The sequence below is a fragment of the Notothenia rossii genome (genome assembly GCF_949606895.1).
Source record: "Notothenia rossii genome assembly, chromosome: 5".
NCBI classification, from domain to species: Eukaryota; Metazoa; Chordata; class Actinopteri; order Perciformes; family Nototheniidae; genus Notothenia; species Notothenia rossii.
Genome location: NC_136903.1, coordinates 16,037,401 through 16,159,750, shown reverse-complemented (window position 1 = coordinate 16,159,750; position 122,350 = coordinate 16,037,401). Strand labels below are relative to the sequence as shown.

The 122,350-nt window shown below is 39.5% G+C and overlaps 13 protein-coding genes across 19 annotated transcripts; 7 read left to right on the top strand and 6 right to left on the bottom strand.

The window, feature by feature from the left end:
• Positions 1-7,969: 7,969 nt before the first annotated feature.
• Positions 7,970-10,407, bottom strand: klf13 (Kruppel like factor 13). Its single transcript, XM_079684417.1, has 2 exons — positions 9,554-10,407; positions 7,970-8,880 (listed from the first exon to the last, which is right to left on the bottom strand). The coding sequence occupies exons 1-2, from the start codon at positions 10,029-10,031 to the stop codon at positions 8,876-8,878; spliced, it is 483 nt and encodes a 160-aa protein (XP_079540543.1). The 5' UTR covers positions 10,032-10,407; the 3' UTR covers positions 7,970-8,875.
• Positions 10,408-35,373: 24,966 nt separating this feature from the next.
• LOC307041689 (transient receptor potential cation channel subfamily M member 1-like) lies at positions 35,374-37,885 on the top strand. Of its 2 annotated transcripts, XM_079685159.1 has the most exons (6): positions 35,374-35,507; positions 35,596-35,809; positions 36,110-36,234; positions 36,315-36,486; positions 37,379-37,553; positions 37,649-37,885. In XM_079685159.1, the coding sequence occupies exons 1-6, from the start codon at positions 35,505-35,507 to the stop codon at positions 37,791-37,793; spliced, it is 834 nt and encodes a 277-aa protein (XP_079541285.1). In that variant the 5' UTR covers positions 35,374-35,504; the 3' UTR covers positions 37,794-37,885. The 2 variants fall into 2 exon arrangements, with proteins under 2 accessions (XP_079541285.1, XP_079541286.1); XM_079685160.1 differs by having other exon boundaries at positions 37,379-37,885.
• Positions 37,886-40,047: 2,162 nt separating this feature from the next.
• Positions 40,048-46,660, top strand: LOC307041294 (transient receptor potential cation channel subfamily M member 1-like; the record flags this gene model as incomplete). Its single annotated transcript, XM_079684607.1, has 17 exons — positions 40,048-40,209; positions 40,315-40,449; positions 40,564-40,614; positions 40,730-40,870; positions 40,967-40,996; positions 41,094-41,386; positions 41,699-41,927; positions 42,079-42,207; positions 42,312-42,440; positions 42,536-42,664; positions 42,763-43,014; positions 43,125-43,299; positions 43,818-43,838; positions 43,931-44,075; positions 44,166-44,371; positions 44,519-44,651; positions 44,748-46,660. 17 exons carry the CDS (start codon positions 40,048-40,050, stop codon positions 46,549-46,551), a joined length of 4,164 nt encoding a protein of 1,387 aa, XP_079540733.1. The 3' UTR covers positions 46,552-46,660.
• A 151-nt stretch (positions 46,661-46,811) lies between these two features.
• Positions 46,812-50,785, bottom strand: LOC307041691 (ras-related protein Rab-8B). The gene is made up of 8 exons (XM_079685161.1): positions 49,950-50,785; positions 49,278-49,338; positions 49,139-49,199; positions 48,961-49,038; positions 48,722-48,811; positions 48,562-48,627; positions 48,419-48,469; positions 46,812-47,901 (listed from the first exon to the last, which is right to left on the bottom strand). Exons 1-8 carry the CDS (start codon positions 50,071-50,073, stop codon positions 47,809-47,811), a joined length of 624 nt encoding a protein of 207 aa, XP_079541287.1. The 5' UTR covers positions 50,074-50,785; the 3' UTR covers positions 46,812-47,808.
• Positions 50,786-51,750: 965 nt separating this feature from the next.
• On the top strand, positions 51,751-53,409 carry rps27l (ribosomal protein S27 like). The gene is made up of 4 exons (XM_079684687.1): positions 51,751-51,907; positions 52,544-52,652; positions 52,921-53,031; positions 53,165-53,409. The coding sequence occupies exons 1-4, from the start codon at positions 51,902-51,904 to the stop codon at positions 53,191-53,193; spliced, it is 255 nt and encodes an 84-aa protein (XP_079540813.1). The 5' UTR covers positions 51,751-51,901; the 3' UTR covers positions 53,194-53,409.
• Positions 53,410-57,169, bottom strand: dnaja (DnaJ heat shock protein family (Hsp40) member A). Its single transcript, XM_079684686.1, has 8 exons — positions 57,012-57,169; positions 56,549-56,689; positions 55,701-55,875; positions 55,003-55,107; positions 54,694-54,921; positions 54,352-54,582; positions 54,155-54,255; positions 53,410-54,045 (listed from the first exon to the last, which is right to left on the bottom strand). Exons 2-8 carry the CDS (start codon positions 56,678-56,680, stop codon positions 53,827-53,829), a joined length of 1,191 nt encoding a protein of 396 aa, XP_079540812.1. The 5' UTR covers positions 56,681-56,689; positions 57,012-57,169; the 3' UTR covers positions 53,410-53,826.
• Positions 57,170-58,523: 1,354 nt separating this feature from the next.
• Positions 58,524-63,722, top strand: acsbg1 (acyl-CoA synthetase bubblegum family member 1). Of its 2 annotated transcripts, none has more exons than XM_079684138.1 (14): positions 58,524-58,821; positions 59,379-59,434; positions 59,541-59,809; positions 59,924-60,012; positions 60,175-60,295; positions 60,371-60,451; positions 60,529-60,678; positions 60,760-60,831; positions 61,425-61,606; positions 61,708-61,941; positions 62,028-62,245; positions 62,417-62,556; positions 62,761-63,007; positions 63,134-63,722. In XM_079684138.1, exons 1-14 carry the CDS (start codon positions 58,775-58,777, stop codon positions 63,208-63,210), a joined length of 1,983 nt encoding a protein of 660 aa, XP_079540264.1. In that variant the 5' UTR covers positions 58,524-58,774; the 3' UTR covers positions 63,211-63,722. The 2 variants fall into 2 exon arrangements, with proteins under 2 accessions (XP_079540264.1, XP_079540263.1); XM_079684137.1 differs by having other exon boundaries at positions 58,525-58,821; positions 60,760-60,936.
• A 93-nt stretch (positions 63,723-63,815) lies between these two features.
• idh3a (isocitrate dehydrogenase (NAD(+)) 3 catalytic subunit alpha) lies at positions 63,816-67,855 on the bottom strand. 2 transcript variants are annotated; one of them, XM_079684139.1, is made up of 12 exons: positions 67,763-67,855; positions 67,356-67,421; positions 66,606-66,668; positions 66,419-66,502; positions 66,097-66,211; positions 65,708-65,895; positions 65,396-65,529; positions 65,197-65,299; positions 65,014-65,078; positions 64,842-64,926; positions 64,488-64,640; positions 63,816-64,405 (listed from the first exon to the last, which is right to left on the bottom strand). In XM_079684139.1, exons 1-12 carry the CDS (start codon positions 67,787-67,789, stop codon positions 64,322-64,324), a joined length of 1,167 nt encoding a protein of 388 aa, XP_079540265.1. In that variant the 5' UTR covers positions 67,790-67,855; the 3' UTR covers positions 63,816-64,321. The 2 variants fall into 2 exon arrangements, with proteins under 2 accessions (XP_079540265.1, XP_079540266.1); XM_079684140.1 differs by lacking the exon at positions 67,356-67,421 and having other exon boundaries at positions 67,763-67,846.
• Positions 67,856-68,379: 524 nt separating this feature from the next.
• Positions 68,380-72,057, bottom strand: lrrc61 (leucine rich repeat containing 61; the record flags this gene model as incomplete). Of its 2 annotated transcripts, XM_079681688.1 has the most annotated exons (9): positions 68,380-68,997; positions 69,407-69,532; positions 69,719-69,787; positions 69,887-69,952; positions 70,039-70,124; positions 70,332-70,392; positions 70,516-70,662; positions 70,742-70,837; positions 71,804-72,057. In XM_079681688.1, 9 exons carry the CDS (start codon positions 71,832-71,834, stop codon positions 68,891-68,893), a joined length of 789 nt encoding a protein of 262 aa, XP_079537814.1. In that variant the 3' UTR covers positions 68,380-68,890. The 2 variants fall into 2 exon arrangements, with proteins under 2 accessions (XP_079537814.1, XP_079537813.1); XM_079681687.1 differs by lacking the exon at positions 71,804-72,057 and having other exon boundaries at positions 70,742-71,003.
• cib2 (calcium and integrin binding family member 2) lies at positions 71,528-80,051 on the top strand. 2 transcript variants are annotated; one of them, XM_079681690.1, is made up of 7 exons: positions 71,528-71,630; positions 73,170-73,412; positions 74,754-74,788; positions 77,138-77,249; positions 78,426-78,573; positions 78,657-78,852; positions 79,236-80,051. In XM_079681690.1, exons 2-7 carry the CDS (start codon positions 73,362-73,364, stop codon positions 79,255-79,257), a joined length of 564 nt encoding a protein of 187 aa, XP_079537816.1. In that variant the 5' UTR covers positions 71,528-71,630; positions 73,170-73,361; the 3' UTR covers positions 79,258-80,051. The 2 variants fall into 2 exon arrangements, with proteins under 2 accessions (XP_079537816.1, XP_079537815.1); XM_079681689.1 differs by having other exon boundaries at positions 71,547-71,634.
• A 120-nt stretch (positions 80,052-80,171) lies between these two features.
• On the bottom strand, positions 80,172-87,753 carry LOC307039547 (uncharacterized protein). The gene is made up of 9 exons (XM_079681684.1): positions 87,633-87,753; positions 85,377-85,491; positions 85,155-85,297; positions 84,580-84,740; positions 83,942-84,031; positions 83,593-83,758; positions 83,389-83,520; positions 82,610-83,287; positions 80,172-82,335 (listed from the first exon to the last, which is right to left on the bottom strand). Exons 2-9 carry the CDS (start codon positions 85,411-85,413, stop codon positions 82,288-82,290), a joined length of 1,455 nt encoding a protein of 484 aa, XP_079537810.1. The 5' UTR covers positions 85,414-85,491; positions 87,633-87,753; the 3' UTR covers positions 80,172-82,287.
• tbc1d2b (TBC1 domain family, member 2B) lies at positions 85,429-101,400 on the top strand. Its single transcript, XM_079681683.1, has 13 exons — positions 85,429-88,090; positions 89,183-89,330; positions 91,369-91,546; positions 92,438-92,592; positions 92,774-93,027; positions 94,690-95,112; positions 95,325-95,435; positions 95,637-95,833; positions 96,425-96,919; positions 97,003-97,120; positions 97,371-97,556; positions 98,660-98,781; positions 98,948-101,400. Exons 1-13 carry the CDS (start codon positions 87,749-87,751, stop codon positions 99,141-99,143), a joined length of 2,925 nt encoding a protein of 974 aa, XP_079537809.1. The 5' UTR covers positions 85,429-87,748; the 3' UTR covers positions 99,144-101,400.
• Positions 101,401-101,562: 162 nt separating this feature from the next.
• On the top strand, positions 101,563-117,243 carry dapk2b (death-associated protein kinase 2b). 2 transcript variants are annotated; one of them, XM_079681686.1, is made up of 12 exons: positions 101,570-101,726; positions 102,322-102,479; positions 109,150-109,371; positions 110,160-110,298; positions 111,334-111,463; positions 111,567-111,615; positions 111,704-111,730; positions 111,827-111,979; positions 112,358-112,403; positions 115,144-115,233; positions 115,329-115,409; positions 116,353-117,243. In XM_079681686.1, exons 2-12 carry the CDS (start codon positions 102,403-102,405, stop codon positions 116,428-116,430), a joined length of 1,092 nt encoding a protein of 363 aa, XP_079537812.1. In that variant the 5' UTR covers positions 101,570-101,726; positions 102,322-102,402; the 3' UTR covers positions 116,431-117,243. The 2 variants fall into 2 exon arrangements, with proteins under 2 accessions (XP_079537811.1, XP_079537812.1); XM_079681685.1 differs by lacking the exons at positions 115,144-115,233; positions 115,329-115,409; positions 116,353-117,243 and adding an exon at positions 113,480-114,993 and having other exon boundaries at positions 101,563-101,726.
• Positions 117,244-122,350: the final 5,107 nt, after the last annotated feature.

The window sequence follows — 122,350 nt, the reverse complement described above, 5'->3', positions numbered from 1 at the left end:
CACTCTTATAGCGAAGGGCGGCCCTCCATACTCTTTGAATGGTATGGTTATTTCATGAAAATAATAACGTTTAATCAACATGTGCACGTCTATACCAAGGATTTGAGGTATGAAAAGGAATAGACCTAGATGCATGAATGTTTTTAGGTGGCATGACAAATGAGTACATAATCACAGGCCTGCCAAAATCTTTCTTTGTTCTGCGGTTTCCCTCAGGGCCACAATGAAAACAGTGCTGTTCAGCATCAAACACTCATATGCTACCTGATGCCAGTGAGTCTCAAAAACAAGAACTTGGTGCACTAGTCTCTGTCCCTCCCCCCTATACTGCATGGTTACAAAACATGCAGACAGACAGAGCAAGTCTAGACAGCCCAGTCTGTGTTTCTGCCTCTGACGCCTCACCTCAGCTCCAGACAAACTAAGTCGGCCCTGCCCACTACAGTTCCTGCGTGCTTAGTGTATGTAAAATCTGTAACTGACATATAGACATTTGCATAAACACACCACACATATCCTTGTCTCCTTTTTCCCAGAACATCTATGTGGTTCACACTCTGCTGCAAGAGTAAACACAAATAAACCATCTGCCCTGCGTGACTTATAATAAAAAAGAAAAGAAGAGCTTTGGTTGTTTTACACTACGCACACATCCTGAAATGAACCCTGGATAAAAGGAGGTGGTTTATCTTTTCACTCATCTTGTTGAAGGGACTCATGATAGTCTGATTTCATGCCTTATTAGCAAGGGAAGCAGAATGAGCTGTCACCTGGCATTGCAAAATGAGTTATTGACAAAAAAGTAGAGCTTAGCTGCTTAAGGCTCAATAACCAGTGTAACAGATCCAACTACATTAATATTTAACAGGACACCAGAGAGGCAGGCTGAGATATCCAGTCTTACTGCCCTGATACAGTAATGCATTCATAGTGGAAGCATCAGGTATCCAACAGCAACTCACCGAGACGCATCAAATTATTTAGAGCTCAGTGACTTCTTAGAAAATGATAATTAACACACAAGCTGCCCATTTTCACCTCCTAAACTGCTTTTGGCATTTAGGTCAACAATATGAATATGCATCAAAAATCCTACTGCTTTAATGTCAGCCTTCAAAGGTTCACTTACATAACAGAAAAAAACATGCAATGCCCCAATTAATTGTGATTCTTTCATAACATGAGGATGGGGATTTCAATGAGAGGAGTGTAAACCAATTTACTGGTAACAATGAGGAGGTTTAGGGAACAGACGGCTTAATTATGAATGAAAAGTATAGGGGTTATTAGCCTCTGAGCTTGGAGGATGGCACTGTGAGATATTTCAGGAGACTGCAGCTATAACTCAGCATCTCTGCTGCGAGCTACTCTCCTTGCCCTGCTCCTATTCCCATCTAGTTACAGTGTTGTCACAGCAGGGCATTGTGGCAATCGGGATGCTAGGCCCACCAGTTGGTTATCCCATCTTTTGGCAGCGTCCACATCCAGGGTGTGGTTTGAGTTTCTCAGAATGTGTCAGTTGTAGAGGGCGAAGGGGGGTAACGGGGGAAGCTTTTTCCGAACACAGTGACCCAGTTACGCGCAAAGTGAGTTACATCATGCACGCAAACTGTATTCCTACTGAGTACGAGTGTCCCCCCCCTCCAAGGCGATGCGATTATGTCACAGGTACTCTTGTTATACAACTGTTCTCTCTGAGGCCACTGGGTCAGTAAATAAACAGCTCATCTCTGCTTCTTTTCCACCATACGTCTCTCATTCATATCTAGGAATCTTTGGCTCCTCGTTTTCTGCAGAATTGGTTAACAGAAAATGGAATCAGGGTTTGTGTCCCTGGTGTAAGGGATGCTGTGTGCAAGGGCAAGATCAAATCTCTTTTTGACGTGAGCAGCGGCACAGAAACTCAACTCGGTCACCTGCTCCAACAACAGCTACCAGCATTTTAAACGAGAGTAGATAACATTCCTGGTGTCTCCTCAGGCATGAGTCAAACTCATACAGTGTACAGTTGAAACATTAGTGTAAGCCTGCCATATCAGAGCAAGAGCAAATAGCTCTGCAGAGTGAGAATAGGAAAAAACACCGTTCATGTGGATACATCAGAGATCACCTTGAGGTTGAGATCGCTCTGCCTGCACAGTGAGAACAGGAAATGTCTTTTACTGGGTTCATAACGAAAACAAGGGTCACACTAAGCCTTCAAGGACTTTTACAAGCAAACAGCTCGAGTAGGGAAAGTATAACTAAGTCAGACTGTGGATCACAGCTCATTAGAGTTGGAGCAGCTACCTCACTACAGCGCTGGCTTAGTGGCACAGTCAGCTTGGCAGCATGAAATAAGAGGGATACCACAAACTCCAGTGGCAGGGCTCAGCACAATCCTGTAATTTGTTTGCATATTTACAACAGACTATGACCTGTAACCAACCAGGAGCCAGCAGACAACCATCCATGGGATTTTGGGTAATACTAAAATGACTGCTGAGTGCCTCATTCGGCTAAACCACTGGAGTAGAGAGGGTTAACCCAACCGTACGCAGCCTATCCCTCTACACCACACATCACGTGCCAAGATGATCTGAACACTAACATTTGTGTGCAGAACAAAGAATATACATTAAAAGCTTCTGCAGCTCCTTTTTTCATTGTTCACACACAGCAGTATATGCAGGCTCTGATACTTGCAAAAATAACAACAAAGGCTTACAAAGTTATGTGGTCTGTCCCAAGAAGAAAAACAACAGCACTGCTTGATCTGAAACATATCTGAGATCAGAACTGTTTACGTGGCTGCTCTTCTATGACAAATTAACTAGGTGGGAGAACAAAACAACTCAGTGAAAACTTGTTTTCTGAGAAACTCCATTCAGCGTTTGTTGCAAACAAGAATAAGTTGTCTCTGCCGCAGCAATAAAGAGCCGTGGGTGGGTCAGTTGCTGGTGATGAGGACCGTCTTGTTGGAAAGAAAGCTCAGAAAACAGGGAGAATTTGATCTATTATCATTTTTTGTGTTTTTGAGAGGGACCTTGCTTGCCGTTGAATAGGATGCATCCCCTTGTGGGCCTATAGCTGTCAGGTTGTGAACAATAGAAGCAGGCTCGCTCTCAGCAGGAGGGGCACTCCTGAAATGCATTTCAATCAGACAGGCTGTGCAAACTAACCGTAACTCACTCCCCTTGGTTATTGACATTCACCCCAGAGACGTGCAGTGGGGTCGAGTGTGACCCTCTGATTCCTGCACACACTTAGCCATACATTACTTCATTCTCTTAACTCTTGAAGGGAAGGGTGGCTGGCCAGCATTGACCAGCTCATCACATTTGCCTCAATTAGTTAGAGTGGGCACTTTCTTTCAGCCTTGAGTGCATGCTAAAACAACCTGCAACCTTGATGTGTTGCAGGCAGTCTCCTTATCTTACGCTGGTTAACATAGGACAAGCAAACAGCAGCGGCAATACATGGGTGTTCGCAGGTGGGAGCAGGGACTCCTCACAGCCAGCTCATTCCACTGAAGGAGTCTGACACCATATCTCAAATGTGATAGATATCCTCACTAGCCAGCACTAAACAAAGAGCCAGAGCCCTGCTAGATTGTGAGAGGCCTCACCACAAGAGCAGATAAAGGCTGGAGATAGTGCCAGCTGTCCCATTTTATACCTGATACTCTGACGGGGAGTGGGAGAGAAATATTTTCATGTCTCACAGAAGAGATGATTATACCCTCGTTCCCCGGAGACTCCACAAAATACTCCTCATTACGTGCTGAGGGCCACACCCCTGTGTGTCGTGGTCTGCCACAGTCTGATTTATCACGTAGAGAAAGGAGACACACCTTACAAACCATGGGGAACATAAGAAGCCCAGCCAGAGACATAACACATTGACATTAGCTTAACTCTCTCATCAAGCTGAGCTGAACAACACACAGAGGAAACAGTCAGAGATGAACCCTCAGAAGGGACCCTGTGAGCGCAGAGCTAACAGGGGTGTGCTCTGCTGCAGAGGTCACATCCCTTCTAACGTTAATCAGATTAGCTAGAGATGCAGCTGAATAAATGACCTACATCGATGGAGGGCATTGAAAGTGAATATCCCGGTATCTCACCCCACCCCCACCCCCACCCTGCCACACTGTATATTCTCCATCTTTGTACAGCAGATCCCTGCCTTGCATGCGAGATGCGGTTGGTGGTTTCTGAGCAGGAGAATTGCAAAAGATCAGTGTTCCACAGGTCTGTATCCCTCTCTTCCTGCCGCTGGTAAATCAACACCACACCACAAGCCGTGACCGGGGCTCGGCCTCGCAACACAAGGCGCTTCAGCACCTATTTTGCTTTGCAGGTTGGAGAATGGTGGGAGGGGCTGATGGGGGATAGACAGAGCAGCTTTTATAGAACTACTCCAGAGCTGACTAAAGAATACATGAGCCCTGTGGGCCACTGAAAGCAACACAGCCAGGGAACCGCCTGACAGGGGCCTTTCAGTGTTAGAAGTATCTACAATGCATGCTTGGTTGCTTAATCACAGTTAAATCAGATTTACATTCCAGCATTCACGAGGAACTATCCCACTGTGAGCCCTTACATGTCCATATAGGATAGCATGTGGGCAGCATGTGCACCAGCACATGCCTCAGAGAAGTCTTTCATGGAGCAGGAACCGGCACCAGAGGATTATAACAGGCAAGATGGTGGCTCCACTTAGGTTTTATTTACATCCTGTGGATTAAGTTGATTTAATTAATACCTTGTTTCCAAGGAATACATACTGTACTGGTACAAATATCCTTCACAAGTCAACCAGATTTCACTCAAAATGAAAAAATCTCACCATCAAGCAGAAGAAGTGCATCAGTCAATTTATAACAAGTCTACAACTGTCCTTTTTATAAGGGTATGTATAATTGTGCTTCCATCTAAATGATAACGTCTGCATGCTCATATGCTTCCAATGACAATGTTAAAATATGGTGTTAAGCAGTAACCACTTAAGACACTTACTAAATAGCTTAGTATAAGATGCTAATTATCAAACAAAGCACAAAATAAAGGTCAGGTTGATGAGAAATGCATCAGTTTTGCAGTGCAGGTCTTAAACCAAAGCACTGGACAAATTCTAGTTTTGACTCATTTATAGCACTAGATGATAAATAAGGGGATCACCAAAGTAACTACATTGATCCAGAGGGGAATGTATCAAAGTTCTGTAATGTATTTCCATGGCCATCAATTAGTTGTTGGGACATTTCAGTCAAAACCACCAATGTCAACTTCATAGTGAAATAGAAAATAGGAAAATCAGGGGAAACCAAAGTCATAAACACTTATAATATAGGAACATGAATGTCTGTATAATATTGTCAGGGGATCACTTAAGTCAGAGATATTAATCCTTTGTGTATTATGAATGTACACATTTCAATATCTAAAGTTGAGATATTTCAGTCCGGCCCACAGCATGGGTTACCCGAGTCATGGGGACTGGTGGAAACTGTGAGCATCTCCCAAACAAGGAGTCAGCTTTACAACTGGGTGGGATGTTGGAAATCCTGCGGTGTGGCAGGTAGACACACTGACCTCTTGTGTCCCAGTAGAGTTTTTACCCATCGCTGTGCCAAGGTCAGGCTCAAGCAAGAGCAGGAAAACCCCAATCTCCACCCTGCTACCTCATCACTGCCACCAGCCACACAGGAACACTGTGCAGCAGTGTAGCCAAATATAAAACCACTGGCAAAGATTCAGTGTATATAATCATAAACTCCTGCTTATTTTTTCCATGTGGAATTTCGGATAATTTCACGTTTAAAAAAGTGTCATTGACCACAGTTATTTGGCTTAAAATAGAAAGCACGCATGAATAACTGGGTCTACATGGCAGTGGAAATGTTCTGCCAGGTGGTACCACTTGTTTTTTAGGACAGACGGAAGAGGGATTTACGGCCATCTCGCAATATATGAGCGACCCCCAGCAGAACAGAAAAGAGGTCCAGACAAAACGTCAAACCAACTGTAAAATATGTCATTAGGGTCTTTGTCTTTGTGAAGTATCGACCCCGATCGTCCCGGTAATTCAAATAGTTTTTCGAATAGGTCCCGGACACTGACAAGATGGCCTTTTGTGAGGCCCAGCTGTGGGGGGCATATAGGGCCAGGGCTGTTCTTTCTGAAGAAGACATGGCTTGTAATGAGCTTGTCAGAGGCCACCCTTCTTTAGAGATGGCAGTCTGCATTACACAACCACAGCAGAGTAATGAGGCTTCACAGAGAACACCATGTACTTCTTCTTCATTACAAGACCCCTCTTGGAAAAGTGGGTCTTCATCGTTAGGGTCAGTTATGCTTCTTAAGACAATGAGACGACAAAACATGTATAAAAAGAAACCAGCTGGTGCTGAGGAAAGTCCTAAGAAAGCATTTTAATTTATGCAACCTTTATCGTTTCATTTAAAACTGAGTAATTATGTTATACATGACTGCATTTTCCATACTGCAGAACAAGTATATGTGTTGGAGAAAAGCCCCACCTCACACAAAAGGAGATCAGACAAAAGCGGTCTGGTAACCTTAGACCCCTTAACTGTGTAGGATTCCTCGCCATCAAACTCAACGCAGCATAATGATGCTTTAAATGCAGCGTGTTCCCTAATGTCTGCTGCATCCTGGTGACCCTCCTAAACTGAAAGACATCTGGCTTTGAGAACAAATCTTAAAGGAAACCATCTTTACTTGTGCACCGTAAATCAATGACATTGTATTATCTTTAAATAGATAGTTCCCAGTTACTTGGGATAATCAACAGGCCTTTAATATAATGAAAAATGTACACATAAGGGGTCTGTGATTTGTCTCAAGTACATTGTTTTCCTTAAAAACCCATTGCTTTTGAATTTGAATTTTTCAAATGTACATTGCTTTATTACGTCAAGAACTGCAAACAGGAAATATATCATCAGGAGACCCAAATGAAGATGAAACTATCTTCTTGGCTAAGGTAGTTTTTAATTTAGGAGAACTTGCACTTGAACATTTTTGAGTAGTTTGCTAAAATGTATATGCAATCCGCTGGTACTGAATCTGAATTTAACAAAACATAGTTTCTTAAAAGCTATGGCCACCAAACATCATGACAAACATCATAACCTAAAATAAAGCAACATTCTTGCATGGCTTAAAATAAGATCGAAGACATTACTAGTAGGTGAAGTTCATTTAGGCTACTAACAGAATAGATTTTCCTACGAAATACAATGTAGGCTAGCTCAGATTTCAGTTCCTCTTACACTCAAATAATTAATCTCACACACTTATTGCAAACGCTGAGATTACAGAGGTCAAGTGAGGCTGGCTTACGCCTGTTTCTTTGTTTAGAGTCTGCAGCAGTGTTTCCCCCTTCACTTAGATAGCGATGTTTGTCTGGGACTGACTGGGCTGGAATCTATTCTCTCCTGACTCTGCTAGTAGGGGCTGAAGGGAAGCACACTGCGAGAGTCTGGCTCTATGAAAGCACTGCAAGGTTGGCCGAGGCAGCCTGGTTGAACTCAGATGACCCACATTATGGGACTATCCAATCGAATAAGCAGAAAGAGCCATTATTACCAGAATTCATGTGACACTGACCAATCAAGAAGCCTGACGCGGGAGCATATCCAAACAGAGAGGCGGGCGAAAGGAAACGCTTAATAGGCAAAGAGACAAGGGCAGGGCTTATGGGGAGCAAAAAAACCTGCACAAAAAACACATGGTCAGGGCTGGGTGGGGGGGGGGGGGGGGGGGGGGGGCGAGCACAGGGAGCACTGCTGCAAGTTTGGCTGAGACCAGGCAGCTGAAGTGAGATGACTCACGTTCTGTGAATATCCAATCAAATAAGCAGAAATTGTGCTCATTATCAGAAATGATAGTGTAAAAACCAATCAGAACCAAACACAGGACTGCATCCCAAAAAAAAGAAAATGCTCAAAATAAAAAGAGGCAATAGAAGGGCTGATAGACTGTAACTGCACACGAAGACAAAGGCATTGCATTTCCTCAAGGAAGCCAATAAGGTTGATCCTGGAGCATTATTGGCGTACTTTATTTACATACATAAGTCAAATCAGTGTGTTACCCCTGATTTTCCCAAATACTGATAGACACAACTGCACCAAGATGAAGCAGATGAACAAACGGTTGTGTAATTCTTAATAATAATTAATCTAACAGGATTTGAATACAACAAAACCAGCAGGAATATCCAACGTATTCAATGAAATTTACCATATAACAGGCCTATGGTGTGTACTTTCAGTTATAGTTTAATCACATATGGCACCCATATGAAAATCTAGTGATAAAAGGACACAAACCAATCAGAAAGCCAGACAGGGGAGTGTATCCTGATACAAAGGCAGGCGGAGAGAAAGAATAGACAATGAGACAAGAATGTTCCCCTGTAAGCATGGGTCACACATTTTAATACTGAGACAAATGAGGGGTGAATCGTGCAGAAAAAGGGGGGTGGGTTGCTCAATGTGTATTTTCTTGCATAGATTTATTTGAAATTAGAATGTTCCATTACTCAAATATGGGTCAAGCTCACACCAGGCTTTTCTTAAGTGTTTCTGGGCTGTCAGGATGATGTGTGTGTGTATGTATGTGTGTGAAGCATGGAGGATAGCGATGGGGAGAGGGAGTGAGAGCTGCAGTCTACAGAGGGGAGGAGAGGCTCCTCAGTCGAGGCTCAGCTAGCTGAGTCTGTTGCTGGCCAGATCAGCTGGCAGTCTGTCTAGCGGGGGTGTGGCACATCACAACAAAGGGGCTTTGGGCAGACAGGCGACCGCACGGCACATATCAACCCCCTCAATTTGAGTCGATCTACATCTTTCACCCCTCTCAGTAGCCTATCCTGAGGAATGCAAAGCACATATGGAGGTATGGTCCATCAAGAGAGTCAGGCGTAGCCTAGGCCTACTGCTGATCTGGAGCGCGTTTGATAGCCCTTCTCTCGATTGATCTGGAAAACTTTTTGCATGCTTATTCTGTGATGTGCGCATTGCATGGTTTTATTTTACCTGTCGCCAACGTTTACTTGAATGCGCGCAGAAGGGAAGTGGAAACCCGATCTGTGTGATTTTGTTCTGCATAGTGCACTGCAGTTTCGCTTTGTGCCCGCTGTCCAATGCAGGGGGAAAGAGAGGAAAGCAGTGACAAAGCTCCGAGGCTTGAGTGGGAGTGGCACTATTTTTTGACTCCCTCCCTCCCTCACCCGAAATTAAAAGGACATTTCGCAAAGTTCACACAACTTAAAGGAACAATGCTAAATATGTAACTATGCACCAATTCTGACTTTAAATACTGCGTGTGTCAAACATTCCAATTTTGGTGGACTCGTGATTTTTTTGTACATATGACTCGAGGAAACCTAGCAGTCAATCAACTCAAATACAGCTTTCATTGTAATAGAAACCACCCTTCTTATCAGTATTCTCAGTTTGAATAATCCATTCTCATAAAAGGCATGGGAACTACAGTCATAGTCATATTCATAGCATCAAACATTTGCATCCAATGAAACTGACCTGTATGTGTCCTTAGGTGGGCTTTGAGGTGGGATGATTTGCCATAAACTTTTTCACAACCTGAATAGTGGCATTTGTGCTTTTTCTGAGGTGATTCTTGCTCAGTTCGACCTCGCGATCTTTTGCCTCTTTGTTTGAGCGAAGGATCGGAGATGGTGGTAGGTGTGGCAGAGATTCCATCATCTATGAGGTTCGGCATGCTCTCATCTTTTATTTTTGCCTGGTCGGCAACATTGTTGGGAGTCTGCTGGTTAAAATCCGCCAGAATCCGCGCCACCACAAAAAGAGAGGAGTTGTCTTTCACCAAAGGTTCTTTCATTTCCTCTCCGTTCCTGGAGGAGGACGGGGTTTCTGGTTTAATCTCCCTATTCCCTTTTGGAGCGTGAACAATTGCACGACTGGACATTGAAACAAGGCACTCTGCTGCAAAGTGATCCATTTTGTCTTTGAAACAGCCCCCTCTGCTTCTTAATGACATTCAAAAAATAAAAAAATGATTCCGTGAGAAAAACAACTTGTTCCGTGGTTCCCTTTGTGTGGTGGTGGTGGAGAGGAGGAGGAGGTGGAGGAGGAGGAGGTCGTTCTCATCAGAGAGAACTGACTTTATGATCTTACCCGGCTTTCCAATATCATCAACATCCTGCGAGAGAAACGCCTCGGACAAAATGCAGGCAAGCCCACTCGGAGCAAAAGAGAGATAACCCCAGAATATTTGTTTAGTGCAACAACAGCGGTGACAGGACCTGTACAAAGTTGGAAGTGTTAACTCCCATCGCGGCTTCACACACTCTCCAGCATAGCGAGTGTCTCCTGAGCGCCAGTCCTTCCTGCTGCTTGTATCCATGCTGGGGGCGTGTCGGCCGGCAGCGCTCGGCAGCTCCGTCAGAGGAGAAGCTCATTCATTGGGTGCAGCGTGTCCCCAAATGCACCGAACAACACGAGTTACTTGGAAGTTTCACCACAGGTTGCCTCCATGCATTCAGATGATGTATCTCTCAAGCGACATAGTTATGCACTGCAGAGACCTTTAGGAAGAGCACATGCATTATTCTAGGACTGGAGTATTCTGCAGCATCATCTCCACGCCTGCATTCATGTACAGATGTTTTGCCTTATTTGACCCCCAAAAGATATATATGTGCATACTGTTGGTTATGGATGCAACTAATTATTCATTTGTCATTATTCTGCAAGTCAGGCAATTCATTGTGACACACTTTATTTTTATTTCTGAAGATTTTTTTTTTTTAATGTATAGGCTACTGTATTTTGTCCAAAAGTTCACGGTATTTATTTTTCAATTATTTAAAACACAGAAGGGCAAACAAATCCTTTGTCATTTTAGCTTGCAAATCTTAAGAAATAATTGCAATTAGGAATCTATATTCAGAATTGCTGCAGATTAATTGTCTGCTACTTGATTAGTCATCATTTTTTTAGGTCAAGCAAAAGCAAGTTTGGCTTTTTTTAAAGTATTAGTTGATGCAAGAAGATATAAACTGTGTTGAAATATTACATTAGAACATTTCCTCTTTATACCCTGAATGTGCAACACTTTTGACTTTAACCAACCTGTTGAGGGGAATCGCAATAAAACCATACTGATTAAACCTTTAACATGTAATCCAATCACACATGACGTTACAAGAAGTTACAAAATATATTTTCAAAAGCAACTGAGCTTGGGTCTGCAAAATGGACTGCAGTTCATCATCAACAAGATGTCCCTGATACTGATATTGTTGTGTCAGCTTCTTGGAGCGATCAACACACTCTGGGGCCTCAGGCCAACCAACCAATTGATGCCCCAGCAAAGCGCGTGAATGTTTCTTACTGCCAAATCTGCTAAAATTCCACATATGGGCAAAACAAATCTTCTACACAGCCTTTGTACAGTTTTGTTTTGAAGAGCTCAATTATTTTGAATACATAAATGCATATATGACGACAGATTTACAATAGCTATTTTAACAACTCGAAAAAAACATTCATTAATAGATTTGTTGTGATTAGGACCTATTTCGAGAGAGATATTCTGCTCATTGTAACATCAACAGCTTGTGCATTTCCTTTTAAAAGATGGCAGCTTCCTTTCAGCAAAGTAGCAATTTACCTCAAACAATCCTCTGAGCAACTCGGTGGTCCCTGCCAATTGAAAGCCAGCCAGCCACCACAGGCAATGTCTTCTTCAATTTATCCTCCAGCGAGGGACAAGTGACACCATTGTGGGGAGGAAAGAGTCAAAACTGTGTTATATGGAGGTTTTGTTATTTTTAGGCAATCCTTCTGTTCATGATGCTAGTTTCACAGCTGGTCAGTATAAACATTATCAGACGTTCAAAATAAATCAATAAAAGTTGTATTATTTTTTAAGTTAAGAGTTTTCTAAACACAGAAGCCAGTCGATGTGGAAAATAGAATATAGTTACAAAGTCCGGGCAGAATACAAACCAGCTGATGCTATTGATTATTAGCAAAGGACACGGATGAATGTCCTTGTTACCCCCCTGCACCTACATTAACCCCAATGTTCTAGGAAAAAAGGATGCAATTGCTTAAGAAAATGTAGTACATAATGTTTTCAGTGAGCATTGTAGTCAATTACGGATTTTCATCTCTTATTTATTCAGCTTCAAGCTTAGCCCAATTAACAAAAAATAGGCAAGTTTAATTAAGTGTACTAATAAACTCGCACTCTGCCGATACAGGATCAGACCTGCTTTCCTGCCGCAGCTGATGCTCTCCTGTGAGAATGAATGCACACTTTCAGCACTGTGCACAAAAGCCCACACTAGAAAGTTCCCAGTGTTCAGCGTGAGCAAGGCGATGTGGCATTCAGAAGGCCATCTGGCTGTATTATTTTACATATTCTTTCACCACAAAACGTGGTGTTCTTGTGTTTCATGCGCTGCTTTGGCGATCTCTTAGAACGAGAGCACGACAAGAGGGCACGGTTCCTCTTTCACAGGGTTATTTCCCAGAGCTGTGTGGAAACTGCAAGTCTTTATCAACTCACACTAGGCATCAAGCACAAGAAGGCCAAAAGAGAGAAGAGTGAGGAAATCAGCTGCAGCTTATACAAGCTAAACCTCTCCAAAGGTAATAAGCAGCTGTAGAAGTGATCATTTAAAACAAATATGAGAAATGTCACTCAGAGGGAAATGGTGAAACGTCTCTCCTTTTTGCTGCAGCAGCAATGTGATGATTCAAGAGACCTTTTGTATGTTCCCACATCCCAGCACCAACCCCCAGTGCACATTGTCCAAACAACACCCTGTCTGGCACTCACATAACATTCTCAGGCAGGAACAGTGGTGTGATTGGTCTCTGAACTTCTGTTTGTAATGGGAGAGATCCTATTTAAGCACAGGACAGCCTGACCACTATAACAATCTGGTTGGGGTGTCGTGTCAAGGTCAGACTCTTAAGCCAGGGAGAGAAAACAATAATGATCTATATAAGCACGAAACACCACAAGTGGATATAAATTGTTGGCAGAGTCCTCTCTTCTCTGCAGCAGGTGGTGATGTTCAGACGTTGACCTTAGGCCGACCTGAGTTTCTCCCCACACTTGGCTAAAACACAGAGATGTCTTAACTTTAGGCAGAGTATTTTATTTTTTTATGTTAAACAAGGGAAACATAAACTCCCAGGACTTAATGTCCTTTCACAGGTCAAAAACAAAACAAAATCAATTTTTGGAATTTGTAAAGTCAAGAAACAAAAACATTAATTTAGAGTACATTTTAAGAAGACTAATAGCAATGCTAGCAGCTCTGTGAAGCCTTGCTTGGATACTACCTTTTGTTTTGAAACGACAAAAGTTTGTATATTTTTCCGAAAGTCTGTTACCCCAAAAACCAGAGGCCATTGCTTAAAAAATACACCCTGCTACTGGTGAGGGAATTACCTGCCATACTCTGCCTCTGGTTTGCCAGCATCTGTTGCTTTTGTTGGTTGGATTGTTTAGCTTTAGGACTGAGGAGTGAGAGTGAATATCAGAGTGTTATTCTCATCTAATTTTAGGAGAGAAAGCTAATAAGTGTAGGCCTGTGATCCAAAATGTGGAAATATTTGTTCAAGTTGCTATGAAAACCAAATGTAAGCTATTGTTTTAACAAGACTCGAGGTACAGAAATGCTAGCAGATCTGTGAGGCTTTATTTGTGTAAAATTGTGCTTTAAGCTAAATGTTAACATTGTCAAATAGAAAATGCTTATATCCTAAAGATTAAAGTTATCATGTTCATAATCTGAAGTGGCCAAAGTTTAGGCCCAAACAAATGGAAACATTTATTTTGACCTGTTACCTGTTAAAAATGTAATGTTAACCATTAGCATGGCAAAGACAATTGAACTATCCACTTTATTCATAAACCCAGATCATTTATTGACTAAGAATCTCCTTTTGGGAATGATTGAATCTAGTGCTGACATTGCAAGGTCATTCTGAACTTCCCTGAATCGAAAATGAACAAACGTTTGTCAAACAGAAGAAGTAATAAACCAATTTAGGTTATGTAACTGTTACATAACTGATACTGGAAATATCATGTGTCTTATCTGTTGTTCAATTATGAGAAAACAATACAGATCTAACTTGTGGTTTCATGTTAATCAGAGACACGTACCTGATTCAAATACATGTAAGTTATCTGAGTGGTAATAATGATAATAATAATAATAATAATAGATTTAATTTGTTAGCGCTTTTACAGGTGCTCAAAGACGCTTGACCTGTAAGTATCAGGTAAGACTTGATACTTATGAATAGTATGCTGTCTCTCTTCTTTGTTGTTGATCCACAGCTTTCTCATCCCCCAGTGACACATCAACAGTTGGGGCCTATGACTAATCATGTCAAAATAGGCTGCAATTTCACCTGTATAGAAAAACAGGATTAGTCAGACTGAAGACGTTTTACAGGTGTTAAAGAGTAGCAGTAGCAGTTTTAGTAGCCTAAACCTAACACCCATTCTTTTTAACAATGTGGCTCACATATGCTGGTGTTTCTAAAGGCTGCATGAAAAACTGTTCCTCTTTTCTTTGCTTTGGATGAAGAAGGAAAAGAACAGGTACAGCGTGTATGAATGCAGTAATCACATAAGGTCAATGAGTCAGTCAGGCGTAGCTGAGCTGAGTAAACAAGTCCAAACTACCTGTTGATGTAGGAAAAGTGTGACCTGGCTACACTTGTTACAGTTTCATTGGTCCTTATCTTTAAGACTCAGTACAAAAGTAAAAGCCACATAATTACCTTGCACATGTACAGATAAGATCACATGTCCCTGCTCCTGTTGCATGCTATTCTCAACAAAACATCCATCTTTATTTAGTCAGGATTTATAGTGCAAAAAGGACAGGGTGTTCTCTTTGAGGAAACATGATACCTCCTCTCACAGTAAAGACACACCATATGATGCAGTGAACTGTCCCGTTTTAGTCTCATACAATCAAAAAAGCGTTTGATAATTAATTGTTCTAGATCTGATTTTGCTAAGTTTACCAGGGGTAAGCTAAATGAAACCTCATTTTTAATACAAGTAATCAACATTATGGTAAAAAAAAAACGAAATGCATTTTTTTACTGTGCGTTAGATAGGGACCTCAATACAATGTTTCTGTCTGTTGGGCAAATATAAAGATACAGCCAGCAGCCATTAGCTTAGCTTAGCTTAGTCTGTAAAAAAGGGTAATATGCTATCCTGTCTCACTACAAAGGTAACACACTAGAACTCACTAATTCACATCTTTATATATTATATTTGTTTAATCTGTACAAAAACATGATACGAATCATCCGGTTACATCGCACGTCAATATATTTGTTGTCAACGCATGCCATGAATACTTCTATAACAAACGTGATTAAGCGTCCTATTTGTGAAATGGTGTCATCCTTTTTCAACAACAACGAGCAAGTTTAGACTGGAAGGAAGAAGAAGAGGAAACATGGTAAACTCTTTGATGCTCTGTGAGGCACCTTGCATCGAGGGGGTGGAGGCTTAAAGGAGGGGGTCACTGCATCAGTTCACAGAAGGGTGGGAGGTGTTGTTTAAGCTGGAGTTCAATTTGGTTGTCATCCTCCCTCTGCTTGTGCCTCGAGGCTGTCCATGTTCAGCCACACAACAGAGGCAGCCTTTTTCACCAGTATGTTAATCCTGCCTGCCTCCCCCGCCTCTGTGCTGCTTCACCAACACACCACCACAGAACAGAGTGCTCCCCAACACTCATTGATGGAACATGTTGAATTGCTGCATAATTTGAAAGCATTAGAGCCTTCTCAAGCCACTATACTCTGTCCTATGACGTGGACGTGACAACCGTGATGCATGTAGAGTGGAGGACAGAATCACAAGCTAAAATCAACGTCATTCACTTGACCCATAGGCTGACGCTGAGCCTGGGCTATGTACTGCCATCATTGTTCCTCTACATCACAGCATGGTGGCTTTGTCCACTCCACACAATACAGCTCAAAAGAGCAAAGTAAAGCGGACACAGTTTTGTTTTTGCACTCATTTGCTGGTCAGTAGTGGACCTATTCAGAATGCATTGATCGGTGCATGTGCCTCGCAGGCATTGGTGAAGGGACCTGAGTCTGAAACACACCATTCAGCTGGGTGGTAAGTCCGGAGGCGCTACATTAACTAGTCACACTGATGCTATAGAGATGAGGGTCTCTTATTCTAAGGCCATTCAACAGAGGCACTTATAAAGATCGTCATCCACGAGTAATAACCTGGAAGCATGCTCAATATTACAGCAAGAAAAATAGATTGTATATATATTTAGATATGGTTATTTCTACATCAACATAATGCAAACTTACTGCAACTGATGATTATTTTCCTGATTACTCATTAAGAAAGTACTGGGAAATGTTTATCATAATATCCCTGAACCCAGAATAACTTCTTAACATGGTTTGTTTCATCTTACAAAACCCAGAAATTCAATGTGTATCAATATACAACTCAGAAAACCAGCAAATCGTCAAATTGGAGAAGCTCAAACCTATTTTTTGCTTTAAAAGCAACTGGATTACATGATTATATTAGCAGATAATTTGTGTATGGATCGCCTCATCAATCAAATGATTTGTTGAGGATCAATAAACCTTTCATTGGCATTGAGGATACACATCTACTATACAGACAGTCTGACCTCCTTTGCTATACAAAACTGCTGGGTCTTCTGGGGGGAACTCTTCCCTAGGAGTCTGTCTTTACTTTATGTATAGACTACTAATTAGAGACCACTGGGTTGCATAAATAAACATCTTGTGTCTGATTTGTCCTTTCAGGGTTGAGCGTAGTTTTTTTTAAGGCATATGACATGTCTCCATCTTTCCATTAGTATAGTAGTACTTTAGTATATTTTGATTGCATTAATAGTCTTCATCAAGTACATGGCCACTGTCTGTTTAAATCTAAAGTGGGACAGAGTGAGTTCAACAGGAAAATAGCCAGGCTCAGCGCCATATAGATAGAATCAGTATATACGGCGCTGGCCAGGGTGAATTTCAAAACACAAGATTTCCAAAGAGAGCTAGTGTTACATCACATGCCTGTTTACACCGCCTGGACTACAGTGCGCTCCACCAGTCACCGGGTTCACATGTGGGCGAGGCTCCTCACAGACTTAAGGGTGCATGTTGCATGAACCAGACTGTCCGCGAGCCCGGTGCGAGGGTGGTGGGCTCTATGCATTGAAAAACGAAAAATGGCAGTGTCCCCCTTTAAACTTCTCGGCGTAATTTACGTCGTATCGTTACGCTCGCCGTAACGGCACCGTATACATGGGATGTGCGCGGTTTATCCTCGAATGACCCCAATGCTGAAGCGAGAACATCCCGTTCCTGAGATATTAATAGCTCCTCTTGCGTCACCAAACTGTGGCGGACCGCTTTGCTTGACACGCGATGGAGCCACATAGTGCCAGCAACACATTTTCCTATACAGCAAACATAGTTATAAAACAGGTAGCCTAGTCATCATTCTCTACAAGCAGCTGTCTGCGGGTGTAACAGCCGATGTGATTACCTAAGTTTTACACACGTTGTTATTAAGGTGGTGAGACTCGATGACATTAACTCAGGGATTTTGGGGAGTTTTGTGTCATACTGAAGAGCGATTTATTTCCATAGTCAGAATATGGGTCAGTCTGTCAGAAAACCAAAACTGGATACTTTGTTTATAAAAGTCTGCAGTGCAATTTAACAGCCCAGCAATCCAGCATGGTTCTGTGCCAGATAAGAAGCATTGTTGATGATGAGCTGAAAGCATGGCCCACAATGCACAATAAGCCATATGTTAACTTAGTCCCTTCCCCCAATGCTGGAGCCCAGTGAGGCTGGATCTACAGAGCCTGGCCTGCATAGCTCTAGAGGGAGAGGTGGGAGGAGAGTTTTCTCTTGCTATGTTCTCTGGGAGTCTCCTGTCTGGAGGATCTATGGGCTGGCTGATTTTGAGGACTGACATGGCAATTGTAGGTTAACGAAAAGCACACTGAAGGAAAATTGTACTTGTGTTATGCCCATACCGTACATCTTTATATGATGTATGCAAAAAGCTGACTTGTGTCGGTTGAACCCAGTCATATGGCTGGTGCTCTTGTTAAACTTTAAATTTTCTTTAATCTTTTCCATGCTGTGACTGCAAAGATCCTTCACACCTGCACCCAAAAAGCAAGAGAGTGGAGGCGTTCACCCCTGGATGATGCACATTTTTAAATGCCAAACAAAACATCATGTGGAATTATTAAAATCACAAAAAATAAGTCCTTGCATTGCAAAAGTGCTGTTTAAAAAAAAAGTTGAATCAAACAACCACAACTCAACTTCTTGGTTGTTTGACTGTAGACAAAGTCCTCATCAGACATAATGTGTTTCCTCAAATGCCATTAAATGCAGATGTTCAAACTTGGCATGTTTTTGTTTCCCATTATGACTTAGAAATTGAGCATGACAGTTAATTCCCAACCTCTGAAACTAAAACAAATTCAATTGGTTGATAAAGACCATGTGATAAGCGTTTATGGCCAGAACTTCATTTTACCTCCTACTCTTAGCTTTAAAACAGGGAGCTGTTCATTTTGAGTGAGTATCATAAATCTATGTTATGATCCTTTTATTAAGTTTTAAGTGCTTCATAATCCTCAAGGTATACTTCGCTGCAGGGAGTTTCTGTATTACGTCAGCTTGGTTTGAGCCAAACCCTATACTTCCTGAGACTGTGAGGAAACCGTTGTATCTAAAGCTGGGGTTGGCAAAAACAACTCAACTGAATTTGAAAATACCGCCCATCTCTGCAGCTCTTTCCTCTCAGTCCTAAGCACCTCTCACTAAACGAGCATGGCTATCGTGTATAACCCTAACTCTAACCAGGAGTACTACTCATTAATATTGAACATCCCAATTGAGATTGTGACCGCAATGCTGGTATATTGCAGCAATTCTAAGAGAACAACCTTTGGCTAGGGTTAGCAGGCTAAACTATTTGCAACACATGATTGCTAATCAGTCCCTAAAATGCTTTACAATATTGTCACATGCAACATTTGTCACATTTTATTGCATTTATTGCCATTCTGGAATCGCAGGTTTTGCAGCAGGTTTTTCATTTGCTGAAACAAGCCTTCATCGGCTAAAGGGACGTAATCTGCAACAACTAATAGAAACTCCTGTGATCAGACCCGAGTTCAGAAAGCTAGTTTTCCCTCAGGACACAGGCTCAAAGCTTTTTATGGAATTTTTGCCCAATAAATCAGAAGGAAAGTGGCCTACCCCTATGTAAAGGACAACTATTTTGATATAGCGCAGACAATGAAACCTCAGCTCAGGTAAAACTTTGATGAAACACCAGTACATGCAGAATGGCACTCAAAACCAGAAATAACTGTGGGATCCTGATGAAATTACTTGTGTTTGAATGATGCTTCGGTGCACAACACGTGACTGAATAATGGCTGAGTTGGGCGAGGTTGAAGGGGTTAATAAATACTAAAGAGGACAAGACTTCATGTGATTCAACAGTCATTGTTTTCATTCAATTAACCGCATTTCACATGCTTGAATTTCATTTCAGGTCCATCAGATTACCTATTACTGAAACATAGCTAAGGAGGTTTTCTTGACAGTCTATCTGTGGAATGAAGAAGCTTCAGTAAATGTGATCAGAGTGGATAACCCTGACTACATTGTTTGAGTGTTTAGCCTCAGTCAGCTCATCTCTTTAAAGATTTGTCTGCTGTTGCAGCCCCAAACGATTACCTTGCTCCCGTTTGCTTAGTCTCCCAGTACCATCTGTGTTTCAGATCACCCAAGGCAGTTCTAATTACAGTCATAGGCAAGGGCCCATAGATAATGACAATGCTGCTATGATCAGCAGGATTAGACAGGTGCTTGTCGACCAGCTTTGACTTGGGCTTTATGGCCTCTTACACACCCCCAGACAATCAATGACGATACGAGAAGGAGACTCTTTGTCTCCTGCTCAGATAATAAAGCAATTCTATTTTCCATGTCATATTTGTAGAGCTTTGTCTTGTGACAGACGATAACACATGTTAATTAGTGTTTGATTATTCTTGGTTAGAATTGTTTGGAACTGTCCTTTGATGTATTGCAATTAAAATTGTTTATTTGTCATTGTAACCATTCTCTCTGTGAATGAGTCACAGTTTTAACTGTTGAAGTGTGTTTGATCACAGGGCATCTATGGGACTTTTGTTACCAGATTTGGCTTATTATTTAAATAGATAACACATTTTGGTTGCACATTTTTGTTCTTTTGCTTTTATAATTACATGCGCATCTGGCTAATGTCTCGGATACAGGAGGTTATAATTTGCTTTTGAAATATTTAGGAAGATGGTTTCTAATGATTTTGATGACCCCTGAGATGTGTTCAGCACAGACTTCAAGGTAAAGTTCTTCTTTTCACCTGATCATCAAATTATCTTGAAAGTTAAAGGTCCATTTCATCATGGCCATTTCTACTGATCATAATTCCATTGTTGAGGTCTACTAGAATATATTTATATTGTGCAATTTTCCAAACTCACATTGGTTTCTCATACAGCATCTCTGTATAGTATGTGTATTCACTCTCTGTCCTAAACCAATAGTATGAAGCTGCAGCGTCGGAGACTGCAGTTTCAGGACCGCAGTCCACATAGCAAATTGGATGCCCGCAAAAGCTACAACCAGCGAGTATTGAGTCTCATACACAGCGAGTCACTTTATAAATTGTAATGCTTGTTATTAACGATCTAAAAATGCATGAAAATATGTTTTTCTTACAGAAATTAAATTATTATTATTAACAACAATTTGTTGTTATTATGTTTGTTTTTTAATAACAAATATATTTTGTATGTCAGATGTAAAAAGATAGTCTTTTATATTTTTCTTATCAAATTTGACATACAACGTAAATATATATAGCCTATATATATTGTAGTATGATATAATCTATTTATAATTGTAAATGTATATTGTAGACATTTAGATGTATATTTTGTTTAAAGAAAACACAAATGTTAATTTAGTTTTTGGGAGAAGGGGTGGGGTTAAATAAGTGTAAACTCCTTCCCTAGGGTCCCAGGAGTGCGGTCCTGAAACTACAGTCTCCGACGCTGCAGCTTCATGCTACTCTCCTAAACGGCTTGTTGGAGCTACAGGGTGTACTTTAAGGGTTTGTGACTCTGCAGACCGTTTACATGCATAAAAACCTTCATAACACACAAGGGGATGGTTAATAACCGGAAAAGCATGACATGGGACCTTTAAGTCAAGATATCCATGAATCTTCTGTCGATATTTAAACTCCAAGGAGGATGAAACCTGATTAAGTTGAAACCTCAGCACCATCGACATCCCCTTCATAAGAAATATTTTGTTTCGTTGAATAGCAATTGAGCCATTGCTATTATCTGTGATCCTAATCCCTTTTCCGTCACAATTAAAGGTCAAATTATTAACTTGTATTGTACGGAAGGTATAGAAAACTAATGTGTTGGTAATTGTTGTTGAAATCAGAGTTTCTAATGTTTACAGTGACATTGGCTCTTGTGCATCTGTCATAACAAGAATGTATTATCTAATCCAGTCATTAGTAAGGCCCCAGCAAGAAAAAAAAAACCTTGTTTCATCTTTATGGTGTGGGCTGTAATGAATATAACATCTGACTAGCAGAGCTTAGACTTCTAATGATATCTGTTATGAGTGTTCAATTAAAGCCAACAATTCATTTGTGGGCATGTGATTGATGGACCAAGAGCCTTTGGTCGGGACACATCAAAACAGCTTTATTAATAACAGGAAATTAATGTTTTTTAAAATAATTTCTTCAGATGATCCAGACCATAAAGAATAATTGTACTCTACACTTTTACGCTGAATTAGAATAATAACCCACATCCATTATTTCCAGTGAAGTATTTTGATTCTGAAGTTAGTTGAGGTCATTGCTCTCAGATCAAACTATGCCTTATGTATGTCAGTCATGGCTCAGAGGAAAATATTGACATTCTGCTCTTAATGCTCAGTAATCCCGCTCACAGCAGCTCTTCGGCCAAAGTGATAATCAAACAAGCAAAGTAATCGCTATTGATTCGAAATGCTTACATCCCATTCTGAAATTATTTACAACTGTGTTCATAGTCTGACACAAAAACAACTGCATCATGTGGCTTTGGTTCCTGGTGTAAAAATGTTGATCAGCAGTTCTGTGGTCTTTTTTTCTTTCTAGCTGTCTGTTCCTGTCTCACATCTCCAGACTGTTACTGCAACTCAGATCCTCCTTAGATCAAAATTCATGACAGTCACTTAAAAGGTCAGGGAAAGTGCGGCGGAAATAAGGCCTTTGAGTGTAAATCCCACATCTGGTTGTTCGGATGTTGGACGATGAGCTGGTTGTGGGAGTTTATGCAGCTGAAAGCGGATTCAACACCCCCTCCTCCAGTGAGAAAGATCTGCTCCACTGCTCACTGGGAAAGGCTTATGTGCTTCCCCCCCGCAGAACAGACACTGCAATAACAAACATGGGGGTTTATGCAACTGCTCTGATCAAAGGAAGGAGCCAATGTTCACTTCAGTCAGACATATTGTAAAATGGATTCAGTGGTTGAAGTAGCTTCCTGCAGGTCAAGAGAGCTGCTGTTTAACAGCCCCACTGCAGCATATGGATTCCCTGTTAACCTTTGTGTGGGCCCCAGGTCAAACTTTGAAAAGACTTACGCCAGCATGTGCTAAGTGAGGATCAGAATAGAGATATGTACACTGGCTGGCCATTTAGCTGCACCATGCTTGAGATTTATCGAATGCATTTTTCCCAGGAGGACGGGTTTCCAGGAACAGTTTTCCTCCAGTGGTGTGCAATGAGCCTCACCGAGAGCAAAGCAGACAGCTGGGAGCACACAAGGCTTCCCTGTTGCTCACCACAAGTGAAGCCGTTAGCCACAAAGAGACCTATAGTCTGCCCCGCCCACTTCTCTTGAATCCAGTTTGTGCTGACAGCAGAGCAGAAAGACATCTCCTATAAACATAAATGCAACATCTCGTGTTATAGCCCTCAGTTGTAACCTTCAGGAAGACCCATTGCTCAACACTGCTGCCTATTTACCCTTCACCACGTTCTGGCCCCTTTTAAGCCCCAGACATTGTAAACATCCTTTTTCTATCATTGGTGGACTTGTCTAATGAGACTCGTGACCCACAGGGGGCTTCCTACTTTACCTTTGAAAAAACCTCTATATAATTTAAACAAATATCAATTACATTACCTGCTCATTAAAACAGGTTTGAAGAACAAAATTGTTATTTTGACAAGAAGGCCGCATGAGGTTTTTACCTCCTAAGAAGAATAAAGAGCCCAGCAAGAGTTTCCAGCTCTTGGAAATTCCCACAATCAGATTTTTTGTTTACACCTTCAGGATCAAAGTTAGTTTATTTCTCAGCATGTCTGATCCATCTAAAAGAAAAGAAAGGTGGGCTCTCATTGTCATATACATTTAGAAATATTACTAAAATATCACATTTTTATTTCACACAAAATGCAGCTTGGCATCTAATCAGAAGTAATCATGGCAGTAAAAGGACATATGAGTAAAAATAAAAAAATGTACAGAATAAATAATTAAAGAAATGGGAGAGGAATGATAAAAATTGGATGTGAAGTTTATAAAATAACCAACACCAATATATAAAATGTGCAGTCTGCTTACTTTTACACATACACTTAGTCATAAACCAATAAAAAGTAGAGTCTTCAAAAAGACATATGTATGTGTCTCTTATTATATTTTCAACAACTACAGCTAAATAATGACTTAATACCAGTACCTCATAATTCAAAGTTAGACTGTTTTTGATTGATTCGTGACTCAGCTCCACACCTCCTTAATATATCCTTTTGTTGGTCTAAGACATACAAATCAAGTTATTACACTGTCATGACTAATAAGTGGTTATTATGTGGGGAACACGAGGTGGTAAATGCAGAGAGAGGTAACGTGTGCTAACATGACCCCCACATAACAAACCACTAACGACCGCTTCCTGCCCGTAGGTTCAGGCAGTGTTTGGTCTGTGGAGAGAAATGAAATGTCAGCACTCACACAACATCTTTATTGTCTTCCTGTAAATAATGTAACATAGGGTTTTCTTTATCTGTTTGTCAAACTGTGTGCATGTTTTTATCAGCTGATTGTGTTTGCTCTCTCTGCAGCACTGAGGGACTGAACACACCTGAAGGTCTCAAGTGAGGGTGTTGTCTGTTTCCTTAGCAACCAGGAGAAACACTGTCTGCTCACTGAGCCAAAAACACACAACTTGTATTGTTTAATTACTGTAGGTCACAGCAGATTGGCTGGATAAAACACAGAACATATACGCAAACAAAAACAGACTTAAATGCCTTTGTTTGGTGTTTTTCCCCCACAGCTATCTGCTCTACTCGTGTTGCGTGCACTTAAATGTTTGGGTTTCCTTTCCAGGGGTGGAGCTTGTAAGCTCTTCACGGTTCACATGAACAAAGAAGTGCTTCCGAAACACAGATGAAATGCACGTAGTGAAACATGTCCTGTTTCTCTAAGGGTGTCTCCTTCCAGAGCATCACATGTGAAAGTCGTTTCACGCTAACCTGCTTTCCAGCTGTTAGCCTTATCCCATCTGGCTTAAGCATACATTAGTCACACAGGACGTGTACAAATTATCGAGTATAACAACTGGTAAATTGAACTTGGAACAGCAACAAGTGTCTGAAGTAAGATGTTAAGTAAAGGACACACGCTTTTCTGTTTGTGTTGAGTATGCAGATTTCTTCTCATGGATCTGGCTGTGCATATGGATGTGACACACAGATGACCTCAGGCAACCTGATAGTATTAAGGAACAAAGTGTTCCTTATAACAACTCTGTGACCCTCATGGTCAGAGATAATGAATAATATCCATGGGTAATACAAGAGGTCAGACCGCCCTCTTGTGGTTTACATTGGGAATGATCTTCTATGAAGACACCGGTGCCCGAAGATGTGCTTCAAATAGTCGGGTGTTTGAGGAGCATTGTGTACCAGAAGCTGATATACTGCTCCTGGTGATCATAGAAGAGCATTTAAATTACTTAAAGCAGTCAAATTCATTTTCACTAATAGATTTGGAAACACATGCTGATTATTTTAATGAACTGTTTAAAAAATGACTTTATAAGGCTTCCTTTTCTAACATACATTTGTGCAAATAAGAGCACTGAATGCAAGGTGATTACCTTCTCTGCCAAGAATACCCTGTTCTATGAGGTCAGGTTGGATTTTCTTAAAATGTTACCTTCTGCCTGTGAACAACATCCTATTGCAATCTCCTGTCCTGTATAACACATTGCAAATGTACGTGTCAATAATGTCAGCAGTATAAAACACTACAAGCCTGCATGACTCCCCTAATCAGAATAAGATATGATCTTACTTTATTGCCTTTTGGGGACAGCTTTATTGATCTCAGTATAACTGCATCACAGGACATCTTTACAATCATTCACATAATGAAATACATCATGACCATGTAGTGATACATTTCATGCCACGTGTTTGGTCTCTTTACATTTTTCAAATCACTTTTCATCAATGCTTCTGCTCTATTCAGTGCTCAACCTTCTCTCTGAGACAAATAATCTCCTCCACTGACACATGCAAAGCTCCCAACAGATGATGAAGCTTATTTGTGTCTGCTTACTTGGAGAAATTACGCATTATCCATTCTCATAGGTAGACAACACAAAGACACATGGCTGTAGAGGAGTAAGAAGAACAATTATCCATTCATTGAAAAGTCTCTCTGCCAAGTTTGAGACCAAACCAGGTAGGTTTGAACCTCATACATACACTGACAACAGCACAGCAGATGATTTCATACTGTGGATTAGTTAAATATGTATTTCTCTCTGGACTTTGACAGGCTTTGGCTGCAGTGTGCCACAATGTGTTTCTGTGAGCTTCCCTTTTAGTACAGGAGGATTTGTTTATCCTCATAAAGCCTGCTGTCCTCACACTGCCGGTTCATTGAACACTCATGCTGTGCTTCCAAACTGTGTGTAAATTGACAAAGTTATGTATTCAATAAAAATTCTATTGGATATGTAAACATTTATAAGTATATTAAATATGGTTACATTTTAATTGTTCACCATGTGTAAATACTGTAGCTGAATTAAGAGATGGAATCAATGGATTTACTATTGTGCTGCTACGTTAGATGTGTATGCGTTTCAAATAATCAGATATATAAACTATCCTTCTGCTGTTTAGTTTACATTTCAATATTTCCATGAGAAATGTTGGTGGGCCTACTGCTGTAATTTAGACAAGGTCGCTTGACAATCAAATTTAAACCTTCCCTTTGTTTCGCACTGAGAACAATTCCACTTAGTCTCCAGTAGAGGGTGTTGCTGGATATCGAATGTATCTGTCTTTGAATCTATTAATCCGTAGCTCAGATACTACAGACAAAGCCAAATCTGCATAATAATGTATACACCTTGCTCTATAATCTGTCCAACATCGTGTAACAGATCAGGTAGCAGATATATCCTATTCTTAGCTTTAGAAGTCGAGGCACTTAAACATACCATTTCCTCTACAGCTAAATAATATAATGTTAAATTCACATCACATAGCAGGTTTTAGGTCTGAAAAAGATTCAATTACCAATCGAGCAATACAATTCATTAGTAGTAATGTTTTTATATTCCAAGCTCTGTAAATGAAAAGCCAGCTCTACATTTTCCCCTCAGTGTAGGTCAAAGGCAATGTAGCATTAAGCCTAAGTTGTTTTATCAATTGTATTTGTATAATGAAGAGATAAAGGGCAGCTCTACATTCTGTCAAAACGACTTTACAGTATGTGGAACTAAGTGTAAAATATTGTCATCAATCTGCTATATTCTGATGGTAGCAGACTATCACAGCCATTTGACCTTAAAGCATGTTGCACTGATTGTACAGATCTTTCTGAAAGATTTTAATATCATGGTGTGCGATTTTAAATAATAGGTGATATTATTCCTGGTGTGCTTCTCCCAGAGTAATGCTTTCTAGCACATTAAAATGACTGTGTTCATTCTGGCCTGTGCCTCTACATCCCGCTCAGTGCATACCTTCCTGTGTGCATCCTGATGGGACATGTCTCCCTTTCAGACACACTGAGCCTCATCTGGTGGGACAACCTTTGGCTCTCCGCCGGCTAACTTTAGCCTCACAGCTTGCATGGTCTCTCTAAGCCTGTTTTTGGGTTGTGGTGTGCCAAAGTAGATTTACCTTCAATAACCATTTATTAAATCTCTATCCATTAGACTCTGAGGCTTCATAAGAGCTGACTGCATTAAGCCTGATTATGGGATGCGGGGCAGAGGAAAAGGGTCTATGTGTCAAGTGTGTCATCGAGTGATTTATATCCCTGGCTGGGATCTCTGTCTTGTCAGTCGAGAGTGAGCTGCAGAGAGGAAAGAGATGCGATGAAACCTTAAAAGATGTGAATTTCTGATCATTTTTTTCTAAGTGTGAATCCAGAGGTTGCTGCCATGCCTTGGTTCTCTAGTGGTTCATGTCCTGGAGGGTTTCTGTCTGGTGCTGATGTGGACGTTGCAGCTGAACCCTGACCTGTCGCCAATCTCAAGGGATCGCTTTTTGAAGTTAGATTCTTGAAGTCTTCAACATGGACTCCAGGGCCACCTTTAAACGGGGCTCCCTCAAACGCACCACATCTGGCTCACAGAAGGTAAGATGAAGCACAATCAACAGGTGATTCTGCGTTACCTTAACACATCAGGGCTGTGTTTTAGTTTAAAAAAAATAGTGCTGTTATAATATTATTTTACTCTTGAACTGTGTTTGTGGCAGTTTAGTTCAAGTTATTTATAAATAGAAGCTAACTGCACTCTATCTCATCTTATTTTTGTTATCTTTTGTTAATTTTTGTATTCAGGAACCTTAAAACCATTTCTGAGAATGTCTTGTGTTGCACAGCATGTGACATCCAGCCAGTATTACAAGCTGGTCACATTAAATCCTAACCAATCATTTTAGAGCGTCTCTGTCCTGCCTGATGACATGCTCCAGTCAGGACGGCTAGCTGCATATGGGTGTGCACATGTTCTGCACTACGAGCCCCACAAACTGTTAAGTGGTGTTTGTAGCTGAGTGGGCTTCAGTGCTGCAGTTTAATCCTGCATAATGGCCCAGTATGGACCGCCACAGCCATGATAGATTAAGGACTTTAATATCTTTCTAAAGTCTGCTTTCATGTGATTAACACAGTCCTGTTAACATGTCCTTGAAAGCAAGAAAGATGTCATTTTTGGGATTAGAGCATGACTGTGCTCAGTTTGTGTTGCTATGGTTGATGCACTTAAGCAACGAGGTCAAAGAAAAACTAATTTTTTCTTATTTAAAATGTTTTTTTTTTTTTTATAGATAACCCTTTCCATAATCATTCATTTACATCACAATGTTCCAGTTATGTTTTTCCTTTAAATACTGAGGAATATTGTTCACCATGTGCTTATTCAGCCCCACTTGTGATCCATATATCAAGAGTATCTGACATTCACATCACTTGAAGAATTTAGCGTGATGGGTTTCTATAAAATACAACAGGCATTATTTATTGAGATTAATATTCTTTGTATAATCCATAGCCTTTATATATGAGGGTTTTACTAGGGAAGCAATCAGCGATGTCAATGGCTCCCAGCTGCACCTTTTATGAGATCCGATGTGTTGCTAAATATAAACACAGTCCAGGCTACTGAGAGATAACATTGCCCTTTTTTTCTGATTGTGTGTATTCATCATGTTGTTATGACAGTCTTTAATCAGGGATTTATCTTCCCTATTCAAACAATATGCGTACAATTCATCATTTACAGTGGGTCAGGGTATGAAGAAGGATTTATGTTTCATCCGCGATATAGTGAAACAGAGAAAAGACCATTTCTTTTTGGATCTGGGAGGATGGCACATGATTAGAAATGAGTGTAAACGTCACGCTTGCCCTCAAACAGAGAGCACATTCAGTTCAATGTGATCACATGATATTACCTTGTTGCCATGGCATAGACCACATGTGTCAAACTCAAGGCCCTGTGGTGGATTTAATTTCGGCCCGCAGGATAATTTCTAATTACTCTGCCAGTATATTGCACGAACACCTTCACTCAATCCTGAGGGTCTCCTCAGCTCAGAGCCTGAGCCCAAACATTGATGAACTTGCACCCAAGATGAGATGCCAGGTATCTGGCTTGAACTAGCATCACAGAGCAGCAACCTAAATTTCAATGGATGTTTCCTTCTGCACTTTTCCTCTTGAGACAGCAGGGCATGTTTGCTTTTGTCTTTGAGGGAAATAGTTTTTTTTAAGCTGTTGTTGGCCTGTGGAAAAATGTAATCATAAGAAATGACTCCGGAAAAGCTGCAGATAGAGCCATAAGAAATTAATGTTACTGATTATTTAATGTTTAATGTTGTTTTTATAGGCAATCAATTAAGCTTTGTTAGTTCCAGGTTGAATATGTGCAATAAATTCATTTCAATAAGTTCCGCAATAAACATTGAACCAGTCCGGCCCTCGACTTGTACCGATTTTTTTATTTTGGCCCACTGTGTATTTGAGTTTGACACCCCTGGCATAGATTAACTTCTATCTTTCCATCTTCCATTATCACTGTTCTAGAGCAGACTGCCTCTCCTGACCTTTTACCTCTTTTATCAGGAATTAGTAGCCTAAGGTCCAATATTTTAGAATTGCCTAAAAGCATCTGTAGCCCTAAGGGTGTGAATATTTAAAGACGTGATGTTTCTTGGATTAATGAAATGTACTCCATCAATAAAAGGGATCACATTGAATTAAATTGTAAATAACTAAATCTACCATTTCTATTGAGGGTTTGCAAGATCATATGACCATGTGATGTAAGCATCAGGCTCAGGTCAGGTGAGGGCCAACAATCCACAGAAAGCTTTAAGGCTCAGGGTCGGGGGCCGGACTACAACAGGCCCCTATGTGTGAAGGTTTAAAGCTTTGGAAACGTTAAAGTTTAACAAGTTAGTTCTTTAAATGCTGCAGCATTATGTACTAAAGTTACATTGTATTTTGTTACTTAAATACAAACTTAACACCCCATAAAATTAAACGTTGTTATGTGTTACATAGTTCCTTTGGCATTTTTTAAATACACTTCAATTGTTTTGCTTGTTAAATAAAAGTTGTAGTTGTTTAGTTGCTTTTTAGTTTGCACAACTTCAACTCACATCATTGCATTTAATTAAAAATAATTTAAAACAATTGCACTGCAATCATTTGAACACTTTTTGAATATATAATGTTATTTATATAATATTATAATATACAATTTACTTTCCACTGTAGGATTATATCTTGGTTAATGGAATATTAAAGTGTATTCTAAATTATTCCTTTATACTTTATCTATCAATCCAGCAATCTATCTGTGAATCTATCCGTGTATCTATCTATCTATATCAAAAATGTGAAATATTTGCTACATATTGGCCATCATTTGAGACACTATATCTATCTGACAGAATCACACAAACACTCCACATACTATCAGTACAATTCGTTTTGAACTGGTAGTATTTGTTTCTTTTAAACATGACATGGGATCCACGGCAAACATAAAAACTGTTTCAACTTTAAAACTGTTTGCGGCTACCTGTCATAACTTAAAAATAAAAATGTTTAGAGCTGATTTCACTTGCAAGATCCTTCTCTTAAAATACAAAAAATATAAAAAATGTTCCTACTTTTTTCTGACTTTATTCTGATTCCCTGATTTTATTTTAAATGAATTTGCTCTCCTTTTCTGTCAGACTTTCCTCTGGGGGAAACCAGCAGCTTTAAAACATGTCTTGTGACTCCCACCACTCTGGGGAATAATCAGTGACATGTTGCACTCATGTGATTGCTAACTGGATTTTCAACCCAAGGAGGAACAATGAGTGCATTTACAAACAGTGACGTCTGAAAACAGTTAGCTTCACAGTTAATGCAAATGTGCCTATCCAGATCCTATAACTCGAGTGTGTCGCTTGGTCCAAATGTCTTTCCCCTCCAGTGAAAATATGTAAAAGGCAGCTTGTTGTTCGCTCCACGTGGGATGGACCATGAGTCCGATTTGTTTTAGACAGTAAAGGAGTCTACATGGGCTACCTTCCTGTCACACAGCATCAAGCTCTAACCACATCGCCATTCAAAACCAAAGCAGAGCAATTAGTTGCTTTTATCTTGAACCCTGGTGACATTCCACCAGGACCCCCAAATCCTTTCTGATCCATTTCACTTGTGCTGATGAGGCTTTTGTTGTGTGAAGTCCCTCGTCACTACAATATTCAGGACAAATCCCACATACAAGTTTTAAAGCCACCGACTATAAACAATGATGTGCTCAGAATTCACTGAAATTGACCAGGTCAGATGTCTTCGCCTACAGTTATCATTATACCTTTTCCTATGGCTGCTGGGATCTGAACCGGCCGTGTAATTGTAGCAGCACTGGAACACATTTGCTCTGATGTGGTTGCTCACTAAGCTGTGGGTCAGGAGACCAGGACCATGTGATTCCAGTACAAAAGGCATGAATAAATGGCATACATCTGAACTGAGACAAATACTTTGTCCAATGCTTTGTGAAACTGGTATAAGTGCTCATTTCTTGAATCAGGATGGAGGCATATTTAGATAAACCAGAGCAATATACTTTGTTTGTAGGAAATTTGAGAGAAAATGGGTCATACATATATTTGACATCTTTTCTGTCACCTCATTAGCAACCTAGTAAGTATTATTTCCATTTCCACACAATCATCTTTTGTTTTGAACGACTATTCCTTCAGAACATTCAGCATTTTGGAATGAATGTTGTTTATTGTTCCAAGGCTTGTCTTAAGTCTTGTTAATTGGCTTGTTGTGACACAATCTGATCCCTCAGTAACAAAAACCTAGAAGAATTAGATACTAAGTGCTCACAGGCAGCTCTTAATGAGGCAGCTGGTTGCTGACTGGATTTGGGTTTTAATTGCTGTGGTTAATGAGTTTAAGTAAGCTGAAATAACTAGGACATGCTCACCAAACCCTTGTGGAAATGCTGCTTTGTTTTCCCAGGCTATATTTAACACCGGCCCACGTGCAATTTTTACCGGAGCAGAACCAAAAGGGCCAAGTTAGTGGGATGTTGAGCTTTTCTTTCTGTCTTTCTAATCCATCAAGCACCAACCTCTCTTGTCTTTTTCACTCTGATATACAGTGAGGCTCAAACTGCTCACTTCAGCCATAAAAGGAGAGCTTATTAAACCATTTCACATGAGGGAGGTTTTAAATGGATGTCTACAACTTTGTGCTTGTTAACTCCATCTCAGCTTCTAACTCACCTAATGCCTTCCCCTAGTTATTAAAGCGCTTCCAGGAAACCGTTAATGACTTCAATAATTTTAACTGAATTACTCAATTAAATCCAGCATGAACAAACAATGTGATTTATTTTAAATGTATCTAAATAGATCATGTTTGACTTTTTCCTACCCAAACAGAAGTCTATTGGTATTCCCACAGTTTACATTTGTGAATATCAGCCAGCAGGCTAAATTAGATTGTTTTTAAACAGTAATATCCATTTCAAGCCAGCAGGGAGGATATTTATTATATAGAATTACAGATGTTTCATAAATGTAAAAAGAACAAAATGAAAAAAGCAAGAGAATATTTAATAGCTGGACCCCTGCATTTTCCTTTCATCCACAGAAACATGGTGGATGGAAATAGAGATTAACTGCAATTAGCATTGACTGACCTTGCCCCCAACTGGAGACCAGTCATTTCTTAACAAGGCGCCTTCCAAAAGAATGCCTGCATCCAATTCTCCCAATTATGCAAATTAGGTTGAAATCAAAGTAGTTGGAGGGGGTGAAAATGTTTCAAATAAAAAATTGGGGAACCTCTAAACGAGGCTGCAGTGTTTTAGGGTTAGCAAATCTGCTCCGTCTTCACACACAAGCTAATATCTTCCACACTGTGAAGTGAACACAAAGAAAGGAGTTTCAACAAATTGGGAGATTAGGGGCCGGTTATCAAAGTAGATTTATTGTGCCTTGTTCAAGCGAAGGATGAAAATACCCTGTGGGCATGTAGAAGGGGTCATGGGACTCCCAAAAGGATTACCTTGAAATGGAGTCATGAGACTTGGGCGAACAAAGAGCCTGCTCACATGCTCATCATATTAGCTGGCCCTCATAAAGTGAACAAGTTTCATGTCCTTTGGGATTCAGTGGAGCACTTCACTGAGAGAGCAGCAGCAGCAGACCTCCTCTCTGCTCTCTGGGTTTTACCTCCAGCAGCACTACTGATAGGACCCTGCACCTCGGACTCTGTGTAAGTGTATCTACATTCTGCAGCTCTTTTAAAACTTAAATTGCTTTTTTTCCTTTTTCCTTTTCTTGTGGATGTGAATTCAGATGTGGTGATTTAGAGTTTAAGTTCTGGTTTCTTAATGACTCATGATAGCAGTGAGATGGAAAAACTGCTGAAACAAGACAGACAGCAACATCCACTCTCTGACTTGTACTTTTAAAAATACATCCAAGGCGTTCAAATTATTTTTGCAAAAGGCGACAAAGGTAAAGTGTTATAATAATAATTAGTACGCTATTCTAATTTTCATCGAGACTGTGTACATTGCACTAGCAAACATTACAAGGGAGCAGAACGTTTTTTTAATATATATTTATATGTGTGAAGCAAAGGGGGAAACGGATAAAAACATTTAAGAACAGTAGCTGTTCTGTTCCAGTTCTTATCAATAATAGCACACAGTATCCGGTATATTGAAATGCTTTGAATTTGTATGAGGTTTTTACTATTTAAATTCCAAGTGTTTTTTTGGAAAGATGTCCTTCCAATGTTTCAGTTTTAATTGGGCCTCCACCGTCAACAATGGCCCTCAGAGGAACTCAGCTTTGAACTCGGGTTATTTTTGCACAGCGCTGAAACATCAGACAGCAATCAGAGCAGGATATGACAAAGTGCGTGGGCATAGTATTTCAGTGCGTTGCTTATCGCTGGCCACATATCAAGCTTGGGCAGACAATGTGTCGGTCAACATGAACTGTGCCCTCATAATCAAAGTTTCAAAAAGGGTTGTTCCGGTTGATTCCAGTGGACATGCAATATAAACTGTATTTCAAAGTGAACATTCTTACTTCAATTTATATTTTCTGCAATTTCACTTGGTCTGTTTTACAGGGTGCTTATACTCTTCATCTCTTAGCTGGGATTACAACTAAAAGGATTTTTATCGTGAATTTTAAATTGGTAATCTGCCTGCATGATCTCCTTGTGACTTTGGTATGACACCATGTGAACTCACATTTTTATTTTATTTCTTCTCTTTTTTCTTTGTAGTTCGCAAAAGCTTGGATTGAGAGGACCTTTTCTAAAAGAGAATGTGTTCACAAATTTCCCACCAAGGACCCAAACAGGTAATTTTCTCTCTTTAAATTGTCCTTAAAATATTTAGTTGATACTTGGTCTTGGTCTTACGTTTAAAAAGCAGCTCATTATCAAATGATAGCAAAATATGCTATAATATATTTTACTGCTTGAGAGATCTTACTACAAACATTTTCCATTTTAGTCAAATGTATTTCAAATGTGAATGCCATACAAGGCTTTAAAATGTTTTATTTTTTATATTAAATACAATGAAGGGACACTTGTTGATACAATTTTTACTAGTCTTTATCGTGTTATAAAAGCTCCAAATTCACTATGAGTAACATTTAAGGGTTTGAAATCATTCATCTTGTTATCTGTTAGTTTGCGGAATCATGCCGCCAGGTTTTGGGGCATTTATCAGGATGATTAAAACTGAATTTTCCGAGTCCGTTGTTGGACGTGTTAATTACCCAGGGCCCCAAGAGCAGCCAGGCAGTGCAGGCCTTTGTTCACTGAGGCATTGATTTCCCAGAAATAGCCACATTCATAAAAGAGCCTGCGATGTGTTTCGAGGAAAGAAATGGCCTTCATAAGTAGACTAAACAACACTTGGCAAAGGTTACTAATTACAGTTCAACACTGAATAGTGTACTGCTCAAGAATTTATATGAATGATCATCACCAGGAAATCAGGGCCTCACATTAAACAGACTAACATGTTCTCTAAATGATGCTTGCTTTGTGATCTATTCAGATGTGCCTGTGGTCAGCTGACAACGCAGCACGTGGCCATCCCCGCTGGGGCCAACTCACTGGAGGAAGCAAACCAGCTGGTGCAGATTGAAGCCCAGAAGGATAAATGGAACGTGGTAAAACACACCCGGACTTACCCGACGGACTCCTTTGGCACAGTGGAGTTCCAGGGTGGAGGATTCATCAACAAAGCCATGGTTAGTCTCAGCAACTGAAAACTTACTGCAAAGTGAATGTGGGTTTTTTTATGGAAATAAGTCACAAAACTGTTTTTTTCTTTCATAGTATATCCGAGTTTCCTATGACACCAAGCCGGACAACATCCTGCATTTGATGGTGAGGGACTGGCAGTTGGAGCTGCCAACTTTGCTCATCTCCGTGCACGGAGGTCTGCAAAACTTCGACCTCTCGCCCAAACTCAAGCAAGTGTTTGGTAAAGGCCTGATAAAAGCCGCCGTCACCACCGGGGCTTGGATCATCACGGGGGGAGTCAACACTGGTAAGACACTGACACTTCAAGATAATGCTTTTAACTTTCACTTAATAAAATAACAATTTGTGACATTAGAAGATTACCTTTGCCCTAAATTGTCATTGCACAATACCTATTCTGCATTTTGCTAGTGGAGATTTGATCAACCCATTGACATTGGTTTAATTACTGTAATTAGAGCTTTTGTCTGGGAAATTCATCACAAAGGACCATCCGTGAGAACCTGGTGTGAATTTAGCATGCAGTTACCCAACCACAGTGTGTCCTATGGAAAACTCATGATTTATTTGGCTCTTTTTACCTTAGGGGTGATGCGCCATGTTGGAGACGCCTTAAAGGAACATTCCTCCAAGTCACGTGGGAAGGTGTGCGCTATAGGAATAGCTCCATGGGGGATCCTGGAAAACAAGGAGGATCTCATTGGGAAAGATGTAAGAACACCAACTGCATTTAGTTTCCATTCTTACTAATATTTCTTCCTCTTAAAATTAATTTCTTGTCCTTTTTCCAGGTGACCAAACCCTATCAGACGATGGCGAACCCACTGAGTAAGCTGGCTGTGCTCAACAACAGCCACTCCCACTTCATCTTGACTGACAACGGCACCTGTGGGAAGTATGGCTCAGAGGTCAAACTTCGCCGGCTGCTGGAGAAGCACATCTCCTTGCAGAAGATCAACACACGTAAGTGTAATGTCAATAAACATCGTCCATGGTGTGCAAGGTGTATTTTGTTGGACATGTGGATGGAGAGCTCCTCTGTGGCCCGTGGGCTTCCCTTTGTCATCCTATGCCTGGGGCTCGGTTAAGGCAGGGACAGCAAAGGGATGCTCAAATGTCACCAAAGACTTCACTCCTACCCTCCTCTGGTTTTGTCTGTTTTCACATCACATCAACGTGTTCTGCTTTGTCCTCAATGTTATGTCATAAGGTGGCTCAGGGGTGTCAAACTCAAATACACAGTGGGCCAAAATTACTAAATTGGTACTAGTCGAGGGCCGGACTGGTTCAATGTTTATTGCAGAACTTATTGAAATGAACTTATTGCACATATTAAACCTGGAACTAACAAAGCTTAAATGATTGCCTATAAAAACAACATTAAACATTAAATAATCAGTTGCATTCATTTCTTATGGCTCTATCTGCAGCTTTTCCAGAGTCATTTCTTATGATTACATTTTTCCACAGACCAACAACAGCTTCAAACAAACTATTTCCCTCAAAGAAAACATGCCCTGCTGTCTCAAGAGAAAAAGTGCAGAAGGAAACATCCATGGAAACTCAGTGTGCTGCTCTGTGATGCTAGTTTAAGCCAGATACTTGGCATCTCATCTTGGGTGGAAGTTCATCAATGTTTGGGCTCAGGCTCTGAGCTGAGGAAACCCTCAGGATTGAGTGAAGGTGTGCGTACAATATACCGGTGGGCCAGATCTAATAGTAATTACAAATTATCCTGTGGGCCGAAATTAAATCCATCAAGGGCCTGATTTGGCTCCCGGGCCTTGAGTTTGACACATGTGCTCTAAATGGTAAAAGGATACATAGGCTGAGTATTTTTGACTGTGTGTTGCAGGTTTGGGTCAGGGGGTTCCTCTAGTGTGTATGATAGTGGAGGGAGGTCCCAACGTGATCTCCATCGCTTTGGAGAGTCTGAGAGACGAGCCTCCTGTCCCCGTGGTGGTGTGTGACGGCAGCGGACGAGCTTCCGACATAATCTCCTTCGCACACAAGTATTCAGAGGAAGGAGGGTGAGATTTTAGATTATTTCTTTTTCGATGTACTAGGACATTATTCCTCTGGTAAAAAAAAAGCTGAAATATCCTCTTTGAATCTCATCTTCCAGCATGATTAATGACGATGCCAGAGAGCAACTTTTGGTAACTATTCAGAAGACTTTCAACTATAGCAAAAGCCAATCACAGCAGATCCTGCTCATGGTTACGGAGTGCATGAAGAAAAGGGAGCTGGTGAGTAGAAAGATGAAATAAAAATATAAGCTGTATTATCTTTAGGCTATTCTATAAGTATACTGTATATGAAAATCTGTGTCGATCAATAAACATTCCTGAGTTGTGAAACATCTGGTCTCCATCGTCCTTCATCCATTCCACTCATCTGTGTATTTGCCATTAACATATTGAATAAACATAATCCCCAAAACGTGCTTGTCATTTCTCCTTGTGATCATGTGTGGTATGTTCATGTAATCTGGGGCATTCGCAGCTTCACTGTGGGACATCATCAGCCCTCATGTATAAGCACACAGCTGTAAAGCGTTGGTGGGGGAATCTGCGGTTTACTATAATGTAAACAATGTAGTATACGGCTTGAATATGAAGCAAACACTTTAGTGAAAGTCTTCACATATATCAGATTTATCCCTGAGTGTTTCCAAAGTGTTTGCTGGAGACTTTGCATATACAGAGTTTGCATAGTCAGCACGTTTGCATCTGCAGCAGATTTCAGTAAGTGTTGTGATTAGTGGTTTGTAATACCCAGCACATATAATCTCCACACTCCATACATTTGGGTGGGTAAAACCAGCTCACACTACCACCTGCTAAGCAGAGGCTCTTACTTCATCAAATCACAGTAAGCATGCAGCACACAGATGGAAAAGAGGATCCATCTCCCTAATCCTCCGCCAGGTTCCTCTCTCTCTCTCCACTCCCCAGGCTTTTTTCAGTCCCCAGAGTGCTATCACTTCACCAGCGACTCTTCATCCTCCATCCTCAATGTATTAGACTGCCTAATGCGCCAACACACTCAGATAATCAACTTAAACGGCTTTTTCAAAGATCATACTGCTGAGGGCATTTAGTTTCCACTGATACGTGACCCAGACAACCACGTTGTTTGAGCTCTATACACGCATCCGAGAGGCCGCACTATGTTGCCTGCTCTTAATCTAAAGTGCCATGACTTACCTACAGGTGAAACAGTGTCACAGTCTAGTCCCCAAATAATCCTTTTTATCCTAAGTGCATCCAATGTGAACAGCTGGGTCAGATATATCAAAACTCTGATTCAGAGGGCTGACATTTGCAGTGATGTAACTCGTGGATGCAACATTTTCACCAAAGCAAGAAAAGAATCCCCATTTGCAAAAAGCCCACAGTGCACCCTGTCACTGTCTGAGCCAGAGGAAGCACGAGTTTCCAGAGTTACTGATGCTAATTATCAACGCATCCCGAGACCAGCCCTGAAATCTCTGGCGGTGTGCCTCGTATTCATGCAAACGTAATCCTATTTACCAGATGCACATGTGACAGGCCCGTCAGCGTAATTTCATTTAGTATAGTCGAGTCTATCACAAGGAAAGCACTATCTCGCTGTCTGACAAGTAAAATTAGCTTTTTTTGCTCTAAGGGTCAGCCTGCAGTGAGAATCCCACCGAAAGAATCAGTTTATCACAACATGTTTATGCGACTGGGAATGCAAATTAAATTGTCCATTTGTTCATGGATTCTGTTTGTCTTCAATTTATTCATCCATTACATATGGCTTCACGTGGCTTTTCCTTCCTTTCTTATATGTAGATCACAGTTTTTCGGATGGGTTCTGAGGGACAACAAGATATTGAAATGGCCATTCTTACTGCCTTGTTAAAAGGTACTATCTGGCTGCATCACATTTGAACATCACTTGTTCACACACTATCAAATCACTTACAATTCACTTACAATGAACTAAATCCTTGCTATTCTCTCTCTACCTTTCTTTCTTTTACGTCAGGCACCAATGCTGCAGCAGCTGATCAGCTGGGCTTGGCTCTGGCCTGGAACAGAGTTGATATTGCTCGCAATCACATTTTTGTTTATGGACACAATTTGCCAGTAAGTGTTGCTCACATCTCAAAAGTGAAAATGATTCACTCCAAATAAGATAACAAAGTTGGCAATAATGATTTTAGTACAGAAGGAAATCATTTGGTTTTGAAGGAGTTGCTCAAATTCCCCCTCCACTCAAAAATGAATTTAGCTTATGGTTACTTGACTTAATGGGAAAAAATCCTTATCAGGTATACATTCTTGTTCAAAGAAGAGTATTTTAAATGTCTTCAAAAATGTCTGGAGGGGATCTTGAAATAACAGTCTGTCCTCGACCTATAGCAGAACAGAAATATCTATTTTGGATTGTGTTGTGCTTCAATTCAAGTAATACTAATAGCATGAAAGAGAAATATTTATGCTAAACTTGATTAACTTACCTTACTTCCTGCTTGGTAAGCCTGCCGGTGCAATGGCCAGTGCTACCTCTTTAGTCTCCACCCAGGACAAGCAGAAGAGTCCTTCCAGAGCCACTAAAAGCAAAGCCCGGGGAAAGAAGGGAAAGGGGAAGGGAAAATCAAAGCCTGAACTTCCAGAGGAAACAGATCCAAGGAAGTTGGAGATCATTCGCTGGGTAAGAGAGGGGTTTATGGAACAAATTGACATCAGTATATGAGGATAATATAAAGGTTGTGATGTGTAGGCTAAATAATAAGTCATATGTATTACTTTCCCTCAGGTGAACTCTCTGGAGCAGTCTATGATGGATGCTCTGGTGCTGGACAGAGTGGACTTTGTCAAACTGCTCATTGAAAACGGGGTCAATATTCACCACTTTGTCACAATTCCCAGACTGGAGGAGTTATACAACACGGTGGGCCGGAAACACTGCAGCAAATTAAAATTAGACAAAGTCAGAATCAAAAATACAGACCTTACAAATGCATGAAGGTTGACACTAATCACAAACAATCTTCTCTTCTCTCAGAAACTTGGCCCTATTAATTCACTCAATGGTGTGGTTAGGGACATCAAAAAGGTAAAAATCAATCCCATTAAATCTTCACTTTTCCTGCATAATTAACACTTCTTTAGGGTTATATATCATTTTTGATACACTCCCTAGATTATATATTACTCTGGTGATTTTGCAGGGAAACCTTCCTCCAGATTATCAGATCACTTTGATCGATATTGGTCTGGTGTTGGAGTGCTTTATGGGCGGAGCTTACAGGAGCAATTACACAAGGAAGGCCTTCCGCAACCTCTACAATAATTTATATGGACTTAAAAGGGTACGCATGAGTTGAAGAAAATAATTGATGATGGCACGTTTACCATATACAGTAACATTTTGGTATTTATGATCATGTTTTGTTCTCTTTTTGCAGCCAAAGGCTCTAAAGCTTCTAGGAATGGAGGTGCGGTACCCTTTCCACAAACAAAATACTGTCAAGTAGCAGAAACAATACAGCCCACACAGCAAAAATAATCTATCACATTGTGTTTTTTTGTTAGGATGATGAACCAAGGGGAAAGGGCAAGAAAAAGGGAAAAAAGAAGAAAGAGGAAGAGGTAGAAATTGATGTCGATGACCCAGAGATGTGTCGATTCAAGTTCCCCTTTCATGAGCTGATGCTATGGGCGGTACTGATGAAGCGTCAGAAGATGGCGCTGTTTCTGTGGCAGCGTGGAGAAGAAGCTATGGCCAAAGCCCTGGTGGCCTGTAAACTGTATAAAGCCATGGCCCATGAGTGCTCTGAGAGTGAACTAGTGGATGACATCTCCCAAGACCTGGAAAACAACTCCAAGTCAGTACATCTCTAAACTAAACATCACCTCTAGTGTCACAAGCTGTTTACTATAAAGAAAACCACACGGGTGCATATTACTTTAGATTTAGATATATTGATTTATTGATCAACAATTAGGATATTCTGGTGTTAAATTATTGTTAATTGTAGCACCTTTACGTTGGGGTTCCTGTTCTCTACCCTGAAGAATATAGGCTCATATTATAATAGTGTATGTGTCATGTAATTATTGTTATTAATTTCCACTTCTTTTTTGATTTCGACAAGTGCAATTTATAAATTAATATTATTGTTCTTTCTCTCTCATAGAGAATTTGGCCAGCTGGCTTACGAGCTGTTGGACCAGTCCTACAAGCATGATGAACAGGTGGCCATGAAACTCTTAACATATGAGCTGGTTAACTGGAGTAACTCCACCTGTCTAAAGTTGGCTGTGGCTGCTAAGCAACGTGATTTCATTGCCCACACCTGCTGCCAGATGTTGCTCACCGACATGTGGATGGGATGCCTGAGGATGGGCAAAAACCCTGGCCTTAAGGTGGGCATCACAGATTGTTTTCCTTAAGGGCATTCCTTAAAAAAACCATAATAATAATTGTAGCATTCGCGTTACATTAGAGAGTCATTCACTGTATCTAAACAATAAACTCACTGTGTCTTACAAAAACTGTGATCATTTTCTCACCTAGGTTATTCTGGGAATCGTCTTTCCTCCGCTGATTCTACTGTTGGACTTCCGTCTTGCAGAAGATGCTTCCTATAATGCACCTGGCCAAGAACAGGGAAAAGACAAGGATGACGACGCAAAATCCACCAAGGTTCCCACTGACCTTGTCTAAATTGTTAATTTAAAAAACCATATTGTTTATATTAGTTTTTAAGAGTGAACAATCATAACAGAAGGGTTTGCTGTTGTTTGTAGGACGGTAATGATACAACTTCCCGAAAGGGGGATGAAGAAGAGGACGCCACTCATGTCCGTAAAATCCCAATAGCAACTAGGATCTTTGAGTTTTATAATGCGCCATTCACCAAATTCTGGTTCAACACTGTAAGTTTCCTTTTTGCAAACAGTAAACTATATTATTCATTTTTTTGTATAGTGACTTAAGTGCACTTTAATGTTGGTATTTCTTCTTCTAAAAGATTTGCTATTTGGGCTATTTGATGTTGTACAACTACATAATCCTGGTGAAAATGGAGCGATGGCCATCCTTACAAGAGTGGACTGTCATCGCATACATCGTCACACTTGGCTCTGAAAAGATCAGACAGGTATACTGTCCATAAAACATGATATTTAAACTGTTCAAGTCATTACATGTAAGAGATAGTTTGTGGTATCTACATGACCTTTAAACCTCAATGTCTAGATTCTGATGTCAGAGCCGGGGAAGTTGAAACAGAAGATAAGTGTGTGGATGGAGGAGTACTGGAACATCACAGACCTGGCTGCCATTTGCACCTTCCTTTTCGCACTGATGCTACGCCTGCAGAATGAACCTTACCTGGGCTACGGCAGAGTCATCTACTGCATAGACATCATCTTCTGGTACATCCGTGTACTGGACATCTTTGGAGTCAATAAATACCTGGGACCCTATGTGATGATGATAGGGAAGATGGTAACTAGAAAAACTATCCTTGTTAATATCACATGACATCAGTGTTAGTATGTGTTAGAGTGTAGGGAAGTTAACAGAGTTTGAATGGTTATGCGTTTCTTGTCTTCCAGATGATAGATATGTTGTACTTTGTGGTGATCATGCTGGTGGTGCTTATGAGCTTTGGAGTGGCTCGGCAGGCCATCCTTCACCCTGATGAGGAGCCGACATGGCGCCTGGCCAGAAACATCTTCTACATGCCCTACTGGATGATATACGGAGAGGTTTTTGCGGACTCGATAGACCGTAAGACTAGAATTCATAGTAAGGTTCTGTTTCCTGATTCTGGGCAGATGATCATTGTTACATTTACTTTTATGTCTTAAGTTTTGTTTTGTTTGGTGACAATGTACTACACCGTAAACCCTCAATACTTTGTCTCCCTCTGCTGGCATGTTTATTAAAAGAAATGTAATACATAGTACTCTGCATTGAGGACGTGCAGGATAGGTATTATTATCCATCTCCTCAAGCATGATCATCTGCCTTCAAGTTTTGTCAGCGAGAAGGCAATAACTAGCAGAAAACACTAAATTGGCAAGGTCATTCATTATAAAAACAGTCGTTTTCTAAATAAGTGGCTAATTAATCTGCCTGTTTAAATATTTTTTAAAAAGCGGCCATATAAAAAGTACACCAATCATCTTAGTGTTTGATAAGTAGCATGTTGTTTTTTCATAATACTTGTCCTCTCTTTCACGGTTTTAAACTTGACCTTGAATTATGATAACAATGTTAACGCTTTCTCCATGTTTGTTTCCTAGTCTATGCTATGGAAATCAACCGTGAGTACTCTATAAGCCAAAAGTACAATTATAATCCATAAACTAAAGATATCAGAATACATTGTATGACTGTAACCTATTTTTCCCTGCAGCTCCATGTGGTGACCATTTATATGACGAGGATGGGAAGAAACTACCTCCATGTATCCCTGGTGCCTGGCTCACCCCTGCCCTCATGGCCTGTTACCTTCTGGTGGCAAACATTCTTCTGGTCAACTTGCTCATTGCAGTTTTCAAGTATGTATATGCCCCAATGTCTAACTGCTATATGATCTTAAATCTACTTTCACAGTGTGTACTCACTGCATTTGGTTTTCTGTTCCACAGCAACACTTTCTGCGAAATCAAATCAATTTCCAACCAGGTGTGGAAGTTTCAGAGATATCAGCTGATCATGACGTTCCACGACCGCCCCATCATGCCGCCACCTCTCATCATCTTCAGCCACCTCTACATCCTCTTCAACAGGCTGTTTCGGCGGTTTTTTAAGAAGAAACAAGAGGGAGAGTTGGATGAAAAGGACCGCGGACTCAGTAAGTAACCACTAATGATACTAAAAAACTATAGTGGTATAACTATTTAATATAGTCTCATTCTGGCTCAAAAAAGATCCTATTGTAGCTCATAGACATACACTTGGAGAACAGTCATCATGACATCATGTAATCCTTTTCTTCCAGAGCTTAGGCTGAATCCAGAGGAGCTCAAATTTCTGTACGAGTTTGAAGAACAGTGTGTGGAGGAGTATTTCCGTGAGAAAGAGGACGAGCAGCAGTCCTCAACTGACGAACGTATCAAGGTTACTTCAGAAAGGTAAACACACTACTCAAGTAAAGCTTTGATCATTTTGAGCATGTTGAATACAGTTTATACTGACATATGGTTTCGTTTCTCTGGTATTTTTGTTAGAGTTGAAAATATGTCCATGCGTCTAGAGGAGGTAAACGAGAGGGAGAACAACATGAAGGCCTCCCTGCAGACAGTGGATCTGCGCTTGGCACAGCTGGAGGAGATCCACGGACGAATGGCAGTCGCACTGGAAAAGCTTGCAGGGGTAGACAGACTGGAACTGACCAGAACCTACTCACGAAACTCCTCTGTGTGTGACCCCTCCTCCCTCCTTCGCCAGGGCAGTATTAACAGCGCTGATGGTTACAGTCTTTACCGCTTTCACATGGACTTGGAGGACTTGGCAGCAAAGCAGAAGGCAGATGAGACAACTAAAAGTGGTGTAGAGAGAGAAAAGAGTTTCCGGCAAGCCTCCGGTAGATGTTCTCTAAACAAAAATGAAGGTGGTCAGACCATAGAGGTTACTGGTTTGGAGAGATCGGGTGTGGAAATTCTCATATCTCCCTGTAAACAAAAGCCTATTTCTGCAGCATCAAGTCATGAGATCTTATCCAATATAAGACAAGGCAAAACAGTGCTAGATAGCCTTATGCCTTCTTCCCCGCCAACAAGGACTAAGTCTTTGCGATACTATCCAGTTGATGACCAAGCCACCGCTCCTTTAACAAAGAGAAGGTCTATGAGCACCATCATCATCAGCCCGCCTGATGAACCTGTGGAAGCAGAGGAACTCACGAAGAAGCCCGAACTGCCGCCAAGAACATCCTCTTCACCAAAGAGGACAACATCTTTAAGATACTATCCAGTCGAAGACCAAGCCACCTCTCCTGCAACAAAGAGGAGGTCTATGAGCACCATCACCATCAGCCCGCCTGATGAACCTGTGGAAGCAGAGGAACCAACGAAGAAGCCCGAACTGCCGCCAAGAACATCCTCTTCACCAAAGAGGACAACATCTTTAAGATACTATCCAGTCGAAGACCAAGCCATCTCTCCTGCAACAAAGAGGAGGTCTATGAGCACCATCATCATCAGCCCGCCTGATGAACCTGTGGAAGCAGAGGAACTCACGAAGAAGCCCGAACTGCCGCCAAGGACATCCTCTTCACCAAAGAGGACAACATCTTTAAGATACTATCCAGTCGAAGACCAAGCCATCTCTCCTGTAACAAAGAGGAGGTCTATGAGCACCATCATCATCAGCCCGCCTGATGAACCTGTGGAAGCAGAGGAACTCACGAAGAAGCCCGAACTGCCGCCAAGGACATCCTCTTCACCAAAGAGGACAAAATCGTTGAGCTATACCCCTTCTGAAATCCAAAACCAGACTTCCCCTACCACAAAGAAGAGACCCATGAGCAGCATCGTCTACAACCCAGCGGATGCAAGTGTTGAAGTGGCGGACTACAGATCAGTAGTGGAGCAGGTCTCTCAAACACCAAATCGGTGGCCAGAAGACTTGGAGTACCAGGTGCACCCTAGCGCAGTTGGTCACATGCCCAAGGTTTCAACAGTGAGAACTATCGCCCAGCAGTTTAACAGTGGCACTGCACCTACAGAGCCTAAAAAAGAGGACATTCAGACAGATCTTGTTCCTTTAGAAAGTGATGGAGCTCTTCCAGCAGCAGAACAAACGACAGACCAAACTAAGATGAAGGCCAAGAGAATCCTCTCAGACACGACCGAGTATCTGACTGTAGCTGAGAGCTTTAATCTGAACGAGATAGCAAAGGTGGTGGACAAGGAACCAGGAGCCTCCAGCAGCGAGAGAGACATCTTACAAGTCTGCACGGTGGTGGGGGGAGAGGAGGGCGGGATGATGGAGGCAGAGAAAAAAGAAGATGATGCACAGGAAAATAAATAATAGCCACAAAAAAAGGAGAAATGAAATACAGAATAGGGAATGAAAATAAGGAACTGCTGCTACCATTGAGCACGGAAACATAGCATGCCATTAACCGAAAAACAGTTATAGATTTCACAGAAAAGAAAATGAAAGTAATTTTTTTTTTTAACAAATTCTGTTTATTGACAGTGCAGAGTAGTGAAAACCAACAAAGCTCTTTTAAAGATCCACTTACTTTACTAACTTCCATTGGTGTAATGTACAATAGCTTACAACCCTTTACATTACAGTTTTAATCAGTCATTGTGTTTCCATATTTGATGTCTACACTTCCAGGCGAAAATAAATCAAGTTAGTTAGTCTGACATTATGACCCAATGTGTACAACAAAAACATGTATTTCCTAAGTACGATTGACACTTTAAATATGGTCTGTAAACATCTTCTGTCCAGATACTGTAAAATGTGCTTAATAATGATCCACTCAGGGGAATGCCTATAGCTTTCATGCAAATACTGTCAGTGGCATAACATCATGTAGGTACATCTTCCAAGAAACAAACACCCTTTCAGTTTAATTTTGACACAAAAAACCTGTATACATAAAGGTTTCCTTAAAGACAGACGGTTATATATATAAACAATTTTGTCTTTTCTATCACAATACTGTAACTCCTTCAAAGGCGCATATGAAGAAATATAAATGTTGTCAGTGCAACAGGACAATATAGGCAGGTTTGAATACATACATTTACACAGACAAATACAATCAATGCTCAGACTCATTATGTCTATCTGAAAGCATCATCATAGTAAATATGACAATAGGTAGTATTTGTAAAACAATGCTACAAGTTAAGAAAGATTCAGATTTTTTTCTTTTTTTACTCCCATTTATAAAGACCACTATGCAGAATTGTATTCTATTTAATAAAATCTATTCAATGACATCCAACAGAAGTATTATAAAAGCCAACAGAGTCTCTGCCTCCTGTGAGCAGACACTGCATGGCCAGCTACTAACCAATGCTGATTATCACAAACAAGTCCTTTGCATGAGCGGATAAACAGTTTCAGGCCTCATTCCGGGTTGAGCCTCATCTGGTCAGGAGCAGATCAGGATGGGATCTCAACATCATGAACCTGTGAGCTTCAGCTGGAAGTAAGGCTCTCTGAATATTACCAATGATGCCGCTGCTGCAAGGACGCCCGGGAGGCAGGAGCCCTCCAAAAACGGGAAAGTCACTTAAGAGCCAAGAACACCAGAGCCAGATCCTAGAGGAGTGAACACTTGAACAATTTTATCCTCTTTGACTTTTTCTCTGTGATCTTGACAGGCTTTCCAGATCCTCCGGCATTGTTGTCAGTCTAGCAAGGAGAGATATGAAAGCGGAGAAATAAAGTAAGGCTTCACATTAAGTGGAGCACCGATCAAAGGCATACGTTTATTTATGGCATTTATATTCATTTAAATCAAGCAAAACAACATTTTTATGAGTAACTCCAATAGTAATGTGATTTAACTGATGTTTAACATGTGATTTTCTTTAATAAAGGGCTAATGCTTTATGATAAATCTGCATTTTGTTTGAATGATTTCTATTCTTTGCATATTTTTAGGAGAATATAGACTCTAAACGAAATCAATGAAATATGTTTTGCACCCAAATAATTGCAGCAGTCCTCCTCTCCAGCTGCAGTTTTAAAAATCCACCTCAACGCTGACTGCATTGGCCTCTTAGCCTAGGAGGAAGGGCTAAAATAATTGCTACTGCTTGCAAAGCTTAATGCTTATATCACATTTTTAGAAGTAAGGGAAGTCCCTCCCATCCCCAGTGGACTTTACACCCTTTGCATCTATTATAAGAATCTCTTAATCACTTACGGTCTTTGAGCTCAGGTTATGTAATATGTCTCTTCCCATGCTATAAAAAGCCTAGAATGACAAAAACAAAAAAACAGGTAAATGTACATATTTCTTTTTATTTGTGTTATGTTGTGCTTTCAGGGTTAAAACATGTTTCTTACCTCTTCTACATTCAGGCCAGACTTTGCACTGGTTTCCAAGAACTTAACTCCATAATCAATAGCAAGCTAAGAGAGACAAACACACCATGTTAGGGTCACTGAAGAAAGCCCATAATTTTAACTTGCTCAAGATTGTTTGTTAGTAACAAGTGAAACTTACCTTTTCTCCTCTGTCTTTGGACACCTGTCTCCTGTCAGTCATGTCACACTTGTTGCCCAGGACCATCTTTTCCACATCAGACGAGGCATGCTGGAAGAAGTTAAAACAGTAATTTTGCAAGTCTTATATATGTCACTCTTGGAACACATTGTTAATATCATCAAGTTATTTCTACCAAATATAAAATCATGTTATGTTATTTGTTTTCAAATCTATACAAGTTTTGACTCAGAGCTCACCTCTTCAATATTTCTAATCCAGTTTTTTATGTTTTCAAAGGACTTCTCATTGCTGATGTCATAGACCAGCATAATGCCCTGTGAAGAAAAACAGTCCTCTTCACAAACAATTTCATAGATCTTGTGATATGTAAGATAAACCAATAGGAAGGAAGTGCAGGATAAGGAGCAGACTTACCATTGCTCCTCTGTAGTAAGCTGTTGTGATGGTGCGAAACCTCTCCTGTCCTGCAGTGTCCCTACAAAACATTAAGTTGTGCAAGTTGGTGTCACACTTGGATTTTTTTAAAGAAAAAACATATTCAAATTACACTTACCAAATTTGAAGCTTGACTCTTTTTCCGTCCAGCTCGATTGTTCTGATTTTGAAGTCTATTCCTGCATTTGAATAAACAAACAAAGACATAGTGGTATTTGCTGATGCTTACTGCATTGAATAGTTAGATGTCATCAAAAAACATGTTGCTAAGATGCACCAAAAACCAGGAACTTCTGCAATAAGCAGCTGCCTTTTCTGACCTTTAGTAACTTTTCTATTGACTGGTTATCCTATATCAGCAAAGGATGACATCATTCAAAATCACAGCAATACTAGCTGCTGCAGTATACTGAGTGTAAAGCTTTATGGATTTAACAATAGCCAATTATAACGATTCTGAATGGCACCAAAAATAACTCACAATTCAATACGCTTCCCAATGGTCAAACATCATGACTACTATTGATATCATTAACCTCCCTGGCAGTGGTTCCTATGATCCATCAAGGACATGAGATCATTCAAATGTGTTTCTCAGTCCCATTGTCCTGCTCTTATTCAGTTACTTCCCCTTTAAACATTCTTGGTCTGTATAATATAAGGAAATAGGGTTTAATACGACTCTATATTGATCACCAGTAGTGCAGTGCAGTAAAGCCTTGTATTCTGTCAGTATGGGCAATAATTAAGTCAGATGTATCTTGAGGGGCGTTTTCAGCGGGGTACTCACCTATTGTAGATATGAAGGTGGTATTGAAGGAGTCCTCGCTGAACCTGAACAGCAGACATGTCTTGCCGACTCCGCTGTCTCCGATAAGCAAGAGTTTGAAGAGATAATCGTACGTTTTCGCCATTTAAACACACGATCCACTGCAACGTTTCGGTAATATTAGGCCGTATGAGTCGGGATCCCCGTTTGGAAATCCTCAGCTGTCTCAGACACTGGCAGCAGCAGACCGGTGCCGACAAGTGTGACGTCACGTTCTACTTTGCATTGTGGTCTATGTAGTTTGCAAGAATAATGTGTGAGCCATGACTAAATATAGTCTTCTTTTTTCTAAACAATCGCTATGCTTTTTAAATGGATAAAATACAAACATAAACAACACTTAATGGATTCACTTCTTTAATGTTAATGCTGTTCTAATGTTGTACGGTTGAATTTAAATTGGCCCATAGGACCTCTAATCAGAGACAGGAGCGTGGTATCCTTGTACCATTTGCATCTTAACATTACAATACAATACAAAACAATTGCTTTTGGCCCGTTGCTCAGCATCACGTTTAATTTCGTCCCTACAAGGATAGGCGCCATTTGCACTGTGTAAAACTTGACACAAAGCTTCCAAAGAAAAGAGGGACTGGTCAGACTAAGTGAAATAAAAATATTGTAGCGACTAAAAGATGATGTTGAAGACAATGCACTTGTTGAAACTTTCAGAGCAATTGAATACATGTTGTTGTATCCACAGAATACAAGGCTACCAAACAAAACTATGTGAAACACACACACACACAGAAAAATTAATAAATATAAATGTAAGTGAAAATAAATGTAGAAATAAATTGAAGATATATAATAATGTGTATTCAGTATTATTCTCAATTTTTTTATTTCCATATTTATTTATTTGTTCTTGTATTTTTCTATTCCTGTATTTATTTAAAAAATAGTGTTCCCCCCTGTATTTATTTCCACATTTATGTAGCCTATTCCTGTTTATTTCCACATTCATATTTCTCTTTTTTCACATTTATTTATTCTTGTATTTTTTGTATTCCTGTATTTATTCCTGTATTTATGTATTTCTTACATATGTCATATGTCCTCCATACCGGTGTGCTTGTGTGCGTAAAGGTACAATTTCACCAAAAATCACATCACAGCAACACCTATAGTTGGCATTCATTGATTAAAAAACACATTGGTGGTCCAGAGGTCTATGCATTAAGTTTCCTGCAGGTGTTCCAGGTTCGACTCCCAGGGGAGGGACATCTTTTGTCTTCTTTTTGAAGTGAAATGTATCAATCTGGAGACAGTTAAATGAAACAGATGTAGCAGTCTCAATTTAATCTTAAACATATCAGTTGTACAGAGCAATTGGTGATTACCAGCCAAAGAAACAGCACCAAATACTACTACTACTACTATTATTACTAGCATGTGAATGACACGCCGGGAGCAGGTGCCCGTACATCACGTCCCGCCGCGCTGTGCACGGCGATGCGGCGAGGTTTGGCTGTAAACCATAAATGTATATATAAAGCTGTAAACTCACGATCAGGGCAGCGAGCAACCTTCACCCTTTTTCAGGGATAACTTTAGGGGAGGCATCTTTCAAAAGCACCACTTCAAGAGATGATGATCATTTGAAGAAAGTCACCCATACCATCAAACCTGATGTTATCAACTAAACAAACACTTTATTTTTGATAAAATTATAATATAGTTAGAAATGTAACTGCGTCATGAACAAGACGGTCTCTTTTTTTCCTTTGCATTTATAACACCTACGTGTTAAAAGGTTTTATTAAAAGGCAATTCTCAAGTTTCTTAAGATACCCGTTTTAGCATTTCATCGATAGCGCAGATCTGGCAACCCAAGCTCTGCAACTGCACAGGTCCTCTTTCTGACCAACCAGCTCGCGTATGCACAGCGAAACGAGCATACACCATTGAAAATGCCTGTAAGTTATTAATTCCTTTAGTTAGAGTTACTATAGTGTGTTGTCAACTGTCGGTACATATGTCGAGTTCCCATCGCCAAAGAATGCCGTTGTGTTCGCGGTCTGAAAGTTGTGTTGTTAGTGTGTAGCAGCAGCAGCACATGGCGAGAAAGTTAGCTAACAGCGTTAGCCCTGTCTGGAACGGGCGGCGACTAATTGCTGAAACGCAACAGTATCCGATGAGTGTTCTCGTTGCAGATTGATTTCGGTCCAGGAAATAATCTGTACCTGATTTTGTGTAACACAAGGCCAGTCGTACGGTTACCCCCAGCTGATTATAGTGTACAAAGTCAATTGAACAAAAACTACTTTTGAAGAACAACGACGTTATCGATGTTTAGTGTTATTCCAACATACATGATGTTTCGAAAATCTAAGTTAGTTTACATATGACCTTTGCCGTGATGTGTAGATTTAAAAACATAACAAAATGCGTAACCTCCCTTGTTTTTCAAAGCAGTAGCATTACCTATACATATATATGTAGTCAAATAAGCTTCACAGCTGTTATACTCATATTTTACTAAACTTGGCTCAGGTCTAACTCCCTCAAAACTGTTGAAATGCATTTAACCTGGTTTGTATTTTTCACTCCAGCTTGCAAGAGACCTCCTCCACCCTACAATTGAACATGAGAGAAGACAACATAAAAAGAAAAGGCTGGTTCAGAGTCCCAACTCCTACTTTATGGACGTGAAGTGCCCAGGTATGTGTGTATATATATATATATATATATATATACACTCATCAGATTTAAGTTCTCATCAACGTATGATAAATGCGTAAAGAATAATAAATGCAGAGTTTGTATGCCTTTTTGGTTTTATCATACATGGGGTTATTTCTTCCGTCATGTTTTTAACTGATTTAGCCATCTTCAATATTCCATTTCAAGTAACATTTATGAAAAGCTAATCTGAGTGCATTTAAATCGCATTATTGTGTAATTACAGTCTAATCATGTTTCTTTATAGGCTGCTACAAGATCACCACAGTGTTCAGCCATGCTCAGACAGTGGTACTCTGTGTGGGATGCGCAACAGTGCTTTGCCAGTCAAAAGGAGGAAAGGCCAGACTGACAGAAGGTAAAATATCCACATAAGTTGAATTATTGCGAGTCCTATAAAGTACTTTGTTAATTATGAAGTATCACCTTTTTACATGTGTATATCTGTAAGTGGAAGGCAGTTTTAACTTATTTTAATTTGTGCTTTTCAGGTTGCTCTTTCAGGAGGAAGCAGCATTAAAAAGGGACACTTAGTCATGATTGCAATTAAACCATGCTGTTGATAAAGTCTATCTCCCCATTATGTAACAAAGTAACTGTGCATTCATTAACAGCAGGTCCTGTCACTATACAGATGTCCAACTTTTATGAAGAATTTGTAAACTAGCAAACATTTTATTCTGCAAGATGATTAAGGTTACATTTCTATAAGCCAATAAAACACTCTGAAAACATGTTCAAGCATTCTGGGACTTTTATTGAGAAAAATGATGTTTGTCAAGACTGAAATTACCTTCATAGAAAGCATACAAGTAGTCTTTTCAGCTTTTGAAAAGAAAACATATGTACCATAGATTTCATTGGAAACATATGGGTATAAAACACAGATCTTAAATAGAGAACATACAAGACACTGACACCAAAATACCGTTTTGATAACTTAGGGAGCACAAACAAAACATGAAAGGAGTACTCCACTTGCATATTTGTGTCCCTTTAGTCACACAAAAATGGCATTGGCAACTGTTTTAAACCTAATGTTACTTATTTCCATCACAATGTTTTTTGTGAAGACAGGACTTAAAAAAGAAAAGGCATTTTCACACAAAAAAAAAATCCACATGCTCTACGACTTTTTTCTCTTCTCTTACAACTACTGCGTCTGACATTGCACCCCGTTTCCATTTCTGGGACCCTCTTCGTCTTCCTCATACGCTTCCCTACTGGCCCTTCTCTGTGATGACAGATCCGGCTCACTGAGTTCTACCTCCTCCATGTCATCAGTAATCATCACATCCTCTCTGGGAGGAAGCAGTCTTTCCAGCTGGAACATAAGATGCTCTGGAAGCCAGCCTTTCTCTGGAAACGCAACCTGCGGGATGCATAACAATTTGTTTAAATACATTTTTCTTTACAGCATAACAATTGGTTGATATCCAGATTTCGGTCAGTGGGACAATTTTGTGTTCAGTGTACCTTACCTGGAACTTAATGATGAGCTGCCCTTTTTCATAAGGCTCCTTGTAAATTGGCATGCCCTCATTCTGAACACATCTGATGTCATTATGCTTGATTACTTCACCTGTTGACAGAAACAAGATGTTTATTATATTTTAATTACAAATATAGTCTACCAGAAAAGGCAACACTGTAGACGAGGTTGATTTCAGTCAATTACCTGGTAGTGCGCTGATGACGAGCGTTCTGTCGTCTAATGTTTGAATAGTCTTCTTGAAACCACACAGAGCCTCAGCTAGTTTGATATCCATCTTCATTATCAAATCCTCATCTTTCCTCTGGAACAAGGGGTGATCCTTCTGATCCAGAACGATGATTACATCCCCCGGCTCCAGTCCAGGTTCCTGGTCCCCTTCTCCAGTGAATGTTATTTTCTGACCGTCCCTCATACCTGCACCAAACATTTATCTTAGGTTTAGTTTGGGTGGCAAGACACATTTGCACTAATACATACATTATTGCTATTATTTATATATATTATCAAATGTGGAAAACAACATACCTTTGTCAATGTGAACCTCAAGAACTTTCTTCTTGCGTTCTACTTTGCGTCCATTGCAGCTCTTACAGCGGTCCTTGGAGCTAAATTTCTCTCCCTGTCCCTGGCAGTCTGCACACACACTCTGGATCTGCTGAATCATGCCAGGCCCAATCTGTTGCACCTTGATTTGAACACCTCTTCCTTTGCAAATGGAGCACTTTTCCATTGCACCTTTCTTCCCACCATAGCCTGTAACAAACAGGACAATGTCATTAACTGAACATTTAATCACCATTTCATACAAAATAAAAAAAAGACAACACTGCGTACCTTCACATGAGTCACAAATGATGTTCTTTTGAAGTCCGAGCTTCCTTGTACTGCCATTGTACATCTCATCCAGTGTTACACTAAGTTGGTGGACGACATTCTTCCCTGCAGGAAAAGGAAATACATCCAAATTAAACAGTTATTGAGTTGTGGATGTTAAGGTTAGTTTATTGCCTCCCATGAGATGTATCTGGAAGACATTTTTTGGGGGGGGGGGTGTTGAGTTAGGACATCCCCATAATCTTCCATGCTATTTTAGCCAGATTGAATATTTGAGCTTTAAGCTTAAATGTAAGATGTTCAAAGCAGCTGGTACTACAAAAACGTAAGGAAATGGTGGTGCTTATGGATTCTTGTACAAAAGCTTTCAACATGAGTGTGCCTGCTGCTCACTTGTAGTAAGTGACCAGTGTGATGTCCTTGCCCGTGGATGACCACAGAAATATCATCTCAAACTGATCTGGGATCTAACCCGATTTCTTCAGTTTCATGTTGAATGATACCAAATTAGTCAACAAACATAATCCACTTCATCAGTATAGCTGATGAAGTGGATTATGATATAGCTTGTGATTTAAAAAAAAAAAAAAAGGATTTGTGTTACCTCAAAACAATCATAACAAATTAGCCAAGTAATTTATATACGTCGGAAGGTTTATATATACAAACAGCTGCTAGGTTACTTTTATAAATATTACCTCTTCTCTCTCTCTGCATCCTCCCTCCACCTCCAAAGAACATGTTGAACATGTCCATTGGTGAAGTTCCTCCTCCCATGCCTCCTTCTTTGATTGCTTGTTCTCCTCCTTGGTCATACAAGGATCTCTTCTCTGGATTTGACAGCACTTCATACGCTTGAGATATAAGCTTGAACTGTAACAATCAACAACAAAAATTAAGTTTTTGAAGCATCAGGCTCCCTTCAATCAATCATCAATGTTTATTTATATAGCCCAATATCACAAATGTAACATTTGTCTCGGTGGACTTCACAGTTTGTACAGAATACCAGTATGACAACAATGCTCAATAGATATGTAAAGAAGTGATCATTCAAGTAAACATCTCAGAATCCAGAATCAAATATAGTAGTATACATTTAGATCGTTTTGCTAATATAAGGTAATGCTGCCAATTGCCAATGTAAGGTCACGTTGCTATGGTTAACAGGGTGTATACAGTAGAGATTATATTAGTATTACTTGGTGTAACTGTTACATTATCATCACATTGTGACCTGCAAATGGCAGGTATCCTAAATGTATCAGATCAAGTCCATCAGCATTAGGAGCCTAAAAGTGTCATCTTAAAAGTACAATTAACAACCACCTTCATTTTATTTAAATTGTACAACCTACGGTGGCATTTGACCCCAGTTTCAGCAGGGCATCAGGGCATATCTCCCTGTTCCTAATCAGAAGAGCTGCGAGCTTACTCCAGAAAGTTCCCAGGGTAAATTCAACAAGGCGTACAGTTTAAAATTAGACAGCATTTGTTACTGTCCATAAAGGGCTGCAGGATATCTAGCTACATGCTACTAACTTACCTTCTCTCCTTCATTGGGGTTCTTGTCGGGATGGTATTTCAATGCGAGTTTTCTGTAGGCTTTTTTGAGTTCATCCTGCGAGGCTTCAGGGTTGACACCCAGTAACTCGTAGAAGCCGGTTTCGTGAACCATGGTTACAACCTAAATTTAAATAAGGCAGAAAACAAATCAGCATCCATCAAATACGAAGGGTGGCCTAAAACCATAAACCGTACGCTAGCTAACAACCGTGTTACTAAAAACCGAATGTCCCTACAGCATGTGATACACGACGTTACAAAAGAACCGGTGGCTTAAATACAGTAGCCTGAAACGGACAACGTGAGTAAGCGTGGGGTTAAATGACGATCAACCATACACAAGCTTAGCCTTTATTACATTAACATTGAATGAAAAAGCTAGCATTTATTAACCGTATAGCTAAGCAGTTTTTCAAAGCACCGTTTAGTGTAGGCCTACTTACTTGCTAGGAGATTTTTTACTATTTTAGCTTTAGTACGGGTTACGGTGAGGCTGGTGGAGGAAGATGGCTGGCTCTTCTTATAGTCGCTCGGCTCTGCGCTTTGGAACTTTCTGGAGAGCTGTGGAAGAGTGGCCGGAAGTGTCGTTGAGCTGCAGTCTAGAACAGACCAAAAGACCTGGGGGAGGGGTGGCATGATCAGACTGACTGGTTCATCTAGGAACTTCACATTACCTTGTTTAATTAATGACAATGAAAATGAAGTTCGCCAAGCAATGTTGGAGAAAGTACTTCTAGGCTACAAATATAAAAGCAGAAAAAGTAAAAATAATTCTTACTCATTCTGGGTTGGCTTTCTGTGTCCCCAATACGCCTCCTCAAAAGGTTGGTGTTATGGGCATACTATTTTTATTATTATAAATGTGGGCAATATTTCTATAATTTATTTAAGTTGAAGCATATTCCTACGTATTATTATCTGTGTTTAAATTGTACCTATGCAATATTGCCATGCAAAATATCTAACAGTAACCACGGCTGTCATATAATCTTAGTGGAGATAAAAGCACAATATTAGTTAATATTAGTATATATTATTTTTATTATGTCATGAAGTGGTGTTTATATAAGGTAATTTAACATCCAACTCTTTGTAGGAAAGAACCACAAAGTGACTACTATCAATATTTTTTATAATAACAATATTTTAAATTAAAACGTGAAAGAACAATGTGAAAAGGTGTCTGGTGATAGTGAACATACATAATCATTAGCTGAATCTGCTGCCCCCAGGTGGCCAGAATAAATGAGATATTCCATGTTTAAAGCTACATTAAACCAAAAATCAAGTTTAGTTTTATAAATAAATCTATATTATTAATACACACCCAATCCTACATTTGCAACTCATTGCTGTAACTCACCTAATGAAAGTATATATTTTTCTATATGCAGTTCATGTTATCCATCCTGTAACTACTCAACTATAAGACACAAAGCCCAAACTTTGAAGTACTGCAATGGAATGTAAACAAACCAATCTTTTAAAAATAAAAAATCGTTTTAAAATGTTCATCTTAAATTAAAGCCCTCTAGTTTGGAAGACAGCTTCTATTAATTAATAGTATTAATTAGCCTCAAGTGAAAATACTCAGGTAAGGTAGCCTACAAGTACCACTAAATTGTACTTAGATACAGTACCTGAGTAAATAAACTCAGTTTTTATGCCACAACTATAGGTGAGTGGCTGTATTGGTAGTTTGATACTTAACAAAAAAGTGCTACACTTCCGTCAAGTGACTATACTGTACATCAGAAGGGCTCAACATAAGGCAGCTCACATTAACCCAAGTGATCAATCTTTGGCATACTAAACTCAGATATTGGGTTATTATAATTCTCATCAGATATATATGTAACTTAGAATTGTTAGGATTTGGGTTTAACATGTCTGTGTGTAATTTATCATTATAATCATACTGTTTTACATATGAAAAGACTAAGCTCATTTAAATTCTGGACATGTTCTTGAGCCAACAGGTCCATGCAGTGCTCTCGAGGACTTTCTGATTTGTTCACAGCTAGTTAAAACTTCATGGGGCTTGCTGTTACCAGTTGCTCTAAAGTCCTACTATTTAAGGGTGCACTTGTCCTGTAAGAAAACATTTTCTGTTTCATACCAGTCGATTTTGAAAAGGTTTTCCTTTCAGCAAAACAAGAGGCTAGATCCTAGAGGATTGCTTCACTACCAATATATCTACAACAGTATGGACCTTCCTGGTGAGGAGAAGGGAGAAGCTCAACTTGAAAACAGGTAAGCTATACAAAAAGGACTTTATCTAGAGGAGGAAGAGATGCTAGTCTCTTTAGACAACACTACTTTTAAGTAGAAGTTAAATTAGCTGTAGGAGAAGTTCGGCAAGTTAAGGCTGAGTGGACCAGATTCATTAGTTAGCATTTGAAATGACTACATTACTAAATTGGAAGATTGATGAAAGTTTTACCGGATTTCGTAATTTAACACCAGCTTTCAGTATCTACATCCTGTATACCTTGTATTAAAATTGATCGTTGCCAACACTTTATGGATATAGAAAAGGAATGGATGCTTAAAGTCCAGATAGTCTCATTTAGAGACTTTTGTGAGTTGGGTTTTGTGAGTTTTAATGAGCGAGAGTAAATAAACTTGAGCTTGCATGGAAAATATTCTGTCAAACAAAACAATGGGGCTTCAGCTCTGGCAAAAGCCTGACATTGTGTGTGTTAAACAGCGCAGCTGAAAATTAGACCCATGTGATGACCGAGTGGCCCGATTGCTACAATGCGAGTGTGTATGAGCTGTTAGGCCCATCTTTTCTCTTTATCTTTCAGAGTTCAGGAGTCTATGGCACATGTGCAGATAGATGGTGAAGAACATGCCTCTGTAGGTGAGTTATGAGCACATGGGTCTGTTGAATTAGAGTATGTAAACTTGTTTTCCTCTTGGGAATAACTAGATTATTTTTTTCTAATTTCCTTTGTCCCTCTTCTCAGGAAGGAAAAACCTAGAAGTTCAGTTTGCTTGCACACCACTTGCTCAAGCCAGTTCTCTTTGGACCACTGATGCTAAAGGTGCGGTGAGACTGAGAATAGAAGAAGGATGCCCAGAGGAACCGGTTACCGTTCACCAAATGTTTAAAGCCTCTGTTGAGAAATATGGAAACATGTATGCACTGGCCAGCAAGATGGACAACAAATGGGAAAAGATAACTTTCTCAGAGTATTATCAATTCTGCCGGAGAGCAGCCAAGAGCTTTATAAAGGTATGTTTTTTTTAAATAAAAACAACGCGTTGTGTGTAATACATACTAAATTATTTAAACTATTGAGTACTATCAATGGGCAGACTTTTTTTTAAAAGACAAAAATGTGTGCAGCTTGGTTTAGAACGATTCCATGGTGTGGCGATACTAGGATTCAATTCAGCAGAATGGTTCTTCTCTTCAGTCGGTACCATCATGGCGGGGTGAGAAAGACACAGCATCAACAGCTGACATGAATCAGCATAAACCCAAATATTCAGTGTCTTTGTTATTAATGCTGTTTTTATTATTTCAACTGCTCATTTTGCAATGTTACATCCGTTAACCTTTTTTTCTCCTGAGACTGATGAATATTTTTTATTTAGGGGGATAATGACAGGAATTTATGCAACTAACTCGCCAGAAGCTTGCCAGTATGTTGCAAATGACTCCAAAGCCAACATTATTGTGGTGGAAAACCAGAAGCAATTGGATAAAATCCTGCAGGTACTGTATATAATATGTAAATGTTTTTCTCCACATACAGAACATACTGTAAATGTCTCCCTCTTTATACCTTAGATACGAGACAGGCTGCCCCATTTGAAAGCCATAGTGCAGTTCAGTGGAAACCCCCAGCAGAGGATTCCAAACCTTTACTCCGTAAGTCCTCTTGATTACATGATCAAAGTGTCTGTTGAGCTCAGGCTGTGATGCTCTATGTTGCTGTTTTGGGGTAGTGGGAGGACTTCATGGATCTGGGTCTAGATGTTTCTGAGGATGAGCTGGATGACATCATTGACAGCCAGAGAGCCAACCAATGCTGCATCCTGATCTACACATCTGGCACCACGGGCAAGCCCAAGGGAGTTATGCTCAGTCATGACAATGTAAGTTTACTTTTCTTAGTCCGCACTTACTCAGAGTTACAGGAGACTAAACGTCTATCTTTATCTGTGATGTGTATTTAGATCACATGGACGGCCAATCATGCCAGCAGGGTGGGGGAGATGCAGCCAGCTGACACCCAACAGGAGTCACTGGTGAGCTACCTGCCTCTCAGCCACATCGCTGCTCAGATCTATGATATGTGGACGGGCATCCATTGGGCTGAGCTGGTATACTTTGCACAGCCAGATGCCCTAAAGGTAAATACAATTACTTAGATCACAGATATAATGGTTATAGACATAACAACAAAGAACAGTGCACACTAACCCCTACCACAGACAGCACATCAGACAAAAAGGGGAATTATATTAATAAGATTAAATAATTATAATATACACAATAAAGAGACATAATAAAACCTAAATAGACATTGAATGTAAATGTTAATGAATATTCTAGTAAATAAATAGGGAAAATATTAATTCAAGTACCATATTAGGTACATAAGATTAGGACTACAACTATCAAATGAGAGTCTTTAATCTGTAAGACTTTTAGTAAATTAAAGTTAATAGCTCCACTGTGGGTGCAACTACTAGTTTTCCCATATGCATTATTCTCCTTAATCAATCATGCAAACTACATTTTAGCTGTGCAAGAGACAAGCGGAATAATCTGGTCAATAATAAATGTCACTTGATTTGTGTGTTTTTTTTTAGCTCGGTTTGTCCCTTATTTGTTATAGGGAAGCCTGATAACAACTATGCGAGAAGTTTGTCCTACATCTCACATGGGTGTCCCACGAGTATGGGAGAAAATGATGGAGAAAATGAAACAGGCAATAAGTGAGTGTGGATATGTGAAAAAGAAACTGGTGACATGGGCAATGTCAGTCAGTCTGGAAGCTAATCAAAAGTGTACACAAACGTAAGTGCTGATGAAACTTGAATATTTTTGAAGAAGTAAACTGAGCCATCAAATGCAAAGATTATTCAATAATATTGACATTTTCTTATGCTTTGTTTTAGGGATGATGACAAACCTTTCCTGTTCACACTGGCCGACAGCCTTGTGCTTCAGAGGCTTAGGACTGAGCTGGGTCTGTCTTGCTGTCAGAAGTTCTTCTCAGGAGCAGCACCGATCAGTAGTGAAACGGTGCAGTTTTTCCTGGGCCTGAACATCAGGTTGTATGAGGCATATGGCATGAGTGAGAGCACAGGACCTCACTTTATGTCAGGTCCCAGAGCTTACAAACTACCAAGGTAATACAAAATCAAGGATCGGAAAAACTGTATGTGTGGTTATGTGTTTTTAAAATCATACTAACATATTTTTTTCTCTGACTAAGCTGCGGGAAGGTGGTGCCTGGCTGTAGATACAAAATGGTCGACATAGACTCTGAGGGGACAGGGGAAATTTGCTTTTGGGGACGTAACATTTTCATGGGTTTCCTCAACATGGAAGACCAAACAAGAGAAGCATTAGACAAAGATGGATGGTTGCATTCTGGAGACTTGGGCAAGATTGACGAAGAGGGTTTCTTGTACATCACAGGGAGAATAAAAGGTAGAACAATCTCAGCAAATAAGGCTATATTAGGAAACTTGCTTGTGATAGGTCACTAGCTCACGTTCTGTACATTTCCCACATCTAAGTGCAAGTTGTTCTGCACAGAACATACGGCTCCATTATCCCTGTTATCCATGTAATGTCAGGGTGCCCTCTCTCTCCATTCAGAGCTGATCATCACAGCTGGAGGGGAGAACATTCCCCCTCTTTCCATAGAGGAAAAAGTGAAAAAGGAGCTACCTATCATCAGCAACACCATGCTTATTGGGGACAAGAGGAAGTTCTTGACAATGCTTTTAACACTAAAGGTATCTTATTAGATTAGCCATTAGTTATTATCCCGATGATGCTACGCTGTACTGTATTATTGACATTACCAAGGTCAGGGTTATTGCAAATACACCAATTACAGACAAAAACTAACACTAACTAGCAAATGTCATCTAATGTTCTTCTGGTCAATCTCCATAGAGAGATATTTGTAACCCCAGCAATGTATTTCCATGTTCCAGTGTTGTAGCGATACAGAAACCATGGAGCCAACGGAGGAGCTGAGTGGTGAGGCTGTGCAGCTTTGCCGACAGCTGGGCAGCCAAGCAACCACGGTGTCTGACATCATCGAGGGGAAAGACAAAGAGGTGTACCGGACCATTCAAGAAGCGATCAACAGAGTAAACTCTACAGCCACCTCTAACGCCCAATGCATACAGAAGTGGGCTATCCTGAGAAAGGACTTCTCTGTTTCTGGAGGAGAGCTGGGTAAATTACGCAGTACATGGATAGGTTGAGAATGTTGTATAATAATAAATAGATTACACTTTAATATTTAAAGCAATTAAATTGTGAGAAGAACTATTGCTCATTATAATTATTTCCACGTTTCAGGTCCCACAATGAAGCTCCGTCGCCCTGTTGTGTTGGAGATGTACCAGCAGGTCATAGAGAGCCTCTATCAAGAGTAGTGTCACGTTCTAAGAGAAATGACTGTGTAACTGTTAGTATAAAAATCACTTGCATATCTCATTATCCTTTTGGACATGCATGGCATTTAATTATATCTGTGTCTTGTGTTCAGAATGCATAAATAATACAGGAACAATTTACGTTTCTCTTTTACATTAAAGATGTTACCAGATAAATAAATAGTGAATAATACTGAAAAAGTCACACAATTTTAATTCATTTTCTCATAGGCAGAAATATTTATTTTTGATTTATGTTCGACTCTGGTCTGCAATTACATCTTTTGATGCCTTTAAATCATAACAGTTACTTTCATGACAGGATCTTTATCTGTATTTTGTGTAAATACCATTTGGTTTTGAATATTAGATATTTGGTCCATAAAGACTGGTTTGAGTCCCCATATGGTCCTGTGTGTGCATGTGTGTATTTCAACTGTAACTGTATAACAACAGAGTGAAAACTGAATATCTTTATAATATATTAATAAAGTATATATTTTTCTTCTTCATATTCTTCCAACAGGAATCTTATTACTAGAGTCATCATCATAGCAGCTGAGATAGTCAAGTAATTGCATAACAATAAATAAAAGGTCAGGCAGTTCAGTTGTCATAGTGATATTTATGTTTCTTTAAACATTCATGATATTTGCAGCAGTATGACAGAAAATAAAAACTGAGTGCAAAACATCTGTTTCACGTAACAGAAGCCTGATTATATGTAAATTAATAAAAGCTTTAATCCATTTTTTTCACATTAGGAATGTAAGACACATAGTTGATTGTTTGACAAACATCTTCAGTGTTACTTAAGCGACCATGGACGTTACAAATTGCATCTTTTATGTCAAATAAAAGTGTCAATTACATTCGACAAGTGGCCAAATTAAGCCATTAAATAAACAATATCCACATATACACACAATTACAGTAACTGTTGTTCTTAAGACATTACTTTAGAGCTTGCAAAGTTAACAATAACACAATCAGGATCTTTAACTCCTGAGTGTTTTAAAAATACATAATATGGTTTAAATGTGCACATACACCGTAACATGGTGACATAAAGCGACCCTAATAATCAACCGGTGGTATTTTAAGGATCCTTTTAGTCCAGATCCAGCACTCGTTGACATATTGCTTCTGTGAATTCTGAGCACTTTGAGTTCCCTCCCAGGTCTTTTGTTAGAACCTTGAAGACGGATGAAAAATTCGTAATTAACAATCAAATCAAACCAGAACGGCATGTCTCAATTTCTTTAAAAGTAGATTACCTTTTTGTCTCGAATGATGTCAAAGCAGGCAGCTTCTATCTTGTTGCCGTGGCCATGCAGGCCCATGTGCCGCAGCATCATGACTGCACTGAGCAGCAGGGCGGTGGGGTTGGCCATGTCTTTTCCTGCTATGTCTGGGGCCGTTCCATGAACCTGACGGGAGAAATAAATCAGAAACATTCATTATGTTTGAGATTTGTATAAGCACCAGTGTGATATGCGTTGATGTGCTTGAATGAACTAATATCACATTATCTAATTTCTACTGTGCAACATGTACTTTTGTGATGGAAGTGAAACTGAAGAAAAAAATAAATGAAGAGTCTGACAAATGGAAATTTTAAAAAACCGTACCGACTCAAATATGGCAACACCATTGGCCCCAATGTTCCCGCTAGGAGTCACTCCAAGACCTCCAATCAGTCCAGCACAAAGATCACTGTAATGGTAAACACATACACTTGCCTTTAGATGTATTATTGTACATACTTGGCTCTATGGTTTACCATGTAGAATATTTATTTACCTCAAGATGTCTCCATACAAATTTGGCATTACTAATACATCAAACTGTGTGGGATCCTGTACCATCTATAAGAACAAGTATTACAATGCCACTATTAATTAACGTATAACAAAACATGCTTTATATCCATCTAAAACAGTGTACATATTCAACGTTTTAATGATTAAATATATTGGGACTTACATTCAGACACACAGTATCCAAGTACATCTCTGTGAATTTCACATCTTTGTGCTTTTCAGCAGCCTCTCTGCATTTCCGCAGAAACAGCCCATCTGACATGCGCCTATAAAAATGACAAAAGAGGACAATAATTCAATTTAAGGAAATAGATTTTAAAATGACAAATGAGTTGAAGTACTTTGTACTAAATGTAACTTACATAATATTGGCCTTATGAACAGCAGTAACACTGGCCCTCTGATTATTTCTGGCATATTCAAAAGCATACTCTGCGATGCGTTGGCTGGCCTGCTCTGTAATGAGCTTAATGCTCTGTACAACTCCATCAACAATCTGAAAATACACAAATCCAAGAGATTTATGGTAATAATATGTGACAAAATAAATTAAATTGATTTAATTGCTTAATATCATATGTGGTCTGTGCAAGGGAAAATAAACAAAACGTCAATAGAGAAAAACTGTGAACAATTTAACAGCTGGAAATGTAATGTTTTGTTTAGGGTCTTACCACATGTTCAATCCCACTGTATTCCCCCTCAGTGTTCTCTCTGATGGTGACCAGGTTCACATCAGTGTAGGGGGTCTTGTAGCCCTCGATGGACACACAGGGGCGGACATTGGCATAAAGGTCAAAGGTTTTCCTGAGCAGCAAGTTCATAGAGGGATGGCCTGCCGCTATTGGTGTCTTCAAAGGACCTGAAGAATAAAAGTAATTCAAAACAATGTACTGATTCAACTGCTAACACATCTAAAACTTATTTGAATTAAAAACCTTTTACTAACACAAGGTATATATTTATTAAAGTGGTCTTGTAGTAAATAAATATTGATAATTAACAATAATTAACAGACATTTACTTTTTATTGTAGTAATCTAAAGTTTGCTAATCAGGTTACCTTTTAGGCCAATTTTGTTTCTGTCCATGGATTCTTTGCAATCAGGAGGGATCATCCATTTACCACCAGGTCCTTTAATGGCTGTAACATTTCTCTCTTCCCACTGAATAGGTGCCTAGATTTAAAAAAGGGGTGTACAGCAAAATCACTTGATTAGTATACATTAAGCAGACTTGAATTGCTTTACTGATTGGATCAGATTGGTCTCTTAAGTATCGAGGCTGGAGTAATACAAAAGTTATCTGTTGCAACCTAAACGATAATTTAGCTGGATTATGTTGTTAGTGAAAAATACAGTTTGTGCTGCTCCTCCAGTACTAACTTTAGCTGCTTCAAATATCTTCATGACAGCAGAGGATATCTCTGGACCAATTCCATCACCGGGGATTAAAGTGACAGTGTGAATCTGTAGGGCAGAACAAAAAACACGTATCAGAAAATAATAATTATGCACAGTAGCAATAAGTAACATCACATTTTCTGTGTAGTTCTTCAGAACAAACACATACCCCACGCACATACGTCCTGGGTTGTGGAGTTTCTGTCCTCAAAGCTCCAACCACCCGCGACACCTGACAGGCACAAATAAAACAATTCCCCCCCCACGTTTTTGTTGACGTTGACAGCATATATAAAGTGTATATACACAGAGTCATATAAAGTGCTTTATTGTATATTTTCAAAAATAGTAAGAAAAGGCAACATTAAATAAATTAAATTAGTAAAAACTAGTAAATTGAGCAAATCTTATTGAGAAAAGAGTGGTGAACATACCAGAATGGTGATGACCTGAGAATTAAGAACTTGTGTTTCATAGAATAGACTACTTGATCTGGATAACTGTTCACATGTAATACACTTTATGACCAAAACTGTTGAGATAGATAGTAGATAGATAGATAGATAAAGCATGACATGGGAGCAATCTGCAAAGGCCATTCTGGAAGACGAGACTCAATCCAGTTCACATGTTAACATGTAAGCTGTGTTGAAAGGGTCATTTTATAAGTGTATCAGTGTAAATGACTATAAATCCAGTACCTTGCCTTTGCCGATGATACACAGCAACACCACAAGAGAAGGAGATGTAGATCACCAGTAGGAAAAGTGAATCAAGAGGTCACCTTTAGCACAACTGACATCTAACAGGCGCTCCGACTAGCAAAACATTAGGCCCATTCCAGATTTGAATAACAGTTTTACTGAGGGAAATTGCTAGTTAGCATTAGCCCTTTTCGAAATACGTTTGCTTAACTTACTTCCTGAGCCTCGATTTTATCCTTGCCATTGATGGACAAACCCCACTGTCTTAGTAGGTTAAAGATCTGTAGATAAGGGACATTACATTGATATTTCGTTTAAATTGAACAATGACCTATAAAATGAATCTTAAAACAGTGTATGATAGAATAAAACATGTAGGTTGCTGCTAGCTAAGCATTCCTTTTCGTTCAATACTACCTAACTAGCCATCTAGCACTACAGAGTCAGGTTGCTATAGTAACTCCAAACAAGTAGCTTTAGCGCCTAACTAGGTGAACTGTCACTGGAATGCCGGAAGTCTTTCACTTTGTGAACGACAGTCAAATAAGCTAACGTTAGGTAGTTTATTATAATACAATTGCATGCCTTTGCTGCAACGATTAACATATTTCCCCGTACATACCGTTGACCTCCACGCCTTTCCTGCCATCCTTTACTAGCGAAGGTCGATGCAGCAGCGCCAGAAGCAGCTGTGAAGCTAACAACAGAACAAAGCGGATATCCGCTCTGAACCAGTGTTTTTCAAAATAAACCCTTTAATACATTTAAATCCTTTTACATAATTCGTACTTTTAAAAAAAACGTATTATTATTTTTGGAATAGCAACGTTCAGTTATAGACTATTTTTAATACATAATTTTATGTTTGCAAATTGCAAAAGAAAAGGTTGCCGTTACTCTTATTTTGGACATCTTCCGGGGATTGCACTGAGATGTAGGTGAATTTGTGTGTAGTGTATGGAGTAATACAGCTCAATTAATAAACGAAACTAAACTCAACCAGCTCAAACAATAAATGGTATCCCTTTCATTAACAGGCTAAAGACATATTTTGGTGTGAACCATGGTCGTATAGTAGCACAGCACAGACAGTGGAAGGCCAGCAAGTGGCGCCAGTGGACTGCAACTGCGAGTCGACCTCACTAATATGCATGTTATTTGGCTGTGGATGTGCAAGGTAGTGTATAGTATAGTTTCAGTGGTCCAAAGTAAACAAGTACAAATGAAAGCTCTGAAGAACACGTTTTAAAACATTGTATTTTTTCCAGAAGTTGTTCGTACACATAATAAACGTTATGTTATAAAACAAATAGAAACAGCTGAAACATCATTCTATCACTTATTGCAAAAGTTCAACTTACAAGGAAAGCAAACAGCATGGGACACATTAACTCCCAACATTATCCAGCAATGCAATATGGATGAAGTTTATAGAAATTGTTAAGCAGCATAGCTCCTAGCATAAATGCAGGATACAACATGGTACAAAATGCACACTGTGCAAGTAAAGACATCTTTGAACCAAACTGAGTTGTCAGTATAGATAAAGGTTTTCAAACCACTTATGCGTATCGTTGATACTCAATGCATAGGATGAGATAGAATTTCAACAAATGCCTCAAAATGCAAATACAAAGCATGTGTCTGATACTGATCAAGCATTTGGATAAAGCTTAGTAATTTGAAAAGCCTACAGTACAGCCATGGTACATCATACAACAAAAACGTAAATGTGTTCATATAGTCCAACTCAAATAGCATACTGCTTTGGCTGCTTCTTCAGGCTCATAGATCTTTCAGTTTGGGAAATAACATGAGAGGCTCTGTTGTTCAGGAGTCTGCATTCATGAAGTACATCTGTAGAAAAATAAATGAAGGTCAATTATGATATAGGATAACACACTGTCATTCTTGCACACTTAATGTAAATAATATCCCACTTTTATATTCTGTTAGCTGTAATTTAGCCCTTCAGTATTGTTTTATTTGTCAGATAGCTTACATATTTTTTCTTCACGGTCAACATTTATATTTTCACTCTATAGTTTGGTTTTATCATCTATTTTGAGATTTTCTTTTCTATTTTCTAGTCTTTTTTTTATTTCTAATTATGTACAATACTTGTTTTACATGCTGCTGCAATTAAAACATTTCCCAATTTGAGATTAATAAAGTATATCTTATCTTATTAAACGGTGGACTGTAGATCAAATTAAATGAAAACATTTCTTAAAATTACAAAAAGGCCCTGCACAGAATCTCTTACCATTGAACTGTTTGTAGGCTTCTTCAATAATGGCATTGTTTGATCTTTTTAACTCCCAGTAATTATCCTCCACCCATGGTTTGCAATCAGTGTGTTCCACAAGCTGTCCATTCTTGTATGAACCAGCTTGAATAGAAAAAAACAAAAACAGTTCAGTCATATTTTTACATGAACAAGACAACTTACTCAAGCAAGGAAGAAGACATGACTGCATCCTGAACATGTCATGGATGCCATTCATACATTGTGTACAACTAAACATAGTCTCAGATACAACTCATGATAAAAACACACACTAAATAGCTAATGTACCTTTGATGGTTTCATCAATGTCTTTACATAATTGGTACAGTTCACTGCCACGCCCAACCACTCTTTCCCCTACAAATTAAAAACAGGATGAAAAATGTAAAATTAGTCTAAGAGTTAATGTTATGCAGGAGACTAAATTAAAACATTATATATACACATGTACCTTACCATCAAGCACCTTGATGTGGGGGAACATCTCAAGGACTATGTTTTTATATGCTGCGTTCCTGCACACTGTGCAGAGAGAAAGATATTGTGAGTTCACTTCACAAGATGTTCTATTAACCAGATTGTATAAAAGCAAATTCACACAAAATTACCTGGGTTAGTGTAATTGTAAGTGTTGTCTTTAAGACGTATACTTTCTAGCTTTCTCAACAGCTGAAGGCATTGTAGGTTCTCAATGCTGGTAAACAAAAAAAGAAACAGATGAGAGATGATTTTACAGGACTTATCCAGAATATTGCTCTTAAAAATATTATTGCAGCAAAAATATTTAACATCAATGACATTAAATAGTTCTTATACTATGATATTAACATTGTAATCAATAACATATTGGCATTCTTATTCATTTAGAGTAAACATTTGGTCAATGGTCGTATAGTGATACCTGGATATGATATTACCAGCCAAGTTTAAGTTCTGTAAACCTTCACAATTGCGCAGGGGTTCTGAAAGTACCAAAGCAATAACATGCATTAAGAAATCTATTTCTATTCATGGCAGAGACTTCCATGATAAGTGAACAAACATACAGTATGCAAATAAAGAATAAATTGCTCCTGAAATCTTACCTAAATTGGAAATCCTGTTTGAAGACAAACAGAGTACAGAAAGAAGCCGGAGAGATGCTAGAGGAGCTACATTTGTTATGTTATTTCCAGAGAGGTCCAGTTTCTCTAAATTTAAACATTCTCCAATGCATCCAAGATCAACTATTCCTGTAAGACACACAGTTAGCATTATACACTATGATGCATTTATGAAGGGGTTAAATAGTAGATGTTAATTACAACTTACCAAGACCTCTCAGTTTGAGAAACAGTATTGACTCCAAATCAAATTCTCCTGTGCGCGACTTGAGCAGCCCAGGCGTTATCTTCTCACAGTCTGCATCTGGAAGAATCAGATAAATATGAGTGCAGAAAAACAAACCACGTCTTCTATTTTTACATAATGCAACACAATCACAGAGCAAGCATGTGTGAGTCAGGGATGCAAGAGCAGAATGCCGCAAGCACTGTGTCTGCTCTGTGTACGGTGGACCAATCAAACAACCCATGCAACCCTTCTAAAAAAAATACTAATTCAGGCAGACCTTGCATTTCATATCTCGCCGCACAATGAGCTTTTCGTCTGGCAGCTCTAGAGGGAAGGGGTCACACACAGACAGACGAGCTGTCCTCTGTGCTGTCTCTTATGGTATTAGCTCGCCCCAGTTATCTGCATGAATAACAACTGAATACGCTACATTTGGTTTAATTTCCTTAGGCAGATTTGGTCCCTCCATAAACATGAATACTCTTTCATGAGACTGCATGCATGAATGTCTTATTCACCTGACAAGAAAGATCAGACTAACCAAAAATAATGATGTTGGGGTCTTTTTTCACATTACATCCTTTTAGATTGTAATCACCCCAAGTTGTATTTATACACATTGTAAAAGGAATGCCAGACAGGGTAGTATGACAAGACAACATGATGGGGGAAACAATCATGGGTGGAATGAGTAGGGCCACCAAACACACATCTTGCATATGTCAACAGCTGCAATAATAAATAGGCTGATGATTTTTAGCTTAGCTTGACACCACTAAATGTTGTTAGCTTGTGTTAGTAGCCATCTGTTTCTTAGCTGTGAGTCAGCGGCTGCGTACTCTCATGAAGATGATTCAGCCGGATGAAAGTGGGTGGGTTATTAAATGAAATTCGAATTGTTATTTTTTCCTCTGATGATGACACACGTAAAATGTTGTGTAACGAACGATACGTTGTTAGCTGGCTCTTAGCTGAAGCTGCAGCCAGCTAGCACAAGCTGCTAGTGGCTAGCGTAGCAACAAGCTATCCATGGTAACTTACCTTGGTCTTTATCTCGCTTAGAGTCCATCATGAGCAACTTTGCAAGATAACTTAACTATCGCAATAAGCGATGATTTTAACCAATGTGGTGGAAAGACAAGGCAGTGGTTGTTTTATGGAAATGTAAAACTGGCATCTGTCCTGAGGTGCAGTCAGGACACGCTCACTGTACTGCTTTGCTGCAATAATAGGAGGCAGGTGGATTAAAGCCTGCAGTCCAGCATAATGCAGAGCATTAGTCTAATGCACTGTGAGAGAGGGGAGATAAGGACGGGGCTGGAATATGTGTTACAGTATTTTTGTGGATGTTGTTTTCCGGGCAACAGGTTCTCGGGACTCAATTAAAAGTGTTGTTCTTGTTATAGTATTGCCGAAAAGTATGATCCATAGAGGTTTGTTGTGGTAAGGCTGAGTCAATTCTGAATGAAAAGCCAATTAAGTGGTGATTACATCAATATGATAAATAATAAATGAGCATGCAAAGTATTATCCAATCAGGGATTAAATAACCTACGAAAAGATGCATGTTTGGAAAGTGGGTTAATGGAAAGTATCTGGGGGTCAGAATCACACTTTCTTGGTGCGGGAGTTTGCACCTGTAGGCACAATTAGCCAGAGATGGGAATTACTACGTTTATTGAGGCTGATGAAGTAGCCTACTCATCAGTAGGCTACAACATAGGTTACAATAAGGCGACTTGCATTCTGAGTAGTTACTTCATGTAACAACTTGATATTACTTAATGTTTCTATTCTATTTCATATCCTGTGGAGATGTTATATGTTTTACATTATTTATGTGACATCCGAAGTAACCATACTTGGAAGAGTGAAAATCCGAATTGTATTGACAATTAGGTATAGTTGTTCTGTTGTGCATACAATACACATGAGGGAACAAAAATACAGAGAAAGAAGGCTACACATTAAAGAACATTAATACCAAATAGAAATAGAAAAATACAATAAAAAAAGATACAAAAAAATAGGCAACGTTAGCAAATGTTTAATATGATAATTTTGATGAGGGACTTCAGTTGAACATATTATATATTTGTAAAAATGTAATTAGCCTACATTACAGTTTACTATCGTATTTTGGATATCATTTTCACCAACATTAAGAAACTCCTGAATCAAGAGAACACAGCCTCTTCATTACCAGAAGGTTCTAGTTCACGATGAGGCCTTTTTTATTTTTTTTACCTGAGGCTGGGGTCCTATTGGTTTGCCTCCTGTGGACAGCCGGTGCTTTAAGAGAAGCAGATCAGTTTGCAGCTCAACCTCCCATGGCTACGACAAGACTGGACACGGCTCTTGTTCTCTTCATTTTTCACGTTTTTCCTGTTTTTGCTTCATTCTCTAGATTTACCAGTCATGGCGGAAATCTCCAATAAGGACAACAACACCTACAACCTGCTTTAAGAGTTTGCACCGTGGCGGCATCCTGAGCGGAGACTCGGTCTTTGCCGCAGACCCCCTAAATGCCTTTCATTGAGAAAAGGCTTCGGACGTTCAGTGTTGTGAATGTGTATAAGCAACAGATTACCTGATTAAGATGGGTAATAAACAAACGATATTTACTGACGAGCAACTTGATGCCTATCAGGTGAGCTTGCATGTGTGTGTACCTGAAGCATGTTGGTGGAATAGATCATTAATGCCAATATCCAGACTCAGAAAGTCATGTTAAAGCATGAAATAAGTAATAAATCACTATGCATACATCATTGTCATGCTTGTAAGTATTAATTGTGAGTGTTTAAAGGCCTAAATGCATGCATTTTTCCATTATTATTTATTACTATTGAAAATTATTGTTATATTTCACTGTTTCTCTTTATTTCCAATAAGTAACCTCGCAGTTTAACCCCATGTGTTTTGGATAGAATGGGTCTAACAAAAAAGCCTGAACATTTACATTTGTTATAAATATCAGTTGGTCATAGTCTTCATCGATAATTGATTTGCAATAATCAATTTCCTACTGGTCAGCTTGGACTACTGCTTAAATATTTACAGTTTCGAGGGGAGGATAGCAGAAGGTTTTGATTTCATTGAGGATCTTGCGTTTGCTCTATCTGAGAAGATCTGGCTCTCTGTTTCCTGTAACAATGATCCAAGTTTTCCTGGGAAGGAGAAACACATCTTTTTGTGCACAGGTTTATCATGTGATTAGGTGTGGACTCAATAATTGATGCCAAGCCGGTGTGACTGTGAAACTCTACTCTAGGAGACAGGTCACTTCTCAAGAGCCTCTCTGGTTACTCCTGCTGCTCCTTAAAAACCTTATTATTATACTGTTACATTATGTTTGACTTAGCTTCTGTCTTGGGCATACATTTTTTCATCCTTTGTTTCTAGGATCAAATATACGATTATACACCAAATTCAACCTCAAGACCTCATTGTGCTCCAATTACATTTTCTATAGGCTTTACTTATAATGTGGTCTATCGTGTTGGAGACTAGTTGGTTTTGATAATTACCTCATATAATGCTTTACATACATAATTATCATAACCCAAACATCCTAAGTAGTCCTGTTTGCCTTGAGTGGGTAGATTTGTCTCTAGAGATCAGCTGGCTCCGCTCTGCTTCTCCCACTCCGAGCACAACTCAGAGAGAGTGGATACAAGCGGAGATGTAAAGTGAGGTGGCTCCTGCAGGCCTGTTGGATAATGTGTGTGCCAACACGTGCATGTCAGACAACATCAGATCATGTTACCCTCGCTACATCGTTCCTATTGCAAGTGGCCGGTGACAACACTCACACATGTCATCAAAAGAGACACTAGACACCTTGAGTAGCGTTTACAGTAAAGGTAGTTCACGTGACTCACAGAAGTGTCATTGAGAGGATTTCATAAAATATGTAAATGGGGTTTTGTCCCATAAACACTTGTCATACAGTCATACATGACATCATGCTTTTCTTTTGTCATTGCAGGACTGTACGTTCTTTACCCGCAAAGAAATTCTTCGGTAAGACTATTATCAATTCTTCCTCTTGCTTCTGATGGATTGCTCACAGATGTTGTTGTTGGTTGTAAACCACCTGCTGTAGCCACAATATAGCTGACACACAATAATGTTACCACACGAATGTCTTTTATATCACTATGTTCTCTACTTGTTCTGTTGTAAACATGAGCATTGCATGTAATACTGTATACTAAATCACCATACTGTCATTACAAGGGAGTGTTTACAAAATATCACGGCTTCAGAGTACATTTGGCTCCTGTTGGAGGAATTCAAAGTGTCTCACACGTTATGCCCTGCCAAGTCATCAGAGCAGACTGCTGGCCTCCTGGGGACCGAATGCTGAGACTGGTTTATAGGCAGCTGTGTTGTGTTTGGGAAATGTTCAAACAGGGGAAGATAAATAATAGTAGGTAAACATTTGAGCTCTAACAAGCTGAACTAAAGCCTTAACACATGCGCTCCTTCCAATATATACAGTTCATTATTTATAGTTACTGTCGTATTTAGAGTATAACACAATTACATGTGTGCTGTTCGAGTAACGGCTCATTGGAATGATCAAATTACAATTCAAATGGGAATCAATCAATCTTGTCATTGTATGTGGTGTGCATTTTGGCTTAGAGTTCAAATATAATTGAATGATCATCTTATACAGCCAATGTATTATCCTTTTACATCTTCCCATCAACAGCCTGCAGCATAACATATAAGGCAGACAAATGTAATTACATGAATTGCACAGAATGTGCACTTATGTCCATGAAGATTGCTTTTACGTGAGATAAGTAAAAATCTTTACATGTTCAGCATCACCTAAACCTCTGAAAACCATGTTGACCTTTTGACTGGTGTTGTTTTCAGTGTCACATTTCTACCTCTTTCGACATGTGCAAACTCAACACTTACAAAAATATCAATCTACTCTTCATGATTACATGAGGTATCATGATTCATTGGGCAGCATCATTTCTCTCTTCCCGTCACTCAGCCTGTTGATGACAGGCATAAATTAAACAAATGTCTTGCTTTTCTTATTAATGGAATTGGATAATAATGCTAATGTTTCAGTATCTTTTATCAGTGGTTCTAGATGTTGGAAGATAAATAGCTGCTTAAAGAAACAAAATGCTGTTACTCAAGAATGTCTCAGTGTAACATTAGAAAAGGATGAAAGTTGCATGGAGGACTGTTGGCTCTGAATTGCCAAATCAGTATATGGGCAGTAAAGTTGTTTTTAAATGACAGTAAGACAATGCAGTCATTTGTGTCCCGTTGTCTCGCCTGTTATTGTCTTATAGAATCACACAAACTATCAAGAATTCATAATGGAAACAAATTAACAGGGTTTGCTTGATTCTACATTTTTTCATTTGTAAAGCAGAGGTGATAAAATGAGTACCGTACATCAATAGCCACATTTCTTCAGCAGGGCTCTGTTAAATTAGACTTTCTTTTTTTTCCATTCAATTTCACTGCATTTATGCTGCTTTTTCTCCTTTGTTTTCTTATTAACAAGCAGTGTGCATGTACATGTTCCTTTTCAGTGATATTGGCTTGACTTTGAATCTAATTTAGTTTCAGTGGACTGGAAATATAATTGACAATCAGCAGTGGGCGTAATTGGATCCTCCACTTTATGACCTTCATAAAACACTTCTTGTTTCTGTCCCCAGCTGCAGCGTTACAGAACAGTTACGTAACATAAAAGAAACATCTCTAAAGGTCATAAGGTCCAACAGATTTTACATTTCAGCCTTATGTCATATCTTAGCATTAAAACCAGATTATAAACATTCCAGGTTTTCTTAATCTTGTGTTTTTGGAAATAAAACATAATGTTAATAAGACAAATTTACAGACCCTTTACCTCTAAAGCACTTTCCATCGTCATGGTACATTAGCACTGCAGGTTTATTCGTTCATTTCTTGTGGAGTACCAATAAAATGTCATCAATTTGACAGGTTTACGCCAGTTTCCCTGCTGATGAATGTGTCTGCTCTGGCATCGCAGGTACACCATGACAAGATTAGTTAAAGGACAGAGTGAAAATGGGGTTGTAGGATAAGTCCCTTTCCCAACATAATGATTTGATCATTCACACAGAGAGAACCGAACAGGAGAGACAGTGAGAGGTTGGTTATGTCATCTTACTACATGAGTTGTGCTACAAATGTGTGTAAGGCCAAATAATTTCCTGTTGGATAAATAAAGTGTTATCCTATCTTTGGTTTCAGGTGTTTGAAAATGCAACGCTTGTTTTTTGGTATTCAATTCTCTTTCCTAAATAACAGCACACCTGAAGCATCAAAATAAATATAATGATGTTGTTTTCTTTATTCTAGATTGCACAGCAGATATCATGAATTGGCTCCACATCTCGTCCCCATGGACTACACCAACGATCCTGACTGTAAACTGCCTTTAGCCTTAATAGTCAACATGCCGGAATTAAACGTAAATCCTTCTTTACAGTACCTTATTATTGTCTATGTTGAAACGCTTTCCTAAAGGATCTGCCATACTTTGTTTTCCACCAGCAGTGTACATGTGTTTTGTTTCGTTATTTTGGATTGTGCGGTAAGGACAATAAAACAAAAATGGCACCCACAACTTATGTGGGCCAACACCTAATCAATAAACACTCTCCGTCAGAGGACAGAATTGATTTTTAGCCATCGGCATCATGGATATGATTGCATTAAACCACATTCTGTGAGATCATTAAAGTTAATGTGCCATGAAACGCTCAGCCTCTCCATACTGACGGGCACGTCTTCTCCTATTTGAGGCTCCTGCCATTTGAAAAGAACATTCAGACAGTTTAGGAATGGCATGTTGCATTACCTTGCACCCACCTTTACCTTCACCTTTATCCTGCCCTCAAGTAACACACCATTTTTCATGGAGTTCTTATCCACTGAGATTTTAGCACAGAGACTCATAATGTGTTCTTCTTCTGGGCATAATTGGCTTTTGCCTGTAAAACTGTCACATGAGTGCACGGCCTGTAAGGATGGAGAAGAGGAGGAGGGAGACCACTCAAGGCAGGATTCATTCATAAGACCAAGACAATACCCAAATCACTCTACTGCTTCATTACCATAAATACATTTGAAGTTTTTATTAGCTGTGTTGATTGGACTGACTCATGCTGTGCTGACATGTCTTATGAAGTTTAAAACAGTATTGCCTTAGATGGCCTAAAAATGATAACCATCTCCTGGGCAACAACTGTGCATATTGGTTGGAGGTAAAGAGTAAGTAAGATGCATAAAGGTAATAAATGACTGAGATTCCAAGTCTCTGCTGATGGTCGCCCCTTCAGTTTGAATTTATTACAAGTTGTGTCAGCTAATTGCCTGTGATATCAATTCTTTGATTGCAGCTTGTGGTTGAGCAACCATTAAAACAAATATTGGCTTCACAATAACAGTCAGCTTTTTTCAGTTGAAACCTGTGATCAGCAGAAAACACTTAACCAGTTCATACCTGATCATGTATGAAACCGACAACAGCTTGTTAACATGTGAATCTCTTATTATTCTTTAAGATATTGATTTCCCATGTACTTCCATGCGTATCAACAGTCCCACTAATGTATGTAAAGATTGTCATCTCTTCTATCTGTAGGAAAATCCTTTCCGCAACAGGATCGTAGAGTCGTTCTCAGAGGACGGGATGGGGAACCTCAGCTTCAATGAATTTGTGGACATGTTCTCAGTCCTCAGTGAAATGGCTCCTAGGGAACTAAAGGCCATATACGCCTTCAAAATATACGGTAATGACACATTCCAAAAACATTCAATTTAAATTGTTTGTTTACATCCAGAAATCAATGCCATTAATCTCTTTTTCTCACAGATTTCAATGTGGATAATTACCTGTGCAAAGAGGACCTGGTAAAGACTTTGAATAGGCTGACGAAGGAGGAGTTGACTCCTGAAGAGGTGGTGCTGGTGTGCGAGAAAGCCATCGAGGAGGCGGATTTAGACGGAGACAACAAACTCTCCTATGCTGACTTTGAAAACATGATTACCAGGGCTCCAGACTTTTTAAGGTGATTAAATGTACCACACTAAAGAAAAAGCATGTCTTATTTTGAGGATTTTTTCAATATAATGTTTACACCTCATTCTACATTACAAGCTATAAGCCTTTAAAATCAGGCATTATCCCTCATGCTGCAGTGCTCTGAGCTGTTTGTCTCTGGTTACTCAGTCTTCAAACCCCAGATGGCTGTTAATCATGTTCATCGTTTAACTGCCAGCTTATCACTTTAATCCCGAGGCACCACTATGTACATTCATTTATATGCAAATGGACTCACCACTCAATGTCCCCACTGAAATGCTGAACACATCTCTCCCTGATTCCTGTGAGTCAGTTTGTGCGCATGCACTATGAGTAATCCTGTCTCATATTGTCTTCTTTTGTTTCCAGTACCTTCCATATACGAATCTGAGATGGCACCGTGGAAGGTCAAAGGTCGGCAGCGTTGTGAACCTCAGGACTTTAGCTGCACCTGTCTCCCATTCCAATGGTCAACAAAATGTTTGCAATCAGACTTTTCTGGCCTCAGTAAAGTCTGTTTAGCAGTAAAGGATATTACTGAATACATTTGCAAGGACACAGACTTTTTTTATTGCAAATGAAAATGTATTTTCCTTTTACCAGCTATAAAAGGGCTTGGCAAGGACTGGTCTCTTGTTGGAAGAAACAGACTATTCTTTCCACATTTTAAAGTTAAAATATTATAAATGAAAAAAGTCTGTAATGAGCCAGACTTTGTATTAATGCATATTAAGCTCAGTCAAGAATGCATAAAATGCTCATCTACCTATCTTGTACATGAGATACAGAATATATATAAATATATATATAAATTCTTCCCACAATGACACACAACATATTTAGTGTTTATAAGGTTAAGGGCAAAGCTTGAAGTGAATAAAAGCACAGCATTGGCATTAAGGGCATCCAGATATTTTATATGCAATATTTGTACATGCAGTGTGTTGCTTTTAATCATTTGGGGTTGTGTTTTTGCTTGTGGAGCTGATCACGACAATCATATCTTACTGTTTTTCAGATACATGAAGGGCTCTGTCGTCTGAACAAATGTTGGTAGCTTTTTCTGCTTCAGCCATTATCAAAAGATAACAAATACAGCCATCTTTTGGATATACATGTTACAGTATTTTATGTGACTTCAGGTATTTGTCTTACTTTTAATAAATGTTTTTTTTTCTGTCTTGATTTTTTTGTATATGAATGCATTTGTGAGGTTTAGTCTTGTTACCGAGAAAAGCATGAAATAATACTTAAACACAGGAGCTCTTACTGTTTGTAAACCAAAAACAAACCATTTCAAGTAAAAGGTCTGACCTGCAACTTTGATGAGTTCATTAATATCCCGTCCATATATCCATTTATCTTAACCCACCCACCCATGATGATCAAAGAGCATGCATGGTAAAGATGAGGAAATGACTGCGCCTCTGCATAGCCCATCATATAAGCCTTAATAACTTGTTAAGCAGGAAGTGGTCATTAGGAGTGAGCTGTGTCAGCAAGCATGATAACATCCTGCACACATAGTTACATTAAACCAGAAAGCTGCAGGGAATGGTCATGTTGACTGATGATTCCTATATCTGTATCATGGGTCTGTATGTGACAATTTTGCAACACGTGGAGTGCCATGTTGTTTCAGTTCAGCATGTTTTCAGCTCAGCTTGTAGCAGTGAGTCATACTGTGCAAGAACATTGTGTTTTTCCTGCTAAGAGTCACGTCTGGGTCTTCTTTACACCTTTGTGCAATAGCTGCTAAACGTTGTTTTTTTTTTTTTTTTTAAACCTAGCATAGACCATCCAAACTCAAGTGTGTTTTGAGGCAATATAATTTCCTGTTAGCAAATGGTAATAACAAATGCAACAAGTCGATTGTTCAGACTTGATCTCATGTGTTATATTTATATATACAGTCTATGGTTATAGCAGACGAAAAAATAACGTGCATACAGATCAACACCAAAATATGATTGTAATGAATATAGCTACATGGTGGATGGTGTTCTCATGCACACTGACAGCTATGAAACATATAGGAAAAAGTTAATATTAAGTGTCTTCATTCACCTAAAAAGGGGAATACATTGAAGTCAGTTAAACAGTGTGCAGTCATCAGAGCAGCCGGTTAATTCCCCCATTATCTCCAGTTGCTTTTATGAGGGCATTGAATATTCAGGGTAATACAGTGCTGATTGTGTGGCTCCATTAATTACTGGTCTCACAGAGAACATCTGTTTAATTATGATTCCAGCTGAGAAGCTTCTGGTGCAATGTGATACTGGAGCTGTAAAGCAACCGTAACTGCACAGAACTGTTCCTGTAAACAGACAGTGTGTGAAACTCACACATTTCACTCAATGGGATCTTGTCTGTTTTAATTTGATGTGATTTAAGGTTATTCCTTAGGCTGGAGGTCTGACTGCTCAATGCTACTGTGTCATGTACCAATATTTCCTACATTGCTACTTTTTCTTAAGATTGTGGTGTTTTAACCCTACCAATTATTTTATTATATAAGCAGTATAAGTAATTAATTGATTATATATTTTTCCTTTTTTTAAACCATTACGTACTGAATATAGTTACAAATAGTTTAAAATCTACCCGAGAGAGATTTGTTAACAGGTACAAGTCATGTTCATATAAAATGTGTTTATACGGTGTTATCAATCATCACTGTATTGAAAATCTCTTCACCACAGCATCGCAAAATTGTACTATCTGTATGATAGAAATTAGGTTATAGGTTTTCCCTTTTTTCATATCTCTTACTGAAGCTAGTGCATGTGTCATGTCAGAGTTATTCCCAGGTGTAGAAACCCAATTATTCAAAAATAGGGCACTGATCATATCTTGCTTTTGTGTTTTTAAGAATATGTCAATGTATAATCTTTATCTAAGAGTTTTAAGGAATATGTCCAAATATTGTTTGCCTTCGGAAATGTTTAATATTTTATATTGGATTAAAATATCCTGGTGCGTTTCCTCACTGGCATTGGAAACTGATCATGAAACACATTTGAGTTGCTGCCGTACACATGTGTTTGTAATCTGCATGCAAATAAAGTTTCCTGTCAGTGAATTGCAACATTGATGGGAGCAGCCTATAGTCAAAATATGTTTGAAGATCAGTAGGAAACACAGTACACCCTTTTTTCTCTGGGAAAATAATGAGTTTTCCTTTTTGCATGTGTCATTTATTCAAATGTGGTCTCGACACAAATAAATAGACTACAGTATTTCTTTAAATAAATAGATTTGAAATACAAATGACAGAAGATGTCATTGATTAAACTATGCACATGAGGGCCCAGGATGAACACATTACAAATATTCTTTCACAGAGTGAATGTAAGGCAGGACCACTGTAGTGTAGAGAAAGTGGGTGAACATTTCATCAGTAGTTGGCAAGGTAAGCTCTTCACCATTTCTTCTTGACTTCAGGGAACAGCCATTTCCATTTATCATTCTGCAGGAGGTAAAACAAAAGTGAAACAATAAATAAATATGAATAGTAATAATACATTGTATTTATAGACTGCTGTTCCCAGTACTGAAAGACACTTTACACAATTCATAAAAACAACATTAAAACACCATATTTAAAATATTAAAAATACAACAATAATTAAAGGTTAAAAACAGTTCTGAAGAGGTGGGTTTTGATTTGAGATTTCAAAGAAGACAGATTGATGAAATTGGATGAAGTGTTAAAATGGAAGCATTTGGCCCACATTACTAACCTTAAACCCCCAGGTGAGGTAACCATGTTTGGGTCTGACGTCCTCCAGAGGTTCGTAGGTGTTGCTGTCGGGTTCAGGTGCGTCTGTGTCCTTGTGACCAGGAATCGGCTCATATGTATGAGGGAAGTGGTCTTTATTTGAGACCTCAGCGTACACTACCCCCCTGTGCTGCTCTGAAGATCCAGTCCCAGAGGAAGCATGGTGTGGGCTGCTAGCTCTGCCAGCCAGGTGATAAACAGCAGCGTCACTCATGTGATCCTGACTGCTGCACGAGTCTGTCCACTCAGGCAGAGGACTAAAGGAAGTGGCTTGTCTGACAGGCTTAGGGGAAAGTCTGGGTGGCGTGAGGGGGGGTGCACTCAGCCTGTAAGACTGCTCTCCCTCACAGCTGTGGTTCAGGAGCGGTAGAGACCTGCACTTGGTATCCAGCAGGCTGAGCTCAGAGTAAACAGACTCTGGTCCAGAAGGAGAATTGCTCCTGCTCATGTTCTGATCCTGAGTTGTTGATCTCCCAGCTCTCACTTGTTTATCTCCAGGGAAATTGCCCTGACAGATGAGTTCGGATCTCGGTATCTCCCTGGGTTTTTGCTTCTTAGACTGAGAATATAAAACCTTCTCAAGGTTATTCAACGGACCAATGTCGAGATTTCTGCTCCTCCGAGGCAAAGGAGGGACTTCCTGTTTTAAAAAACAAGACAGGTTCTTAAAGTCAGCTTGGGGGTGTTAATACAAAAACATTTGGTATGGAACGTATACATTATAAATAAAACTGTACTCACCTCTTGTGTCCTGGGTGGAAGTGCAGGAAGCTGCTCTGAGTTAATCTGTGGTGTTCGCATGTTCTTTATAGCTCGAACAGGCCTCTCTTTAGGGCTAACCTGGATGGTGTCATACAGCTCTTTGTCAAGTTCCTGCAAGAACAAAACACCAGTTAGATCCATCAAATGTGACTTAAAGAAAGTGACTGAGGAGTTTTGTCTTACCTCAAAACATGAAGATGCCAGGGACTCTTCAAAAGGCTGAATGGCGTTCGTCTGGTAGTAATCTATGAGCTCATAGAGCGAGTCGTGCCCTTTCGTGTCGCCAAACACTACAAACTGCCCTGATTCATTTTCGTTTATCACAAAATGTCGACACCGATCCCTGCCTCTGCAGAAGGAAATAAAAAAGAATTAGATAAAAAAAAACACCAAACAACAACCTATAGTTTAAAAGGGGACAACAATGTGTTAATGAACCTTTTAAACCTGCATGTCAACTAAATAAGTTTGCTTCAAAACACAATCATTGTAGGACTCAGGTTACAGGTTTTCAGAGCAAACCAATACTCACGTATAAGACAGAATGTATCCGATGGCCTTTTTACTGAGACGGATCAGAAAAGATCCCAGCTCCTTTTCTCTGAGTATGTGCTCTGCCTCCCTGTAGATAGACACAAATAACCTTAAAAAACCTCAAAAAGTATTTCCCAAAAGCCTAATTTGTCCCGAGTTTACAGGAACAGTGAGCTAGATTTTGAGTGGGGAAAGGCGGGTCACGTAATTTCCCGAGAAAATTACATTCCATCAAAGGAAGATCCATTTTGTTTCAGGTAATTTCCTTAAAACTGTCATTTACCAATGCACAGGCTCTGGCAAATTCGTCACTTTTGATTATGTATGTATCTATAAATGTCTGCTTTGTATCAATTGTCACTGCATCTGATTAAAACTCTGACTCATAGACTGATAGTGCTCATCGTAAAAGCTTAAATAAAATAGTTTTTGTTTAATAAATAAATAAATAAATTAATTAATTAAAAGTGCAGCAGGTCATGTTTTACCACACTGTATAGTATTGAGTTGTATCGAGTTATATATAGTTACAAAAAACATGATTTAGTAGTACTTAAAAAAACAAATTATTCTAATAATGAGCATTAAAGTTTATTTTTAACCCCACAAAATCCAAATTACTGAATGAACACTCACTTCCTTGTGATGAAGCCGCGGAACCAGCTGGGGAAGAAGCCGTTTTGGACGATGTTTGGTAACTGAGTGTCTATAAACCACTTTGAGGCCAGTTCCCTGAGTCCTCCTTCAGTCCCTTCAACATCCAGTGCTGGTTCCCTTTGCTCCATCCTCGCCCGCTCCTAAAGAAAGCCACACAGAGAGCCGCTGAAGACAACATGCATTCATTTCCCAAACAGTCAGGGTGTATTTTAACCATCTCATTTGCTTATTTTCCAGGAGGCGTCAACCAGAGAATAAAGGCAGCTTACTATTCTATTTGTTGCAGGAAACACCACATCATTCATTTGTGTACCTTTTTTTAAAACATACACCATACAACATTTCTTAAATGTTAAATTACAACCTTTTTGGGGGTGGATAAAACCTGCAAATCCATAATGTCAAAAGTCCATTCTCACTAAATAAATGATGCAATGAGCTCCTATGCTGTAATGTGATGTTAGGCAAACTTACTTTGCATGTAGATCAACGGAAATAAGTTAGTCATTAAAGCAGTTAGGGACCATTCATGGTGATCTGGTAACAGTACTTACCTTGAAGCAAAAAGTCAGACAGTTCCTGAAGCAGGGAGATTTTATATGTCTCTGATCCTTTGTCCTTGACTCTGTAAAGTGGCAGATCTTCTCACACCTGGCTTTGGGTTTTCTATAGAGTATGCAGCAATTTGTTTCAATCCCTAGAAAAAGATGGATGAAGGCTTAATTATGAGTTCAATGTGAAGCGAAGACACTGTACAGTGATAAATGTGTACATACCTTTCCTGGAGAGTGTGCGGTTTGAACCGGGTGTCATTTCAGCAAACGTTAAAAAGCTCCTCTCAATGTCTGTCAGCCGTTTATCTCAAACAGAAGGTATTCTGAGGGAGTATAACTGTACATGCGAGATATAGACTGATGACATTTACAATTACACACATTTTTCCACCGACTTGGAAAGCGTTTCCGCTTTGCACGGCACAACACAGTTCATACAGCTCATTTGCATGTCACAGACGTCTAAAGCCCCTCTGAACAAAGCAGGAGCTTCCTGAAGAGAAATGGAAAGTAAGCTGTGCAGAAACTGTGGTTTCTATGCACACAAGTGTGTTGGTCTGCAAGAGGAGATGTTTTACCCACAGACTGTCTGATTGCGGGAAATAAGTTGCGTCAACAGTTTTCTGACAAGGGCTGGCAATGAACTCAGATCAAAGCTCACAAAGCAGGAGCACATTCAAAAGAGTGGACATGTTTGGGAAAATTCAGAGATTTAAGAGGGCATGGAAAAAACTCTCATAGTATGACAGATTTCCCAGCATGGTTTTTTTTTTGTATTCATTACTCCCAGGGATGAGACAGTTCTCATAAATCATGTTTCTGTTGGTTTCTGCTCAGTGATGAGCTGTAACAAGTCCCTGTGGGGGAGAGACAATAACCGAAAATAGTATGTGTCATCGTGAGCGGGATGAGCCGGAGGTCTCAGCACTTATTAACAATAACATTTCTCCTGTGCTCTGATCTCAGGAAATATACCGCCATCTTTTCCAGATAATTGAACTTGTCTCTGAAAGTGTGATCAATGTGGTTCTGAATGTCTACTGAGTTTCCTGCCATTTTAATATAATGGAAATGTTTGCCAACGTCTGCCCCATGTGAACTGTTATGTTCCATGTATGATTAAGTATTGCTACAGTACAACGGTGTAGAATTTCAACATCATCACAACAGCGCTGCCTTTGTGAGTCACTATGTGCTCGTTTGGGGGTGTTAAGAGGATTGAGGTCAAATGTTATCACTGTTTCCGTGCTTGTAAAGATTCAATATAACATGCATATCATACCTTAACAGTGTGATCAGCTTATCTTATCTACATCAGGTTTGAGGTAATATATACAAGGAAGAGCTATCACACCAGACAAAATATATTTATCATTGTTCTGGGGACATACCTCTGAGAGGGATGTGGGCTTTCTAAAGGTCACGAGACAGTTGTTGTTGGTTAAATGTCAATAGATCAAAACTTTCACCTTTAAATCTGAGTGGAAAACACGCATCCCACAAACAACAACTTCTCAGTGAGCCAAAGTTCAATCTGACAAATATAATAATGTCACTTGTAGCAGGAACAATTATATACATATATCTAAGCACAAGACCAGTCATAGCACGTTCATGTCTAACCATCAATCAACATGTTTAACCGGGTGTTCATTTCTGCAGCTCCAAAAGTTAACTTGGAGCCCCCAACCAGACACACTGTTCTGTTATAGCCCTCTGTTTCATGGGTCTCTCTGTGAATAACATATAGTTAAGTGCATGTTAGCATAACAGATCATACATTAAAGGTGATAACATATATGTAGACAGGAGTGATTTATGGATCAATGTTACCAGTGCATACTTTGGATGGAAATGTCCATTGTTCTCTTTTTCTGTGCCTCAATTGGATTGGTGACAGTACAGGTGACAATTTAGAGACAAGTTTTAATATAGATTAAACTCCCCAAAAGTATATAAATAAAACACATTTTCTTCCCATAAAGTTAACGTTACTGTATGTTATTGCATCAGTAAAACTAATAGAATATTATAATAACGTTATAAAGACAGGACCCATTCTACTTAACAAGTATTTTCTACTTAAGGTATGTTTTAATGATATTTTATTTATTTTTATATTAAGATTTCCAGTAGTTCTGATTTGCATGCTGTATATGGCTCTTTGGGGGAATACCATAGATGTTTAAAATACAAAGAGTAGAACCCGGTTTCAACAAGTATTTGTATGTCATTAAATATCTCTAATTTTGAGGATGTTTCAGTACTTTATCTGCAGTTATGGGAATTTTAGTTTGTCAATTTTATAATTGTAATACATCTTTATTTTAACACCAGAAATGTGTTTACTTCTACTATACTGTAGGCCTACAGTAGATTGTTGTAATCTGCAACAGTGAAATCATCTCAGGTTGCACATCTGGTCCAACAGCACCACCCTGCGTAACTGCTGTCTCATGCACAATCACAACCACGTACCCATTGACACAAAACTACATCTCCCAGGCTCCTCTCTTTAAGGGGCAGGCAGTCATGCGGATGGAAACAGGAGTGGGCATCCGCTTCGCTGCACGAAGAAGAAACTTTGAGGAAAGATGCACGAAGAGGAGGATGGCAGCGAAGCAAACTCCTGCAGAGCTTCTCGGATTGTTGCCTCCAGATCCGTGGAAGTGGCCGACAGCGACGCAGCGAAGGAGCAGGCCTCCAAACTGTGTGGATACCTGAACAAACTGTCCGGCAAAGGGCCTCTGAGGGGGTACAAGCCGAGATGGTTCGTGTACGATCCGAGGAAATGTTACTTGTATTACTTCAAGACTCCCCAAGATGCCTTGCCGCTCGGGCACATCGAAATCGGCGATGCGAGCTTCAGCTACGATGTGGAGGGGGAAGAGGGCCAGTTTGAGATCCGCACCGCCGGGAAGGAGTTCCTGCTGAAGGTAGCAACTTTTCAGCATGTGTTGCTCTGCTTTGCTGTCATTTGTCACTTCCTTTCTTATTGTGGAAAAAGGCAGACACACCCATTCTTACTTAGTGTTATTCCCAGCTTTGATTTAAGTTGGATATGCAAAATACTTCTGCTTACATGCTGTGATTTGACAACTTTTAAAGAAAAGCTCGATTTTAATATCTACAAGGCTTTCTAACTTTCATACCAAAACTGCAAATATTTTTTGGTATATCTATATTTCATGTAAATATGTATACTATATATTAATGTTATTAGGTTTATTTTAATTGTTTTATTTATTGGTCCTTTTCCTACAATGTATCTTCTTTGACTGTTTATGTATACACCAAGACAACTCCTTGTATGTGTAAACCTAGGGCAATAAACCTGTTTCTGATTCTCATTCTGAAAAAAAATCCAATATGCGTGTATCATGTTTGCCAAACAAGAGCTTAATCAGCACATTAATCAGCTGATTGCACTGTTTACATGGATAAACTATTTTAGGGTATTCATGCACATGAGCTCATCTGCCCCCATGACCCCACAGCTTTTGAAAGGGTCCTCTCATGTGATGATGGTGTATTCTCTGCCATCATGTGACTGTGACAGGTAGCTCTGGGCTCACTCAGCCAGCTGCTCGCCAGAGTCTGGAACATTTTCAGCATATGGTGAGAATGGTTAATACCAAACAGCTTGCAGTGCCTGAGGCTGGAACTGAGACTGAAACCAGCGTCTGCTCTCATTCACATGACGGATCTGAAGAGTAACCTTGTGGTTATTTAACATCTTGCCAAGGACAACAGTTGAAAATTAGCCTGCTGGCTAATACTGGCTCATTTACAGCAATTTGGATTAATGTGCACTGTCCTTTTTAAATAAATAAATAAACAAACAAACCTGCTATTTAAAGTGCACTTAGGCTGTTTCATATGCTTTGTTTGATTCCACAGATGCTCTCCTTTTCCTTGCCATGCTGTATTGATATCAATGTTAAAGATTGCATTGCCTTTGTAGCTTTTATGGCTAAAATCATATTTCCCATGTTAGTAAATTGTGTGTATTTGTGTGTTTTTTAAAGGCCCCCAGCAGGCAGGTGATGCATTTCTGGCTCCAGCAGTTACAGCAGAAGCGTTGGGAGTACAGCAACACACGAGTCTCCGGTCGGAGAGACAGCTGGAGCTCCCCGACTATGGCCTACCCCCCCACCGGCCTCGTAGGCAAAGAAGGTAAACACATACATGCACACAAACATACATGTGTGTGTATGGAAACTCATTTTCAAAGCTTGGTTACCTTGTGATAAGGCTAAAAGTAAACACCTGTATCTGAGAGATTAATATTTACACAAGTCGAGTTATTTTGTCGCCAGGTTCCCGGGTAACTACTGAAGGAGCAAGTAGGAGTGGATCTGATAGGAGTGGTTAGTCAAGCATTGAGTACATGAGAAATCAACAGCTAAAGATACAGCTAAAGAAAGGAGTTCACATCTACTTTATCTGGGGTGTGTTTCATTTAAATGCACTCACTAAAAAATCTCACTGTGTGAACTTCAAGGGTTTTCACATGTAGCTGCTACTGTTATATGATAGAATAAAGACAGCCTAAAAGCATTTACATTATAAACCACAAAGAGGATGTACATACAATATAAATACTCAGTGTAATATAATTGTAACACCATCAATACCACTATAAGGTGTTATGGCTATCCAAACAATGTGTGTGAACCAAAGTTTTGATATTCTACTTCCTGGGAAAAGACACTGTAAGCATGACGCTTCTGTGGACTTTTCACATTCTAGGTGTTGACCCTCGACCGTTATGAAGATAGACATGTTAGTCACATGGTTTGACTGAAAGATAGGTTGAGCATAATATCTTTAAATCAGTGTTTGTTGCTGCACTTTATGGATTTGGCTTGTTTTTATTTTTTGGGGTTATACAGCTGTTCTGATCCCATCATTTCTGTCAAAGATTTGACATCATGTTCAAGCAGTCCAGGATATTCTGTAAAAAGAGACTAAAATATGACATTTTGAAGGAAATAAAAAATCCAGGGAAAGAGAGTTTAAAAAAACGATTTCAGTTCTGAACTGGGACCAAAATAGTTAATATTATAACATCAGAAAAGATATTGTATTTTAGGAGATAAGTTATCATAATATCAAGGAATAGCGTCTTACACTCAGGCCAGTAAAGGCACACTTACAGTTTAATTTGTTTAAACTGCTGTAGCTGAGGGGAAATGAGCTGTAAAAAGCCTCTTCCTTTTCCTGTCATTACATGCATGACTAATGTTTTTCTTCTTAAATAATAAAAAACAAAACACTCATGTTAACTTTGTGTTTACAACATTTTAAAGGTATTTAGTTAAACATATGTTTATACTTGATATTGTTTATTTGTATAAAATAAATAAAGTTTAAACATTGTACAGCCCCAAACAAGACAGATTACCTCAAATACCTCAAACAAAACAAAAATAGAATTATAAAGGGCTTAAAAGTACTTCAAATGTTTTATATTTTATACATAAAATTGACCCCTTGGGTTATTTTTTGTCTTAGAAGTTCTTGACCTTTTGTCAGCGAGCTGTGATGAAATTCTCTCACAGGATGTTAAATGTTTTATGTTGCTCTTTTTGCACGGCTACTAGTGAAAGATCAAAATGCCTAAGCTTCTCTTCACACTATAAACAAGATGCAGGAATATCTGTTAAAATAGTAAAAGGATACAGAGCATCAAAACAACCGATGCTTTAAATGCGGGACTAATTTAGCCATACTAATAAAGCAGGCACAGCTTTAGAGAGGCTGGCAGGATTAGTTTTTTTTTTTTTGAAGATATCAGCTGAAATGTTTAATCAGTACGCAATGAGTTTGAACAAAGTCCTTCTTAATTGCAATGTCACAACAGCTACAGTATGTAGTTCCCAATTTGAACAACATTTCTGTGGAGTTGGTTCGCCTTTATAAAATGTTCCCTTACTTAACCAACTCATTTCATACAAAGAGGAAACCTTTGTTGACTCAGAAATGCTACATACTGTATTTCCTCATGCCTAGAGAAACCACATACATCCACCCTGTTGTAAATGGCATTCTGGGTAACTCTAAATGTTGCCTTATTTCTTTACCATTCAGTGTCATGATCATTTCCTCAACGAATGGATGATAAAGCAGCGGTCCTGATAAACAGTTCTCGTGATATGAGTAATGAGTTATTATAATCATGTTCTTAAAATGAATTTGAATGTCATTTCAGATGCGCTCGTCTTTGAGAAGCTAAGTGAAAGCATGGAGAAGGTCCGCCATGACTTTTCTCTGGAGACAGAAACAGATGGTGGAGGGATGGTGGGGATCCAGTCAGCCCGGGGGGGGCCTTCTGCCGGGTCGACAAACCCCCTCAACTTCTCCATCAGAAACTTCGGTACAGAACTCAGGTAGGGCTGAACAATGATTATGATTTTGTGTTTGTTTTGACTTCCTGTCAAACTGGCACGACCAGTTTTATCTGCTTTGTGCCCCGAAATAAATTAACAAAGCTACCTCTTTAGTTGTTCCTGAGGTTCACTCCAGGAGAGGAAATTATTGTATCCATAGCTCACTAGTTGTTCTAGTTTGCAACCATCAACAGTTCCCTTTCTGGGCCGTACAACACGTCTATTCAAATGAAGCAAAACACTGAAATGCTCAAAATGTGACATGTTTTGGAATTTGCTTTGTATCTCTGATAAGAAGAGAGTTGCACATGATTCATGGAGCATTCATTCTTATAGCATTTATTTTTATGATGATATCTCTTGTTTTGAAATACATTGACTTTTATCAGTTGTAACTTATGATCAGGGCAGAAATGTCTTACAACAAGACACTTTGCTGTAGCACCTCTTATATGTGTGAGGTGAGAGAAAGGCTTGAAGTTCATGCAGCTGCACACAAATAACCGTGCGGTTGCAGTGGTCTCACATTTAAAAGTGTGAAGACATCAGTCTCTACGGGCTTATAGGCCCTTTTTATGTTTGTTTTTAAGAAAGCCCTATGTGTAAATGATACTCTCCTTTCAAGTGAAAGCTGGACATCTCTACCTGTATTGTGTGTTGCATTGTGTACAGCTACAGTTCTGTTGCCAATGCCTGTGGGAAAAGTGTAAAGACCTCAACAAAGACCGTTTGTGCTAATGTTACCATTTACAAAGTAGCAGCACAAGTTTGCCCTTGATCCCTGTTCATTTGAAAATCTTCTACATAGTAGCAGACTCTTAATGTCCAGCAGCACGACAGCCCCACAGTCTTGGTCTTACTCATCCTTACTTCTGGTTTCTGTTCTCTCAGGAACTCCATGTCTTATCTGCGGCCGGGCAGAGGAGGTGAGAGCAGACGCAGTATGTTTTACACCAACAGCAGCAACAGTGCGGAGGAGTGGGAGATCGTGGACACTCCAGCCAAGGACTTCGCCGAACAGAAACATCCGCCAGACACTCAGAGAAGTACGTACGCTCCCTGCTTCCTCTGGACATACTCAGTTACATCCCCCAGAGAAAAGAACTGTCTTTTATTGCTCCACTCATTTGCTCAATACTCTGACAAACAATGCATTATTCCCAAGAGATTCTGTCTGCTCAACACAAGTCACTAATTTTAATTACGTATTTATCTCTCCTCTCTCAGATTCCTTTGGGTCAGCGTTTACATTCGACTTTGTGCGCAACTCAGCGCGACCCAGGAAGCCTTTGCTCAGAGACAAGATAGGCTCTGGGAGGTTCGGGCGCTCCGCAGAGACGCGCAGTGCAGAGAACTCCCCGGTGGAGTGTAACGGCAACAAACCTTTGGAGATGCAGCTTCGCCTCCAGAGCCAGCAGGAAGAGCTGAGCCGCATGCAGCAGGATCACGCCAATCTCAGAGAGGAGCTGGCCAGTCAGAAGGTACAACTATCCTGTTATTTCACATATGTTGATCATATGAAAACATTCTGGGGTAGAGTCGACAGAAAGAGTACGGGGAAATGGTTACAAATATTTAGATTGTGATTCACTAAAAGACATGTTTTTGGTTTGTAGTATTCACTTGAATGTTTAGAGCTTCATTCAGAGGGTCTTGTTACCTACAAATTAATGTAGAAAAACTGTAAAGGCTGAATTGACTTAATGTGTGTATTATCTTAGGATTTATACCAGGTTGACTCGAGTGGTTTTGCTGACACTTTAGTTTATTCAGCACACGCATGGTGTCTGACTGTGCAGTTTGGTGTAATCCTGATGCTCTCACTAATACAGGGAGACAGCAAATGATTAGTCATGCTTTAGAGAGGACTGAGGAAACTGCAGTTCTTTCAATAAGAATCACATTTGTGACGTTCCTTCCCAATGCTCTTTGTTCTTGTTTCAGTGTTTTAAACTAGCAAACTGGTCACAATTGCTACAACATTAACCAGATAAATATGTAATGTGTGAGTATATGCTTCCCTGTGATATGGCTCACTGGCATCAAACGTTAATGGAGGAAGTGATTCAGTTGGTTGAATCTGCGTTAGTGTTATTGGATATGTTCAGTCATTCCTGGTTCTGCTTAGCTCGTATGGACTAAAGCAAACATTGTGTTAGTAATAATATTGATTTATGGCCTTCAGGTAATGTTGGATCTAGACTTTTTTTTTGTAACATTGCATAGAAAGAAATGTTTTTCTAATTTCATTAATTGTCATTGCTCTGTTTGGACAGTTTATTTTTACCTTGCCATCCACAATGTTAGGAAACGCTTGGCAATGAAAACTGTTTGTGTTTGTCACAGTTAGTTTATCTACTAATGTGTGACCATGACATGCAAGTGGGTGTGTATGCTTGAGTGTAGGTCACATGCACTTGTGCAAATATGTGAGCCAAGTATCTGCACTTTCGCCACAGTATACCTCTAATAATATACAGGCTAAACTTCTGTTATTTAGTCTCATGCTCTGTCATTACATGCAGCTGGTTGTCTGTGCATTGTTCGGCTGTTGTGCTGCTTAGATGGCCTGTGTCAAACAGTGTGAACTAGCAGGGCTTCTTTCAGCAAATGATTTGGTAGAGAGGGGAAAACACACTCCCTGAAGCATTCAAATTACTTGAAAAACAGTAACAATAAGATAAAATGAAAATTGGGACTATGTTTTTACCATGAAGTATAAGATAATTGTGATTGTTATATAATAGATCATTATAAAAAGGTTCTTCCATTTTTAATGACAGTGGTCTTCATTTTAGCTGAGATAGCCAAACTCTCCTTGAACATATTGTAGTTCAATAGTTTATTGTTAATAATAAAAAAAATGGGCTATTGTTACTTCTACGATATATGTTATGACAGAAAACGATAAATTCATTTTGGAAGCGACACTAGTTTGGTGATATAGTTATGCTTCTGGACCCAGTAGTGTAAAGTGTAAGAAATTATGAGAAGGAATCAAAATGATGTCCAAAGTAATTACGCGCTGCAGTTATTCAAGTAAAATTCCAGCAAAGAGAATATGCAACTGTCCCACATTTTAAGGCATAATCTTGACCCTGTAGAATGTTGTGTTGACAAATGAAATTCCCTTTCCCCGACAGGAGCTGGTGAGGCTCCTGCAGCAGACCCTGAGGACCTCACAGTACGACAGGCAGCCGGTTCACCGTCCAGCCCCGGCTCCAGATCCATCCGCAGCTTCAGACCAGATTCAGGGTCCGGTCGTAGCCCAGGAAGGGGTCGCCCAGGCGGAGGCCCTGCTTCAGGAGAAAGACGGACAGATCCAGGCCCTGTGTGCCCACATGGAGCGCCTCGCCTTAGAGAAGGAGAGTCTGCAACAAGAGCTGAAGGGCCTGAAGATAAAGGTGGGGGAGATAAACGACCAGCTGGGGATGCTGATGGAGACCATCCAGGCCAAAGATGAAGTCATCATCAAACTGTCGCAGGAGGGCTCCGAGCAGAGCGGCAACCCAGACAACGGTTCACCCCTTCCCTACAAAGATCAGCAGGAGGTGGACATCCTCAAGGTACAGAAAGAAACATGAGGAACCAGATTTAAAGCAAATAGAATGTAGACAGATCATCTGAACTGAAAGTGTATAGGACTATATCAATTATATTAGGTTTTAGAATGAACTTCTTAAACTGTAGACATTTTAAAGCTGTTTTCTCATGGTTTGATTATGCTCTAGTTAATGTTTTACTCTGCATAACCCAATACATGTTTCTCCAATTTCAGGACAGTCTTCAAGGCTACAAAACCCAGAACAAGTTCCTGAACAAAGAGATCCTGGAGCTGACCGTGTTACGCAGGAATGCAGAGAGCAGAGAAAAGACCTTAGAAGCAAAGGTATATCTTGCGTTTGTTCGTAATGGTGTAACTCTGTTAATAGAAACAGGAAGTCTGAGTAGCTAGCAGAGGAAGTCCAGCATTGGCCCCCTTAACCTCAAAATGCCAAGTAAAAGCAATGAATAATGCAACATGATCTTGACTGCCGTCAGTTATGATAACAAAGATGCTGACTATATTTCTCTGTTATCTCTGCTGCAGTATACGTCCCTGGAGGCCAAGCTGTGTCAGGTGGAGAGTAAGTATCTGGTGCTGCTTCAAGAAGTGAAGAACCCGGTGTGTTCGTCTTCAGAGCAGAGCCCAGCCCGCGAGGTCATCTCCAGATTACTGGAGGACGCGCTGCAGGTAGAGAGCTCCGACCAGCAGGACCACCTCATCTTCAAACCAAATACTGTCAGGTATGGTCAAAAAGCCTTTATGAATGGATCTTACGATATATGTTTTTTTTTCCCACACTTAAAAGTATTTTTCATTTCTCTATGATGTTCTGATTTTAACTGATTTATATAAGGGTCTAAGTTGTAAGAGCAAGTTAAAACTATTTTACAGAATTTAAAATACATGTATCAGTTAATTTATACATGTTTTGCAAACAACTACATGTAGAGGCTATCACATTGTAGTTCAAATGTATCCAGAATATCACTAAAATATATCTAACAACATATAAAAGACAAACCCATTGCAGGAGAGTAGAACTAATAATATAATGTCTTCATCCGATCTGTTTTCATTGTCTTTACTGGAAAAACTAGCTCTGCTAATTAGTATTTTGTTTGCTATTGCTGTTGCTCTGCAAGCTCAGGCATGTTCCCGCCAAAATGTGTTATTAGAAATTCAGGCGATCTCTACAGTAACTGATGTAGCATTGAAAGCAGGTTAAGCAAATGTGGGTCCCTCTAAAAGTGTAAACAACTGTAATCGTGAATTTAGCATCACTGATTGATGATTATCTCCCCCATGCTCTCTCTTCCTTGATCTAATATCAGTGAGTACGACACGTTCGGCTTCAAAACCGTCCCTGAGGAGGAGGAAGAGGAGGAGAAGCTGGATGCGAAGGTGAGAGCTCTGGAGCTGAAGTCCCTCTCCATGACGGATCAGGAGGTGTCCGTCGGGGTGAAGTGGGAGAACTATCTGTCCAGCATCATGAACAGAGACATGGTGCGCTCCCCTGAGCTCAAGGCCCTGTTTCGGAGCGGCGTTCCCCATGAGCACCGCTCCAAGGTGTGGCGCTGGTGCGTTGCCTTCCATGTCAAGAAGTTTAGGGACCACCTGCCGGCAGACTACTATGAGACCCTACTGAACGTGGCCCGGGACAAGCCCAACCCGGCCTCCAAGCAGATCGAGCTGGACTTACTGCGCACTTTGCCCAACAACAAGCACTATTCCTCCCCGAGTGCCGGCGGGATCCAGAAACTCAGGAACGTCCTGATGGCTTTCTCCTGGAGGAATCCGGATATCGGCTACTGCCAGGGACTCAACAGGTACAAGGCGGACTCTACCATCTCTCCTTCTCTTCTTTTATGCCCTTTAACCACTTTATATTCATTGTATGTCATTTCTTCAGGCTGGCAGCTATTGCCCTGCTCTATCTGGACCAAGAGGACGCCTTCTGGTGCCTTATAGCCATTGTGGAGGTCTTCATGCCAAGAGACTATTACACAAAGACTCTGCTTGGCTCACAGGTAAACAAGCATTGGGACACATAGACATGTTTCTGCCTCATTAACCAGAGTGTACAGGTTTCACTGCTTTCAGTTTGGTCGTATTCATGTGACTTATAATTGATTGTAGAAGAATGCAGCAGTAGTGATCTGGTCTGTTTGATTCCTTTCTCTCCTCTGGATTTGACCCCATGGTTAATCCTATTGTAAAACAAAAGTTATCTGTTCATGATGAAGAATTAAATAATGTTTGTTGGTTGGATCTGTGCAGGTTGACCAGCGTGTGTTCAAGGATCTGATGTGTGAGAAGCTCCCCCGGCTTCATGTCCACTTCGAGCAGTACAAGGTAGACTTCTCCCTCATCACCTTCAACTGGTTCCTGGTGGTGTTTGTGGACAGTGTGGTGAGCGACATCCTCTTCAAGATCTGGGATGCCTTTCTCTACGAAGGTCCAAAGGTGAGAGGCAGACGAGTCCGTAAAGCTTTGATCCTCTGAGCTCACATAACCTGATTTCTGTCTGGACATGCTGGCAGAGCTCTGAAGGAAGCTACAAAATTAGATAAGGAGAGCATCAAAAAAAGGGCTGTAGCATTTCAGTTGGCTGAATTTAAATGGGCCTTCTTCTACAGATGGTATGTAGGATTAGTTTTCTGCTTGTTCAAGTTCCCACAAGTGCCAGTTGTTTGGTTCAACCCACTGTTTTCCAACCTTATCTAACCAGCAGCTCATAGTGAAGAACCCACATGTGTTTACACCAAACCCTTCACAAGAGCTTTTAAGCCTGTTTTAACTTTTCTTTTTTGCAAGGAAATTGTTTGCTAACCGCTTTGTCACTGTTTATCTCTGTTTCGGGCAGTGGAATGTGTTATTCATTTATCCAGCAGAACCATAGCAACATTGCATTCATTTTGGAATTGTGTTTGTGACTAAAACAAATATTCACTTTTCTTTTTAGTTTCGGTTTTGGTGTCCTCCATATTTTGTGTTTACCAGTTGATCTGAAGACTTTGGCTGTCTGCTTTTTTTGTGTGGTTCAGCTGGTGGACGCAAAGTCTGTTGAGCTTTTTCATGAAAATATCAGTCAGAGGGGTGAAGGTGAATTCAAACAGTATAGTTGAACTTGTGAGACAACAAACCAAAACACTAAGTTAATAAATAAAGCTCTAAAGCTATTCAGTAGAGCTGAGAGGAACAGCAAAGTTTTGTAATAATTCTGTGTGTTCATTACTATGGGCAAACACTTTAACACACAAGTCATGTGATGCCATTCTTGTCATATGAATATATAGATTAAAGCCACTTCATTAATGTAGATCCTATGCACTGCTCTGTGGTCGGATTCACAATTTTGTTCAGGTGTTAACTTGATGAATGAAACCCTTTTTTTTCATAACAAGACTGTTTGTTCAGACATTCCTCTAAAATAAATAAGAATCGCCTCTAGTCTTTTAAAGTGTCCTCGCATTTCAGAGGCATGATGTGATATGTTTCATTATCGTAATGTCATGCATGGATAGTCATGAAATAGATTTCATGGCTTTGGTCATTTTTCTCCACAGATCATGTTTCGCTGCGCCCTCGCTCTCTTCAAGTACAAAGAGGAAGAGTTTTTGAAGCTAGATGATTCCACAGCTATCTTCAAATATCTCAGATACTTCACACGCACAATCCTAGATTCAAGGTACAGCGTCCGCAATGGCTTATCATATCTTCATGCTCTGTGGCCGGTTTACAAACAAACATCTTATCTACAGTCTATGAGTTGTAACTTGAAACATATTAAACAGGACAGCATGCAGAATAAAAGCAAGCCATCCCAGACTGATATCCTTGTTTTGTTTTTTCAGGAAGCTGATGAACATCGCTTTTGGGGACATGAACCCGTTCCCAATGCGGTCGATCCAGAACCGCCGCTCCTTCCACCTGGAGAAGGTCCGTCTGGAGCTGACGGAGCTGGAGGCCATCAGACAGACCTTCCTCCGGGAGAGAGAGACGACTCAGGACAGGCGGAGCTTCGTCAGTGACGATGAGGAGGATAACTGAGGTTAAGCCTGCTGCTGAAGTATGAAGACGTCATGTCTAGAAGTCCCTGATGTGTCGCAGTTGAAAAGGGAAGTTTCCTAAAGGATTGTTGGAGTTGTTTTCCGAGACAGACTAATCAACTTTTCTACATTTTGATTGAAACTGCATCAAAAGGCCAAAACATTACAAGCCGTATGGGCTTTCTATCAGTATTCCTGCCATTTATAAAAAAAGAAAATCGTTATTATTGTAGGCTTCATCATGTCTCTTCCACTTTCAATGCCAAACTTTACTTTTGCCGTCTGAATCAGTATTCCTTTTTTCAACTTGGCTGTGATCTTTTAATCTTCGGTGATTCTGTGCCTGTTGAAGGATTGATTGTATTGTAATTTTTCTTTTGTTTTACTTTTTGCTGTCTCTGCCCCAATTCCTTTCAGACATATCTTCAGATTGTTTACCTTAATCATTCTTTTTATATTTTCCCGATGCCACTCAACAACACACTTTTGTGTTTTATCCTTGTCTATCAAATGCACTTAAATCACTTATGCTGAAATTCAAAATGTGCTGAAAAGTCTTAGAGCCTTATGATCACAAAGTCGTTCCACATCGTGCACATCCTTCCAGCTTCACAGGTGTTCGTATTACACAAGAATAAACACAAAGGCGTTTTCAAGAATCCCATGTATTAATTATTAGTAAAACAGCAACATTACGAGGAAGAATTTTCCCATTTTATTATCTCAGGATTCAGATTAAATAACTTCCAAATTGTGAGATAATTTTTTGTTATATCATTTTAAACTTAAATTCCACTTAATTACTCAATGTTCCCAAAGACATGTCTGACAAACAAATACTTGTTTACATCTAAATTTGCGCTTAAACTTTGTAAAAAAAAAAGTAACAGGCAGTGGATTTGGTTTTAGAAATGACCGGTCTGACCATTTTATTTGACGTATTCTAAGATATGTGAATTTAGAGTAATTTTCCATGACTTGTTTTTAGTAATGTCTTAATTTTTCTAAACATAAATTGGGTTTATTAGGTGTTTAAAGCGTTCAATTTCCCCTTATTTTGCCAGATATACATGCATAATGCTGTTATTTCTCCTCTGATGTATTTGCATCTCTTGTCCACAGTGTGGCAGTATAACATTGTGTCTCGCTTGTGTTTACAGTTGTTCACAGGTACCCTCCACACAGTATGATTTATACAGTTTATTATACTGTACTGATAAAAAGGCTGTGTAGTCCATCTGCCGGTATGATTGTGTGTGAAAAATTGAAATATGATTTGTAATCTATGAGGGAAGTGTTTCAGGATATTTCAAGACGTGTGTAGCAACATCTTTCTTCCACATCCAGGTAGCCTACTTACAAAAGACAGTTGACTTTAGCACTGTGACCGTATTCTCTTTTACGACATTTATTTGTTTTACAATGTATAATGTTTAACAGACCCGCCCGTTGCGGAAAACGGATCTACAGTACTTGCTTAGAAAGAAACCATGTTTATATTTGGTAAATCCACAGTGGAAAACTGTTGTTTGAATGGGAATCTTCAAGACAGGGAGACAGACATGTAATTACTTAGCCGCTTCTCTTGTATGCTGATATAATGTTTACAGTTACTGTTATTTTTACGTTACTTTTAAGCTGTTTACAGATTTTCCTTGCTGTACGTTATATCATTGACTTCCCTTTCTCTACAGATCAACTAGCATCATGTTACTTCTCTGTTAGACCACCTGAACTTGTTAACAGTTGTTATAATTGTAGTCGTTCATAATGAGGGATACAGGAATGTTGGATGACCTGTAGAAGCAGAGATGGATTTTTTTTGTATTTCTCCATGAGAGCAGGCCTCTCTAGAGATTTGACTTTGATTGGTTTGAGATAAAAAAAAGTTTCTGGGTACCCATTCATTTTGTCATACAGTACTTTTGCCCATATTTTAAAACATATACGGCTGGTTCACATTTATCTTTTGTTTTCATATGGAAAAAGCTACATTTATTGTATCACCCTTTCCTTCTTTTCTCTGTTGCCTTCTTTCCCAGCAATGTATTGCACAAGTATAATGAGAAGTTGACTTCAGAATTATATGGGGTACTTCACTTCTTTATATGTAAACCTCTATGGTATCTTGTTCATTGTTAATCTGTATCAATTAATCATAAAAACTGCAAAGCTTTTATGTTAAAGCATTAAGTATACGCCACTATGTTTTTGTAATACCAGCTAAAAGACACATTCAATAAACAATGGCTGACTGAGTGTGACTTGTTTATAAGTAAATAAGTAAAAAGAAACAGCTTGCTTTGGTAATCCTCAGTTCCTAAAATGCTTGTTCAAAATAAACAGCAGACATCTCAGTCATCTTTATTGATAGCCTGCCTCTCATGCATGCTGTTTCATAATGGAGCCATCGGGGGGAGGGACTTCTGAAGACACAAAAGCCTGATGGAGCTGCCATAAGTGACAGAAAACAACAGAGGAACGTTGTGTGCCTGAACTGCAGCCATGAGGACAGACAACCGACTGTAAAGAACCGATGCAAGTTTATCATCAGCTCTGCGACCAAAATAAGTTACAACATAAGGTCAGTTTGTGGAGCCACTTCATGTGTGACATAAAACGAAAGTCTAGTATTTCAGTTTTCTTCTTTACATTTGTGTGTGTACCAAAGGGGTTTCTCGAATTGTTTTTTACTGGATAACTATTCTGTTTTTAAACTCATTCAGAGCAGTAACATTGTTAAGAGTTCTAAAGCATGTGTTGCTGCCAATGTCAGCCTTTTAGCCAGACTAAGGGTTTCATAACAGCAGCACATTTCACATATCCTGCCCTAATTACCCAAAATGCTCTTTCCTTTAATTAGTAATCCTGTTGTAATCATTCGACTGTTCCTGCTACTGTTACACTTCCCAATTTGGCACTGTTTAATGAGTTGTGCCTGTTAGTTTCTAAACTTTCTAATAAACAGTATTTAGACAAATGAAAGACGGATTAAGTGCATATTTTTAGATTGTGTTTGCTGTTGATTTAAAAAACCTCCTTTGCTGTTGTTAAAGCTTTCTCAACATGCAGTGAAAGTAGGTACACCTCTGCGATGGAATGCTATACAGCAAGCTGGAACTTGTAAACATATTCATCTCTTCTGTCAGAAATCACCAGGAACTCCTCTTTATCCGCAGGGTTGGACTTGCTGATTAGGAGAAGAAGACTTCTGAATAGAAGGGCTCCAGTGGTGCTCATCAAGGAGATAAATCACATCAATGAAGACGCCTGGCATGGCGGTATTCAAGCAACAGAATGTGGACGATTTCTATGAAATTGGGGAAGAACTAGGAAGGTAAGTGGGTTTCAAAGCTGTACATTATGAAATGTTGATTTCAACCCCTTACAAAATGATCCTCCTTATGTTCGTATGACTAAGAGTGACTCAACTCTCCACTGCATGCCTGTCGTACCACAGCAGTGATCTTCATGTGTGGATGTAGGTCTGCAAACAGCTGGCTTGTTTAAGCATGAAATGGGGAGTGTTGAAGTAGGTTGAAGTTTACAGCGAGAGATAAAGTCTCAAAAGTAAATACACTCTAGGAAAACAACCTCTGTTTGGGCATGATAATATGTTCTAACCAGGAAAGAGAGTCTAATTTCATTAACTGGTGATTGTTGGGGTATCAATTTCTTAATGTTGATTGGATGAGTGATAATCAAATGTGACATTGAAAACATTTGGTCCCAAGGGGAAATAGATTAAAGGAAGTCTGCAGGGTGCAGTTCGTGTTGAGGAAGCTACAAATCTACTCTTCACGTTAAGGACAGCTTTGGCATGTGCGCGACTCGCTAACAGACAGAGAGGAAAGAAAAGGGTCTGACCTCTCACCTTTCACTAATTGTAAAAATATACTTAATGTCCCGGTGTCTGCTCGCCATTTACTGCAGAGCTACTCTGACACACCCTGACAGGGGAAATTAAGACCTGGTTTTGAAATGTGACTCCAGCTGCATTTAAACCTCTGTACAGAAGAGTCAGAGTGTGTGTGTCCAGCAATCTCTCTCCTCATTTTGCTTCACAGATATCTGCCTCATGAAATAATGAAATGCATCTGTAAATTGAAAGATGTATTGTTATGAGGATAATAATGCAATTTGCTTAAATGACAATGGAATGTCGGAATCTATACTAATGTATTAACATTTGTGAGCTTAATGTGTTATCGTCTTTATTAATGAGTAAGAATATTATTCTCAAATATTAGGTACCCTTTTGATTTATTAAAGAGGCAACAGTAGCTCTTATTCATAGATTTTAATAAATGAAAGATTACTGAATTCTTTTTCAAGAGTAAAACTCTAAACAAAAGTATATAAAAAGTCCATAGCGTATATAAAGTAGGTAAAGGATTGATAAAGGGTGTTACTGGAGAGTAAATCTGCTGTATGAAAGGCGTATAAATGTGTTGTTTGAAGACTGACAATACCACTGTGGTTGGAAACATGTTACTTGATAAGAATACCCTGCTGGGGGCTGAGCTCTGTCTGTGCTCAGCATCTCCGTCATGGGTAATGTATGTGGTTAAAAGCCAACAGAAATGCCTTTTAGGTCACAGAAAGTTTCAGAGAACTTTAAAACCAAATCAGCAGCTGGGTTTCTTAGCTTGCAGTTCTTCTGAATTGTTGTGACAACTTTGTAGTGTTTTTGTAGGATGAAGCCCACCCCGCTTACAGTCTGCCAAAGCCTCATGAGCTCTCCAATGCACGTCACGATGGAAATATTACTCAATCCTCCTCTCAAGAGGGTGGGGAAATTCGATATGGGGGGCCAAAAACTGATCTGTGTTAAGTATTTAAGATGTTCTGAACCCTATGGAACTGTTGAGCCATTAGCTGCAGGAAAGTGGATTCATCATGCTGCAACCCTATTGAAAGATTGTAATGTCAAAGGCCCCACGCAGTTGTACTCAATGTTCCTTTCCACTACTGACTATAGTTTTTGGTAAACCAATCTGTAGAACTACCCTTTGCTCAGGACGTTAGGCATTTACTTTCCTTTCTTACCATCTGAGTGATGACACAGACTTATGATGACGTACAGCAGGAAGTGTTTCAGTGTTAACCATAGAGTGTTAACCCACAGCTGCCCTGTCCTCCATCAATACTGCTGAGACTATGAACTGTTACACAAGTGACAGTAGAGCAGATGGAGACATTTGTGAACTGTACCTATAACAACAGGTTCATTCTTGTCCATGTTCTTTCAGAACACCGGAGTACTTTTATACCTTTATTACATTATTGTTAATGCATCATCTTTGTTAGTCATCATCAAGCTACGGCAAGAATACACAGGATGCATCATTAGACAGGAAGTGCCATTGTCTTTGCATAGTAAAAGGATTGTAAACTTCCTCCTAATTTTTTTAATCCGTGAAATACTGCACTTTCATCATAATGGACTTTCTGTTTCAGCCCTGCTGGTCATGGCTCTAGCGACAGCAATATCTTCAGTGGGTCCACTGCTTTGGTCTAGCCTGAATTAACTTGACAATTTTGGATTGCAAATACACTAATGAACAGACATTTATCACACATAGGATGCTAACTTTGGTGATCCTCTGACTTTTCCTCTAGCATCACCATCCAACCCAGTCTCACGGCATTTCGTGTCATAGTCATGAAATGCAACCTATTGATTCGTGTTCACCAACACGGTTTTCACACTTTTTCTCATGTCACACAGAACGATTTTAAAAGCAATGTAAATAATAACAAATAAGAAGGAAAAAAACATAAAAAAATACAGATTTCAGTCGTCTGACACAGAACGATGTATTTCTATTGGTAGTATGTTTCGTGCCTGCACCAAATCATAACAAATCAGTATTCTGAGGCTCTGAGCCCCATTTATTTTCCTCACAGATGGCAAAAAAAGTCCAACATTATACAATTAAAAATAAAAATAATAATCGTGGCTTGATATTGAGTAAGAAAATGTTTTTATGAACCACACAGCGTCCTGTCTTCCAAGACCCGACCGAACAAAAAGACGTGGTGCAGGGTTGGAAAGTACCACTGTCCCTAACTACATCTGCACAGAGCTGCTGTCTGTAGTCTGTTGTTATTATATTACTCAAATCCAACTGAATGCAGGAACACTGAAAAGGTCTCATCACACCACCCCCTTAATATGCAATGTATTTTACACTCTTTTTCTGTGTACTGCTGTATCTTTCATTTCTATAGAAATACTCGCTGAGTGCATGCAAAAGGGAAATGAATTAGAGAAATGTTTTCAGTTAGCAGAAGTCTGATGTCTTTGGACAGGATGCAGAGAGGGTGGCGATTCACACTTAAGGCCGCAGCCCTCACAGGCGTGAGATGTGTTGATGTGAAAAGAGTTGACAGTCACAAGACAGGTGCTGCCGATGAACACATTATGGTGCTAAAATGTCACCAAAGGGATCTAGTGTACATGATGTGTAGAGGGCACAGTAGGCACAAGGAGGGGGATAAGAATGAGTGTAGTCAGCTGTAAGGAACAGACATTCTTGCTGTTGAGTGGGTGAAAAATGTGTTTATTCAGTGCAGCCTGACGCAGGGAACTCCACGTTGGCCTCTTCGGCATTCCCGGAGTTCCCCCTTTGACAGAGGTCACCGTGTTACTGTCAGCAGACACTCACACAGCCAGATGCATTGTTGACATTGGACAACATCAAAACAAGAGGGAATCTAGACTAGAGTATCCTGAACACGTTATGGTTATAATTGTGATATATTTCATGATAATAGGGTTTTCGACACTCGATAAAACTATATTTAATGCAATGATGAGTCATATTCTGAGCTGCTTCTTCGTCACTGAAGATCACAGATGGTTAGGGACTGGGCTCGGTCAATTATATATCTGGCTGTCTTTGTAACACCACCCCAGAGGTTCAGTTGAGAAATGTGTTTGAATATTGGGCCGGCGCCAGTTGTCCGAGCATTCCTCCAACCTTGGCTGTGGATAATGACCTTCAGCTGTTGGAAGTGGAAACTCAGCGGGGAGACGGTGCTTTCAGCCCCACCGGTCGGATTAGAGCTAAGACAGCCGGCACGCCTGGCCCGCTGTGGAATACCACTCCCAGCATCCCCGCTTTTCCCAGTGTTACTCCGCACCTCGTAGCAACACTTCAGCAAAGCCCCTTGCATTGGCCCACAAGAAACACCACGAGGGGTCATTCTGTCCAAATCAAGGACACTGCTGCTGCCACGTGACAGGCCATCCTTTCAGTGTGTTGATGTTTGTTTATGCAAGTGGAATTCATTGAGCGAGTTCCCCTTCTCCTCAGGTCACACATTATCGTAGTTGTTTCAGTGTTCGGGGATATCTCAGGGGTGGAAATGTCCTGTGAAACTGGAGTATTTCAGATTCCTGCCCTGTCCTGTCCTGCCATGTTTTTCCTTTGTGGAGTGTGTGTCTCTTTGAAGACCTTTTTTAACGATGTACACCCTCAACTATCTCCCGCATTCTCTGTTACAGGTCATGTTCCCACTGATATCTGATCCTGACAGGGGTTTTTGTTGCCCTGATATGAACTAAAAAGCTTAATAATAACTCCTAGAGGCTTTGTGGTTACATAAACCTCTCAGAAACCTAGAAGCTATATACTGAGGCATTTAAAACACCTGGGCAATTTAATGCAATCCAATACAAGTGCCCTTCAACTAATACTACTGTGTGTTTGAGACACTTACAGTTCTGCTTAGATTGTTGAAGAATTGTTGATTCAGATGTTTGAGGCTGCAGTATAATATTTGATGTTCTCATTTTGTCCCTCCAGTGTATGTGGTTAAAGTACATCCCAGTAGCTGTTGTTTAATAGCGATGCAACGTTTCACTGCAGAGGACAGGGTGTGCCTCAACAAGAGAAAACTGGATCAACTACCCAGCAATAATGCGGTTAAGGAAAGTTCCTTGTGTATTTAATCCATGTTTTTGTTTATTGTTGGGACGGAGCTGTCTCTTTGTTAGTACGGTTGGAGCACAGTTTTTATCCATAAGGAACAAATGTCAGTTTTTTACAATTGAAGTCTCTGTCTTGATTCAAAGCCTTTATTGTCGCACAGTATGCATATGCACAGTACAGAGATGGCAATGAAGATCTTAAGTCACAAGCTACTCTAACAATGTAACATATTAAGATAAGACATAAAACAATAAAACACATTTTAGGATTACATTTAAAATGTGCAAGAAGAAACAGAATATTAGTACAATAGATAATAAATGATGTCGCAACCATACATTTATGGATTATTATTAAACTCAATTGTTTTTTTCCTTATTAAATCAACTGAATAATGAATTTAACTTTTGCGTCGTTGTGCAAACTTTTTTTTTTAAATGACATTCACAAATATGGACTGAATCAGGATATATATTTAGATGAAATTATGTTGTAAATGATGGAAATAATAACATCCACCTTCTTATTTTTATTTTACATTTTGACTTGGAGACTTTACAACACTCTTGAGTCTTTAAAAATGTTTGGAGTACATGAATTATAAACAAACCAACCCAAGCACTATTGGAATATAATTCTTCAAATAGTATAAGAAAAAGTATTAAAGTGTTATTTCTTACTATCTGCAATATGCTGGATGGACAAATTAAATAATTAAAAATGTAGTACATTTAAAATAATAGAGTAGGCAAGCAACAATCAAAAAGATGCACATAATTCTATTGTTGATTAAAACATGTTAATGTCAACATTAATAAAAGATGCTTTAAAGCTTCAGCCCCAGTATCTGATATGTGTTTTGGACAGCCTTCACCCAGCAGCTCCAGCAGGCTTTGCCCTTCTCCCCAGCAGCAGTGGAGATGTGGCAGGTGGAGAAGAGCCTATTCTTAGCGCACTAGACACCGTGATGATAGTGGACACAGACTGGACAGCCTCTCGCAGCCACCCTGGAATCTCAGTGGACAGTTATGTCCAAAACATATGCCTGCCAGTAATTATCTGTGTCCTCTCTCTGTGTGTTCTTTCACAGTGTCTACAAATACTTGTAGGCCTATGTTTCATCAAATAATTACCACGGTTTTACAGTAAATTCTTCTTTCTACAGGCGTTAATAGGTTTTATCCAATCACGAATGAACGCAAAGTCGACTGAATGTTCCTCTTCTGTCTCATCTTCCCAACTCAGAAACTTTTTGCCAGCTCTGCCTCTTCACTCGCCCTCATGTTATTCTGCAGGATCAGTGACTGAGAGGCTTGTTTTCAGAGTCTGAATCTACAGAGAGTGCAGGTCAGCCCACAGCAGCAGGAGTGGCCGCAAGCTGAGATTACTGCTGGTCTGATAATACAGCCATGGAGACTCAACACATGTATTTAACTGGGCGACAGCGCTGGAAGATGTTTTGACACTTCTCAGTGGGTCAATTATAAGTGAACTGACTGTGTTGTTATGTCAGGGGAGGGTGATAATAAAGTTTAACAAGTTTACTGCAGTCACCATCCCTGTCGTTAGGCTGGGGCAACATTAGTCTACAGGATTTAAATAAATGTACTAGCTTCAATCACAAGTCCACAGGCTGTAGAGTGAAAAGTGAAACAATTATCTGCTGAGAGACGGTCTCAAAGCCACACCTCTGTTGTGAAATATTCAGGGTTTTGGGGATTTTTTCTGAGGACTAATTCTCGAGATGAAGAATAGCTTGAAATCTGGCAGGAAGGTTGGTTGAGTGGGAGGACAGCAGGTCTGTCCGCATTGCAAGCCTATCTGATTGTTCTCTGTCTGGCCAGGAAACAGGAAGTGATGAACTATACCTCAATATTTCCTCAGGTTTGACACACGTCTTCCTCCTTGACATCTGTCTTCACCCTGAGTTATATCCTGTTGTTAATTGTTAAGAATGTCATAATAAATTGTTCTCTCTCTTGAAATACGATACCTTTTTAATATAAACACATTCCGTTATTAGCATTTCATAATGTTAGTGCCTTTTTTCTTCTTTTGTGTCTACAGTGGGCAGTTTGCAATTGTCAAACGCTGCATAGAGAAGAGCACAGGCGTCGAATATGCAGCCAAGTTCATCAAGAAGCGTCAGAGTCGGGCCAGCAGACGTGGCATTAAAAGAGAGGAGATTGAGAGGGAAGTGGACATCCTGCAGCAGCTTCAGCACAACAACATCGTATCTCTACATGACGTGTATGAGAACCGCACAGATGTGGTGCTCATCCTCGGACTGTAAGTCAGCAATCCGTCACAATGCCTGTTAGAAATAGAGCGTTAAAACATGAAAACATCTCTACAAAATCCACTCTTTCTGAATCTGTGTTTGCTAAAAAAGAAATATTGCCAATATCACCTGTGCCAAAGAACTGAATGTCTCTCTCAGAGTGGCTTGTGTTGAAAAGAGTCCTCAGAGGGTGCCGCTTGGGTCCAGCGAGGGCCAGGAACATGGAGCTCTCAATTAGGTCTAAAAGAAAGCTCTGTCCAATCAAAGCAGAGGGAACAGACCGACAGTTCCTGTTAGATGCAGGAGAAGACACTGTGTGACATTCGGTCTATTCGTGTGTTCATATAAAAGAAGGCCATGTTTATTGGCTGCCAGCTATTTAAAGGCCGCTCTATACCACATTTCACCACCTTTTTCAAGTATTTTATTATGCAAAGTAATATAGGTCACAGCTATGGCAAGTTTATTATTACAAACAATTATCTAAAACATCCTGAACCAGCGCTTCCAAATCCTGAGAACTCACTTTAGATAGCGCTCAAGAGAGTCCTTGCTCCAGATGATCTGAGCCCACTAGATGAGTCTCTAAGTGTGTGTGTGTGTGTGTGTGTGTGTGTGTGTGTGTGTGTGTGTGTGTGTGTGTGTGTGTGTGTGTGTGTGTGTGTGTGTGTGTGTGTGTGTGTGTGTGTGTGTGTGTGTGTGTGTGTGTGTGTGTGTGTGTGTGTGTGTGTGTGTGTGTGTGTGTGTGTGTGTGTGTGTGTGTGTGTGTGTGTGTGTGTGTGTGTTTCTCTCACAGGGTGTCTGGAGGAGAGCTGTTTGATTTTTTGGCTCAGAAGGAATCTCTCAGTGAAGAGGAGGCCACTCAGTTTATCAAACAGATCCTAGATGGAGTCCAGTACCTCCACTCCAAGAGGATTGTGCATTTTGATCTAAAGGTACAGCCTGCTCCTTATCTTGTGTAAATACATGTATATTAAAGTATGTGTTATTATGATGATGTCCTTTAGCGGCAGGTGTTTAATGTAGCTTTGTGACGGAAGAGTCTCGCTATTTCCAATCGCACATCCTTCCTGTTCTCTGTGGCTGAAGTCCAGACTCTCAGATAAAGACACCACAGGGTTATCTGCTCACTTTCAGAGAGCACTGTCACGCACGCTGCTGATAGTCACTGTCCTGTTTTCCAGCAGCTAAAGCTCCTCATCACTTTAAATTATTTTAGTCTGGCAATTAAGGAAAAAGAACACAAAGTGAAAGGCTTCATTCCAACCAGCCAGAGGCCATGAACTTTAGTCCACAATGAACGATCTGTGCACTCATTTATGCTTAGCCTTTTCCGTGAAATCAGGTTAACCAGTTTAGGAAATGGTTGAAACCGTCTCTCCAGTCAGTGTGGACTTTATAGGGCTTGTAACTTTTATATTAATTTAGAGGAACCTACCTACGTACAACACGTGTGTCTGTGCTGAACTTTTTCCCAGCTTTGTGTTAGTTGGGTTCTGTAACTTCCTGTAGTTGTCCCGACCAATAACAGTCATAATAGCATTAACTCTGCAAAGTGATTTGTTCTCACTATTACTTTTAGAGGGATTGAATAGAAAAAAACATAACTTATCTTATTTAGCTAAGCTTACATTTAGAGGTGCAAAAGGTGTAGTTATTTCTTGACTGAGCCAAACCAGCTGCATGGGGAAGCTTCCTGTTTTGTGTACAAACATGACTGTGATATCAATCTTCTCTTTGCTATCTCTCGACAAGAAAGTGATTAACCACCTTTTTCCAAGATGTGTTTTAATATTTGTATCTCTCACGCTTACAAGAAAGAGTGTAACCATTTCAATTTCTTTTTTAATGCTTACACAAAAGGTTGTTTACCCAGGTAACTTGTTTTAATGTTTATGAATCGCCAAACCTTGGTGTCAGTAGAAATCTGCTGACAAATTGTCCTGTGTTTTTCTTTGTTTGCACTTTAGCCTGAAAACATAATGCTGCTGGACAGGAACCTTCGTCTACCTCGCATCAAAATTATAGACTTTGGACTGGCACACAAAATAGAAGCAGGGGCAGATTTCAAAAACATTTTTGGAACCCCTGAATTTGTTGGTAAGTGTTTCAATATGCAATGTGTTTGCAATGAAGGACATTTTAAGAGGAGGCTTGGTGTTGGCCTAGCGCTGTTTGTGAAGCAGAGTGTGTCTATTTTCAGCTCCAGAGATAGTCAACTATGAGCAACTGGGATTGGAGGCAGACATGTGGTACGAGCTTTTAATTACCTCTGACTGCTGCCATCCATACACGCTGCACTGCATCACTTTAGATTAACATTGTGCTGTTTGTTCACAGGAGCATCGGAGTCATCACATATATACTGTAAGTTGGTATGATTTGTGATTGGAAATTGGAGATCTGATTATACATAAAGAAACTTTGAGGATGGTCTAAGTGAGTGTGTGTATGTTTTTCCAGTTTGAGCGGCGCGTCTCCTTTTCTCGGTGACACGAAGCAGGAAACACTGGGAAACATCTCGGCGATGGACTACGAGTTTGACGAAGAGCTGTTCAGCAATACAAGCGAGCTGGCCAAGAGCTTCATCAGTCAGCTCCTGGTGAAGGACACGAGGTAAATAACTGATTAACAACTTCAGGCCTAAGGTGAGGTCAGACAACTCCATATAAAGCCCAGTATTGGAGGACTCTCTGCATTAAAGTGCAAATAATGTGCACATAATATGCAAACCTGATCCAACTGAATGAAATGCCACAGAAATCTAAAGCAAGGATAACATTCAGCTTATATTTGAACAACAGGCTACATAGTTAACTGCAAAGTAAATAATAGTTAAAAGGATGTTGTGTCGTTCCTTGCACAATGTGATCTTCTTGCTTAACCTGTTTTCCTATTCCCTTATTAAAGTGTGTATACTCAGTCTGCTTTGCGTGTAATGGAGTTGTTTTGGTGTATTTACTGAGAGACATTTTCCTTCTATCATCGCTTCAGAAAACGGATGACCATACAAGAGGCCCTCAACCATCACTGGATTAAGGTATGCGCTTGATTTCTGCGATTATAGCATGTTTTCTCAATAACTAACTCCTGCTACATGCTAAAACAACACTTAACAGTTGATGTCAAAGGTAACACCAGTGTACAGGTTTGTTTCTCATTGAAAAGGAAAATCCATCTTGTAAATGTGCATGCTCACAAAGTTCATGCACTAACTTTATTTACTTTATATCTAGCTTGTTGAAAATATACTTATCAGTCACTGTATATTGTTTCCATCGCTGTACCACACCCTCTCCCTGAAGATATAAGTACTTAGACTTTGTAAAAACATCAATAATACAATGAAATACAAAAAAGTACTAAAGTATTAGTAGTAAAACATACTTACATAAACAAAAATATACACATTAGATACTTTTATATATATATATAAAGGTAAAAAGTAGTTTTTATGCAGATGTCAGAATAATATATACTTCATATTATTATTATTATTATTATTATTATTATTAGTTGTATTATTATACTTTGTTCTCCACTGGTTGGTCTTAATTTATTTGTCGTTTATATTTTGTTTAGTTAATCTACATCTGCAAATTAATTAAGTGGAGTAAAAAATACAATATTAATATATGTAAATACTAGTAGCAGTAAAGGGAAATAGTCCATTTAAGTATAAGTACATCAACATTTTACTAAGGTACATGTGGTAAGTTTCTCTCCACCTCTACACACTTTTCCAGTCTGACATTTTGTCTAGAAATTCAAGCGATTGAACTAAATCATCAAGGTGTGGCATGGACATTTAACAACCTCTGTAATGTTGAAGACCTCTACTCCAACATTAGCTGCAGAGATGCATGTGAATGGTGTTTGCTCCGGAGTCTTCGTCCTGTTTGGATTCAAGCATGAAGCCAGGAAACACAACATCCTGTACAGGAATGTCTGTTGTGTTTTTGTGGCACTCTTACCTGCCATGGCTTTCGCTGTAGGGTCACACACTAACCCTGCAGCGCCACATCTGCTGGGATATTCATCGCTGTGTGTGTTTTCAAGATGCAACAATGAGACAGCCTCTCACTCAGTGTCCCCCCTTCACCCTTCTGTCTGAAGTCCTGCGACTACATGGAAGAGGAAAGCACTGCCCCTGAGGCTGAGAAGAAAGTGGAGCAGCTGAAGACTGAGCGGCTAAAGGAGTACACCATCCAGTCCCATTTCAGTATGCCCCAGAACAACACGTACGCCAACTTTGAGCGTTTTGCACATGTGGTGGAGGACCTCAGTCTGATGGAGACAAGGCTGTCGGAGGTGTCAGAAGCACGGCACACACTGCAGGGCGATGTAGAATCACTCCTGTCCATCTACAACGACAAGGAGGCCTGGTACAAGGAGGAGAGCGAGACTGCGAGGAAGCAGCTGTCTCAGGTCCACTATGAGTTCCGTAAAGTGGAGGCAACCAGGAGGCTGCTGCAGGAGGACGTGAAGATTATCGATGCCAGTCTGGAGAGCATCAGTGGGAAGTACAGCCACAGGGAGAGTCAGCTGGACGCTCTGAGGCAGGAGCTGAACTCTGAGCTGCAGTGGCTGCAGGAGGCGATGAGCTCTCTGCATCCTGAAGGAGCCAAGGGCAGCATCCTCAGCAGCAGCATGAACATGGACGTGAGGCAGGGGCAGCTGCATCCTGAGGACAAACAGACACTCACAGAGTCTGGCTAACTAACTCTTACTGACCTTAAAGATCTTTTGAAAATGTTCAACACATTTTTTTTTAGCTGCACAAACGTTCAAATGTATATGTGAATGTAGTCTTTACATTTTCTTTCTTTATATTTTTTTATTTTCTTGATTGAACTCTGTAATACGATTCTTTAAAAAAAAATATTCTGTAAGAGTAGGAAGATTAAAACAAGGAAATATGCTTTTTTTACATTTAGATGTAAAGATGGATGGTACTTTTGTATCTGTTCAGTAACTTTCAAGGTACAGGCAGAAGATGATAATCATTGCTGCGTTCAAATACTGAAGACAGTGGGAAACGGCTATCCTTGCTCTAAATAAAATAATATAATCTTAAATTAGCATAATTGTGGCAGTAAGTGATACTTACTGATGATGATGCTCTTATTTGATTGAGCAGGTTTGAAGTCATACATATTAGTCATGAAAGTGTTTACTGTGTAAGGGCAAGAGGAGGACACAGGATTACACATTGTCTATTGAATGTCTCAAAAGGGATTTATTTTTTAATTGATTTATTTTTTATTATTTTCCAATTATAGGAATTTGTATATTGTCTATTTCACAAAGGTTATGCATTTGTAAAGTTAAATGTGTTATTGTATTAATTAGTTTTTCTTAACGATTGTTTTAACAGATGTAATGTGCACTTTTACTAATAATTGTATTGAATTTATTTATTTTTTTAAACTTTTGTACTTCTTTCTTGGAGATGTTTTGTGAGATGACAGGAAATACAACATCTATGATAAGACAACATGTGTTTCACAATGTGTCACCTCTTTATCAGTGTCAACAGATGTACATGACAGACACTTTTTTGACTTTGATGTGCACACTGACATTTTTCAATGTTGTCTAAAAAAAGGAAATAAATGATCACCATTTTATTTGTATCAGATTCTTGAGATTTGTGATCTTAGATTTCAGTAGGCCTATATCACCTGTGGTACCTTAGATTATAGTGATACATTTTGTCATTTGACATTAACATGTAAGATACTACCTCTGTTATTTTATTGCTCACTGTGTCTCTGCAGCCGAAGGATACCAGGCAGGCCATGGTGAAGAGGTTGTCTGTGGTCAACTTGCAGAACTTTAAGAGACAGTATGCCAGACGCAGGTGGAAGGTAAGTAAACAGTTAGAAAATGTCCTTAAAGCAGTTCATGATGTCACTTCATGATGTTTAAAGACTAATTATCTTTGTTTTCATCTGCTCAACAGTTGTCATTCAGAATTGTGGCTCTGTGCAACCACTTAACGCGGATCATGAAGAAAGGCAACAAGCTGCCTGAGCAGGAAGGGGTAAGGACTCATAGTATTAAAGCTTAAAGCTCTGGTTCAGTCTAGAAATGTCTTTGCATTGTTGTATTAGCTTCCTGCCTGAGAGTTAGATGAGGAGATTGAAACAACTCCCACGTCTGCACAGTTTATGAAGCTACAGCCAGCAACTAGTTAGCTTAGTTTACCATGAAGCCTGGACACTAATTGATTTCTAGCATCATTGACTTCCTGGAGACTTATTATCACTCTTGAGGATAGGAAACCAATGAAGGCTTCAGGAAATCATTCTTCCCAGCCAAGAAATAATCCAGCACAAAACCCCCTCGTAAAACACAGATTTTGTGTTTACTCTAAACAAACAATAAATAAGGTTACAATTTATGTATGTGAGGTGCTGGTCGGTGTTACATTCAGACAAAGGCTAGCAGTTCCCCCATTTCCTTTATGCTAACTGGCTCCTGGATGTAGCTTCATATAGGCCTACTGCACTTTTAGAAAAAGAGTGGTATCAACCTTCTAAAACTGAGTCTCAGTTAGAAAACAAACATTATGTTCAATTTTAGAGTAACGGTGATGTTTCATGTTGGAAGTTTTGTTCTGCAGATTTCTTGCAGAACTACTGAATTTCCCCTCGGGGATTAATAAAGGTCCATCTTATCTTATCTTCTTTGCAGTATTGATGTGCGCAGCATTTGCAACGCAGGGAAATTAGTTTTAAGTTGGATATTCAGTCCGGTTTCGTTTCCTCAGATTCATAGAATCTGGAGAATCTGTTGAATATCCAACTCTAACTGTACCTTGTTGGTATTTGCTGGTGTTTTGCAGCGAGTAGCTTAGATAACAGATTTTGTTTTTAAAACAATTATTTAATTTTACATTTTTTGAGCTCATAAAACTGTGATAACCTGTCCCCACACATCCATTTTACTGCTGTTTCTCAACCTCAATATGTTGATTGTTTCAGAGGGATTGTGATAGTGACCAAGAGGAAGACATCCCAAAGAGGAGACAGAGGGGCAGAAAGAGAAGCAGCACTTCCTGAGAGCAACAAGGGCATCATTTGACATGTTCCTGTTGCAAAACAGTTCATCTGCAACTTTTGGAAACACACTGTGCAGCTGTAACTTGTCATAAGAATAATGATATATTATTTGTTTAAGTTGTATCGATCCAGACAACTTGCTTGTCTTAGTGAAACACAAAACCAGCATATCATGTGTGTTGATAGCAATACATTTCTAAATTCAAGCTATCTTTTTTTGTCCTTGTTGACAGGAACTGAGAGGCCAACATTAGCACGTCCTCAAGAATGTAGGCAGCTTCTCATAACTGTGGTCTTAAAAGTCTCTCAGCTGTTGTCTAACATCCGAGTATTGACAGATTTAGATATTGTTGTTGTGCGGTCTGCATGTGTGGATGTAAAATAATGTGTGCAAAGCACTGACAGAAAAACAATATGGTAAACAAATGTTCACATGTTGCGCTTAACACACAGCAATGTCTCTGTTAAGAGACTGTTTTTATTAACATTTTCATTTGTCATATCACAATAATGGGCCTGTACACTATACAGTGTTATCTGTTTACTGTAATGAATATAGATTCTTTTTAAATCACTGTCAAATACTTGTCACCAGTGGGGCGTATTTATCTTGTAAATATAAATACAAATCGGAAGTTAATGTCTTAATTTCACTGTTATTTGAACTTTAGCTCAGTAAAAGAAGCAACAATGTATTAAACAGGTCCTTTTTAGTTAACTTGTATGTAGTGTATGTATTGTAAATTCAAATTTTGTTAATACATTTATGAATATGACTTTTTGTGAGTTCAATAAACTGAAAAGAAAAAACTATGTCTCCATTAACATCTTAGTCATTCCTTCAGGAGCTATTTGGGGTTGAATATATTGCCAAAGATCACTTCGAGGTTGACCGCAGGAGCTTGGGGTTCGAACCATTGACCCTCTGATTTGTAGATGCCCATTTAGCCCCATATCCACAGACACCCTATTATTGCAATAGTTTATTAAATGAAAATGTCCTTTCCTTTTAATATCTTCCATGTCATGTGATCAATTTACTCTAAATCAATGCAGCATTGTATCACTACACTGGATAAGTAGGACACCACTCTTATATTTAAATTCCTAAATTATTTTCTATTTGATATATGCAGTTTTAAAACTTCCTACGAGACATGTTGTGCCCCGAGCCAATGTTCCTGTTGAACCAAAATAAGATAAAACACAAATACCACCTGCACTTTGTTTCCAACATAATTATCTCAACATCAATGAGCCCTAATTGTGATAGTGAATTTTCCCCCCTGGGCACTGGTTCATTATTTAGCCTCACAAGAGAAATATTGTTTGAGCCCAGTTGGGCTGAACGAGATTGGAGGGATAATTTGACCTGAACTAAATACACTTTTGGCAGAGACACGATGTAGGCCAGTTACAGACTTATGCTCAGAAATTGGGTCTGAAATATGTGAGCCTGTTTGTCCTCCAGTATCAGAATAAGAACACAAGCCAGTGTTACAAATTAAGTATAAGGGGTTTAAAGATATATTTATACTGCTGCTAAATAAAGTTGGGTGACTTACCAAAGACACATAACAAAGAGAATGTTATTTATAAAACAAAGGAGGCTTTAGTGTGGGTAAAGCTCCAAAACCACAGAATCTTGCATTTCCCATAATTCAACCAATAATTTCAATTCATTTGACCATCCCTTCCTAATAAACACCCACATCTTTCTCATTCTTAACTCCCTGACCCCAGTTTAATATGTAGTCTTCGAGCTGAAGCAGACTCAACCCTGTTGACATCATCAGGCATATTTTCCAGACTTTTTTATTTTGTTTATGCTCTTTAAAACAACTGTTTTCCCCAGACTGAGTAGACCTCGTCGCTATAACAAAGTAAACTGAATTTGTGCATACAATCGATATTAATGCTTGAATCTATATGAAGATGTATTTTTGTGTTTTCAGCTTATAATGTATGTAAATGAACATACACAGACAGCAGGATACGTAATACACTCAATCCACAGCTTTATCCTGGATTGGGAAAAGTCTGACTGCACCTACGGTTTCCATACTAAATATTTGACTATGTACTAGCATTCCTTCAATAAATATGTTAGTATTTTGTGAAATATTTAACAGTATTTTCTTTATTTCTGTTATATTGAACAATAAAAGTGTTGAAAGGTCTATCTGTCAACAAGTACACTATTGACTTCTACATCTCAAGTCCTTACAGAGCATACAGGGACTCTCCAATTCTATAGCAATGTGTTTCTGTTTAATGACAACCTGTGAGTTACTGGCATAGGATGAGATAACAGAAAACATTTAAAGCACGCCCTGGTCACTCGTCCGTATGAAGCGACTGTAAATATTTCAGCCATGTCTCACTGAAATATGACCTGAGTCCTTTGTGATTTGTCATTGATGGAGAGTGAAATGACATGGCTTCCAGGCAGCCGTACAGTCTGGTCTGAAGCATCTCATGTATCAGAGTCACAGCTGGTATGTTAGGATCAATTATGTGGTGGAGCAGCGACAGGGTCCGGGATCAAGGGATTCCTGAAGATTTACTATTGGGAGGATGTGATGGATGGGTCGCTCTCAAAGACAAATAAGGAGTGCTGTCCAAAAGCATATGCTACATATCAGTAACACAAAACCATGTCCTTCATCAAAAGAGATACAGATGTCTAGAGGCAGTTCTTGACTCAGTGATGTGTCAGGAGGCCAGGCTGCAATTTGTGATGTGGTTTGCATTAAGCAGGCATAATCCAATAAATCTCCTCAGATCAGTTAGATGGTACTGTAAATTACATGCAGGTGAATCTGTGTGACATGCCATGGTGAGTCTTGTAATCATATCATTGACACTAAAATGATGCAGGCACACGCATAAGCCAAATGTTGACTTTTTAGAAAACACGTTGCTGTTATGGTAGTATTATTGGGTTTCTGCTGAAAGTGAATCTGTATAATCCCACCCTGTTGAGACTTTGAGCTCATTGCATTAACTGGTGACACGTAATCTATTTGTTTAAGATTCAAACTTTGTTCAGAGAAGTAGCTTTCCAGTGATATTACGTTTTTCTTTCACAATGGTGCCACCTAGTGAGCAGAACAGCCATGTGTGATATGAGCAACAGAAGAAGTGAAAATAGTGATTTGTCACAGGAAAATAAGTCAGATACAAATTATTAATAATGCGAAAATTAAAGCTACAGTATGGAAGTACACATGATTATTACACATTAATTGAAGAGCGGTTTGTATTGAAGAGAAGAAAAATAGCATTGATAAAGTAGGCCGACAATGGAAACATATATTTTTTTATTTTTTTATTTCAGCATTCAAGTGATAAATTGTAAGCCTTTAACATCCATTTTTAGTATGTTCATGTGAACGTGTAGCATAAATGTATCCTTAGGATATATACATTTATATAAATGAAATATGTAGCTAAAAGTGAAAGAATGGTGAAGCTTAGCTTTCTTCTGGTACATTTGGTTCTGAGTGGACGAGTTCTATATTTGCAATTAAGTACGTCACCTGTATAGTGTATCTTATTTCCTGCGAGCATCTGATGCTCAGTGAACAGAGTCACGGTGGAGGCTGCGTAACTCTGGAAACAGACCTGAGGACATTAATCATGAATGCCAGCCTCTCACTTTATCTGTGTGATCATTAGGCCATACTTTAACATGAAGATCACTCTGGAAATGAGCTCCAGGAGGCTGCTTCCATTATTCATACATACAAGAGCTCTGTCTGCCCTCTATTCTTGGAAATGGGACTTAATGAGGGGCGGCCATATTTAGGCTCTGTGCTCTTGATATGTCATTGTCTTGCATGTCTTTGTTACAAGTCTCAACCCTCACGTGATTCATCCTTTAATCCGCTACCCACCACCTGCATGATTAGACCCAAGAGAGGTGACAGTTGTTGCTCATTTGGAGGCAGACTGTACTTGTAAAGGAGAAGCCTTACATTTCATTGGTTGACCTTTCTATCAAAGTTGTGTTTTGCGGCCATAAGAAAAACTGGGGATTTGACAGTGCTCAAAAGTGGGCGACTGATTCATGCTACAGACCTTTACTTCCTCAGGCTTATATATTTTTTCAAGGCAATATTATTATTCCTAGTTAATATGAATACTGCATGATCCATGTTTTCACAAATGTGTCATGATTATTTGAACTCAGAACCTTTTTACAAGACTATTCATTATTCTTGCCAAGAAGGAGATGTCATCTCTGATGTGGTTGTTGTGGTTCTTACAGTATTTCCAAATAATCCAACTGTTTTGATGCTATAATCTGCTGTGAAATTAAAATATGTTCACGTTTTGGATGACATTCTGAGCAATACAGATACTACCCAATCCCCCAGTGCCCAAAGATGCATTCAAAACTACTTTAACTAACTTAAATAATAATAATACATTTTCTATAAAGAAAAACTGCAAAAAAATAAATGTTTAAGTAATTTAAAGAAATATAATGCTCCTACAACACCCAAAGTGACAGATCCCAAATGAATTGACCTTAATGCTTCTTGCTTGTTCTTTTAAAACAAGTTTGCATCTTTCAGTAACATCAAAAGCTCACAAGAGTTTAGTTCAGGCTCGATGTTGCCTCGCTCACCTAATTGGTCTCGGAGGCCTGCATGTTGAAAAGCGGAAAATAAAAAAAAAAACGGAAGAAATGCAGATAGTGTGAAAGTCAAAGGAAATCAGTAACAGTTTAACACATTGTGAAGACACACAGTGAATTTGATCACTTATTTTGAAATCCCTTTCACTGTATATTGTTGAATGGCTTTCAGATATGATGAATCATGACATTCATTCACGTATAGGTTAAATGTTCTAAACTGCTCTTAGCGTGTTCTGTGGAGCATTTTTCATTTCTTTAAGAGTCTCCTGTATACAACTAATTGTGTATGACAAAACCTTCACATAATGGTAAACCTTTTGAAAAGTCTTTCACTTCACTGTGCATGTACTGTTCATCATTAGCTGTTCTGAAGAAACCTGCATCTGAAAAATATTTAAAATCAATGCTGCTGCTAAAGCACATTCAAGATGGCGATGTTGCTCTTTGAACATTGTTCTTCCTTTAAAAAGAGCTGAGGATAACCTATTGGAGACAGCGAAATCGATGGCAATGCTATGCTATGAAGAGGAGAGGCCACTGTTTTCTGTTTCTGTGGTCAATCTGCTGTAGACATTCGGCTCCAGAGAGTACTGTCACTGCAATGTCAGAAAGAAAACATCAGTCCGCCTCAAACCACAACGATTTATCCACATCAATATGCTGTGGAATGAAACATATATTATAAATTATAGGATACAACAATACATTTGTTTTGTCACATAATGACAAACCAGCCCTCCCCAGTGTGTAAGCACAGTCCTCAGAGTTTTTATGGAATATCCCCAGGGAAAAGCAGCTGCTGCGGCATCATCTGTGTAACCTGCTCCTGTTATAATTGAGAAGGGGATATTTTGAGTTCACGTGTCTCTAATTAAAGGTGTTCAGTCCGCTGACAGATGAGACCATTATCTCTGTAGGGTGTCGATGAATCACAGTTCATAATATCATAATGAGTCCAGTCCTTGCTTTGCAGGAAGGATATATTGGTGTGTGACTGAATGTTCTGAAACATCTCCCTAAAACACCCAAAGCTCTTACGGCCGCGAAGAAACCAGAGTTTTCTTTGGTTTTTATGGACTCCGAAAAGAGATGTAATGACTCTGATCAAGTGGCCTTAATTTCACGTCCAAAAAAATAAGTTATGATCATATTTATACCTAAATGCTGACTCAAATACCTGACATTTGAGACTTTGGAGTTAATAACAAAGCGACTGATCCTTGCCTGAGTGTGAATGATAGCAGATTGCAATTTTCCAGAAGCTAACAAGTG

Excerpts from the sequence above, each read along its gene's own strand:
- klf13 (XM_079684417.1), bottom strand. The coding sequence starts at position 10,031 with ATGTCATTAAGAAGCAGAGGGGGCTGTTTCAAAGACAAAATGGATCAC.
- LOC307041689 (XM_079685159.1), top strand. Across the intron at positions 36,235-36,314 it reads AGGATCTCATTGGGAAAGAT|GTGACCAAACCCTATCAGAC; the intron begins GTAAGAACACCA and ends TCCTTTTTCCAG. Across the intron at positions 37,554-37,648 it reads AAGTATTCAGAGGAAGGAGG|CATGATTAATGACGATGCCA; the intron begins GTGAGATTTTAG and ends CTCATCTTCCAG.
- LOC307041691 (XM_079685161.1), bottom strand. The coding sequence starts at position 50,073 with ATGGCGAAAACGTACGATTATCTCTTCAAACTCTTGCTTATCGGAGAC. Across the intron at positions 48,628-48,721 it reads CCAAAGACAGAGGAGAAAAG|CTTGCTATTGATTATGGAGT; the intron begins GTAAGTTTCACT and ends TGTCTCTCTTAG. Across the intron at positions 47,902-48,418 it reads ATAACCTGAGCTCAAAGACC|ACTGACAACAATGCCGGAGG; the intron begins GTAAGTGATTAA and ends TCTCCTTGCTAG.
- rps27l (XM_079684687.1), top strand. Across the intron at positions 52,653-52,920 it reads TATGGACGTGAAGTGCCCAG|GCTGCTACAAGATCACCACA; the intron begins GTATGTGTGTAT and ends GTTTCTTTATAG. Across the intron at positions 53,032-53,164 it reads AAAGGCCAGACTGACAGAAG|GTTGCTCTTTCAGGAGGAAG; the intron begins GTAAAATATCCA and ends TGTGCTTTTCAG.
- dnaja (XM_079684686.1), bottom strand. The coding sequence starts at position 56,680 with ATGGTTCACGAAACCGGCTTCTACGAGTTACTGGGTGTCAACCCTGAA. Across the intron at positions 54,922-55,002 it reads CATTTGTGACTCATGTGAAG|GCTATGGTGGGAAGAAAGGT; the intron begins GTACGCAGTGTT and ends TGTTTGTTACAG. Across the intron at positions 54,256-54,351 it reads CGTCATCAGCGCACTACCAG|GTGAAGTAATCAAGCATAAT; the intron begins GTAATTGACTGA and ends TTCTGTCAACAG.
- acsbg1 (XM_079684137.1), top strand. The coding sequence starts at position 58,775 with ATGGACCTTCCTGGTGAGGAGAAGGGAGAAGCTCAACTTGAAAACAG. Across the intron at positions 60,296-60,370 it reads AATTGGATAAAATCCTGCAG|ATACGAGACAGGCTGCCCCA; the intron begins GTACTGTATATA and ends TTTATACCTTAG. Across the intron at positions 61,942-62,027 it reads AGAGCTTACAAACTACCAAG|CTGCGGGAAGGTGGTGCCTG; the intron begins GTAATACAAAAT and ends TCTCTGACTAAG.
- idh3a (XM_079684139.1), bottom strand. The coding sequence starts at position 67,789 with ATGGCAGGAAAGGCGTGGAGGTCAACG. Across the intron at positions 66,669-67,355 it reads ATAAAATCGAGGCTCAGGAA|GTGTCGCGGGTGGTTGGAGC; the intron begins GTAAGTTAAGCA and ends TGTGCCTGTCAG. Across the intron at positions 64,927-65,013 it reads TTGTATGGAGACATCTTGAG|TGATCTTTGTGCTGGACTGA; the intron begins GTAAATAAATAT and ends TTACCATTACAG.
- cib2 (XM_079681690.1), top strand. The coding sequence starts at position 73,362 with ATGGGTAATAAACAAACGATATTTACTGACGAGCAACTTGATGCCTAT. Across the intron at positions 74,789-77,137 it reads ACCCGCAAAGAAATTCTTCG|ATTGCACAGCAGATATCATG; the intron begins GTAAGACTATTA and ends TCTTTATTCTAG. Across the intron at positions 78,853-79,235 it reads AGGGCTCCAGACTTTTTAAG|TACCTTCCATATACGAATCT; the intron begins GTGATTAAATGT and ends TTTTGTTTCCAG.
- LOC307039547 (XM_079681684.1), bottom strand. The coding sequence starts at position 85,413 with ATGACACCCGGTTCAAACCGCACACTCTCCAGGAAAG. Across the intron at positions 84,032-84,579 it reads CGCGGCTTCATCACAAGGAA|GGAGGCAGAGCACATACTCA; the intron begins GTGAGTGTTCAT and ends GTCTATCTACAG. Across the intron at positions 83,521-83,592 it reads TGGCATCTTCATGTTTTGAG|GAACTTGACAAAGAGCTGTA; the intron begins GTAAGACAAAAC and ends TTGTTCTTGCAG.
- tbc1d2b (XM_079681683.1), top strand. The coding sequence starts at position 87,749 with ATGCACGAAGAGGAGGATGGCAGCGAAGCAAACTCCTGCAGAGCTTCT. Across the intron at positions 89,331-91,368 it reads CGGCCTCGTAGGCAAAGAAG|ATGCGCTCGTCTTTGAGAAG; the intron begins GTAAACACATAC and ends ATGTCATTTCAG. Across the intron at positions 95,834-96,424 it reads TTCAAACCAAATACTGTCAG|TGAGTACGACACGTTCGGCT; the intron begins GTATGGTCAAAA and ends ATCTAATATCAG.
- dapk2b (XM_079681685.1), top strand. The coding sequence starts at position 102,403 with ATGAAGACGCCTGGCATGGCGGTATTCAAGCAACAGAATGTGGACGAT. Across the intron at positions 102,480-109,149 it reads ATTGGGGAAGAACTAGGAAG|TGGGCAGTTTGCAATTGTCA; the intron begins GTAAGTGGGTTT and ends TTGTGTCTACAG. Across the intron at positions 111,616-111,703 it reads GGATTGGAGGCAGACATGTG|GAGCATCGGAGTCATCACAT; the intron begins GTACGAGCTTTT and ends GTTTGTTCACAG.